Source organism: Melozone crissalis, unplaced genomic scaffold (assembly GCF_028551555.1).
Source record: "Melozone crissalis strain CALT ecotype California unplaced genomic scaffold, PUWL_Pcris_2 ptg000041l_1, whole genome shotgun sequence".
In the NCBI taxonomy this organism is placed as follows: Eukaryota; Metazoa; Chordata; class Aves; order Passeriformes; family Passerellidae; genus Melozone; species Melozone crissalis.
This window is the reverse complement of record NW_026535819.1, coordinates 6,320,188-6,422,112: the sequence shown is the minus strand read 5'-3', so window position 1 is coordinate 6,422,112 and position 101,925 is coordinate 6,320,188. Positions and strand designations below refer to the sequence as shown.

At 49.0% G+C, this 101,925-nt stretch overlaps 1 protein-coding gene across 1 annotated transcript; it reads right to left on the bottom strand.

Moving 5' to 3' along the window:
• Positions 1–1,150: 1,150 nt before the first annotated feature.
• Positions 1,151–48,375, bottom strand: MEGF9 (multiple EGF like domains 9). Its single transcript, XM_054284505.1, has 6 exons — positions 48,054–48,375; positions 24,712–24,904; positions 11,948–12,087; positions 7,560–7,703; positions 6,070–6,342; positions 1,151–2,890 (listed from the first exon to the last, which is right to left on the bottom strand). Exons 1-6 carry the CDS (start codon positions 48,373–48,375, stop codon positions 2,442–2,444), a joined length of 1,521 nt encoding a protein of 506 aa, XP_054140480.1. The 3' UTR covers positions 1,151–2,441.
• Between the last annotated feature and the right edge of the window lie 53,550 nt (positions 48,376–101,925).

Below are 101,925 nucleotides of genomic sequence, written 5' to 3'. Positions count from 1 at the left end.
TATCACTAGATCAGCACCTCTAAATAATTACAACTTCCAGGAAATTTTCTGTCTTGTCACCATCCTGCTCTTTAAAAGTCTGATGAGTAACTCAAGGATTAGCAATATCCAGATTTTCTCCTCCAGTCCTCCCCCGTTTTATAGCTAAAAGTAACACTGCTCTGAATGACAGGAGCCAGATTTATTACCTGAAATATGGGACCTCACCCTGGCCCACTGCAGGCAACAGGAGCTCTTCCATCAGCTTTTTTGCTTTATATGCAATTCTACATTCTGCCCTCATAATTTCCCTTGGTCATCCTTAACAATTTTCATTCTGACTTGCCATGCCTCAAGTTTAAATCAGGCAGCAAGTTTTTGAGGCAGAAATGGCATCTTTGAGCTTGTTTTTGAATCACCTACTTCCCCCCCTGCCAAGTTTCCAAAGATAAAAGAAACCTCCTCACAGCACTGAAAACAAATAAATAACCAACATGTTCTCTCTACCATTTCTCATCTGGAGAAATTTTCACTTTTTCCTGGCTCAGAGGATACATCCACCAGCTTCTGTCTCACCATTGCCCCACCACACACAGCAATGCAGCTGCAGCTCTGAGGCTGGGCAAGAGTGAGGATTTGGAAATATTTGTTTCTTGCCCTGTTTCCATGCAGAAGTTTGATTTCCAGGGATGGGAGAGATGGCACAGCCCCTGCCCCGAAGCACACACACTGCAGGTACTCCATGGTGTGACCTCCGTGCAGTGCTGCCTGTGAGTTCTCTCTGCTAACAGCCCACCAGCCTCCCACCAAAACCAGGGCAATCTGTAAAACCTGTTCCCTGCAGTGCTTTATTAACAGCTGATTCCCCACCACCACCTTGTGCTGCTTTAAATTCCAAAACCATCTGTGCCTTTTACCTTCTGAGCCTCGAAATTCACATCAGGTCCTGTGAGCTCCTCATCCCAAAGCTGCTCCCACCCAAATCCAGGAGACCTTTGGTCCTCAGGAGGCCAAGGGGCTGAGCTCAGCCCTCCAGCACGTCCCCTCTGCCGTGTCAGCTCAGCAGGGATGGCACTGGGATCCCTCCACAGGATGAGCACCCACCTGGGAGACCCTCAGCCAATGAGCCCAGGCTCTCAGGGTGGCTGTGACAGTGTATTTGTGACAGTGTATTTGTGACAGTGTATTTGCATTTTGTAGAGAGACTTAAAAGCAAGGAATACATTGGTGCATCCAGTTTTTGGACACCTACTCAGCCCTAGTCATGGCAACACTGGTATTCATTCTGTATTTGAAGGAATGGCAAAATTTGACAGATACAAGTAGGGAGCACTCACATTTTCTCTAAAAAAGAAGTTATTCAATGACAGTGGAAGAAAAGCTTTAAGCAGTTGGTGTTTGCCAGAGGCCCAGCTCCAACAATATTGCCATCTCATTTACAGTATTTTGAACAATCCTCATGATTTTTTTCTTTTTTAAACAATGTCACTAACGCTGTACAATTAAAACCTAGAGGATAAAACATGACCTGGGGAGTGGGGGAGGGTGGGGAGGGGCTCATGGTTTTGTTGTTGGGGATTTTTTTGGTTGGTCAGTTGGTTGCTTGTCTTTTTTACAAATAATTACAAATACAATTCCAAGAAGATATATTACATTTTATATACAGAACACACCATTTCTATCAGGGTAGGGTAGTAAGCCTGGCTTTTATTTTTACATGGCAACCCTGAGATGTCTTGTCGTCTTCCCTTGCACAGAAACTATACAAGTTCATTAACTCCTTCTAGAAAAAAATGGATTGCTATGTCTCAATAGCATCATCACCCTGTATAAATACTCAGAAAGGGAAAAGCTTAGTCTCTTCCCTAACTCAAATGTTCTTAAGATTTTTTTTCCCATTTCCCTGCTTAGTGGGAACAGATAATGGTGACTTTTTCAGTGTGCACCTCACTCCTCCTACTTGCCTTTTGGTAGTACAGTGAACAATTACTTCCCTTTTTTTTTTGTTCTCCTTTTCAAATAAGTTTCTGTCAGGAATGAAGATGATGCTTTTCCAAAGATCTGTTTCCTGAAATTCCACTGTTAATTCATGAGCTACTTCTCAAACTAAAGGATGAAGACAGAAGTGTTGGGTTGGCTGGAAACCAAGTAGCTTCTGACTCCTCATCGGGTTCTGCTCTCTCCACCCCACCACCTCTTCATAAAAAAAGCTTCAATTCAGTTTATAACAACAGTGAATTCTATGGATCTTTATGGAGAACACTGAGTGCATTTCACCACACTACCTGAAATTCAGGTGTACCACACTGTCTCCTGTTCACCTGCAAGCTCCAGCACGCCTTGCACCAGAGAGCATCTGAAGAGCGAATTCCTCTGCGCGGAGCCTTGGCACGGATCCTGACACCCCTTCCACAAGCCCTGGAACTTTTTGAGAAGCAAACTTTGGAATAGCTGGATGACTTTTAAGCTTTAAAATTATGCATGGGAGTCGTCAGCGTGAGCTGTCCATTGGGGGCCACCTCATTGCCATCATCTTCCAGCAGCCCCGACACGTCGGCGTTGGGAATGCTGTCGTGGTAGCTGCTGAAACTGATGTTGTCCTCTTTGAGTTCAATGGTCCAAAAGGGAGCGTTCAGTTTTCGGTTCTGATACTCACGGTACATGTAGACAGCACCCACAAAGCCCATCAGCAGGACCACAACAATGATGATCACTGTCAAAATAATGATGTTAAACTGAGTCCATGAAACATCAGCGAAAGCAGAGGTGCTGTTGTCAGAGGAGCTTATAGGAAATATTGTCTGTAGAGTTGTTGGTGACAAAGTACTGTTTAGCACTGCCGTGGAAAAGGATGTGGCCTTGGTGGTATTTGGAGCTGAAGTTGTAAACTCCCTTGGTTCTGGAGTGACTTCTACAAAACAAATTAAAAAATTATCAATAAAAAAATTTGCTGAGCTGAAAATCGAACACAAATGTAAGAGATTTGACATTTAATATCACAGTTATTATGGCAATTAAGGCTACACTGCTAAACTGGTATTTTTTCAAAGCAGTTTAGAAAATGTCTGTCCAGGGCTGTGTGTGGGGTTTTTTAATACAATGCTGTGTACTAAGTGCCCACAGGACTGCTCCGAAAAGCCTGGTGCTGAGGGACAGGTACAGCAGTCATGATCCAGTGTTCATACAGGAGCTCATGATGACAGCAAGTCCCAGCCCAGCTCCTGTTCAGAGCAGGAAAATGGAGCTTTACCAAGCTCAGCAAGTTCAGACTCTGAACCAACGTGTCCCTTGGTGTCTGTGTGGGCTGCACACTCAGACACAGCAACTCCAGGAGCTTCAACCCTTCACAGCCAGTGCACCAGATGTAGGACTTTGTTCTCAGTATTATTATTTCTACTTGTACAAACAAGAAGATCAAAACTGAAGAAATGAACCACAAGTACTCAGCCATCCCAGCATTTTGCAGTGGGTTCAGTGTTTGCACCATTTTAGGTAAAAGGGCAAAATAACCTCAGTTCTGCTTTTGAACGAAGTCAAACACACAAACCACATGGAGATCCCCAGTACATGGCCACAAGCAGGAGGTCACCAAATCCCAACAAAAAAAGATTGTGGATATCCTTCAGAAGCTTTTGAACACAGCAGAGGCCATTTGGGATCCTGGTTTGGTTTCAGCTGCTGGCATAGGTGCCCTCAGGAAGGATCAGAACATGGGAACTATCAGACTGTGCTCTGTCTTTTCCTAAATAGACAAGAACCTGCCTTGCTTCCAGCAGCCATGGATAAACTCCCTTCTCAGTTCAGGAGTCAGGATAACCTTGAGATCTCAGAAGTGGGATGTGAATTCATTACGCCTGCATCAAACCTGCTGAGCTACAGGCCTCAGAGAGCACCACAAATCTGTAGCATTAAGCTCACAAATGTAGCTAATAAAGCATTTCCTCACATGAATAACCTGATCTATTTTAGATTCTCAAGTTCAGGCAACAGGAACACTCCACAAGCTGAAGCCTCAATCAGCCAGAATGTTCTCTGCACCTATTGCTCCACAGGACTCTCTGCATCCTCTTTCCCACTCTCTTCCTGCCAAGAGAAAAGCAACTTCATTTTAAATCCATGTACAGCTGCAGCAATTACAGCTGATGGTGCCATGCTGTACAGATCCAGCTTCCAGCTCTCCTGAACATCTCCTAATTATGACTGAGGAGCAGAGTCACTTCCGAAGGACTAATTTTGCACAAAGTTCCATCTCCAATGGCAACAGGAGCTGGAAATATTCAGCACATGCCCTGCCACGGGCCCTCAGGGGAACTCCCACAAGTTAACTTTGGGCTGTCACATTCCCAGTTCAGGCAACTGAGAAAGAAATTCCTCTGGAGGGGCATCACACACCTGACTGAGGTTCTGCTCAGAGTCCCCTCCCTGCAGCAGCTCCTCTGTTCCCTCAGGCTGATAACAACACTCAGGGTGCTGAATGCCAGAAGGCATTTCTCTATGGCATGACAGGCAAAATTTTGCAATAGGAAGCAACATGACAGGAGCAAGAAGTTCCTGGAAAACCTCTGGCTTTGGGAAAAGGGCATGAGGAATTCAGTCATCATTTCCAAATTCCTTCACCAACACTCAATCCCTGGCAAAGCTGTAAGTAGGGAAAAAACAGAACCGAGACAATGGCTGATTCACCAGCAAGGAAACAGCACTTTTCTGGGCTTTATGTGTGAGTCAGCATCAGCTCAGGGCTGGCAGGGAGGCCTGGGGTGAAGACATTTCCTGGCACTCCCAGGATGGTCGTGGTGAAGTGCGGGGCTCTGGCCCCGGCGCCGCTTCCGGGCCGTGACACGGCGCTGCCTGTTCCGCTCCCGGGGCCCTGCCAGCCCTCCAGATGTCCCAGAGCAGCTCCTTGAGAGCAGCAGCTGCTCCCTCAATGGGCTGCTTTGGCAGCTTTGACAGGAGCCTCACATCCAGCTGCTTGATTGAAGCGCTGGCTCTGCGGAGCTGCTGCTGCCTCCTGCAGTGGAGCAGCTCTGGCAGGAGGCCACACACCTGGCCCCGGGGAGGCTGCGGTGCTTGGCTGGGTGGCACAGAGCCACAGTGCACCAGGGTGAGTCCCTGCTGTGCCACCCCATGGCAGCAGGAGCACCACCTGCTCTAGGGCTGGAAACACTCGCTTTGGTCCTTTGAATATCCTCTCTATGTGCCTTCACAGCATCACAGAATAATGAGGTTGGAAGAGACCTCCAGCATCAAGTCCAAGCTATGCCCTAACACCTCGACTAGACTATAGCACCAAGTGCCATGTCCAGTCTTTTTTTAAATCCAGATCATGGATGAGCTGATGTAAAATTGCCATTTCCAGCCCTGTTACAGCTAATGAGCATCCAACTTTGTTGTACTGATCATCTCCCTGAGCAGAGAAGGACTCTGTGATTACACACCCAAGTGAGCAGCACAGGAGTGAAAGCCACGTTAGCTCCTGGTGGAAGATCTGAACTGAATCTCTGTCCATGACAAGGACAAATTTGTGCCCAAATACCTCCCTGAACTCTGGGTTCTTTCATCTAATACATCACACTGGCAATGCTTCCATGCATAGTGTTAGACATCCACCATGAAAACCAACCTCCACATAACCACTGAAGGAGCAACTCCAGAACCATTTTCTCTCATTGTACATTAAATACGCTACAAATGGATTGGGTTTTTTCCAGTTTGTTAACTAGCAGTGACTGTCAGGGTCTGGAATCAGGGTGGTTACAGAGCTAACTCTAAACCACCCTTCAAGGCCAGAAGGCACCAACAACTGTGTGCTGGAGTTGCAGGTGGTGGAGTCACCGTCCCTGGATGTGTTTAAAAAAGCCTGGACCATGATTTAATTGATGAGGAGGTGTTAGGCCATAGGTTGGACTAGGTGATCCTTAAGGTCTTTTCCAACCCAGTTCATTCTTTGATTCTGTTACAAAGATCTGCTTTTCTTCTCTGCACCAGAGTCCAGATGAACCTAAACTAACACGAACAATTACCAGCATTCCCTCTCCAACCTTTGTCCAGCTGCACAGTGAGCCTTGCCACTGACTCGAGCAGCATTTTTACCTTTCCTGGTGCAGTTGGTGCCCGGGGAGTCCCTGGTGTAGCCCTCCTGGCAGAGCTCACAGTGGAAGCCCGTGGTGTGGTACAGGCAGCCGATGCACTCGCCGCTGTCGGGCCGGCACACGCTGGGGGACAGCGCGGGGTCCACGTTCCCATTGCACTCACACCTCGTGCAGATGCTGTCTGAGTTGTAGTAGCCCTTGTCACACTGGTTGCAGTTGAGGCCAGTGTACCCTTCTATGCACTGGTCACACCTCGGGATGCTCTCACCAGGCTCTGCAGAACACAGAAAGCAAAGCAGGGATGTGCCACAGCCCTTGCAGAGACACCCCTGCTGTGGAGGTTGTTCTGTGGGGTTTGTTCTGTAGAGTTTGTTCTGTGGGGTTTGTTCTGTGGGGTTTGTTCTGTGGGGTTTGTTCTGTGGGGGTTTGTTCTGTGGGGTTTGTTCTGTGGGGTTTGTTCTGTAGAGTTTGTTCTGTGGGGTTTGTTCTGTGGGATTTGTTCTGTGGGGGGTTGTTCTGTAGAGTTTGTTCTGTGGGGTTTGTTCTGTGGGGGTTTGTTCTGTGGGGTTTGTTCTGTGGGGTTTGTTCTGTGGGGGTTTGTTCTGTGGGGTTTGTTCTGTAGAGTTTGTTCTGTGGGGGTTTGTTCTGTGGGGGTTGTTCTGTGGGGTTTGTTCTGTGGGGCTGACCACAAGGCACCCTGACAAAAATCAGCAGCCACAAGTATTGACCAATCTCAAATACTGAGCTGAAAACAAAGCTTCTGAACTGCAGCATTTTCTCTGTTAGTAGGGGAAAAAACAGCTTTGGGGAGTTCTGATGTCTTGTACCAGCCTCACAGAGCAAACTCAGTACGTTGCTAAGGAAATAAATTATTATTCCTGAACATTTCCATCTCAAATAGGCAATTTCAGAGAACAGCTGGAACTGTATCAGGGATGCTTGCAATCCAAAGGAACTTTTGGGCCTATACAAAGCCAGAAGCAGCTTGCTTGCAAAACTGATTAGGGAAATATCAAAAAAAGCCTTAGATATGACTATGACAGCTCTGACTTGTCTCAGTTGCATTGGAGAATCTCTGCATGGAGTCCCATGGAGATGTTCAGAAGCAGACTCAGAAGTCTGGAGGGCTACATGGCACTGCTGAGCATCTCCTGCCGCCCTCCTGGCTGCCACAAGCTCAGCAGCTTCTCTGCAAAACTTTGCAGGTTCTTCAGAGCAGAGTGCAGCAACACACTGGGAGCTGGAACCAGGCTTTAAGATCCCTTTCAAGCCAAACCATTTTGTGACTCTGATCCCTCCCCTGCACAGCTGCTCTCACAAGAGGCAACACAAGCACCAGGGACCCATCACAGCAGGTGCTGCTTCCAGTGCCCACACCCAGGAGCTCCATAGGCTATAAAACACTTCACTGGGCTGACACCCTCTGAGGGGCAATGTAACTGAGGAGAACAGCCTTCATTATGAGGAATTAGAGCAAAACAAGAGCCTCACCTAAGTGGCAGGTGCCAGTGGATGCCACAGTGGAGCAGGGGCAGCGCTGGCAGCCGTGGGCAGGCTGGGTGCCCCGATAGAAACCCTCCTTGCAGAGCTCACAGTGCTCCCCCTCCGTGTTCTCCTGGCACTCCAGGCAGGTGCCTGAGGAACAGAGAGGAGAACAAGCGAACATTCAGCAGCAGGAACTGGAGCAGAACATTTGGAGCAAGAATCCACGTGGAACACACTCAATTATCAGAGCTCACAGGTGGTTTTGGATGCCCTCTGGCCTAAACATGAGCCTGGCCTCTTATGACCTTCTGATGCTCATCCCCTCATTCCACACACACACAGATAATGTGAAAAAGCAGGTGGCCCCAGCAGAGGCCCCACAGCTCAGCACTAAAAGGTCACTGCAGGTAAACACAACTTATCAGTGTTAAAATTCTCCTCAAGGAAAGCAATTTCAGTTCGCATTTGTACCAGTGAGATGGAAAAGTGATGCTGAAAGTCCCCCACTCTCATGAGGGGTCCCTGAGGTTTATGTCTGTGGATTTTTGTGTGCAGCCTCTTCCTGGGTACACCTGTACACCTGAGCTGGTGGTCAGGGGTGAGGACATGCCACTGTCCTGCTCTGGGGACAGGCAGCTCCATCCTACCAGTGTGGCTCCAGCCCCTCCACCCCAGGACAAGGCAGCAGCAGTCCCTGACCTTCCCAGAGAAGCAGAGAAGAAGAGGGGACTCACATGAGCCACCTGCCCTTCCTGGGGAAGCCCCTGAATCAGAAACTCGACGTGCCGTGTCTCCACAGGCACCGTCTCCTAATGGCCTCCAAATTGAATTTTGATACTACTGTGACCCAGAAGAAAAATCTCCTTAGTTACAAAAGCACAGCCTCTATATAAAGCCCATCCATCACCAGGAACATGCTGTAATTCAGCTGGCTCCTTGGTGAGGTGGCAGGGAGCTGAGGGAAGATTGGATTAAATCCCATGTACCAGATTCTGCAAAGGCAACAGCTCTTTCTATAAACTGGGGTGGCCCAGAGCAGTGGGAGAGCACAGCCAGATCCACTGAGCTGACCCAGCAGTCCTGGGGGATGGATGAAGTCTCATATCAACATCAACCACAAGGAAAAAATCCTGATTGAGGTTTGTGCTGACTCTTAGAAAGACCACAGCAGATTTTCTTATTAATATCAGAACAGTTTGGCTCCCTCACAATCCCGACACGGCTGCTGCTCCTCAATTCCCACAGTGATGACTCCACAGCCAAGCACCCCCAGGCAGCCTGGCATGTCCTTGCAGCCAGCCCTGCTGCCAAGGGCAGGAAGCAAACCCAGGAAATGGCTGATTCACCCACCCAGCAGGGCCCTGCCAGCACCCCTTGCTCAGCGCCACCTCCCACACACTGTTTGCTCTTCCCTCAGCAGCCTGTCAGGCACGAGCCAGTGGTTTTTGTGGGAGAGATGTCAGGTTTAGAAGGGAAAATTATCTGCTGTGCTTGGTTTCTCCAGCTGCAAACCTGGATCAGCCATTTCAATGGGATGGATGTGTTGGACAGGGAAGTTCATCTGCCTGGTCACAGCAAGGCTGCCTTGGACAGTGCTCTCCAGGGCCATAAATCTGGAATCACACCTGTGCTGCCTTGGCCATTTCAGGAGCAATGTCTTTCCCATCAGCAGAAATCACCCACATCCATCCCCAGCAGCCCTGCAATGGCTGTGTTTCCCTGAGTCAGCAGCTGCTCAGCCAGGCAGAGCATGCACAGGCATGCAATCAGGTATCACTGCGGAGAGCCTTAATAATTAATGGCACTTCTCATCCTGATAATGCCCTCAGGAAGGATCAGACCTCACAGGACCCCAGCTGGGGAGCACCAGCCCACCTCAGTGCACAGACACACACAGTACAAGGGTCGTGGCAGAGGAAGCTCTGTCAGCTGGGGAGCTCCTGCTGCCCAAGTTATTTATTTATGCCCAGTAATTTCAAATATTCCTCCTGGCCAGAGCAATGCCAAGCAGGAGCTGGCTGCAGAGCCAGCAGAGGGAGCCCAAAGTATAGCATGAATGGGAAAAAACTTTGAAAATTGGACAAAGGCTACACAGAATTGATGTAAAGCTGGGGAGGTCACACAGAGTGCAGTCTCTAGAGCAGGCTCCAATCTAATTTTTAATCAACTTCGTTCTCTGTTCTGGTTTTGTTTGGGTCCCTCAGCCATAGAAGCAAAAAGTTTCTGTCAAATCAACAATCAATCATTAACCAAAATAAGGGATTTTCATTGCAATGCTGTGGGCAGCAGTGGGCAATCCCAGCAGAAACAGCAGCCCCATCCCAGGAGCAAGGTCTGTGCTGGGTTTTCTTTGATAAATCAGGAGCAGGAGGAACATTGAGGGAACAAAAAGGAAGAGCAGATTATCCTCCTCCTTCACAAAACCCACACACCCAGCTCCAAATCAGTGAGACAGCTGATGTGTGCACAGCTCTAGTGACAGCCTTGTGTCCCTCAGCACTGGCAGGACATCAGCACACAGAGCTCAGTATAGAGTGAATGCAGTAATTCATCCTCAAGGGAACACAGGAATTCACCCCAGGGAACGCAGACCCAGTGCCCACAGAGCAGGGCAAACACAGCCCATGAGGGAACCTGGGCATTCCTGTGCTGCAAACACAGCCCATGAGGGAACCTGGGCATTCCTGTGCTGCAAACACAGCCCATGAGGGAACCTGGGCATTCCTCTGTGCAAACACACAGCCCATGAGGGAACCTGGGCATTCCTCTGCTGAAACACAGCCCATGAGGGAACCTGGGCATTCCTCTGTGCAAACACAGCCCATGAGGGAACCTGGGCATTCCTGTGCTGCAAACACAGCCCATGAGGGAACCTGGGCATTCCTGTGCTGCAAACACAGCCCATGAGGGAACCTGGGCATTCCTGTCCTGCAAACACAGCCCATGAGGGAACCTGGGCATTCCTCTGTGCAAACACAGCCCATGAGGGAACCTGGGCATTCCTCTGTGCAAACACAGCCCATGAGGGAACCTGGGCATTCCTCTGTGCAAACACAGCCCATGAGGGAACCCGGGCATTCCTGTGCTGCAAACACAGCCCATGAGGGAACCTGGGCATTCCTGTGCTGCAAACACAGCCCATGAGGGAACCTGGGCATTCCTCTGTGCAAACACAGCCCATGAGGGAACCTGGGCATTCCTCTGTGCAAACACAGCCCATGAGGGAACCTGGGCATTCCTCTGTGCAAACACAGCCCATGAGGGAACCCGGGCATTCCTGTGCTGCAAACACAGCCCATGAGGGAACCTGGGCATTCCTGTGCTGCAAACACAGCCCATGAGGGAACCTGGGCATTCCTCTGTGCAAACACAGCCCATGAGGGAACCTGGGCATTCCTGTGCTGCAAACACACAGCCCATGAGGGAACCTGGGCATTCCTCTGCTGAAACACAGCCCATGAGGGAACCTGGGCATTCCTGTGCTGCAAACACAGCCCATGAGGGAACCTGGGCATTCCTCTGTGCAAACACAGCCCATGAGGGAACCTGGGCATTCCTCTGCTGCAAAAACAGCCCATGAGAGAACACAGGGGCACAAATTGCCCAGAAGTACATGATTGCATGAGCTCTGTCTCTCCACCAACAAATTCTGCAATATTACTTGTAATTATTATCCCTTTCTAAGCTCCTGGATAAATATTACAGAACTGCCTTTCAGCCTGGAAGTTCTGAGGAGAGTTTGAGGAGAATTTGGAATTTGAAGTGAGTGCTGTGGCTGAAGTGGGGTTGTGCAGGCAGTCCCAGAACTGCTCCTCCAGGATCTCTCCTTCCAGGTGAGATTACAAAGCAATTGGGCTCCCCCTGCCCTCCCATAAGCTGTTCAAGCACAGGTGCCTCAACGTTTGCACTCCATCAATATCTGAGTGAGAGACAGTCAAAGAAATAATCAGAGAAAATGAGCAAGGCCAATTTACAAAAAGTGGGCAGTATTAATGAGATGCTGGCAGTTTTTAGCAGCTCTAATCCTGTTATCTGTGGCAGCAGGTCCCCTTACGTCAGTGCCAGCCCAGGGTATGTTTCCAGGTAAACAGCAGCTAAACAAAAGGTCTTTAAAAGCCCATGTTGTGTGTTTGTGTAAGTGCAGAGAACAATAGAGGCCCAGTTTTTGATACAGGCTGCTGAGTTAGGGCTCTGGGCTAAAGCACACAGCTTTCACTGCCTTCCTTCAGAGGAGACCAACCCCAACCCTGCATTTCCATTTCAGTTTAAGGTAAAGATTTTGGGTGTGCAAGGCACAGAGATGTAGATGAAGGGGACAAGAGCAGAATGTGCTGAATGAGAACAGAACAAGCAGAGACAGAGGGGGCAGGTGAAGGACAAGAGGACATCATCACCTGTGGAGCTGTCACAGCTGTGGGAGAGGTTGTTGCACTGGCAGGGCTCACACGAGCTCTCGTTGAACCGGTAGAAGCCCTCACTGCACCGGTCACACTTCAGGCCCGTGACACCAACCTTGCACTGGCACTTCCCAGAGCTGCAGAGGAAAAACAAACAGTGAGATCTGGCTGTGCTGGGAGGCATCCAAGGTACAAACCTGCAGGCAGGGTTTGGGACTCCCTGTCTTCCTTTCTGCTGGAAGCAGGACATGAAACACAGGGGCAACCATTTCCAAAAAGTGATGGGGACTTCCAGAAAGGACGAGTGTCTGCCAAGCCAGTTGCCCTGACAGCAATTTCCAGCTGGGCACCAGAAATCATTGCTCATTCCAGAAAGCCTTGGCCCAGAGCCATTCCCTTGCATCAGATGCTCCCACAGCCCCTCTGGAGTCCCTGCTCCACCTGCACCAGCCCTGGGTCCTGCAGGACACTGCCTCACCCATGGTCACTGTGCCTGACCCATCCCAGAGCACCCACCTGGCTCATCCTCTCCCCTGCACACCAGAGCTGAGCAGCACCTTCCAGATTTTCGTGTGAGCAGACAATTCCCTGCTCACCAGCTGCTCTGCTGGCTCCCCTGGGAGCTGGGGCAGCAGCTCATGTGTCCTGCTTGGCTCCAGCCAGGGCAGGTGTCAGCCACCTGCACTCCCTCCTCTCCTCCTCCATGATCCCATTTATCCTTCCCCATCTCCAAGGACCCCTCTCTCCAGCTGAATTCCACCCAGTAAAGCCAAGGAGAGACAAGAGAGGGTTCTCCCCTCCCCAGCACTCCAGCTGACCCAGACAGGAGCTGTTTGCTTGGGCACAGTGTGACTGCAGGGAGGGTGGAGCTCTGCACTGTGAACACACAGGGCATTGCTGGTGGCTGCCATGAGCAAACAAATACCAGGAGCTATAAAAAGCAAAGGTTACCCTCATTCCTTTGGCTTTCTGTGCTCCTCTCTCCACACAGAGAGCTTCCAATGCTTTGCTTTCATAACAGACTTCATACACTGGCAGCATTTAGCTCAACCCTCAGAGGAATCCCAGGAATGGATAAATGCTCCTTCCCATCCAGCCCTGGGCACAACCACTCTGGAGGTGCCTCATCCCACCTGGGCACACTGGGAACAGCCAAGCCAAGGGACAGAGAGCACCCAGAGCCCCTGCACATCCCAACAGCCCTGGGGGCACCTGCAGGAACCCCAGCCCTGCCTGCTGCAGGGAACCACCACAGCAACCCAAATAAACAGCATTGCTCCCCTCCAGGTGGGGATTTATCTGCAGAGGGGGTGATACAGACAGACAGACAGACAGACAGACAGACCCACAGACAGCCCTTCCATGCTGCATCACCTCTGAGCTCTCCCCTGTGTAACCTCCTGTCCAAACACCTTTGAAACACCTTTTAAAATCAGCATTTCTCACTGTGCCTGCACAAAGCTCATCCATTGTTCCCCCTCTCCTCCTGGAAAGACTGAGCAAGGCACAATTTGCTCCTAAAAGCCTCCAGAAAAATCTGCTGATTAAAACTAATAGATGTTTGATGCACTGCTGATGTGTTGCTTTTAAGTAAAATGCTGTAGATTGAGATGTTTTGGGCAAGACATTGCTTCTGTTAGAAATCAGCATAATTCAGTATTTCTGTTGTTTGTTTGTTTGCCAAAGGAAAAGGAACTACTCACCAAAATATGGACCTCAGCCCAAGGGGCTACACAATTAAATACCTGCAGAATCTGAAATCTCAAGGATATTTAATGGCCTGATCACAAGAAGAAGAAAGAAATATGATGTTTCCTTGCTCTCCAGGCCATTATCTGAAAGTGCAGCAGGCAGATGCAAAATTCAAAGGCATGCTGGTAAGCAGCTCAGTATGTTTGGCTGGTAAGCAGCTCAGAATGTTTGACTTTTAAAGAGCTTTTCACAAGACCCAACATTAATCCAAACGTTGTCACAGTGTTTAAAATCAGCGCAAACAAAAAGCAGCTTTTTAATATTTGCTCCTGCCTGCTACTGCTATTCCTGTAAGAGGGCAGGGGCAGGCAGGGAAAAGCAAGTGGGGAGGAAAATCTGATGTTTAGCCTGAAAACACATCTTTTGGGGATGCAGCATTTGAGCTGCATCATCCTCACCCTCCCTGGCTTCCGCCTGGAGTTCAGAGAGCTCTGTTTGACTCCCTCATGTCCTGACCCAGCCTTTCTCTCAATGACACCCTCCTCTTCCTCCCTGCTTCCACACAGACTCCCATTTCATTGCTTTCAAGGAGCTTTATTTCCCCAATGACCCTGCTGGACCTCAATTCAGCATTTTGGGGCACAGTCCCTTGATTTTACTCGTTAGCTTAGAAATAACAGGAAAGAAAGCTTAAAAAAGAAGAAGGGGGGAAAAAAAAGACTGTTTGGAAAGTTTGGTTTGAATGCCTCTTGAACAGACCTTTTCTCAACATGTTACACATGGCACAGAGCCAAGTCCTGCATGTGCAAGAATTAAATCACTCAGCAAATATAAAGCTTTGCCTGTGGTCATTGCTTCCACAGAATAAAGCCCCCTTACAACACTCCTTTTTATAGCTCCAGCCCAGCAAAGTCTGTCAGACACTTTTTAAAGCAAAGGTCAATGATATAAATGCATTGAAACCACCAAAAAAAAAAAAAAATCCTGTTAACAGACCAATTGTGCCCATAAAAATCCAGAAATCTGAAAGAAAAGACCCACAGTTTAATACTTGCACAGTGAGAACTGAACTGGATTTTGAGTATCAGCCAAGAATTTCTTTTTGGGGGGAAGTGGGGAGAACGAGGGGGATGGGAAGAGGGAAACGTTTTGATGCAGCAACATCAATTACTCAACTCCACTTCAGATGATGATTAACCCCTGTGAGGCCAGCCAACGTTCAGCTCTCACAAAGGATTGATACAAATATCTGTTGGGATAAAACCAGACTCCCAGTAATCAAAGTCTCCTGCCAGCATTGGTTTCTAGCAGGTTTTTATGAATACACTCACTCTGGGGAGCGTGTAGGTGGTGTGTGTCACCATCACATCATCCATCAACCTTACAGATGTTTCCTACTGATTAAAACCATCACCAGCACGTGAGGCACTGGCCAAAGGAGCAGGCAGTGACTGCTGGTCAGGGACAGCCACATGCAAGGCTTGGAGCCAGCGTGGAATGATGTGACCCCTGGGGACAAGGGCCACATGGCAGATTTGGGACCCCCAAGGCAGGAGCTGGTTCACCTGAGCACCCTCAGGGTCCCTGTTCTGCCTCAGGAGACAGCCTGGGGCTGGGCTGGGACACAGTCACCCCGGGGAGCAGCACTCCCACAGCCATGGGGCAGGGCAGTGTAAATAAAATACTGGGGCAGGGACAGCCTACACCCCAAATTATGTCTCATTTCCAGTCCCCACAGCTCCCTTCCACTCCTCTGAAGGGGAAAGAGCCACAGGATCCCATCACTTGCCAAGAGATTTGTGCCATTGGTGGCAACCAAATGTTCCCTGAGCTGGGATTTTACACAGGACTGCAGCTTCACAGGTACAGAAGTCAAGGGGACACAGCAGAGACACCCAGCCCTGCCCTGGGCACTGATAGAGGACTGCAGGCAGTTTTGATCCACCTGGAAGTGTCTGAGGAACAGGGAACACAGAGAACAGGGAACACAGAGCATCCTGCAGGTGATTTCCTGCCAGGTCTGGTGGCTGGGGAAGGACACAGTGAGGGGCTGGGCTTGGAGCTGGGGCACTGCCCTCACTTTGCACAGGCTGCACAGGAACTCAAGGCCTCATCACAAAGGGAAAAAAGCATTAAAAGTGTTTGTGATCTGAGACAGAGCACAATGAGCAGCCACATCTGCAAGGGGTCCCCCACTCCTCCTGCACAGAAACATCTTGATTTTAGCAGGGACATGACAGGCACAAGATGGATGGGAGGATGAAGGACCATGGCCTTGGGGGCTGTTGGGAGACAAGCTGTGCACAGTTAATGGTCTGACAGAAACCCCTCAGTGAGCTCCAATCATTCCTCTTCTTCCTTTTCTTTTTTTTCCCCCCCAAGGAGGAGGAATGGAGAAATTAATTTTGAATAAATTCCCAGACACCAGAAAAGGCCCAGTCAGAGCCCAGGGACTCCCTGGCCGTGTCAGACCCAGCCTAAACAGCACAGCACCAAGCTCTTGTGCCTTTATTTTCAAAACATGTGAGATTGGTCAGATTTTGGGGCAGAGGCAGAGAAGGAGGGAGCTCCCATGGGTCTCAAACCATGCAAAACCTACAACAAGAGTTTTTCCAAATGCATTTATTGTTTCCCCTTGGAGCCCAGAGCACACAGCACACCCTGCCCAGCTCAGCATCTCCCCAAGCAGCCCCAGGAGAGCTGGGCAGGGCCACACTGCCCTAAGAAAGGGAAATGAGGGCTAAACCAGCCCTTCCCTGGCCATCTCCAGCTTCACCTGTCCCCTGGGGAAGCCCCAGTGACAGCAATGTCCCTCAGCTGTCCCTGGTGGCACAGGGTGTCCCTGGAACACCACAGTTCACAGCAGGCACTGTGGGAATGAGGGAAATCGTGTTGAACCATGAGCATCTCTAAAACAAACCCCATGAAAAGGCTTTGTCACACTTTGATGGGATAAGACAAAAGGATTCTGTGCAAGATTAGGAGGATTCAGAAGACATGGCTCCAAAAATGGAGTGTTCCTCCAGCAAGCCAGGCTCCTTTAGTGCTGATTTTCTGGGGTGTCTCACAGCAGCCAGGGCAGGAATCTCTCTTACACCTTCCTGGGCAACGTGGAAAAGTTCACATTTGAAAGCCAAATGCTCCAAGACACTTTGGTGGGAAAGCAATGCTGTTAACCACTCAGAATAATCACAGAATGATTCAGATGGAAAAGGCCTCCATGATCACTGAGTCCAACCCCTGATCATCCCCAGAGCCCTGAGTGCCATGCCCTGTCTGCTGAGCACCTTCAGGATGGGGACTCCACACCTCCCTGGCAATGCTACACAACCCTTCCCATGAGAAATCCTTCCTGGTGCAGCTTGAGGCCCCATCCTCTCATCCTGAGGGTACCAAGCACCCTCCCAACCCACGTGCTGACTTTTCTGTCACTCAGTCATTGAATATCAGCACGTGGGGAAGGGGAGAGCAGGAAAAAGCCCCTACCCAAAGCTGCTGGTGGCTGAGGTGGCTCTGTGGGAGAGTCAGTGGGGCCAGGGCCAAGCCCTGCAGCAGCCACCAGCTCTGAGCCCCTTTGTGGAGGGCACAAGAAGCAGAGCTTTATGGGGGCCAACACTGGCCCATTGTGCGCCACATTCCTCACTCCGTGCTGGGGCATGGCAGCTGCTCTGTAGGGCAGGAGCAGGGACACTTCAACACTTCACAGCTCTGAAAGGCCACTCTGTAAATGTCAAAGGGCCACCTTGTCTGGCCACCGCCGCCTCCGCAGCCCCTGCTCCCCCAGCAGCCAGGGAAAGCCAGGAAAATCCAGCCAGGGCTGGGGAAAGCCAGGAATCCCCAGGCAGGGCTCTGGAAAGCCAGGAATCCCCAGGCAGGGCTGTGGAAAACCAGGAATCTTCAGGCAGGGCTGTGGAAAGTCGGGAATCTGCAGGCAGGGCTGTGCAAAGCTGGGAATGTCCAACCAGGGCTGTGCAAAGCCAGGAATCCCCAGATAGGGCTCTGGAAAGCCAGGAATCTCCAGGCAGGGCTGCAGAAAGCTGGGAATCTCCAGGCTGGGATCTGCAAAGCCAGGAATCTCTAGGCTGGGCTCTGGAAAGCTGGGAATGTCCAGCCAAGGCTGTGGAAAGCTGGGAATCTCCAGGCTGGGCTATGCAAAGCCAGGAGGCTCTGGAAAGCCAGGAATCCCCAGATAGGGCTGTGGAAAGCCAGGAATCTCCAACCAGAGCCGTGGAAAGCCAGGAATGTCCAGGCTGTGCCCTCCAGGTGAGGTGCCCTTGAAGGAGGGGAGGGGAGGCAATGGAAACTCCACACTGACCCTGCAGAGGGAGGCTGGATGGGATCCTGCACAGTTCCACGAGTTCCTCACTCACAGCAAAGTCTCAGCCTCAGCTGGTGGGTGCTGGATTCCCAGAGTAACCCTGGGGATGTGCAGGAAACCAGAGAAGGACACATCAGTGGGGTGCCAGGGAGATGGGGTGGTCTCCACTGAACATCCACTGTGCCCAAAGGGGTCCCTCCATCCCCAGACCTCAGACAGCAGAAGACCCAGGGTACAAGCAGTGCCTGAAGTACAGGCTGGGCACTGCCTCTGAACCAGAATTTAGCCCCAAACAACCTAAACAGAGCCCATATTTCTTTCTGAGGGCAGTCAGTGCTTGCCAGAGCAGCAAAGTTTGCAACAGACAACACAGGAATGGCAAAGCCTGCTGGAAAATCCCCAAAATAACAGGATTTCTGAGAAGCCATAATTACCATAGGGGAGATGATAACAATCCACCTCTCCCTGCTGCTATGTCCAGTCACTCATTCATTTCCCATTCCTGCCTGCAACTGAATAAAAATGGGTTCAGGTGCCTTTACCTTCCTGTGGGGGGAGAGAGGAGGAGGAGGAGAGCTAATCAGATATAAAGGAAGTGAGAGGCTGCAATAGGGGAGAGATTTAGATAATTAAACATGCAGAAAAATAGGCTTTAACAGGGTATTCTTCTGCTTTTCTGACGTTCACATGTAATAATTTCCGCTACAAAACAAGATCTGTTCTCTTGCCGAGTGATGCTGACAAGGCATTACTGGGAGATAATGAGCCACCAGTTGTGCTCATCCAATCTATAAAAGGGACAGCAGTCTTTTTAAAGAGAAAAAGGGGGTTTGTCTGGTTTTGGGGGGGTTTTAAAGCACAAGTCCTTGAGGGTTTCAGCTCCCAAGGTCACATCTCCAAAGGGGAGCAGTGCCTGGTGTGGTTTACTGGATTGCTGAAATGCAGCAGGATGGAAAGAGATCCCACTCAAAAGAGACATTTCAGAAGTGTGATGACACTCTGCAGACAGAAAATGAAGATTTTATCGATGCAAAACAACTCCATCACTTCCCCCAAATAACCCCCAGGGTCTGGCACGGCCAGCAGCCCTGCAGGCTGGTGAAGCTCCACAAAAAGCTTGAATTTCAATGGACCTGCATTTCCCGAGCAGTGAAAAACGCCACCAAATCCTGCCTCACATGAGGTCCAAGGTGTGTCCAGACTGTGCCACACCAGGCTGCCCCCACAATCTCTTTGAACCTTCCCACATCCCACCAGCTCCCCAATCCCAGTGTGTGGCTCTCCCTGCCCAGCTTCCCAAGGTCCCCCAGAACCCCCAGCCCTCATTCAAAGGCCTCAACAAAGCACTTTGTCCAGGCTCTTGCAAATCCCCACGAGCTGGGGTCACAGGATCAGCCTCTCCACACAGAATGCCACCACAAAGGCAGCACACAGGGATGGCCCCTGCCCTCCCTGCTCCAGGGCACAGCCATGCCCAGGGACACTCTGCCTTCACTCCTTTTAACGTGAACACAAAGCCTGAGGTCCCCTGGAGGGGCAAAGCATCTCTGTATTAACACTTGGGTATTTCTATGTGTGTTATCATTTTTTTCTCTTTTTTTTCCACTGGAAATGAGTGACAGGAGCTCTCTCTCACATGAGTTATGCCCAGCCTGCAGCACAAGCCATGCAGGAATTGGGATCACAGGGCTGTCTCTGCAGCTGCTGGGTCAGCAAAGCAGCAGAGCACTGCACCCTTGGGCATGGGGTTTCAGCCCACAGCAACCAAAGGAGGCCACACATCACCTTCAGGCTGTCTGCTGGAGTTCTGCTTCCCACTCCCTTCTACTTGTGGGGAAACTGAGGCACAGGCAGAGGGAGCAACTTAAACTGATCCACAGCCCCCAGTTTAACAGGCATCTCTTTGCTCTAGGGACAGTGGCAGCATATGTGCATGATTAGTTTAGAGATTTTTAAGGGAACTGGGAAAACCTAAGCCAGTTTAGATGGTTAACCTGGGGTTAGGTAAACCATGTGGCAGAGCTGTGTCAGGGGAGGTTTAGGATGGATACCAGGAAAAGGTTCCTCCCCCAGAGGGTGCTGAGCACTGGAAAAGGCTCCCCAGGGATTGGTCCCAGCCCCAAGTCTGCCAGAGCTCCAGGAATGTTTGGGCAACACCCTCAGGCACAGGGTGGGATTGTTGGGGTGTCTGTGCAGGATTATCCTCGTGGGTCCCTTCCAGCTCAGAACATTCAGTGATTCTGTGATCCCTAAAACCCACGGCAGCCACAGCTCTCCCCTTGTTCCCAGGCACTGCTGCATCACTTCTCTTCCCTACAACCAAGTTTAAAAAACAAAACCTGCCAGGGAAACAGGGAATTGAGGGCTGAACCCTCCTGCCAGGCAGCAGCATCTCTCAGCAGCATCTCTGCTTCACAGCTCCACTCCCTGCTCACACCCCAAACCCACAGGAGCACCCACGCAGGGCCAGCTGCTCGTGGGCTAAACATGCTGCCCCCACAGCTTCAGGGGAGGAAGAGCCACTCACACCCCAGTGCTGGGCTGGGAAATTGGGATAAACACCTCAAAGGAGGTAAATCCAGGCCAGCCCTCCTGCAGATGAGCTGGGTCACACTGGGCTGCCCCGGGCCATGTCTGCAGTGCCACATGGGGATGGGCAGCGCTGCCAGCAAGGTAAAAATAACCAAAAACTGCAGAGTCATCTGCCATCTCCTGCTCCTCAGGAGGGGGATGCTGCCTCATCCAGGCTGGTGCTGCCTGCAGTCCTGGTCCTTCACACCCCACAGCCAGGTTTGCATGGAGAATTATCTCAGAGTGTGTTTGAAGAGCTGAGCCTGCACAGCTCCTCACACCAGGGAATGAGGGCTGCAGAACCAAAGGCTCCTCACACAAACCTCCCTCCCTCTCCCTGCTCATCCCAGCTCTGTGTGCTGGCTCAGCTGGGGACACGGGTGGCACTTGGGGTGCCAAAGGGTGCAGAGGGTCAGAAACACCATGAGGAGCCCCAGTGCTACCCTGGCTACTGGGACTGGAGACCACCAACCCCAACCCACTCCTGCTGCCTCTGCCTGGCTCCCTGCCCAGCCTCAGGGAGCCAGAGATGAGAGCTCAGGCACAGGACTGCTGCTCACATGAGAGAAAAAAGGGAAAAGAATCGCACAGGGGAGATGTGGTCTGGCCAGCCATGGGGACCTTCCCCAGCAGCACTGATCACTCTCACAGGGGAGATGTGGGCTGGGAACGGTGACCAGGGCATGGGGACCTTCTCCAGCAGCACTGATCACTCTCACAGGGGAGATGTGGTCAGGCCATGGTGACCGGGGCATGGGGACCTTCCCCAGCAGCACTGATCACCTCCACTCCCCGCCAGGCTGGGAGGTTCTGCTCTCCTCAGAGGACACAGCACAGCCTTCAACTCAAGGGGTCCAAACGATGGTGAGAGATGCAGCTCCTGGCTGTGGCTACATCCCCATGGGCTAAGGGCACTGCCAGGCACCCTCCCCACTTGTCCCTGTCCCCAGAGCAGGCACACAGCCCTGCCAGCCCTCATGTGCACCCACATGAGTCACCGTGCTCATTCTCCACCACTCTGACCTTGACCATGGCCCTTGAAACTTCAGCTTCTTTCTTTCCCCACCCTTCCTCCATGGACTGTGAACACTTCCAGGCCACAGCTATCTTTAGCAAGCATCTGCACCACATCCAGCCCAAAGAAATGTGATTTTTTCTGAGGTTTCTAGGCGTTAACCACAGCAGGGACAATTCCCTCCCCTCCCCACGATGTGTCAGCCCTCTCTGAGCAGCCCAGGGCTCCATTCAGCCCCTCAGCTTGAGCCACACACAGCTTTTCATCTAGCAAAAAAACCACCCAAACCAGAGCACAGAAATGCTCTGCCATCCCACAGGGGGATCTGTGTGGATCTTCCTAGATAATCAAATTTAAAGCACCACCAAAACAGAGCTTTGATTAGCAGCCATGGAGCCCATTCATAGCGACAGCATGTCAGGTCAATGTTCACTCCCAAAATCAACTCTGCGCCTCAGGAAAGGGATTTTTTTTAATTTTTGTTTGATGGTCTGCATTTGAGGTCTGGTTAACAAACAGGGCACTTGGGTTGCCATCTGGCCAGCCCAAGAGCGTGCTGAGAAATAATACAAATAATCATTATATGGTGGTGCTGTATTTAAAAGGCACTTTTATAAAAGCCTGGGTGAGCTGACTGAAAGCTAAGAGGGATCTTTGTGTGCCCTGAGGGCTCGGCCTTTGGGCACTCTGCCCCTCCAATCAGGAACCCTTAGAAAGGGTCAGAGTCCAAAATCTCTGCTGCTGTTCCACCCAGAGCCCCAGTGGAACAGCCATGGCTCTCCTCTGAAGCCTCACTCAGGAATTCGCTTGTGCAAGTCGAGCTGGGCTGGTGCTTTATTAAATAAATAAATCGTACAACTCACAGGATTTTCCATGTCAACAAAACAGTAGCTGGTTGCTGGTATTGGGCAATGCCTGCGTGCCTCATCCCTGAGCAGAGACTGCCTGAGGGACACTGCTGCTCCTCCAGGGACTGCTCAGCAGCCACCCAGGGCTGCCAGCAGAGAGCCAAAAATCCCTTCCTGCACTCACACACCCATTGCCCTGCAATGCATGGGAGGCTCTCCCACCCATCAGGGCAGATCCCCCCATCCCTGGTGCTTGCCCCCAGCCCTGCCAGCTGCAGCAGGAGCTGTGCCCAGCCCTGGTGCCCCATCTGACACTACAGGAGGAGGGGGAGCACCTGCCCTGCTGCCCTTTGTGTCCCACTCCATTTTCCCACACACATCACTACAGCAGCCCTTCTGATGCCCCCAGCCCTGCGACACAGACAACTGACCTATTTTTCTCTTTTTAAACACCCAGAGGTCATCTCTGTCTGCAGCAAACCCCTGTGGGGCGGGAAGGGAAACAGAGTGATCTCTGTCAGCAACATCCCCCTCCCCAAATCTCCCTGCACGTCTTGCCCTGTGCTGTCTCTTCTGAATGGCTGAGAATGAGCATCTCCCCCATCCCTCCAGGCTGGGAAATGGTGCTGAGGAGAGGCTGGGGAGGTCCCTGCTGTTTCTGGCTCCACACAGATGGCTCCAGCTCCACCTCATTCTCCTTCACAACTCAGAGCATCTCACCTGAAGCTCCCAAGGGCGTTCCTTGGCTCGCCCCATGCAGTGAGACGTGGGGAGACACCAGACGTGTCCATGCTTCACCCACTGCCCAGCAACTCACAGCTGGGGCAAGAACACTCCCCCCCAGTTAACCCAGTTGCTCCATCAGCATTTCCCCTCCTCTTCCAGTTCCCAAAGGTAAGATCTGCCTCATCTGCCTTTCTGCCCAATTCACCTTTCCAATAGATCTGACCACAATCACACTTTCAATTCTGTGGCAAACCCTGATGCTTCCAGGCACATCTTCCCATACTAAAACAGCCACAAAAAAAAAAAAAATAAAGTGATAAAACTTCATCCTTCCCACCCTCAAGAATCACCTCTTTTAGTAAGAAGTTCACTTTCCTCAACTGGAGAGCTACTTTTAAGTTCTGAATTGTCAGAGCTTATGCAAGCAGAAAAATGCAACACTGAAACAAAAAGGAAGGACATCAACAGAGGGTTTGGTCGTTTGGGAGAAGATAATGTATAAAATAATTACAGGCAGCATGTCCCTGCAGAGCATTCTGACTCTGACTCAGCCCCTGTCCTGGCAGGGACCTGCAGGTGTTCAACACGCGCTGAGCCCAGACCCAGCCCTAGAAGACAAAAAGGCAGCCTGGGAAGGCTGGAAGTTGCTGCAGGGTGGTTGCTGAGGTCTCCTCCAAGGAGAGACTTTGCAATTGCTGTCCCCATGAGCACGAGGTGCAGAGCCAGTGGCTCAGGGCTGCTGCTGGGTGTGATCCTGCAGAACAGAGATCCCCCAGCTCAGGCACTGCCTCTGATGGCTGACAGATCCCTGCTTGGAAAACCATTGCGTGCCAGCTTCCACAAGGCAAGATATGAGGGTGGGTGAGGTGAAATGAAGAGGAACACATTCATTATACAAGAGCTCCAGCATCAGCTCTGCTGCCTGTAAACACCAGGCAAGGCAGGAGCTGACTCTGCTCTCGGGCCACCGCTTCCACCGCAGTGCTCAGCGAGGGCAGAGCACAACGCTGTGCCTGCCTCTGGCATAAAACCCATCCCTTTGGAAAAGAAACCCCTCCACAGCCCCCAGCCTCTGCTCCCCTCCCAGCTCAGGAGTCCAACAGGGACTAAGGGACGCACAAGGCATTGGGAGAGGTTCTGCTTCCACGCGACTCCGAAACACAAGTCAGCTCCCTTGGGGGCTGCCAGGGCTTTTGCCACAACCACAGATATTTTCATAATTCAGCTCTTGAATGAGGAAGAACAATCTTCATGAATTTTTATAAGACCAGCTTCCCTCCTGCTTATTTCTTTTCCTTTTAAACACCAGCACAGACAACAAGATCCACTCCTGCCCAAAACCCAAACCACACCAAATCCCAACACTTGGTGTGCAGAACCGTGGGTTACTCACTGGCCAGCTCTTGAATTTTTGTAATTCAGCTCTTGAATGAGGAAGAATAATCTTCATAAATTTTTTTTAAGACCAGCTTCCCTCCTGTTTATTTTTCTTCCTTTTAAACACCAGCACAGATGACAAGACCCGCTCCTGCCCAAAACCCAAACCACCCCAAATCCCGATGCCTTGTGTGCAGAACCGTGGGTTACTCACTGGTCACACTGCTCACTGGTGGCTCCAGCAGGGCTGCAGCTGCAGGGCTGGCACTGCTGGCCTCCCAGCTGGGGGAAGAAGCCGTGGGCACAGCTGTGGCAGCGTGGCCCTGAGTAGCCAGGCAGGCAGTGGCACTGCCCCGTGGTCAGGTTGCATCCGGCGCTGCCCACCGAGCTGCAGTTGCACAGATCTCCTGCAAGGAAAGAGAAACAGAGGCATGGAACCACAGAACTGCAGAATGGCTTGGGTTGGAAGGGGCCTTAAAGCCCATCTCATTCCAAACTCCTGCTGTGGGCTGGGACAGCTTCCAGGCTGCTCCAAGCCACGTCCAACCTGGCCTGGGACACCTCCAGGGATGCGGCAACCACAGCTGCTCTGGGCACCCTGTGCCAGGGCACTGATATTTTCTGAAAAATCCTTTCCTCAGCATTTTTCCTCCTGAGAAGCTGGGATGCCTCAGGAACAAAATGTAAACATTGATTATCTGCTGCTGTGGAATGCAACAGGTGCATCTGTGATTGGTCTCTTGTGGTTGTTTCTAATTAATGGCCAATCACAGCCCAGCTGTCCGGACTGTCTAGGTCAGCCACAAGCCTTTGTTATTCATTCCTTTTCCATTCTTAGCTAGCCTTCTGATGAAATCCTTTCTTCTATTCTTTCAGTATAGTTTTAATATAATATATATCATAAAATAATAAATAAAGCCTTCTGAAACATGGAGTCATCTCCATCTCTTCCCTCATCCTAAGATCCCTGCGAACACCACCACAGGGCATCACCACTCCCTCTGCATACTCCCATCACCACTTTAAGGATGATTTTTGCTTTAAAATGTTGAGATGATGGACAAAAACCACATTGGGAGCACCCTGGGGTTTGAAACACCACAGCTTGAAATCTCTGCAACAAAGAGCTACAAGATTATGGGTATAACTATCTAAAATGTATCTATATATAGCTGTAAACAATGTCTTTATGTACATACACACACCTAGCCACCCTCTGACTCCAGGAGCTGACAAGCAGTAAGTGTGTAATATCAGGATAAAATCAGCAACAGGTTGCAAGGTCTTTAATTCTGAGATCCTCCACTCCACACCACTGGAACAGCCCTGGTACCACAGAACAAACTCTGACAGGACAAACTGGCAGCAGCATCTCCCACTCCTGAAGAAGGGAAGAATCCCCAAAAATCTGCCCTCAGGGGAGCACCAAGAGCATGAAAACTGTACTCCAAAAGCTGTGGTAGAGTTGGAGGAAGGACAGGGACCTCCAACACCTAAAGCAGACCACCCTCAGTCCTGTGGTGAGAGGAGATGGCTCTGGGGACCCAAACATTGTCTTTGGGGACACCATTATTTCTAGGGGTGCTGGAAAGCATGCACTGAACAGCTGCTTTTTTAGGAGAGAAGCAAATCTTTTGATCAAGTGGTGAATTCCCAGTCCCCCCACACGTTATTTCTTGTAATACTTTAAAGCCCCAAATGCACTGAAGAGAACAAATTCTCCCTGGCAATTTGTTTCTGCCAAGAGCTTTATCTCTGTTCTTTCACAGCAAAATATTTAGTGCCTTAATAATTTAAAGTCTTCTTCTGCCAAGACTGAATTATAAACAAGGATTATTTGCAGAAATAGTGCATAAAGCATCAGGGGCTTTACACAACTGCTGGTGTTTGTTATTGCCTGAGAAGAGTCAGTATTCAGGGCACTTTAGGGAAATAGGAGAGGCCAGGTCCTCATCCCAAGAAAACTTGACTTAAAGCTCTTTTTCTTGTCATCCATGTTCTTCTAGCACACAAAGAACTGTGAGTTATTTACCTTTATTACTGCACCACAGGATCCCCACAGAAGCCATGTTGTCCCTATACACCTGTGAAATTGCACCTAAATTTTCTTCAATCCAAACTATCAGATAGGACAAACACCTCAAGATCCAATTATCCACTTCAGCAGCCACTTCACATAATGAACTAAATTCCCAGCTCAATTATCCAAGCAGAACCATATCGATTTGGGCACTTGGGTTTCTCTCTCCCACCAGAGCAGAAACCACAAAAACTTGTTGAGCAAAAGCACTCTGGAGTTTGTCAAACGTGCATCAAAACAAACTTCCCTTTCAGAACTCAACATGTGGCACCATTGGACCTGCCAGACTTGATCAAGGGAAGAAAATGAGCATTGTGTCCATTCTAATGGCATGGGAGGCACTGACAGGGTCCTGCACAGGGGGATGAGCAGCTCCATGTGGAGACCACCCCTGTGCTCCATCAAAGCCAGAGCCACCATCCTGACACTCCAGATGGATGGCTGGATGGACAGGGCAGTGCTTGAGGATGGTCCCCATCAGCACCATGGAGCTCTGCCCCATCACTTATGCCCCAGCAGGATGGCAGCACCTTGAACTTGAACCTGACTTTGTAGCACCCACTGCTTTCCATCCAATGCTCCTGCCCATCAAAATTGCCCCAGTTCAGGTCAGGCTCTGCCTGAGCTGCCAAATTCAACAGCAGAACAGACACCACTGCAATGGCAGTGCCCCAGGAGGGTGAGAAATGCTGCAATAATCCAAAATAACACTGGCAAAACACCTTTTGCTTGGTGGAGCCTGGTTCTGCTAGTGATGGGGACAGCAGCTGTGAAATCACCCCAAGTGTGTGCTGTGACACAGCTCAACAGATCCAGAAGTTGTCTCCCAAAAGGGTCAATTCCTTGAAGACCCCACCTCCCCCATGACCCCAGAGACCTTTGGGAAGGGATGGTGGTCCCAGGTAGGGGAACAGCATCCCCCACGGTCCCTGCCCACCCCAAATGCATCCAGCCCTGCTCACACATGGATGCAGCCCCAAAACACCCCAGAGCTCTGTGGTGGGTCAGGGGAGGAGGGAGATTCAGGCAGCAGCACTGGAATCTGAGCTCCATCCAGGACAAGGGCTGCACAAGGATGTAGCAGGCCATGGAAACCTGAGGGCTGATTTAAAGGACACTTTGTTGTCCCCACAGCAGCCGGGTGGCAGAAGGTGACAATGTCCTGAGCCAGAACAGGAACTGATAACAAACATCTGCCCTGGGCTCTGGGAACACAGCAAAGAGGATGAGCACTACAGAGGAAAATCAGGGAACACTGTCCTGGCTTCTGGCCAGAGCCTGGGTTTTAGGAGCCTTTATTCAGTTTTCTCAGGCTGTTTTGCTTTTGAAGATAACCTTCAAAAATCCCTCACTGAGAGCTTTTGTGAAGGCAAAGGAATGAAGAGGGTGGATGAGCCCCAGGATGTCCCACTGCAGACTGCACAGTCATGGTGGGAGGGTTGTGCTGAGGATGGGATAACACCACCAGCAAGGGAGCCAAGGGCAAAGACCTCTCAGGGGTGAGGCACTGGTCCAAGCTCTGACTCTTCTCAGTTTGCTGTCCTGACTCATCCTTGCTCTGCCTCAGTTTCCCCATCTCAGGGTGCTCCCCTGCCCCCCAGGGCCTCCCAGCCCTGCTCGTCTCTGCCTGTTCCCCATTGCTAAACCACCAAGGTTCCCTTCCTTCCCCACAAAGCACCACACTACAGCTCAGAGCACTTGGCTATCACAGATAAAACACAGCACCTCTGCTCATGAAGGGATTGACAGGCTTTAATTCATTAACAGCATAAGGATGTTTTGAGGTCCAAGAATTTAGGCAGCATAAAAAACCAAACATCTTTCCCTCCATTCAGGAACAGTATTTCACCTTCACTGGTTGTTGCTTGGAGGAAGGTGGAATGGAAGGAAAGGTTCCTTGTTTGGGAAGCAAGGGGCACACTGCTGTGTGCAGACAGATTTAATATTCAATTTCAGTTAGCCCCAACCTAAAATCAATTAATTTTTAGTATGCAAAAGCCATAAGTTAGCAACAAGCTGGAGAATAGATGTTTTATGTTGTATTGGGTCCACACCATGGCTGTAAATAGCACTGACACAGCCAAGAACCTCCAGGTCTGAGGGTGCCCTGTGACCCCTCAGTGTGGCCACCTCAAACTCCCCTATCCACCCCTAATAAAGATGTCAGCCTCCAAATCCCATCCCAATGCAAACCCCAACTCTGCAAACGCCAGCAACACACCAGCCTGTGCCAGATCCATCAACACCCCACATCCCTTCATCTCCCATCCCCTCCTAGTAATTAACCCGGGCTGGTTCTGATGGAAAAATCCTTCCTCAAATTACTTCCTTCACATCCTTTCAGCTTTGCAGTGTTTTAAGTTTTCACACATTTTATAAGCACCATTCCTCCTCCTTTCCAAGCCACTTAATGAATGAATAATTTAGAAAACAGGTGAAATATTTACAAAGGGTAAAGAAGCCAACACTGTGAAAGGCACGAAGGTCTCTGTGAAACCACATTAACTGGGGACATCCTGAACCAGTGCAGGTCCTGAATGAGCTCAGCTGCTCCCTGGGAGCCAGCCTGGAAAACCCAAGGTGCACATTTTTGATTATAAGAACATGCAGCTGTAAGAGCAAGCTGTGGAGGCCCACAGATGCTATTTATTGTCCTGCTGCAAAGGCATCCCCAAGGAGACAGACATTTTCTGTTCTCCAGAATAGATGAAAGGGAAAAAAAAACCAAAATAATTTCTAACCTGGAGGTGCTGTTGGGTTTTTGGGAGCCAGAGGTGCAGCCCCAGTTTGGCACCTGCAGCTCTGAAGCCAACACAGCCCAGTAAGAACCTCACCCCCCAAATATTCCCCAGACATCCCAAAGGATTTAAACCACTGCACACAACAGCATCCCATCCCTGGAAAGGCTTTGTTTTTATATTAATTTAGCAGTTTTCCCTCTTCCCCAGACTTCATTTCCAAATTCAAGTCCGACCTTCTCTCCCATTTCCCCTTCTCAATCCCTCTGCAGGCACCACTCCTGACAAGACAGGAACAAAGAGATCAGGCAGCAGGTTTAAAAATCTATCCAAAGTCATTTCCTTTCCCCTTGTAATTAAATTGTGGAACTCATTGTCAGGGGATGTTCTGGCTGCCAGAAATACCTGTGGCCTCAAAGCAGGACTGGAAAAGCTCACAGAGGACAGGTCCACTGGTGGCTGTTAAACACAGGGATCTGGAGGAAGCATCCTGATGGGAAAGGCTCTGAAACTCTGTCCAGAACAGTCAGGATCATGCCCTGTCCTCTTGGCATCATCTTCTGGCCTTTCCTGGGTGGGTGAAGCTCTGCTCTGAGCCAGCCTGGCAGTTCTATTCTCTCCTTGTTTGCACTGCCTCAGTTCTTCCCCCAAAAACACAAATCCCCCTTAAAGAGTTAGGCACTGCTCTTTGCACTGGGAATTTCTCCTCATTACAGCCAAAGGCACAGCTGTGTTGCACCACTGCTCTGTCTTTCCCTTCCCCCTGAGAAGGCATTTCATCCCCTCAGCACAAGGCACTGATGTGCCAAACCTCCCCACAATGGGATGAGAGTCAGGACAATGGGATGGTGACAGTAGGCAAGAGCCAGCTGTCAAAAGGGAAGGTCCCATCCTACCCAGCCCTTGTCAAACAATTCCCTGAGCTCCAGCCCATCCCTTCCATGTCTCTGATGCACCACAGTGTGGTCCAGTCTGCCTTGGACTGGAATTTGGGTTCAGCTCCATCACTCCTCACTTGGATGCAACTCTACTGATGCTCTGAGTGCAGGAGCTGTTATCCCAGTGTAAGGATGCTTTGGCCTCCAACCTTTCCCCACAGCTGCAGCAGATCTGAGAGGGCACAGCCTGGCTGAGCTCTCCCCCAGGGAGCTGGGGAACATCTGCCATGGGCTGAGAGCTCCTGCAAGAACAGCCCAGAGAGGAGCTGGCGCATTGGAGCTTCCCAAAGAGAGGAGTTCTGCCAAATCCCAGGACTCATTCCCATCCAGACAGCAGTCAGCGCAAAATGAGAGTCAACTCTTGCATCATGAAGGTGCACTCAAGTGCTCAGACCTGTAATTTACTCTCACTTCAGGCTACAATGCAAAGCCTAAGTGGCAGGAAGAGTATCTCTGCCTATCCCCCAAAAAATTTATATACACATAGGAGTGTCTTCTGTTATTCTGCATTCACTTTGTTAGTGAGTGCACCACATTCAGCCTCCATCAAGTTCCAGGCTCTGCAGAGTCAGGTGCTGATGGTGAAGAGAACTTTGTTCACATTAATGCTGTTAAGTGTGTTGGAATCACTTGTACTGCTCCATAAAAAGCTTTTACAGGTCAACAAGGGGGAAAAAACAACAATTTCTCAATTCATATACATCACTTGTAACGTCATTAGAAGATTAAACACATCTGTTGAGGAATATTGTATCAGATGAAATCTCTCACTTATCACTTGGAAAGCAGCACAAAGCCAAGGTCCCAACTTTGGGGTCACCAGCAGCTTCACAGGCACTTTTCATCAGCCTGGAGCAGACAGGTTTGGGGCTTCAGCCAAACCCCTGTGTCAGTCCAAAGGGATGGAGATCACTCCTCACCAGAGCTCACAGCCTCCCCAGCCATGAACAAACCAGAACCCTGAGACCCTCCCCAAAGGCAGAGGCTGCTCAGTCTCTGGGACTGCTCATTTCTAGCCCTCCCCTGCACCTGCATGTGGTATCTGAGCAGTTCCTGAAAGCTCCTCCACACAGAGCAATTTTGTTGCTTTTTCCTCCTTTTTGACGCTAAACAAGTCAGCAACCTGTGCAGAGAGCTTTGAACCTGCTCGTTCCCCAGTAAAGCTGCATCAAAAGTCAGACTCACAGGTGTAAAGCTGTCTTGGGAGACTAAAGGATAAAACCCTGTAAACATCAGGGAAAAAAAAAAAAAAGGAAAAATATGGATTTTGATTAACTCAGTGTTCCTCCTGCACCAGGAGATCCCCAGCTCACAGCTCTGCTGGAGCACAACACCTGAGGAGCTCCCATGGATGGGACAAGGAGATGTCAGGAGAACAGGAGGGGTCCTGGAGTCATTAAGATCCACGTAACAGGGCAGGAAAGCTGTGCAGGGGGGATTACACAGCTGCAGCTGAGGAATTATTCATTCCTATAGAACAATAAGTTTCCACAGGCAGACAAACCCTCCGGGGTCTCTTACGAAGCAGACCGTGCACAGAGAGGAATGTGGCCCTAAAATGTTTATGATACAAGAAACTACAGTAACTTCAAACAGACCAAATACATACTTGAGGATTAAAACCTCCACAGTTAAAAAAAAAATAAAAATGAATCCAAGCCTTTTAATTAATTTAAAAATAGTTTTGTTGGCGTTCTACTTTAGTTGATTAAATTTTCCCCGCTAATATTTCCACAAACGTCTGCAACCCTATAAATATTCCATGTTTCTGTTTGAAAATCTCTGTATTTTTTACCACCCAGTGTGTGACACAGCCAGCCCAACGCCGGGTTTAGAGATAAACAGGGTGAAAACTGACTTTGGCAAAGCACACAGAACCCTGGCAGCTCATCCCCTCCTGACAGATACTCTTGCGTGGCACCTCTCAGGAAACTGAATTGTTTTGTCAGCAAAATGCTTTCACTGGATGATCAAGACACCTCACACGGGATGGGGCTGGGAATTTATGAGCAGATTCCAATTTTAGTCTCTATCGACCATGGCCCAGCAGAGCAGGGGATTATGAGGAGCTGCATGAATAATATGAACTATAATCATCTGCTGAAGGCTCTGCGTGCTCCGATTCCTGCAAAAAGTAATTAAACTCCCAAACTTTGCTCGGTGCTTCGGGGAGCTGCAACTAATGAATGAACACGTTAATTTACGGGAGATTTAAGGCTCTTCAGAGAAAACCCTGAGCAGGAACCATCCTTCCAAGGAACCATCCTTCCACCATCCTAGTGTTTGGGCTCCAAAGTTGTGCTGTGTGAATAACCTGCAAGAAAACAGAGATGAGCTCAGGTAACACCCCTCGATCACATCCTACCCCAGAGACTCCTCTGGGCAGGACCAGGGAGAACAGGGGATGGATCTGCCCAGAGGCAGGAGCTGCAACTAATGAATGAACACATTAATTTATGGGAGATTTAAGGCTCTTCAGAGAAAACCCTGAGCAGGAACCGTCCTTCCAAGTGTTTGTGTTTGGGCTGTAAGGTTGTGCTGTGTGAATAACCAGCAAGAAAACAGAGATGAGCTCAGGTAACACCCCTCGATCACATCCTACCCCAGAGACTCCTCTGGGCAGGACCAGGGAGAACAGGGTCAAACCTTTTGTTTGAGTAACAGCTGGGTTTGCTGAGAAGCAAAACTTTCTTTTGCTGCTGCTGGCAGATCCAGGCAGGGGCAGGAGCAGCAGCACAGCCACCCCACACTCCAGGGATGCAGCAGAGCAGGGATTCTGTCCAGCCTGCAAGGGATGGATCTGCCCAGAGGCAGGAGCTGCAACTAATGAATGAACACGTTAATTTATGGGAGATTTAAGGCTCTTCAGAGAAAACCCTGAGCAGGAACCATCCTTCCAAACCCTGAGCAGGAACCGTCCTTCCAAGTGTTTGTGTTTGGGCTGTAAGGTTGTGCTGTGTGAATAACCAGCAAGAAAACAGAGATGAGCTCGGTAACACCCCTTGATCACATCCTACCATTCCCAACAAGGGAGAACAGGGTCAAACCTTTTAGCTGGGTTTGCTCTTCACTGCTGAGAAGCAAAACTTTCAGTTCTTGCTCTGCTGGCAGATCCAGGCAGGGGCAGGAGCAGCAGCACAGCCACCCCACACTCCAGGGATGCAGCAGAGCAGGGATTCTGTCCAGCCTGCAAGGGATGGATCTGCCCAGAGGCAGGAGCTGCCTCCTGCCTGCACATTTGCCTGACACCACTCAGCTACTTCAAACCAAAACCCATTGCTGCAAGGCATGCAGCCTCCCAGAGCCTTCTCCCCTCCAGACACAACAGAGCCTCCTCTCCCAAGCCACTGCAATCAACTCCTGATGCTCCCAGTGTATGGATGTGACTCCCAAGCTGCTCCTTCCAGAGCCAGCCTGGATCTGAGCACCCACAGAAAACCCAACCCAGGAGCTCTATGGGTGCTGCTGAGCAGGGTTTGCCATCCCCAGCCGTGGCTCACACTGCCTGGGAGAACAAAAGGGAATGGCCAAGTCCAGGCTGCTGGAAAGCCATTTTTTGCTGAGCACAGAAATCCCAGAGTAGGTGGTGACACATCTGCTGCAGGGCCATCAGCTGCTGAAGGGTGAGGACAGTGACAGCCTCCCTCCCCCAAGCAGGTACACCATGTACAAGCTGCAGGGCTGGGGTCTCTTGGGAGGTTCCCAGGGAGGTGCCAAACACACACATGGCTGATCTCACTGCAAAACACAGCGCTGTTTTTGTTGTGAAGCCATAACTCCATTCCTTTACACCAGGTGTAACCAGCTCCTCACTGGTGCATGGAGGGAGCTGCAGCTTTGCCTCTCTGACCTTGGGCAGAGCCACCAAAGCTCAGCCCAGCTTGGGATGAATGTGGCCACAAGTTATCCTTCCTTTCTCCCTCATTTACAGCACTCTTACATCGGGAGGGAAGACAGAACAAAAGCAAGGAGATGCCAACAGCAACAGCACAACCCATAATTGAGTATAAAAATGCTTGGAGTGCATCCTCCCCAAGGAGAGGAGTGTTCTGCATCTCCTGGAAGCAGGAGCTGCTCCTGGATGTTGTCACAGCCCTCACCTTGCTCTGGGAATGGTCTTTACCTTTACAGACAGCACAAGCATCAGGGCCAGGTTTCTCTCCCAGCATGCAGGAATTATTTTTAAATGCTCTAATCATTCCCCAGGCTGAGAGATGCACTCCAAGGGAGACCTGGACACCCACAGGAGGCAGAAGAAGGAGCAAGGAGGGGTCACACTGCTGTGAGAGGAAATGCTCTCCACACAGGGAAGGGGCTCATCGTTCATGGCTTGGCACACAGACAGCAAGAGGCATTTTCACAACTTTTTAAAACCTTTTTTCTTAATGAGAAAGAGAAAGAAGACTTGCTTTGGAGGGTTTCAGGCTGTTTTATGTCTAAACCTGTGGTGAAAATCTGGAATGAAAACTTTCATCAGTGACTCCAGCAGGTGCCCAGGGCAGCTCTTTCAAGATTCAGCTCCTCCAGCCAAGCAGCAAAGGGACAGACCCGTTAACAAAGGCACCTTTTTATCCACAGTGTTAATAAACACCAACTGAAAGTGTTAATAAAAAGAAACTTTCCAGAGCCTGAGCTATGACCCCAGTTTGTCTCAGCTCTTTGCATTTTCAAGCTTGGAGATGAAGCAAAACCCAACAAATCCCAGGATTCATTCCCAATACACATCCCTAATTCTTCTCTACTCTAAACAAACATATTGAAATGCAGACTTTTATTCATCACAAACAGCAAAGTATCTTTGTTCCTCTCTCCCTCCCTTTAAAGGCCATGCAGAGGAAGGGAGACAAGAGAAGAAAACCCTTTGACAGCCTGCAGCCAGCGAGTCCTGCTCCTCTCACTGCTCCCAAGCTTGGTTCCAAGTTTAATAAAGGTGTTTTGTCTCCTTGCTTAATAAGTGGAATTACCATAGCAGAAAGCCCAGCGGGGGAAAGGGATAGCACAGAGCATGAGTAATCACAACTGGTTTGGGGCAGGTTTTGCCATTTGGGTCCTGTTTCAAGGTTATGATGACATAGTGCTATGGGCTGGTTTGGAGTTACCACAACTCCTGCCAGACAAGGAGTTGTAAGTTACAACGTGAGCTGCTGGGACAGAGCAAGGAAAATGTCATCTGAGCTGGGAAGAGAAGTTTCCTGTTCCTTACATTTTATTCTCTTATTTTATAATGCAGCCTTGCACTTGCCCTGCTGTACTTTGCACAGTGATGCCTTTAACTCCAGCTCAGAGCAAGTGACTTAAATTCCCACCTTCAGAACTTGTTTCACACCTTTGTTCCCAGCCAGCACCTGCCAAACTGGGTCGTAGATAATGCAGCCAGACAAAATTTGCTGGCAAATCCATGGAGGAGAAGCCAAGCTTTCAAAGAGGGAACTGATATGGGTCGGGACACGTCATGGAAAAAGACACCTGGATGGAGAAAGTCATCACTTATCACTGGAAACAGGGGACTGCAGCAGATCCAGTATCATCTGCAGAGGGGAGCAGCCAGCATGGTGCAGCTCAGCTGTACTGCAGAACTTCTTCCAGCCATGGCATGAATTTAAAGAGCATAAATCCCTTCTGCACAGAGAGAGGGGCAGAGCCCACCTGCCAGCCCCTGCCTCCCCTTACCTCTGCTTGGAGCCCCAAGCCCTGCGGCACATGGATGACTCCACTCAGGGCTGAATATCAGCTTCTCTTTCCCCTCTCCTGAGTCACTGTGGATGGACACTGCAGCTCCATCTGTCCCAGCTCCTGCCTCAGCCACACACAGAGGTATTTATTACCTATATTTATTTCCAGCAATAGCTCTCCTACCAAAGGGAAATGTTTCCATTAAACAGCACAAGTTCAGCAACCACAAACAAACAGTAACTTAAAGCCTAAGCCAATTCTCTGAAACCTCCACAATAAATACCAGGTCATTCAGGGAAGTACAACAGACAACAGCCCTGTGCCACAGAACACCCAAATCCTCTGTAAATAGGCAAAAGCCTTAAAAGTGTGATGGGAAGGATCACAAAACCTTTAAAAGTGTGATGGGAAGGATGGAGGCAGCCCTGTGCAGCACTCCCCACCTCACCCACAGCTCAGGCACTGAGCTGAGCCCAAGCCTGAGTCAAGATGCTGAAAGCAAAGCAGTGATTTACAGAGCCAGAGCTGAGCCCTCCAGCATCACCAAGAGGGAATTATCCTCAGCAACAGCAGCACACTCAGTCTGGGGCTGGCAAAACCAAGCCTGATCCCAAAGCCTGATCTTTGAGTCAAAGAAATGCTCCAAACCACAGAGCTTCCTCTGCAGCCAATGGGTCAGCTAGGAGAGGTTTGTTGACATTTCTATCTTAACCATTTCCTCATTTTTGAGGGCTTCATAATGACTGTTTTGGCATTGCAGGAGGAGGAGCAGTGCCTCCTCTTCCACCAGACCTGCTGTCAGAAAGAAACAAAGTGAAAGGAGGATCTGAGCCCCACCTGCAAAGAGGCACCCAAAATCCTACAGAACCAGGGAGCTGCCAGTGCCTGACACAGCCCTGAGACTCTGCTCTGACAGGGCCAACACTGCACCCACTGAAAATATAAATGTATCACCTGGAATTACAGATATACAGGTGGGAGAGATGCCAAAGTTCATGTACAAAGCCCATGTACATCCTGAGAGTGGACACAGGGGATCCTCTCACAGGGACCACAAAACCATGGGTGGTGAAGCAGAGAGGAGAGCAGAAATTCTCCAGTCCCTGAACTTGAACTCACCATCCACACACCTTCTGGAAAGCTTTTAAGGGGTCTTTAAACCAAAAATTAGGGAGAGCCACTGCTCCAGACATCCCCTGCCACCAAACTGAGGTGCTGGGGAAATCTCTCTCCTGTCACTCCATCCATCCCATGAGCTCACTGCCTTCCACAGGGAAATCAGTACCACCCCTGTAACTGACTGTCCCTTCAGAGAATGGTCCATTTGTTGTTTATCTTTCATTTTAAATGGATCAGACACGTACAAAAGCCTCCCTTGAAAAGGAACAAGCAAGATGTGAAAAGGATGGGAAGATCCAACTGCCAGGTGTCAGCACTAATCCACGTCAAAGGGCACGCTGTCAACAACTCACTGGGAACTTCCAGGAGGAAGAAAACGCTCAGAATAAAACAGTTCAGACCAGATAAATGTTTGTCATTCATTATCTGGAGTCAAACTTGGATTTCTCAACAGCACAGCCAAGACAAAGCAAGCAAATTAAGGAGAGAACATCTTTTGCAGGGAGCTCCATGCCAGGCGTGCAGCCTGCCCTTGAAGGCAGCAAGGCTGGAGGCAGGGGAAGGCTCTGTTTGCCTTTCTCCAATAACGGGTATTTAGTTTTCTACGTCACTTTGCTTTATCATGGCCTGAAACCTGGCCCAGCATCCAGCTCCACCTCCCCATCTGCTCCCTGTGCCAGCTGGCCCTGTGGCCCAGGGGATGCTGAGCCAGCCATGGGGATGTCACACAGCCCAGCAGCTCCCCAGACCCAAACTGGGCACCCCCAGCCCTGTCTGGGAACTTTTCTCCTTGTGAACACCCATGTCACAGTGAGATTTGCCCTGCTGGAAAACCCCACAGGGCAGATCTCAATGTGACAGGGATGTTCACAGGGAGGGGAGTGCTGGAGCACCCATGGCCAAGTGAGGTGGGGAGCTGGAAAACATGGCAAATTCCCCCTAGATCCTTCCTCAAGTGTTGGGACTGGGAAAAACATGGCAAATTCCCCCTCAGATCCTTCCTTAAGTGCTGGGACTGGGAAAAAACATTGCAAATTCCTCCTAGATCCTTCCTCAAGTATTGAACTGGGAAAAAACATGGCAAATTCCCCTCTAGATCCTTCCTCAAGTGTTGGGACTGGGAAAAAACATGGCAAATTCCTCCTAGATCTTTCCTCAAGTATTGGGACTGGGAAAAAACATGGCAAATTCCTCCTAGATCTTTCCTCAAGTATTGGGACTGGGAAAAAACATGGCAAATTCCCCCTCAGATCCTTCCTCAAGTGTTGGGACTGGGAAAAAAACCCACTGGCCACGGCAGGGCAGGGCACAAAGCTGGGGAGGCTCCAGCAAAGCATCCCCTGTGCTGGCAGCAAGTGAGACACACCCAGCCAGCAGGTCAGTGTGCTCCATTTCAACTCCACCACCTTCCAGCTTGGAGAAACCACTGGAGCACACCCTCCTTATGCTTTCCCCGGGTTCCTGTTGCCCCCAGCCCAGCTGCCCAGAGGCCAGGCTGCAGTTTGGGGTGGGAAGGGGTGCATGGCAACCCCTCCTCCTGCCCCCCAGGCACTGCCAGCTGGGGCATTGTGCAAGCTCCTGTCCCTTCCCCAGCCAGGAATGCTCCAAACCTGTGGCACGGTGAATTTGTGGGTGCCTCTGCCCCATTATTCACCCATCTGGCATTGAGATGGGTTTGGGGAGGCAGCTGGGTTTGTAGGGAAAAAATCCCCAGATCCTGCCTGCTCCCTCAGAGCCCAACATGGTGCATTCATCCTGGTTTTTCCCCCAAATAACTCAAATGAGCATGTCTATTTTGGCGCATAGAAATAACACCCTTAAACCCAATCTATTATGTTTGCTTTGGGATAAAAGGCAAGACCTTCAGCTAGCAGAAAAAAAGATATATATATATATATATATATAATATATACATATACCTATACATGTTTTTAAATAGAGGGAATGAAAATGGAATCATTGAAGTTTTCAAAGCCCAAGGAGCTTTGAAAAAACTGGAGGGAAGGAACAGAACATCAAGTTTAAACTGTTTTCAATGGAAAAGCCCATTAAAGGAAAAGGGATCTTTTGCAGAAAGATATATGTTTTGCTGATTTTGACAAAAAGGAGTGTTCAGAAGAAGGGAATAAAAGCTTTCATTTGAAGGTTTTGAGCATTGCTTTTGCACCTTTACATGAAAGCATCCTCACAAACCTGTTATTGCTGGAACACAGCGTGCCCAGGGAGAAGGCAGATGTGACCACGTGCAGGGTGAGGGCAGGGCTTTGGAGACAACTCCTGCCTGTGCCATGAAAATGAGCAGTTATTACAAAAGAAAGGAGAAAAAAAATACATATTTTAAAAAATCATCAACTTCCTTCCCTTCCACCAGGCCCCTGGGAAGGGGAAATGCTGATCCTCCAGCTCACAGATGGAACAAGCTCCTGGCTTGCACCCCGTGAGCCACATCCAGTGCTGGGGGTGGATTTTGGAGGAGGCATGAAGGGCATGAGCCTCCCTCCTGCACTGCACATGCCAGGGGGCATTGGATGGGATGGAGCAGCAGCTGTGCCCACAGATCCCTCCCCAGCCATGACCACATCTCACACTGCAGGGGAGGAAGCTGTGGGCTGAGCACACACATCCCTGGCAATTAAAGTCATCTTCTTCATATCAACCAGTCCCAGCCATCCTGTGACAAGGCACAGAAAATATTAATTACATTCCTGGCATTTTAGACTGGTTTTGTTCTCATTCAGGTGTTGCTGGACCTGAGTCCCATTCAGTGACAGTCACAGCCTCACTCAGCAACTGCACAGAAGGATTGAGCATCACCTAAAATGCTGTTTTCCCACCTTGTATCCTCTCAAAATTTCCCACAACTGCACACAGAGGGATGAATTTAGAGTAATGTCACCAACAAAGTGCTCAAATTAATAGCAATAAAGTGTAAGTGCTCCATGTGGCAGGCAGAGCCCTGCTGGGGAAAACGACCTGTGAAAGCTGGAAAAGCAGCCCACGATGAGACCACTGGGAGGGAAAAAAAAAAAAAGGCAACAAAACAAACAGTCCATTTCAATCCCCTTTTCATAAAGAGCCAAAATGAACCCAGGAACACATCAGAGAAGAATCATTTAGCACAGATCAAACAGGAGAACCAGCATATTAAAAATACACGCAGCATTAATCAGCTACACAGAGTTATGTGCCATCATTTCCATAAATAATACAGGATCAAAGCAGCCCAAGCAGCACTATCAGTTAATATAGTCAGCCAGTCAGTCAAAATAGAGTAAAGCTGCCTGAAAACTGTGGCTGGATAATTTGCCAGGAATAAAGCAGATTCATCTGAGAAGTGGCATGACCAGTTAAACGGGTAAAGGTTACCAGCAGCCTCGTCATTGGAGGGAGGTGATGCCACAAAGGAGAAAAAAAAAGAATGAGAGGTTAATGCAGCTTCAACAAATTATTTTAAAAATACCCTCACAACTTGGGAAATATCAATATATCTTGTCTAGAGGTAACCCCAAGGTGTGGGGACTGACCCTGCTGGGAGCATCCCCAGTGGTTGAGCCATGGGGTGCAGCCACCAGAGCCCCTTCTCCAGGGTTGGGCAGTGCCAAGGGGCTCCCATTTACCCAGGAAAAATCATCCTGCCTGCTGAGGGTGAAGGCTCAGCACCAAGAGCCTTTAAACAGCCACCCATCCATGCATAGAAAATGCCTGTGTCATTAGGCCTTTTGCTGAAAGGCTGCAGAGCCATTTAGCTGCCCAGATTTTTAAAACAGGCATGTGGAGCAGAGCTATAAATAGCAGGGATGCTTGCCTCGTCATGTTTCTGGGGGCTTGTTTGTAAGAACAGGGGGCAACTGAATTAAAAATGGTTAAAAACGAAATGTCTTGGCTTCTCTGCTTTGAAGCCAAGTTGCCAGAAGAATAAAGCCTTCAAGGTTTTTTGCTTTTTTCTTTTTCCAGGCAAAAAGCAAACGCCCATCGCTCATGCTCAGACTCTGAATTGGTTACATTTACAAGGCAAATTTAATTCATACAGCAGGTGTTCAGAAATATAAAAAAAAAAAGAAAAATCCTCCTTTAAGCAGCACAAGACCAAGCTAAGGCTTTGCATTAGTTCATGCAGCTCCGGGGAAGCTCCTCATTCACTGAAGAAAGACCTGTGTGTGTGAATGAGGAGCAGAGACCTCCAAAATCTCTTCCAGAATTGGGGTGGAAAGCCCTGAAGGGCTGGGGCAGAGCTGCTGGGGGGCAGCAGCGTGGCCTCCCAACCCTGCTGCACCTTGGGTGACACAGGGGAGAGGAATTTTGGACGGGAAGATCCAGATGAGCAGCAGGCAGAGGAGGAATTCAGCCTCCAACAAAGGAGCTGCTCTGGGCAGCTCCATCAGTCCCCAGCAGTGCTGGGAGGGTCCATTCTTCACAGGCAGCCAGGAGAAATCCCAGGAAAGCAGGAGGATCGAGCAGCCCCCTCCCTGCTCCCTGCCTCTATGAAATGGGCAGAGAAAACAAGAGCAGACAGCCAGGACAGCAGGCAGCTGGGATGCAGGGGCTGCACTGTTCTCCCTGCATCCCTCCATGCAGGGATGGAGCTGTGGGCAGTGAGTGGCACAGGGGACAGGGGACAGCCTGCCCTGCTCCTACAGGAGTGGCAGCTGCAGGAGACAGCACCAGAACCATCAGAAAATTTCCTATTGAATAGGGGGGAAAATGTTCTGCCAGACAAATGAGGGTCAATTATTCCAAGTCTAGAATGTCTTGTTGGAAATGCTTCCAGACTGACAAGCTTTAACCCAATAAAAGACCCTTCCAGACAAGGCCTGCTGTGATTTTGGGAGCATTTCCCCCTGGCAGGGACCCAGCAGCCCCCAGCCCCTCACTGGGGATGGATTTAGCCCCAGGCACAACAATCTTACAGGGCAGCCCCAAGGCACAGGACACTCACTGAGCTCACTGGAACCTTGAGCAGAAGCAAAGCAAGAACAACCATTCCATTTCAGTCTGATACAACCCAAAAGTCAAAATAAATTTTTTAAAAAGCAAATAATTTCCTGTGAAGCAGAAATCTGGGGTTTAGCCAGTTTAATGAGACTGAATTGCAAGTGGTTCTGTTCTCCTGGGGTGCTGGAGACACACGGCTCCCCAAGGCAGGGCAGATGGCTGGATTGCAATCTAGCCCTTAGCTCATAAAATATATTAATATCCCCAACCAATTACAAAGTGCCAGACTCTGCCCCTCTGGGCCCACTCCCACCCAGCAATGCCTCACTGCACAAGGCAGCCCTGTTGAGCTCAGACATGCAGCACCTGCCAGGGCAGCACAGCCTGGAGCTTTCCAGGACTTTTAAAGCAAATCTGAGCCCTTGCTCCATCCTCATCCAAGAGCTCAGTGAAGTCAAGGTGCTGTACAAAAATCCAGCTCCTCAACAGCATTTCTTTGTTTGATTTTTTAGGTGCTTGTCAGAGGTAGAGCAGAAGGAGCCTTTCCCTCCAGGCAGGCGGCTGTAAAAGGATCCTGCAGCACCCGGCCCTGGCACAGCTTGATTCCCAAAGCTGGCAGATGCATCACACCACCACAAAGAGCTCTGCTGCTTCTTGGAAGCACCAGTGAGCAGCTCAGATTGGCAGCAGCTCCCTGACAGTCAGCTGCTGTTAGCTCCACAAATGTCACCAGCTCACAGAGCCTCAGCCCTGGGTGTTCACAGGGCTCTTGTCAAAACCCTCTGGAGTCTTTCCTCAGACTTCAGCAGAACTTCACTGAATCCAGGATCTCAGCTCCTCAGGAACAGCCTGTTCTGTGCTGCTGTGCCCACAGCCCTGGGGCATGGCATGTCCTGGGTGTCCCTGTCCTCACGCTGCTCACCATCAGTGCCACAGGCTCGATGCCCACCACCAGTGCCACCCAGGCAGGCACATCCCAGGATCCCAGCCACCTGCAGGACCACGCTGGAGTGGCACAAGGACCACGCTGGAGTGGCACAAGGACCACAGCCCCCTCAGGGATGCGGTCACACCTCAGTGTAGCCCATGACACCATCACTCCTTGACCACAGCAGTCCTGTCCCCTGTGGCACAGCCAGACAGGGTCAGGGTGCCTCGGGAGGAACAGGCAGCACCAGGAAGGTGCTCCAAGGGCAGAACCAGGAACTGTCCAGGAAGCCCATCCCAGCTGTCTGGACAGGCACAACCTTTGCACTCTGTGCAAACCCCAGTCTGTGTCACAAGAGGTTTTTTGGTGACAGTCCAGCACTGTCCCAGCCACCCTCAGAGGGCCTGGAGCAAAGGCACTGGGACATCTGACATGACACAGCCTGAGACAAAGCACTTGTTTCAGCGCTCCAGCACCTCTGCCTCCCCACAGGCTGGGGTTTGGGTATGGCCAACAGCAGCCAGGTAAATAACATCACCTCACACAGGTGGGGCCATTTTCCAAGTGGCACCTCAGTGATGATATGTCTGAATCTCAGCTACAATTTAAAATAGAAACAAAAAGCAAAATCCAGCAGAGAAAAGCAAACAAACAAGACCCTCAATGCTCTATAGATCCTCCCAGAAATATCCTGATTTTCACGAACATTGCTAAATCCCAGAATCTCAATCTTGAGTCAGGACAGTTGGATGCATCTGATTCAAGAATGATTCAGATGGGAGCGTGGAGGCAGGCAGGAAGGCAAGGGAGTGACATTTTCTGTTCTGGGCAACATTTCTTTATTTAAAGCTCAAAGATACAAATTATTATTTGATTGAAAAAAGGCACTCTCTGTCCTGGCTGCTCCCGTGCTGATCCTGAGGAACACGACCATCCTCCTTATCCTCAGCTTTCACATCCATGCCTTCATTTCCATTTCTTTAAATAGATTTAAATTCTGCTAGCACCTTGAACACAAGTTATCTCTGTAACCACATGGAACACAATCCTGAGCCCTCAAACAAGGAAGGCTTAAGCTGCCTTCCCAAGTAATGAGCAGGAGGAAAGCTCCAGCTCACCCTCCCTGGCTGCTCTGCTGGTCCCCCACAGGGTCAGAGGCAGAGCAGGGGCAGTCAGGCAGGTTGAAAGATTTCTTCCAAAGGATCTAACAGCTGGATGAGAGAAGAGGAAAAGTCACCCAGAGCTGCAAAAGGGATGATGGCACAAGATCCTGAAACTATCTTCAACAGCTTGGCTGTTTCTGTCCTAGCAGGATTTGAGAGCTCCCAAGCCCTCATGGCAGGGTCTGGCTGCTGATGGCTCCAAGGCTTGGACCAGTCTTTCCTCTACAACACTCTAAGTGCTGTGGGGACCCCCCAAACCTGCCCTCACCAACCCTCCTGCCAGAATGGGATGCACAGACCTTTCTCCACATGCACAAAAGCAAAACCCTCCACCTCTCCAGCTGGACAAAGCCAGCACTCACCAGTCCCCTCCTCAACCTGTCACCTCCCCTGTGCCCAGCCAATTACCCAGGTCATCCCAACGCCCCCAGGGATTTGCCAGGCTCCTCTCCACAAGCTAAACCCATCAGCTAATCCCCCACAAAGCTGCAGCCACCCCCATTGAGGGGCCCTGGCTGCACCTCCTCCATCAGCAGCAGCCCCACGCTGGTGGCTGGGGACCCATCAGCCATTGACTCAGCTTTCACACATTTCATGTGACACCTTCCTGTGGTTAATGCTCCAAGCCACCTGCATTTCCGGCCCTGTGGCTGCAGCAGAAATTGCTCATTGTCCCCTCCTGCGTGCTGCAGAGGTGAGGAGTCAGACTCAAAGTCACCCCTGGGAGCTGGTGACCCAGGAAGGCACGTGAGGCAGGACAAAAGAGCGGGGAGGAGGGAAGTGAGGACACCATACCCACCCTGAAGTGGTCCTTGTGCCACTCCAGTGAGGCCCTGCAGGACCACTTCAGGGTGGGTATGGTGTCTGACCCAGCACAGCAAGGCTGTGAAAGGACATTTGGGTTTTTCAGCCCACCCACCTGCTGTGGGGCTGGAATAGAGTCAGAACAAAATGTCCTTCAAAGAGACCCACGTTACTCAATGCTGCCCTAAGAACCACGAGGAATTGAAGATTTTTGTTCCCTAGGCAGGGAAAGTCCAACCAGGACCATGCTGGCCACAGCATCTCTGCTCCAACACAAGCATCCACATTCCCAAGGCAGATTCCCCAGGAAAGCTCCAGCTCCTGCTTAAAATGAGACTGCTGGGGATAAAAGGAAGAGGCAGAGTCTCTGTGGTGGGTGCTGAAGGCTTTGGTGATAAGGCGGGGGATATGTTAAGCTTGTCTCCACAAACATGAGGATTAGCAATTTACTTCCCTTAGAAACAAAATCCAGGATTTTAACATGATCACAGGCTTGGAAAGAAAAATAAACATCATGAAACTGGGAAAAGGAGGAGGACAAGAACAGAGCAAGCAGGCAGCTCGAGGAAAACTGAAGTGCTTCTTAAATCAAAATGAGAAATGCACCAAAGTCAGAAACGAAATCCTGGTAGCTCTGAACACCACTGGCCCTGAGGCTCTCACACCAAGCTCTTATCAGTGATAATGCTATGAACATTAAGGGAAGCCTTTCTAATAATGTGCATGAGAAAAGGCCCATTTGTTTAATGCAACAGAGCACATAATGCATTAATTACCTACTGAGTTGGAAAAGTGATGTCGAAAACATGCCTGAGTTAAAGCAAACGGAGGGTTTCAGCTAAGCCCATTATGTCCACTGGCTTTGCTGTGGCTTTGGCGCTTAACAGCCTTTGAGAGCAAACCCCTGCACAGGTCACAGCAGACGGGGCAGCACAGAAAAGCCCACACAACCCACAGGGAGCAGCTCCCACACAGAGCACAGCTGTGCCATGCACCCCTAGTGCCAGCCCAGGCTCCCCCATCGCACAGGGGATGCTGCCAAGCCCAGCATCTCCTCCTGATGCTGCCTCACCCACCCTCAGGTGCCCCAAAACCCACACCAGAATCCCCCCTCAGCCAGGGCTAATCTCATCCTGTCACCCTCAGGACTAACAGCCTGGGCTCCAGGAGAAGACAATGTGCCCATGTGCTCCTGCCCTGGCCATCACCACCACAGTGTGAAGGCACCAGAGAGCAATTTTGTGATTAAGTGGCTGTAGCCATGAATAATTAGCACGCTAAAACTTCAAAGGGTGGTGCCGGCCTCCAGAATACAGACTCAGCACAGCCAGGGGTGGTGGTGGGGAGTGCTCATCCTCCAGTGCTCCCTTTGCCCAAGTGAGAGCTGAGGCACAGGGGTGAGGGCAGGCTGTGGGAGCATAGGGATCAGACACAAAATTCCCCAGAATTCCATCCCTGACAGCTCAAATGGCAGAACACATAGAGGATGTTATGTAAGCATCCTCCATGGAATCTGGGAGCATCCCAAAGCCACCTCATGCACTTGTCACTCTGCCTGCAGGAGCAAGAGGCTCCTGATGAAGCCACTGGAGCTCAGGGTGGGAGACCCAGAGCCAGTGGATACTGATGGATATCAAGGGAAACAAACACAACACAGGGGTCAGAGAGGGAAATGTGCTGGGATGTGTTTGTGGATCCCCTGGTTGGCACCCAGAGCATCTCACTGTGCTGCACTGAGCTGCTCAGCCCAATCTGTCTGACCAGGCACAAGAGGAGAAATTGCTTTTGCTCTAAGAACACTCAACTCATCCTATCTTTATCAGCAATTCCCAATCTTAAGCCATTCTGTTTCTTCCAGAAAAAGCAAAGAGAGAAAACTCAACAGAAAAAAAGCAAATTAAAGTCTGGAAAACAAGCAACTCCAGATCTTCACTCGATTTTATTTCTAACCAAATGAAAAAAGTTGATTAATCCCCTTGTTCAGACTGCTAACACTACCAGAACAGACTGCATCCCTTTCACATCAGAGGAAGCTCAACATACTTCAGCTAAACATCTTCCAGGCAAAGAGAAAACATAAATATAAACCAGGAAAGAATCAGTGCTATAGTATTTGCATGTGCCTGAAGATAAAGCTTTGGAGCTGAAGAGTGAAGCCAAGTTCTCCAGTAAAATAAATGGACAAAGCTCCATCCTTGGACTCCAGCACAGTTTTGCCTATTTAATCTATAGGTAAAGTGAAGTCTCAGCTTAGAAGAGCATCAATGTTTCACCTCCCAGTGAGTGACCAGTGCTGTCAGTGAGTGCTACAGCCAGAAGGAGCTTCACCTGAGAGCACAGCCCTCCCATCCACCCCTCACCTCTCTTGCCTTACACCCCACATTGATAATTCCACTTATTCCTGTTGCCATAGCACCTTCCTCAGCTCTGTATAAGCCCCAACCACCAAGGGGGCAGGATGAGGCCTCGCACAGGCTGCACTGAGACACATCATTCCCAGCAGAGATAAATTTGGGGCTTGTTTCTGTCCACGCACATCCATCAGATGCCATGTGAGCACCCCAGCACCCACTTAGCTGAAAATATACAGAAGAGAGAACACAGGCTCTGGTGGCCCCAAGTCATCATTAACCCTGCTCTCTCATCGAGGTAGGACACCAGGGACGCTTGATGGTTGTGGAGCAACTCGACCTACAAAGTCCCATCGGGGGATGCCCAGTCCAGCATCCTCCCTGCTGGAAACTGGATGGATGCAAGGTGATGGGAAGGACCGGTCTGGATCCCCTCCACCGGGAGCACAGTGCCTGCCAGGGACCATTGCCTGAAGGATGCTCCGGGTAGCCTGGAGCAGCACCTGCCCCGCTGCTCCCCAAAAGCCCCGGGAACAGCCCCGGTAAGGCACGGGCCGGGCACAGCTGCCCCTCCAGCATCCCGGGGCCGGCACAGCCCCGCACGGAGCCCCGCACGGAGGCCGGGCCGTGCCGGGCGATGCTCGGGGGGTCCCGCAGCGCGGAGCTCGCCCCGCCCGCCCTGCACGGGGGTCTCGCGGCCGGAGGGGCCCCGGCAGCCGCCGCCCCCTCCCCGGCCGCGCCTTTGTCCGCCCGGCGGAGGATGGGGCGCAGCCCGGTCCCGCTCCCCGCCGCTGGCCCCGCTGACCCCGCCCGGCTCCGGAGCCGCTCACCTGCGGGGCCGCTGTCCGCAGCCGCCTCCTCCTCCTCCTCCTCCTCCTCCTGCTGCTGCTGCTCCTCTTCCTCCTCCTCCGCCGCCGCCGCCGCCGCCTCCTCCTCCTCGGGCGGCGGCGGCGCCGGGCTGCCCCGTGCGGGCGCGGCGGTGCCGCGGGGCCGTGCGGGCGGCACCGTGCCCAGGCTGCTCTCGGCGGGGCCGCCGCTGCCGCTGCCGGGCTCGGCGGGCGGAGCGGCGCTGGCGGGCAGCGCGGCGGTGGCGGCGGCCAGGAGGGCGGCGAGGCACAGCAGGGCGAGCGCGGTGCTCGGCCGGCGCCTCATGGTGCGGCGCGGGGCTCCGCCATGCACTCGCTCATTGACGCGGGCGCTCGCACACGCACCGAGCGCGGCCGGGAGCGGCGCCGGGCGGCGGCGGCTCCTCCCGCCGCCTCAGCCAGCCATGCCGCGCCCGCGCCCTGCGCCCCTCCGGCGGCTCCCGCCGCGCCGCGCCCCGGCTGACAGCGCCGCGCCCGCCCCGCCCCGCGCAGCCGCGACCAATCAGCGCCGCGCCCGCCCTACCTGACGGCGCGGCGCAGCCAATCAGCGGCGGGCGGGGGCGGGCCGAGGGGCGGTGCGCGGCGGGGAGGGGGCGGCATTGTGCGGGCGTGAGGGGCACCGGGCCGGAGCTGCCGTGCCCCCGGCAGCGGCGGCGGGGGACGCACGGCCGCCTTTCTTAGGGGGGTATGTGCGCTCCATTTGTAAGAACACAGGCGTTTAAAGCTTTTAACTTTTTGTTATGTTTAAATTTTTTATTAAAAAATCAAAATTTTCCCCCATCCTCCCCGGCCTGTTTTGGGAGACAACGAGCGAGGCGCCCGTGAATGGCAGCGGGACACAAAGCGGCTCTGAGGGAGGAGCGCTGCTCCCTGCGTGTGGGGTCGGGCAGGCCGGGGGTGTCACGGCCCCCTCAGAGCCACCTGCATCCGTGTCCCCCTGCCCGCCTGGCCCCGCTCCAGGCCCCGGCCGTGCCGCTCCCTTTGTGCCGCTGCTCTGCCGGGCACGGAGCTGCGGATCAGCCGCAAGGACAATGACACCCGGGCCCCCCAGGCTGCCGGGACCGCCACTCACGGTGACCTTGGCACCCCCCGGTCCCGGAGGAGCGATCGGGGGAGGAAGCACAGTGACACAGATATTAATTATTCACGGAGCGCAAGTGGGTGACCGCCGGTTCACGCGTGGTGGAGCGAGGCAGGAATGCGCTGGGGGAGAACAGAACGCGGCTCTGATCAACACAAAGGCACGTGGAAGCAAGGCTGGGATGTGCTGGAGGAGCTGGGCAGAGCCGCAGGACAGCAGCGGCAGCATCCCTGCACACCCCTACACATCCCCTACACACCCCTGCACATCCCTGCACATCCCTACACATCCCTCCTTACACAGCCCTACACATCCCCTACATGTCCCTACTCATCCCTATATGTCCCTACACATCCCTACACAACCCTACACATCCGTACACACCCTTACACACCCCTACACGTTCCTTACACATCCCTGCAAAGCACCAGGAGCTGGGTAGCTCTCAGCTGCCCAGCCCTGCCCGCAGGTGTGTGGCACTGCCAGGTGAGTGTTTGCATCATCTGCTGTTCCTGCAGGAGCCAATGGATGCTGACAAAGTGTCCTTTGGGATGGGACAGCCCCACCTTCACCCACCACATGGTCCAGGCTGCCAGTCCTTCTATAGCACAATATTTAGGAGTTGCCTTCAAGGGAAACACTGCCCAGCATTGCTGCTGTGGGATAATTTTTCTGCAATCGCTCACTGCTCTTCCTCCATACCCCAGAAATAAACAGGACTTTATTCCTGCATAATAATACAATTATTATTCCCCTGCAGTTTTGCTGCACCGTTTCCCCCACAGAGACAAACCCCTCTGAGATCTGCTTTCCATAATCACCCCCAGCCTGTCGCTCCCCGTGGGAGCAGAGGGTCCCTGTGATCAGGGGAACACAGCTGGCAGGGGGGCAGGAGGGTTTGCTGAGCCAGTGTCTCCTCCAGCAGTTCACACAAGGTTGTTGTCTACGGGAACAGGATGAAGAAACCAAGCAGAGGGAAGATTAAGGGAAGAGTTGCCTGGAACAAAGAAATTCTTAGGTTGAAATAGAAGTTGCACAGCCTCAGGAGCTAAAGGATGGATGCTGTGCCCACGTCTCAGCCCAGGGCCAGCACAGCACAGCACTGCCAGATCTGCTCCCCTGGTTCCCAAAATATTAGATTCTCACCTCTGCTTGGGAGGAGCAGGTTAAGCATATCAGTCCTTCATCTCTTTATCCTCTGCTGTCACCCCAACAAAGGAGGGGGACAGGAAGGTCCTGGCAGTGTCAGACGTTCTTGGGCATCTTTAACCCAGCAGGACCCATGGAAAAGGACTGGCCACCCCTTGGAGGTGGGATCACATGCAGAACCAGAGACCCCACCTGCCCAGCTGGCTGATTTCAGTGCTGAATTATTATGAGAATCAGTACAAAGAACCACAGCAATAAAATTTACTGTCTCTGCCACATTGTGGGTACACACAGCCCAGAGCCTTCTTGGTAATGCCACATCCTTGTGGCAGCAGGGGTGGAAAACCTGAGGGATGAATTCCCACCTAGGTGAGAACCACTGCCAGCCCTCCAGGGTGCCTGGAGAAGGCTGAGTTGAAGGCTGGGGAAAGAAAAATGCCAGAAAACACTGGGCAAAGGGGATTGAAAATGTTGGATGAAGGGGATGAAGGATCCTGGATGAAGGGGATGGAAAATGTTGGAGGAAGGGCATGGAGAATGCTAGAGGATGAAGGGGATGGAGGATGCTGGATGAAGGGCATGGAGGATGCTGGATGATGAAGGGGATGAAGGATCCTGGATGATGAAGGGCATGGAGGATCCTGGATGAAAGGGATGCAGGATGCTGGATGATGAAGGGGACGGGGGATGCTGGATGCAGGGGATGGAGGATGCTGGATGATGAAGGGGACGGGGATGCTGGATGCAGGGGATGGAGTATGCTGGATGATGAAGGGGATGGAGGATGCTCGATGAAGGGGATGCGGGATGCTGGAGGATGAAGGATCCTGGATGATGAAGGGGATGGAGGATGCCGGGTGAAGGGGATGGAGGATGCTGGGTGAAGAGGATGGAGGATGCTGGATGATGAAGGGGACGGAGGATGCCGGGTGAAAGGGCTGCAGGGTGCTGGTGGAGGGACTGCAGCATGGCTGGTCCCAGGCTCGTCCCAGGGACATTCCGCAGGACCTGCCGCTCCCCCTGTTGATGTCACACAGAGTTGCAAGCGCTCCACAGCCCAGAGCACGGGACCCAAACCATCCCTGACTGAACCCAACAACCCAAGTGCCCCAAAAACCGGTGTCTGCTTTCAAGGGCGTTCAGCTGGAGCTTCCAAAGGCACAGAGCAGACCTGTGCTGGCACCACGCCACCAAAATGTTCACACTTCCCTTCATTTTGTGTTTTCATTTTGCAGTGAGAAGGGGAGGAATGCATGTGTGAGCAGGAGGGATCCCCAGGGAACAAGCCACAGAGCCCAGGTCACATGCAGGCAGCCCAGCCTCCATGCCTGCTTTTTCTATAAGTTTTAAGGGAATAGATATCCTCCCAAGAATTGTTCCTATTCCATCAAATCAGCAACATTTTCTTCCCCAGTGGAAAGTTGCTATCAGATATTTAGCAACCAGCTCTTTCTCTGACCTATTTGCAAGCCCCAAGCCACTCTCCACCACCCACTACTTGAAAGCTTTGATAATTCAATGAGATGTTAATTCTGACATCCAGCATAACTCTCAATACAAAACCTTCTCTCTCTCTCTCTCTCTCTCTCTTTTTTTTTAATTATCATTAATTGCAATCCAGGAGTAATGAATTCTCTGCACAGACTTTGCCTTCCAAGCACCCAGCAGCATTTTGCTGCACAACTCCCATTAAGTCAATGTGTATTAAGTAGGTTTTGACAGTTCTGTGTGCTCTGGGGTGGGCAAAGCCCAGAAAAGACAAAGCAGCACAGCTCTGCCGTGGGGACTGAGGCACAAGGCTGAGTCCAGCCTGGTCAACACATGGAGGTGTCAGCACACATGTGCTTAAAACACACTGCAAAAGGGCACTGTCACTTTTAACAACGTCAGCATCATCTTTGAGGGCAAAATTCTGCTCTAAATGCAGAGGGTTGTTAGTGAGCTCCCATGTGCCTTATCAAGGCACACAGCCTGTGAGACTGAGCCACACACAGTGCTGGGAACTTTTCCACCTTCATTAAAGAGCCCCAGGGCTTGGCCCTGAGCAGGGTGCCCTCCACTCCCTGTCAGGCACTGCCCTGATCCAAGGAGATCAATATATCCTTTAGGCTGCACTTCTTCCATGAATATTTGCATTATTCCATATGCATATTTTTAATTTATTTAAATCATCAAATAAAGAGTGATTGGAGATTGAAATCCCCAGGAGCATCTCTAAAACCTGGTCATGAGGCACAGGAACTGACTTAAAGCACCAGCAGAAGCCTTGGCTTTATTTTCCCTGCTGGAGCCAAGTAAACAGCATGTGTGTTGGAAAACAAATAATTTTTACAAATCTTTCTGTTTTCATGACCAGGCCAACATTAGCAACAAGAAGGTGATAGATTGCAGAACTCCCTGTCTTCATCTCTTCCTTAATCTATTTTAAAAATAAAACACCTTCTCTGTGGTTGCTTTGGAGCAGCAGCCTAGCCTGAGCTGAGCGCACGCATTGCCTACATTTATCCTCTGATTTGAATATAAATGAAAGCAAGTGAGTTAAAAAAGGAGCCTGGGGAGCTGTCTCTGCAGGCCCACAGCTGCTGGTGGCAGGGCTGGGTGGGCAGAGGCCTGGAGCCTCCCTCAGTGTGCAGGAGGAGCACCCACAGCATCACCCAAAGGTGACAAATTCCTCCTTCACCGGGTCCAGCTTGCTCACACACTGTGCTCACAGGGAGTTTGCCCTTGTACCTGTCTCTGAAATGATGATGTTGCTTTAAAGGTGAGCCCAGGAGAGCCCTGTCACTGCAGTGAGCTGAGCCCTGAGCATCCCTCCCTGCAAATCCACCCAGGACCAGCCTTAGATCTGGATGTGGATGACAAAGGACACACCTTTTCCTGGCCATGAAGCCCCTGCAGCCTCTGCAGCCTCACACACCCTTTCATTGCACAAAGCACTGCAGGGATGAACCAGGGAACAGTTGTTGTCCTTGCTGCAACTTCCCAGACAGCAGCAGAGTCCCAGCCCTGGTGAACAGGGCTGCAAACGCTGTGTGCTGCAGCCACCACCACTCCCACACTGGCACAGGTCTGCTCCACCCCACATCAATGCAATCAGCTGCCAGACCCCCCTCTCTTGCCAGGGGGACATCAGCAAGGACACAGCAGGGGTGTGTGGACCACTAACAGATCCCAATTCTACACAGATTTAAAGAGCAGCTTAACTTCAGGCACGTCAAGGTTGCAAAAATTTAAAGCTAAGCTCCTTTTTGCATCAAAAGGTCCTACAAATGCAAAACACTGAATAAATTGCCTAATGTATTTATTTATTGCTGTTCTCTGAGAGGTTGGATCAGAAAGGCTGAGCAGGGAGGGTCAGGCTCTGCTGACTCAGAGTGCTTGGAAAGTACAATTTCTCTTCCACAGGAAATTGTGGTGCTTTCAGATGTGTTTTCATCTCCAAATCCTCTTGTTCCTCCCAAATTTGCTGGAGAAGGCTTTCAGAATCGTTGATGGGGGATGATTCCTTTTTTTGTGGCATGGAAAGGTGTTGTGGGTGCCCAGCACTGCCAGGGTACAGCCAGGAACCAGCAGCTCACACATGTGGAAGATTAAAATGGCATCAATTTGAGTGGTAATGTCAAAACTAAACTGAGCAATTTGTTGAAATTAAATGCTTTGGAAGAAGAAATGATCCTCTGAAGGTCAAAATGAATGGTTCAGATTTTTCTTCCCATCAATAGTTTCCTACGTGTTCCCACAAAATGGGTTGATTTCAGCAAAGCTGCGCTTGCCAATAAAGATCATTTCCACTGAAACCCTTTCTATCCTTCCTGCTGCCAAAAGAGCTCTGCCTGCAGCTGAGCACCCCACAGATCTACAAGTGGGGAATATTTCCTCTCCAGAGCAGCCCCCAGCATCATTCTGGATCCCTCTCCCCAGCCCCTGGCTCTGGGGACACTGGGATTTGGAGGGACATCCCTCCTTGGCAGGTTCTTTCTGCTCCTCTTTTTATTCCTCATTATTTCCACAAATGTGTGTCACAAAACAGGCACAGCCCTGCCACTCTCTAGGAGGAGCATCCCTTCAAAGAAGATTTAGAAAAGCAGAGTGGGAAGGGTTTCTGTAGTGCTCATCCGCAGAAGAGAGCAGCAAATCCTCTCCTCTGATGGCAGATCCTGAAGGCAATCCTTGAGCGTGAAACACTGAGCTACCAGTGATTATACAATTCCTTTGAAAAGGGGCTTTTCTTCCAGATCCTTTTCACAAATCTCCTGCTATTACCCACCCTAAAGCTCTGGTAACACTTTCAATCTCTCGCTTCCTGCCACAGCCAGACACTTCACCTTTCACTCACTTTCACTCGGGGTTTTTTCATTGAAAGCATCTGATTACCTGGGACACAGGAGGGAGGGGATTAGGGATTGAGAGGCCTGTCCAAATTAGACAGGCTGTTAGCTATTCCCACACTGCCTGAGGCAGGGCTCTGCCCACACCGAGCCAGGTGCTGTCTCAGAGAGTCTCTCCCTCCTAAAACACTCAAGGTGTTTGATTCTTTCCACGTTTTTATTTCAATGATTCCTCAGGAGGCTCCAGCAAGGCTGGGGCTCATCCTGACTCTGGCAGTGACCAGGGCTGGAGCATCACACGAGCAGCAGGGCTGGAGTTGGGAAATAAAGCCCAGCCAAGGACAGTGCTGGGGACAACACGCCTGTCAGCATTTGACCTTTTCAGTGCCAGACCCTGTAACCCCTGAATAATTTAGGAAAGTGTCAGTGTGAAGGCAGGACACAAAGTCCTTGGTATTCCCAGGGATGTAGGTGGCACATTGACAGGACATTTGGGCTCTAACACTGGACAATCCATCAGCCAACAAAGCAAAACCTTTTATTTCTGCTTCTCCACCGAGTGCTCAGGCCTGAGCTTCCCTGCTGCAATGAGAACCCAGAACCTGGCACCACCACATCCCAAAATCCAACTGCTCCCAGCTGCTGGGAGCAGGGTGGGGGTGAGGAGCCTGAGAGGAGGCAGGGGCTGGGCTGAGCCAGTGGGAACAGGGCCAGGAACAGCAGCAAGGGCAGCAGTGCACAGGAAGGGGCCTTCCCATTGTCCCGAACAAAGCACCAGATGTGCACCCAGGGTAGGGAAAATCCCACCCTCCCACAGGCAGATCTGCTGTTTGCACTCAGAAGGGCCCCAAGGCTGTCATTAGGAGTGTGTTCTACACCAGCACAGCAAAATCCCTCCTGGAACTCGTGTCATTAATTAAGGACAGCAACTCCTCCTCCTCCTCCTTCCAGGGGCCTCCTCTGACTGACCATACCTGGCCAGCTGCTCCACACCTGCAGGTATCTGGGTCAAGGGGGCTGCTCTTCCTTGTCTCTGATTTATTTTTTTGCTTAAAAGCCAGTAAGTAAAATCAACCCCATGTTAGATTTTTTTTCCTTTCTTTTTTTCACTTCACCCTTGCTCCTGAGTTAACATTCTTTAGTCCTGCTCTTAAACCAGGTGGATAAGCCCAAAGATGTGTGCTAGTGCATCTTTTGGGATGCCCCTGCAATGCTGAGTGTATCCACACAATCATTTCAACCCAATATTCTCCACATTAAGCTCCAGCCATTCTGTGCTAACTTGTGCCTTAGCTAACACAGGTATTTGAGAAAAGCTCCCAGACTTCATTTTCCTACACCGAGACTGAAAAAAACCACCCTTTTCCTTTGAATTTGTTCCAAAATGTTGGACCTGTTGGGGTTTTTTTAAGCAATGAAGGTGATTAATTTCCAGTTTGAGTTCATCTGGCTCTTGCTTCCAGCCATCCATGGTTTTTCCCCTGCTAAATTCCAGATCCTGCAATGCCCACTCTTTTCTCCTCTGAAGGTATTTATACACTGTCATCAAGTCACCTCTCAACCTCTTTTTTTAATAATGCAAACCGATGGAGGTCTTTTAGTTCTCTCCCCTGTAAAGCTGTTTCTCCAGCCTTTCAATCATTTTTGTAGCTCTTTTCAACACTCCCCAACAGCCTCTCTTAAATGCAGACACCTGAAGTGGATGCAAAATTCCTGAGTCAGTCTCTCCAGCCCCACACAAAGGTAAAATCCTCTCCCAGCACCTACTCACTGTTTCCCCTCTCACATATTCAAGAATCTGAATTAGTCTTTTGCCTGAAACACCACACATTGCCAGGAAGCTTCCACTGAGCTGGTGCTCCACTACAGCCCTGGTTTGACTCCTTAAACAGAACCAAACCAGCCAAAGCCGCCCCTTTGCTGAGACTGGAGCTCCTTCTTCTTCCCTGAACTGCTCCAATTTCTCTTGCCACAACAGCATCTTTTGGACTTTTACTGTAAATGCCTGCTTTGCTAAACACTGGGCACTGAACCTGGGAAAAGGGAGATTTTCCTTGCACCAGCTGTTATAATTTCCCTGTTTTCTCTTTTTTGCCTGTTCCCTGTCATCACCACTCCTGGGTTTTGGTGCTTCAGGCTGGCAGACATCCATCCACAACTGGGCCCAGGTCTGAGGACCCTTGCAGAGCAGAGGATGGGCCCAGCTGGCCACAGCTGGCTCATGCCCAGGTGCCACATGAGCTGACACTGTGACCATGAGGCAGCTCTGGGCAGCAGGGCTGGCAGCCAGGGTGGCCCCAACCTCGTCCCATTTCCCTGGCCAGGCTTCAAAACACATCAGCACTGATAAAAGGGACAGATTTTCAGCACAGGCACTCAGTGTGGCCAAACTCTTCTGAGCAATGTCACTGCCAGCATCACACCCAGAGCTCCTGAGAGCTCAGACATCTGAAATCACTCCCTTCCCTGGGTCAGAATTGCAGCATTGCAGCAACTTTTCCATCTGGGAACAGCTGCCTGTCTGTCAGCACCCTCTGGGGTGCAGCATGGTCACTTACAAGCAGTGGTATGGGGCAGTTTTACAGGAATTTAAAGAACATGCTGGGAGAAAAAAAAAAGGTTCTGTTAGCAATTCCCTCCTCTTTAACCAGCAGGTGATTTCTCTGTGGGAAATGTGAGAAATCTGTGGAAGATTTCTCTAAATTATTCAGAGGTTACAGGGTGTGGCACTGAAAAGGTGCTGAACACTTTTGTGGGAGGAAGATCACCAGCCAGGACGGGGTTTTTCCACTGGGAAGTAGCTGAATTTTTGGGAAGCAATGCCTGGGGCCATCCCTGGTGAGGCTGAGCTCAGGGATGGGCAGGGGCAGGCAGAGATGCAGCTGCTGACCACTGCATGTCAGTGTTGCTCCATCCAGCTGTGCAACATCTGCAGCCTGACAGGGTAACCCTCCCCACCAGTCTCATGGAGCTCCCTCTGAATTCAGTGGTACTGAATTCAATAATAATGCATTCAACAATAATGAATTCAAAAATAAATTCAATAATAATGAATTCAATAATGATCCTCTTGACTCCTCCCCCATTCCCTCCCAGTCCTGCTGGAGAAGAAATCTGCAATATGGAGCCTGGATTTTCCATTGCCTTGGTAACATGTTGTATCCATCACCTCAAAGAAATATCTGCTAAAGGTGTGAGGGAAAAGGTGAAAAGTGCTGTGGCCACTGGAGGAAACACTTTGTTCTGGGAACTCACAGACTTCCCACCTGCAGAATCAGGTCTGGGATTAACCACATTGCTGCCAAGGTGGACCTGTGGTTTCAAGAAAAAGGAAACAAAAGATAATAATTTTACTCTGATTTAATGGAATAACAGTTCTGATAGCTCCCCATGCCAGGTTAGAAGGGGGCTGGATTTATAAAGTGGAAATTCAGCTGTCCAGAGGTGAACAAAGCTCTTGTTGACTTTGGGGGGAGAGGGCGGTGTTGAATTCAAAGGCTGCAGACGTGTTGGCTTCATGCCTGATCCCACAATCAGCCAGAAAAGCTTGTCCAGGTGTTCCACCAGGAGTGAAGTGAGGCAGTTCCCTCTCCATTCAAAAGATCTGGGCTCTGGAAGAGAGGCCATCCTCCAGATCAGCAATGTTTGTCTGTGCTTCATTTCCTCCAGAAATGGAGAGGTGGGAGACTTTGCAGCATTACAATGAGGTTTTATTTGTCAAAGCTCTCAGAGCTAACATTTCCCTAACACTTGCCCCAAAGGGACGCCACTGGGAATTGAGGGGAATTGTGACCGTGTTCACAGGGGTTTTCAGATGAGGGAAGAGATGGAGATCTTACTCCATGTTTCAGAAGGCTTGATTTATTATTTTATGATATATATTATATTAAAACTATACTAAAGGAATAGAAGAAAAAGTTTCATCAGAAGGCTAGCTAAGAATAGAAAAAGAAGGAATGATAACAAAGGTTTGTGTCTTGGACAGAGAGTCTGAGCCAGCTGGGCTGTGATTGGCCATTAACTACCAACATCTACATGAGACCAATCACAGATTCACCTGTTGCATTCCACAGCAGCAGATAATCATTGCTTACATTTTGCTCCTGAGGCCTCTCAGCTTCTCAGGAGGAAAAAATCTTAAGGAAAGAATTTTTCATAAAAAGATGTCTGTGACAGGGAATGACCAGGAGCTACCAGCTAAATAGCATTGGGAGGTTTCATATGCAAGTTAAGTGTATATGAAAATATTTATTATTTAGATTAGAGCTTGTTGCACAGCATCATTTGTTGCAGAGGAAGTCCAGCAGCTGGCATGGACATGGCCTGAGAGTGTCCTGATACCCACCACACTCTGAGTCCCACACACACTGCTGGAATAGGGTTAATCAGCTCGTTTTTTATTCAAAACCACTTGCTAGAGCAGTATCCACAAAACACTGCTGTGCTCCAGGGAGATGACAGGCCAAACCCTGGCTCACTCCAGCCTGAACCCTACAGGGAGCCATCAAACTGGAGCTGTGAAAGCAGCAGAAATTCGTGACCCTGTTCTGGTCAGCCCAAGAGGCTCCATGACCCGTGAGGGAGGCTCTGGGGCAGATTACTCACACCACAAGAATGAGCAGCAGGAGAGGATGAGCTTGTAGGGCTGCACTGCTGAGCCAGAGGCTGAGGCAGAGCTGTGGAGAACCATGGAGATGCTGAGAGAGCCCCTCAGCACAAGCAGATCCTGTGTACCCAGGGTCTGCATCACCCCAGAGCCTCAGCAGCAGCTGAATGATGGGCAAGGTGGCAGGAAATCAAATCCTGGATTTTCAAATCCTGGAAATCAAATCCTGGGATTGTCATCCTGCAAGGCTCCCCCACCCAGAGCTTCCATGGGCTTGACCTGCTCGAATCCTGCAAGCAGCTCTGCAGTTGGCAATGGCCTTGAGAGCAAACAGGAGGTTCCATCCTGGCAGCACCAGAATGTTTTGGAAGCTCAGAACCACATTTTGGCTGCAGCTTGGCTCCCTGAGCTGGGTCTGGCCTTCCTCTCCCCAGCTTTGTACTCCAGGGATGCTTCTGTGCAGCCAAGAAATTTGCTCAGTGGCTGCAGCATAAACTTGGGAACTCTTCCCTCAGCCAGGAGTTATATAAAGTGCATTCCCCAGGATGCATGATTTCTCTCTGCAGGGAATATCCATGGTGATTGTGCCCACAGGCTGTTGCCTGTTCTGCCTGCAAGCAGCAGAAATTCAGCTCTTGGTGCAGGTGCTTGGAAAAGCCACTTCCAGAGCCACCACTTGTTGGCAATGAAGGTGTGGCAAAATGAAAACAGCAAAAGGTCGTGGGCATTTCACAGAAAAATCATGTCAGGGACAGAAAGAGAAACACATTGCTCCCACTGAGTCACAACATCCTCTTCCCAAATTTGTGGAACGAGTTACCTTGAGTTTCTCCAGTTTGAAACAATTAATAAGATCTAATTTTGGAATATAAATCACCATGAAAATAAAAACGTTTTAAATTATTAAAACCTATTTGAACAAGCAAAAAATATTCCTTCCAGCCTCTTGTAGAGGATTTTGAAAGTTTTCTGTGTTTCTCCTGGCTGAACACAAGTCCTCACCAGATCTCAGATACCCAATTGCTCTGTCCACAGCAGGCAGGGAGAAGGTGGATGAGCAGAGCCAACAGTGTTGTGCTGAAAATCTCTGGCTCTGCTACCAAGATTTCACCTCCAGAAAACAGATATCATGAAATTCACCCTGGATATGGGAATCAGCACAGGCCACCTTTACAATTGTTTTATTCTTCAGAGCTCATGAGGCACCAATGGATGGGTGGCAGCACTGCCACTGTCCCCTCCCCAAGAACAGCAGCATCCTTCTCAACACTCAGGGCCAAGAGAAATCCCCTCTTTCTGCAGGAACAGTCTCCTCTGAGCCCCTTGCAGTGCATTCATTCACCCAGAGCCAGTCTAGCCACACATTTTCTGGGATTCACATTCCCTGAACCTCAGAGAAAGAAAAAACAATACTTATCTCATTTACTGCTCCTTGTATTGTTCACAAGTGCAATGCATTGTGGAAGATTGTTTACCTGAAGGGAATTGGTAACTGGATTCTGGTGTGAGTGTTTTGATTAATTGACCAACTGAATCCAGGTGTCAGCTGACAGTCACAAGATTTTCTGCAGCTGAGTTGAGGCTTGTGCAGGTTCAGTTTAAATGTAATGTAATATAGAATAATATAGTATAACAAAGTAATTAATAAACCTTCTGATATCCATGGGGTCCTCCTCATCTTTCCCCCTTTGCTGGGGTTGCCCTGCTCTTACATAATGGGAGATGTTTTTCTCCTTGTGATCCCCTGAGCCCTGGAAGCTTTCAGCCAGGCTGAGCCATTTGGATGAGCACAGTGATAAGTTTTGGCATTGAAGAGGAGAGGGTTTTGTGGGAATTGAGATTTCTAGGGAATCAAACCCCCTGGACAGTGCCCTGGGGCTGCAGTCCTTGTCCAGGATGGGGTAGCACAGCATCTCCTGGCTGTGCACAGTGAGCACCAAACATCCCAGCACACAGGCATCTCATTCCTGCAGGCTCCTGTCTCAGAGCCCTTCTCTCTCAGACAGCTGTTTACATTTTTGTTTGTGTGAATAATCTCAAATATGAAGGCTTTGCTTTGCTTTTCACCCCATTAAATAATATTAATTACTGTAGGGAGCCAAGCAGCTTGGAGAAAGGGGGGGAAAAAATAAAACCACTCTGGAAAAGCTGCAGGCCTTGCAAGTATTTAAAGGGCCATCTGCAACTCCTCCAAAACTGTACAGACAAATGAGAGCAGCAGTAGCACATATTTATTCTGTAGACATCATGGCAACATTCCTGCTGCTGCCTCAGCCATGAACTAGCACCAAAAATGTAAAGCTTGCTGCTCCTCAAGCTGGGAATGCTGCAGAGATATTGGCAGGGCTCAACCTGGGGAAGGAGTCACCTGGATTTTGTGTGCAGTGCCAGCTCTGCCCCTCAGAGCTGCTGCACATCTCCTCCTAGCAGCTTTTCCAACAATATTATGGGCTGGCTGGCCATTGGGAAGATGCTTGACTCAAGCAAACAAACAGTAACCTCAGGTGGGCAGGGATGCAAACACAAACCCAGATTTCCCACTGCCCCATAGACACAAATTCCCTCTCATCAGAATTTAGATACCATCCCCACTTTGCATCTGGACACAAATATTTGTTAGGCATAATAAGGAAAGACTGAAATCCACTTTAACATGTGTACCAAGACAAGCTGCTTAAGAACAATAACAAATAACAATAAGTTTATTAATAATTCATCCCTTTCAAGCAAACATCTCCAGGCAGGCATTCCTGCCTATTGTCTCTCTGATATTAAGCAGAGCTACTGAGGGCTGGCCCTGATTTTTCAGCTGGATTGCAGCCAGCAAAGCTTCCAGGTGGATGATGCTGATTTACAGCCCATCTCCCTTTGCTGCTCCATTTCCACTGCTTTGTTTAGGGGGCTTTGTGTGAATTACCTTCCAGGGCAGTCACGGCTTTTGAAATATGGGAAGGAAACAGCAGCAATTGGAGGGAAACCTAAAGTGAAATTCAGCCACAAATCTTTTCTGTTAATTCCTCTTCCATCCCTTTCTTTCACCAGCCTTGGGAAGTGGTGCCTATGCCAGGCACGCTTTCCACCAGAGATATTACACTGCTATAAATGTCAGACATTTGAAGAACAATCCTAGCTATTAGCATGTAAAAGAGTATTATTTTCTGCAAGTTATTAGGTTCAAAGGCATCTTTGTGCTTGGCAGATTGATGGCTGCAGCTCCAGATCCCAGTACCGGTTATGGGAGCACTCTGGAGAGATCAGGGTTCTCATCTAGCCCAAAACACAGTCCTCGACAAAAGGAGAAAACTGGGCAGGAAAATGGTACAAATGTCTTCAATACACTTTTGGTACTGTTTTATGATGTTACTAACTTGTTCTTAGAAAGTTACCTCAACTTGTAGAAGTTTTCATCTACTCCTAGACTAAAGTGGTGCTAAAACAAGAGCCCCAGGTGTGCTCTGGCTGGCAGGTGGAGGAGCCTTTCCAGCTGCTTCTCCAGCAGTGAATTGCAGCTGGCTTCCCTGCCAGCCCTCAGAGCAGCTCAAAGTGGGGTAACTCAGAGCTGGGTGGCACTGATGTGCCCAGAGTGTGTTAAACTGGGGTTGAAATGTCACTTAACACACCCTGGAGTGCCACAAATAATACAAATAATGCTTAACTCCTCTGGCCCAGCTGCTGCCCAGGGAGCTCAAAGCACTTCTTAGGGAATTGTAAGCCAGAGAGGAGACTCCAGTTCCCTGGCCCCCACCAGGTCTCAGCTTCACTGGCATCTCCTTTTTTTGGCCACCTGGCTGTTCCTTGTCCCTTCCTGCAGCCCCGTTCCTCCCCACTTGCCATCTGCATCTTCTCACTCAGCCCACTCAGCAGAGGGAGGGGGATCTGTGGGTGTTGTGCCCACATTTTACATTTGAAATTTGACTTTAGATGCATGAATTGAAGGTAAGATCCTTGCTGTGCAGAGTGTTGGGAAGTATCCCTCATGCAGTGGTGGCACTTGGATGTCTCAGGTGGGAGTGGGTGATCCAGGAGAAATCAGAATCACAGAATGGTTTGGTTTGGAAAGGACATTAAAGATCACCTCATTCCATGTCCTGCCATGGCAGGGACACCTCTCACTATCCCAGGGTACTCCAAGCCCTGTCCAGCCTGGCCTTGGACACTTCAGGGATCCAGGGGCAGCCACAGCTGCTCTGGGCATCCTCAAAGGGAGCAATCTCTTCCTAATATCTCATTAAACCTACTCTCTTTCAGTTTGAAGTCATTCCACCTTGTCTGGTCACTCCATGCCCTCTCTCCATCTTTCTTGTAGGCTCTCTTCAGATCCTGGAAGGCCACAATAAGGTGACCTCAATCCTTCTCTTTTCCAGGCTGAACAAACCCAATTCTCTCAGCCTTCCCTGACAGGAGAGGTGCTCCATCCCTGTAAGCCCCTTGGTGGCTGCCAGCTCTGACCATGCTCCTTTTGGAGCTAAATAATTATGGGGAAGGTTACAAGGCTGGGTGTATAGATATAGACATAGATATAGATATATCTTTAATATGTATATATATGATATATTATCTATATAATATATATATTATATATATATTGATATAGATATATAGGTAATTTTATATATGATACATATTGATATATAAAATATATATTTTTATATATACATATAGATATTGATATATTATCTATATTCTATATAGATATATATAGATATATCAATATATTATATATATTGATATATATTTTTTATATATATATATACATATACATATATATATATACACACACATAAATAGATATATTGATATATATGCAATGGCTGTATGTAGTGACTTATAAAAACATCACATTGGCACAGATGCCATCACAGCAAACATGGGCAGAGCTCAGTTTCAACGTGGGTGGCTGAGCTTGTGCCTGTGAGCATCTGGAGCAGAAAAGAGCAACAAGCCCAGCACCTCCCCAGCAATGGGCTCTGATTTGGAGGGGCAGGACTTGGGGGAAGCCAGCCCAGAGCAGGTGGTTCCAAACTGTGTTAACAACCCCCTTAACAAGCACTGCAGATTAGACCAAACAACAGCTCATCAGCACGCAGCCCAAAGGCCACGGAGAGAAAAGAGGAACAAGGAGAAGGAGGGGAGATGAAAAGAAAGCAGAGATGGGAAGTGGTTTTAATAATATTGTTTCCTAATTACAGCGCGGCACAGGGAGCAGATGCTGTCTGCTTTGACGTTCACAGCTCAGCAAAGGATGTGCCAAAAGCACAGCAGGGAACTGCTCACACAGGGACACAGGGGCAGCACCTGTGGCAGCAGCAGTGGTGGGGACTGAGTGTCCCACATCTGCCCTGGGGCTCCTGACACCCCAGGTGAGCTATTGCTGCTGCTGCCCAGCACCCTGCGTGTCATGGACATGTTTTCTGAAAAATACTTTTGCTGGGATTTTTCTCCTGAGAAGCTGGGAGGCCTCAGAAACAAAATGTAAACAATGATTATCTGCTGCTGTGGAATGCAACAGGTGCATCTTTGACTGGTCCATGTGAGTTGTTTCTACTTGATGACCAATCACAGGTCCAGCTGTCTCAGACTCTCTGATCAGTCACAAGATTTTATTATCATTGCTTTTTTTTTTTTCCTTTCAAGCCTTCTGATTAAATCCTTTTTTCTATTCTTTTAGTACAGTTTTAGTATATAATTTTATTTTAATATAATATATATCATAAAATAATAAATTAGCCTTCTGAAACATGGAGTCAAGATTCTCATCTCTTCCCTCGTCCTGGGACCCCTGAAAACACCACCACACCTGCTGGTGTTTCTTTTGAGGCTACAAAATGCAGTTTCAGGGCCTCTCCTGACCCTGGTGCACCATTTTGAAGGGAAAGGGTGGCATCATCCTTAAAGGAACTGATCTCTAGGGTGGGGAACTGTGACCGTGTTCACAGGGGTCTTAGGATGAGGGAAGAGACGAGGATCTGACTCCATGTTTCAGAAGGCTTGATTTATTATTTTATGATATATATTATATTAAAACTATACTAAAAGAATAGAAGAAAGGATTTCATCAGAAGGTTAGCTAAGAATAGAATAGGAAGGAATCATAATGAAGGCTCTGTCTTGGACTCTCTGTCTGAGCCAGCTGACTGTGATTGGTCAGCAGATAACCATCGTTTACATTTTGTTCCTGAGGTCTCTCAGCTTCTCAGGAGGAAAAATCCTAAGGAAAAGATGTCTGTGACAGGAAACAGCACCTGCCCCACCTGGAGTGGAGAGCCACGTTTCTGCAGGAGCTCTGTGCACTGGGAATGGGAACATCCCCCAGCCGCTGCAGAGCCATCCTCCCTGCACATTCTGAACCTGCTGCTCTTCTTGCTGCTTGCTGACACATTTATGATGCAGGCTCAGTATCACTATCCCACTATGAGAAGCCAGAATTAATTACTGCACAGCCCAGCACCACAGCTGGGACTGAGGGGCACATCCCTGGCACTCACCAGTGCCCCACAGCAAACTGGGCACACATGAGGCCAGTATGGACCTTCCCAAGGATGCCAGGATGCCCTGGGCCCATTCCTCTGAACAGTGTGTGTACGGGAAGAAGATTTTTAACTCCTGAAAATCCTCCCTCCAGCCTAGCCTGGCATCTGCAAGCCCCCCACGCCTGTCAGAGCTGCACACACAAGTGCACAGGATGAGGCACACTGATGCATGTTTTGGTCCCAGGCCAAAATAAACGCTGGCTATAATCACCCTCCCGGGAGAGGCAGACAGAGGAGCCCTTTGTTAGGCACAGCTCGGCGTGTCACGCTTCACTGGGGCCAACAGCACTTCCAGCACGAGCTCAGGGCACCATCTGCTTGATGTGGGCAAGGTGGGCTGAGGCCAGAAACCAGGCAAAAAGGGAAATCTCAGGACAAGGAAATTTGGATGATGCCCCTTGAGTCAGCCTGGCCCATAAAGAGTCTAAAAATCTGGCAAGAAGAAGCCTGGCAGGTATGTTGGGCCTGTTGTGGGCTCTGCTGGAGGTAAGGGGTTGTAATGGGGCAGTGTCTTCTGTCCCACTCACCTTTTGAGCAGGTGTGATGAAAAGATCCAGCTTCAGGATCTCCTGTCTCTCTCTAGTTTCCTTCAAAACTAGAGGCAGAGGAGCACCAGCATTGGATGAAACCCTATGGCTCTCTGCTAAGTCCAACATGAGCTTTAGTCATCTGTGGAAACTTCTTTATTGATGTGTAAATGTGATGAAATTACTCAGGGGAGGGTCTGTCCTGAGCTGAAGGGGTCAGGACAAACCAGATCCCCTGCACTGACCACATCCCAGTGCAGACTGGGATCCTCCCAGTGAGAAGTGGCAGCTGTAACCCAAAGCACCTGAGCCTGAGGGCAGCAAGGAGGTGCTGATGTCCAGATCAGTGTGAGGCACTCCTGCAAGGATGGTTCTCATGGATCCCTTCCTGATCACACCTGATCCTGGGATGCTCTGATGAGCTGCCAGCTCCTGCCACAGCTGCAGCCCATCAGCAAATCAGTGGCTGCAGGTGGCAGCAGAGCCCTGAGCCCACCCTGGCACAGGTGCTGGTGATCAGGGCCAGCCCAGTGGGCGCCATCGTCTGCTGGGAGCAGTTTCAGGAGCCACCTCTGCCCCAGCAAGGGCTGCTCTTCTCTCTGAGGTGTGGATGCAGGACCCCTGGCTGTCCCAGGTAAGGCCCTTGAGGTGGGGTGGGCTCTGTGTGTTGAGGGGATTGTTGTGTTTTGGGGTGGGCTCTGTGTGCTGCAGGGAATTGTTGAGTTTTGGGGTGCAGGGCCTGTCCCTGGCTGTCCCAGTAAGGCTGTGCCCTCAGGGTGGCATGAGCTCTGTGTTGAGGGAGTTGTTTGTTTTGGGTTGTAGGCCCCTGGCTGTCCCAATAAGGCTGTGCCCTTGGGGTGGGATGGGCTCTGTGTGTTGAGGGGACTGTTGTGTTTTGGGGTGCTGGCTGTCCCAATAAGGCTGTGCCCTGAGGGTGAGCAGCTCTGTGTGCTCATGGGGTTGGTTGTGTTTTGGGGTGTAGGCCCCTGGCTGTCCCAGTAAGTGCCCTTGGGGTGAGGTGGGCTCTGTGTTGAGGGGATGGTTGTGTTTTGGGGTGCAGGACCCCTGGCTGTCCTAGTAAGGCTGTGCCCTTGGGGTGGAATGGGCTCTGTGTGCTTCAGGGAATTGTTGTGTTTTGGGGTGAGAAAGCCTGCTCTCCCCAGTCGCAGGGACAGGTTGTGTGTTGGGGTGAGAAAGCCTGCTCTCCCCAGTCTCAGGGACAGGTAACTCATCTCCTCTGGTGGTACCCCTGAGTGTGGGGTGCTCAGGAGGTGAGCACTGGCAGGTCACACAGGTGCAGAGGGATTTGTCCCAGCAGCAGCAGGTGGGATGAGGCAGAGATGGCCCTGAGGCTCCTCTGCTTTGCTGCCTTAAAGCCAAAAGAGTGCTTGGGGTGTTTAATCTCTGTGAAAAGGCAGGAACCGCCTTTCTGGAGCAGGTTCCCAACAGCTGCAGCTCATGGGCTCCTGCAGAGTGGTCTCTGGGTTTTGCCTCTCCAGAGGCTGCTGGAGCAGGGAGCTGCTCCTGGGGCCAGCACAGAGCCATGTGCACACCCCGTGTCCCTGCCTGTGTGGTGGGCTCAGATCTCCTGGGAGAGCCTTATTGACCTCTAAATAAACACAAGGAAGGGGCACAAAGCACAGAGGATTGAGGGTGATGGGCCTGCAGCTCCAGCTCTGCAGAGTTCATGTTGTTTCTCCCTGTATGGGTGAGGTTTCTGCTGTTATCAAAGTGGAAATCCAGGTATGCCTTAGTCCCGTGGGGGGAAAAGCAGTGAGCAGTTTATTTTTCCTCTGACAGATCACTTATGATCTACAGCCATCTGGCAAAGCAATTCTTAACTTTTTCCCTCTTTATTTATGAGAGCCAAGGGAGCCAGAGTTATTTGCAGCTGGGATGCCAATTGCTGCTGGCAGCTGCTGCTCATTTGGGGTCCTGCTCCCCTCTGCAGCCCTGGGAGGGGAGAGAGGCAGCAGGCAGGGGGTTCAATGGTGTTTAAACTCCTAAATCATGGTGTTCAACACCAGAGCTGTGTCTCAAAAAGAATGTAATGATTATGTTGGGCTAGGGGAGGAGAAAAATGAGGGGGGAATGTGGTGTCCTGTGTTGGATGTGGCTGCACATGGCTCTGTTGGATGGAAGTGGTGCATAATGGGCACAGAATATAATTGTCTGCAGCTTAAGGATGTGGATGGTGCACATGAGGATGGGGCTGGTGCCCCAAAGCTGCCCTGTCCCAGCAGCTGGTGTGAGCAGCAGAGCAGCTTTTGGCAGCCCTGGGTGTGCTGGGCTCCCTGCTGGCTCTGGGGAATGATGAGTTTTGGTTTCTTTCTGCTCATAAAATGCTCTGCTAGCCTGGAAAGGAAGCATTAGGGATGTGCAAATCATTAATTACTAATTAGCTGGTAGATTGTTCACAGGATACAGCCAGCACAGAGTGCTGGAATCTGTGCACTCTGAAGGGGCAGGAGGTGCAGCAAGGGGAAATACCTGGGAGAAAAAAAGAAGATTTTGGGACTGTAAAGGGGGAACAGATGGTGCTGGGGGGGATGACAACAAGGTGCCCTTCAGAACAAGGACAGCAGTCAGAAATGGGATCAAAGCCCCTGTCAGGGCATTCTGCCACCTCTAGGGAAGGTCAGGGAACATTTACAGAGACCCCAGGGCTGCGGCAGAGCCTGTGGGGTGATTAGAGGGGAATTGTCCCAAGCTGAGCTGGGGTTTGGGTTTCCCAGGTGTTCTGAGTGCTCGCAGTGAGCTGTGTCCCAGCTATTGCCAGAGTGGGATTTCCTGGTGGTTTTGCTGTGAAACTGGGCTGGAGCTGCTGTGACTGCACTGGTGCCAGTGTGCCCTCACCCAGAAGGAAGGGGTTAATGGAGGGCTCAGGCTCACAGGCCCTGCTGGGGACAGGGGCAGCCCATGGATGGAGCATTCAGCATTCTCCTGCCCAGCTGAGGGATTTGCTGCAGATTTGTGGGGTATTTGTTTGTCCATCCCCGTTTCCTTCTCTGAGCCTGTGTCAGTGGTTTCTGGTGCCACTGAGGGTGGCTGTGGCTTCTCTGTCACCTTCACTGCTCTGCTCTCACTGACATGCAAAGCTTCCCTAGTTTGCTTTATTGATAAAAATCCTTGCTGCCAAAAAAAACTGTCAGACAATAAGCTAAATAATCACTAAAATGGTGGTGAAAATATAAGATTTAGGCATTCCCAAGCTTCTTTCTCCCCTTGGCTGTGCTGGCTGAGGGGCTGCCTGGTGAGAGGCTTTACCCACAGTGATTCTGAACCCCCTGGCACCTGCCTGGTTGTTGGTAAGGTACAATGAAGAGTCCCAGACAGCAGTGGCATGGCTCCAGTGTGACATTAATCACCCTTCAGGTGGGGTTTTGGCTCTGGTTAAACTGTGTCAGTCCTGAAAATATGTACAAGTGAAACATGAAACATAGCCAGCTACTGCTTTAAGTCACTTGGCTGCCCTCTGAGGGGCTGAAACAGCAGTGAAAGGTTCTGCAGTGGTGCAGAAAGGGTTAAATATGCCCTTGGGTTGAGGCTCACCTGACCTGAGCCAGCAGAGCCCTCAGTCTGTAGCAGTGATGCAGCTCCTTTGGTGTGATCGTGGGACAGTGACCAGGGGAGGCTGTCCCTGCCCAGCTGATGAGCTGCACTAATGAGAACTTGGCCTCCCTCTGCTCCAGGCTGGGTGGCCCTGCCCCAGCAGGGAGCAATGCCAGGGGCTCTGAGCATCCTCTGGCTCTGTGTGGGTGAGGGGGATCTGGGGGTTTGGGAGTGCCTTAGGGGCCCTGATGGGTGAGGGTGACACGTGGGGGGAGCTGGTGAGAAGCTCATGCTGCCCCTCCTGGGGCTGGCAGGGCCCCAGCAGCCCTACCTGGGCTTGTTTGGGCTGTTTTCCTTGTGGAATACCAGTTTTCTGTTTTTCCAGTAAGACTCTGACTCTGCAGTGGGTGCAAACCTAGGGAAGGTCCTTGCAGAGCAGGGAGCCAGGAGAAATAAATCCCTCCAGCACTGCCTTCCTGTGCTGCAGCACCAACCCAGCCTGGAGGTGGTGGCAGTGCCCAAAAGCTGCCCCATCCCTGGCAGGGGATGCAATGAACCAATTAATGCTGCTGGGCTGTGTCACTTGTGCCCAGCTCAGTGCCAGGGTGTGAAGAGCCCTGCCCTGTCTCCTGCTGGGGTGAGAGAGCACCGAGCCTGGGTGCTGCCCAGGGCACCCTGGAGCCCCCTGAATGAGCTCAGTGAGGCTTGGAGGGCACAGCTCCAGCCTGAATGTGTGCTGGGGCTTGTGTTTGCTGATTGGTGTTTGGGTGATGCTCACAAAAGAACCACTTGTGTGTGGTGGGATCTCTGTGTCTGTGAGGTTGTGGCATCTCACAAGCATCCCTTGAAGCTCTCACCTCCCCTCCTGCATGGTCACAGGGACAGTGCTCAGATCTGGGGAGCAGGGAATGCCCCAAGGGAATCAGAGCCCCCTGGAGCCCCCTGAGTGAGTTCAGTGAGGCTTGGAGGGCACAGCTCCAGCCTGAATGTGTGCTGGGGCTTGTGTTTGTTGATTGGTGTTTGAGCGATGCTCACAAAAGAACCACTTGTGTGCTGGTGGGTGGGATCTCTGTGTCCCAGCTGGTTCTGGCACCTCACAAGCATCACCTCCTCTCCTGCATGGTCACAGGGACAGTGCTCAGATCTGGGGAGCAGGGAATGCCCCAAGGGGATCAGACCAAGTTTCCCAGCTGTGGCAGAAGGAGGTGATTTTTAGGGAGGTAATTTTAAGGAAATCTCATTGAACTCACCTTCACCCCTAGCAAGTGGCCCCTGGGTTTCTCTAACTTGCAAAATGTGTGCAGCACCCACCCCGAGGCACAGGCAGTGTCAGTGCAATACCAGGCAGGTTTCCCCCTTGCACTGGAGATGGCAGCAGAGCACTCCTGGCTGCCACCTCCTGAAATTCCAAACTGTGCCGGGTCTCCCCCTGTGCATCTCCTCCTTTAAATCTGCTTTTTCTCCCTTTGTGCCTTGGGCTGTTTGCAAGCAGGAGCAATAATGGCTTTTTAAAGTGCTTGGTGTGCTTGTGATGGGCTGGTCAAAATATGGACTGGCTCTTATGTCTTCACCATTCAGCAAATTGCTTTTCCATTGATTTTCTTGGGATTGTTGTTTTTCTGAAATCCAGATTCTGAGAGCAGATCTCAAAAGAGCTATTAAATCATCTGGCCTTGCCTGAACAGAACATGCAGCTCCATCCTCTGCTCTCTGTCCTGAGCTGGGGTTCAATCAAAGCAGATTTCTCTGCCTGGGGGCTGGGTTGTTGTGGGGAATGGTGACCCCAAACCCCTGCAGGGTTTGCTTGTCTGAGTGTCTTACACTAAACTGTGGCTGTAAATCATAGAACCCTAGAGTGGTTTGAGATGGAAGGGACCTTAAAATCTTGTTATAATCCCCTGAAAAGGCAGGGACAGCTGCCGTAGACCAGGTTCTTCTGTGCCACCTTCTTCTATGCCGCCTGTTGTGCCACCTGCTAACACCTCCAGGAATGAAGTAAAATGAAATTTGGGATGTCCTTTGGTTTTAATCCAGTGTTTCTTGCTTGGAGCTCACAGCACATGCCTGAGTGAAAAATCTTGTGGATCTCAGTGATTCCAATGAAGGGCATGAAGGGAGGGATGAGGTGTGGGATGTGCAGGATCTTTCTGAAGGCTGTCCTGCAATACCAAACACATCCTTGTGTCCTTGGGGCACCAGAGCAATTGTAGGTTTATGGAGAGAGTTGGAGGTGAGGCTGAGCTCAGGAGACCCAGCACTCCAAGGTCCTCTGTGGAGGTGTATTTAACTCACTTCAGGCAGTCTCTGAATTTAGAAACCTTCCTAAATGACAGGGGCAGTCTAACCAGTGTTACTGATCTCCCACCCTGGAGTGCTTTCACCACTGAATGAAGGGAACAATATTTCTATTTAAAAACAAATTTTAATTTAAACCACGAGCTAGTTCAATAAAAGATGAAGTGTCTTTGTAATGGAAATGATAGAAGTGAAAACAAGTAATCTCTATTTATGGTACAGCTTTTGTTGTTGCTTTGAAAGGATCCAGTGTTCCACAGGACTTTATTTGTGGAGGGACAAGAATAACTTTCTGGTTCAGTTCTTGGCTAAAGCTGAGTTTGTTTTGATTTGTTTAAAGAAAACAAACAAACACAAACTTTCAAATGGTTTTTGGCTGGGGTTTTTACTGGAAATCCAATCCTCTTACACATAGAAATTTTTTCTTTAATGCTTCTATGAAAACCAGCATTGAGTGGAAGGATGTAGTTGTCAGCTGCAGAGATGGGCAGCTTGGCAGAGCTGCTGCTTTGGAAAGGTCTGGAAAGGTCCATGGGGATGCTGTGGTGATGTTTGCAGGTGTGATGTGGAGATCTGAGTTTGCAGCTTCACTGAGGGGGTAAATACTGAAAATAACTGCAGTGCCTGACTGGAGCTGCACCACAAGAGGGCAAGCGGAGGCCACAAATCCTCTGCTCTCCTCTGGGAGGAGACGTGAGAAGGGTGAGATGTGGGAAAAGGTCCCCAGCACCCAGGGGCAGGAGCAGCGAGCTCTGCTCTGCTGTGCTGGTTACAGGTGGATTTTCAACAGGGAGAAACTCGGTGGTGTGTGTGAAATGCTGTGTTAAATTTAAATGTCGTGCTTTGAGGGAAGGGTCTGGAGCACAAGTGTCACTATAGGACATGAAATAACACGACACAGACATGCTGTTCTTAAGGTAAAAAAAAAAGAGTTTTTAATTTCTGACTCCACCATTTATAGATTTCTAAAAGTGACAGTGCCACCTCTCCAGTGACACTGGACAGTCCATCAAATTGCTTTTCTTCCATAAAAGAATGCAAAACAAGAAGATATTTACATAAAGTGTGTAAAAAAGTTCATTACAAGAATGTAAACATCAAAAGACTTAAAAAGTCTTAAAAAATCAAAGCAACACACAAGCCTTGAGAGAAGAGGCTGAGACAACTGGGTTTTTAGCTGGGAGAAAAGGAGGCTGAGAGTGACTTTGCAGGTCCAACCTCCTTTCAGGGCTGAGGAGAGCAAGGTGGGGGCCAGTCCCTTCTCCCAAGTCACAAGCAATTAGACACAATTAAATGTTCTGAAATTGTGCTGGGGGGGTTTAGATTGGGATATTAGGGGAAATTGTTTCACTGATAGGGTGGTCAGGCACTGAACAGGCTGAAGGGGTGGAATTGCCCTCTTTGGGAGTATTCCAAAAGCCTGGCTCTTAGGGCCATGATTTTCTGGTGGTTGTGGTGCTGCTGGGCTAACAGTTGGAACTGATGAACTAAAGGTCTTTGCCAACCTAAATGGAAATGTATGGAATACCTGCTGGGTGCTTCTCTGCTTTGTGGCTCAAGGCAGAAGTTGCTGCTCTCAGCACAGGTCAGAGCTATGGAACCCTGATAATTGATAATTGTCTGCAGCCCAGCTTGCCCAGACCCCATCCCAGTAATGGAAAACACAGGAGTTTGCTCAGAGCCCTCCTTGGGAAGGGTGGCAAAACCCTGAAGTGAGGCCTGGAGACATGGCTGGAGCATCCCAAGCTGCTTGATGCCATTCCTTGCTGTCCTGGTGGCATCTGCTGCTCCTTGGCACCCTGCTCCTGTACTTGGAGGGCACGGGATGCAATGGATGCAGCTGAAACTGAGCAGGGAAAGGAATCATTCCCAGCTCGTCAGTGGCAACCTGAGTGGAAATGATCCTGTGGAACCAGACAATGGTTTTAAACTCTTCTGCCATCACTCTGGAAATGGGTAGAATAGGCTGAAAAATGCCTTAAAATTTGAAATAGTTGGATTTTGGGGGCAGGTTAGAGGGAAGCGTGGAGGGATGAGCAATCCCTGCACAGGAGCCACAATCCTGCTGGGAAGGGGATTCCCTGCTGGGAGGGGATGGCTGCTCTGTGCTCATGGCCTGACTCAGAGCAAGGGCTTCTCTAAGCAGTATCCCTCTGAGCAGAGACACTCTCCATTTAATAGTACCTAATGGCAGGAAAAACAACCCATGATGAGTTAAGGGACTGAGTCAGGCCAGCAAAGGCCAGTCCTGAAATAGACCTCGAGCGGGGCTGGTTGAAAATGCTTCCCTCAGAACAGTTTCCTGATGGAGAATTTGGCATTTCTGCTCAAAGAAATCTTTCAAGAAAAGCATCTGCTTTCTGTGGAAAAATTCATGTTGTTGGGTTGGAAAAATGGAGCATGTGAGAGCTGAAACCCTTCAGTGCAGGGATGTGCTGTGCCAGTTTTCAGGCAGGCTCCACTCAGTGCTGGGTTTCATTCCTCATCCCTGTGGTGCCCACTCATCCTCACAGGAGGGAACCCCCCAGATTGTCACCTCTGCCCCTTCCCATCTGCCTGCTTTTCTCAGCTGTGGTTAAAGCCTCCCCCTCGTTGTGGAAGCTCAGATTTGGAGCAGTGTGTGGCTGCTCCCCTGGGACACCAAACTTTCCCTGCTGCCTCCACTCCTCCTCCCTTCCTCCATGGACCTCTGGGAAACTCATCTCCATGCCATGCTGATGTTTCAGACACCCTGGGAGGTGGCTGGGACTGGACAGCCAGGAAAGACAACTCATTCTACTGGGCTTTTGTGACTTAATTGAGTTATTTTGCAGCCAGGGGTTTATTTTCCAGGTGTTTCTGCATCTCATTGTTGTCTTCTTGCTCATTTCTGCGCCAGTCCTAAATTCTGATGGAAATGAACATAGGAGAGGGGCAAGTTGTCTGGCCAGGTCCACACAACAGGGTCAGGGTGAGTCCCAGGAGCTGTTTGTTGAGTCAGGGTGAGTCACCCTGTAAAGCTCCGTTGGACTTTATTGTGCCTTCCTCCAGCAGAGAGAACTTGCCCTTCAAAAAATAATAGTGTCTGAAACATGAATCTGACACAGAAGTGCTTCTGCCCATTTTTTAAACGTTGCCTTCCACACTTTAAGGTTGGAAAAACAGATATTTATATTCACACTCAGGTGCCCAGACTTGAAAATGGGGAGGGAAGATGTCTTAAGTACTGTGTTTTCCCATGTAAGCAGAGGGAGAGCCTCGGGTTGGTGTCCCTCACCTGGAGTGAGAGAATTGCTGTAAATCCCTGCAACTCCATGGGTGCAAAAACTTCTCAGAAATGGATTTTTGTGCATGGATGTGGTTCTTGAGGGCCAGGACATTGTCATGAGATGGGCTCACTGTTGGTGTGAGTGAGGGGCTGAGCTGAAATCCTGCTTGGACCCTGGCATGAATGGGTGTTTTCCTCAAGTGAACTTTATGAAAGGACTTCTCAGTCCATTTAAGAAAACAAAAAAGTGTTAGGAGCAGAGGCTTGGCCAAAGCTTGGGGTCCCGGTGTGGAGACTGGAGGGAACAGAAAAGCCTCAGTGGAGAACATTTTCTAAAAAAACAACCCAGGGACAGGCCAGGCTTGTGTTTCTGTGCTAGCATGGGCTCTATTTACCAACCTTCCTCTGCCCCAGGAGAAGCAGGGAGGCATTTAAAGAGAAAATGGGAAAGAGCCCTCTGTGCTGAGAGCTGTGTTTGCTGCAGGGCTGGGCTGTGCAGGGCTGGGGGAGCACAGGCTGAGGCTGCAGATGGGTTTAACACCAAGGCAGGGGCAGAGGGATGGAGAGCCCTGTGTGATCTCCCCTCTTGTTGGGACTTTAGTTGGTCAGAGTGACCCCCAGATGTGTAAAAAAATCTCTTTTCCCAGCCTGATGGTTGAAAAAGGAGTCAGAACTCTTCAGTTCTCGCTCTCAAGGTTGTTTATCGTTTCTTACCTATAAAATTCTTTCTCCTGACCCGCTGAAGTCCCCTCAGCAGGACAGACAGAGGCACTCTGGTGTTATCTTTTTATATTAAAAACTACGTGTACATTATTTACCATAACTTCCCAATACCTATCACCTATATTAGACAGTGAGCTTCTACTCTAAACCAATCTAAAACTGCCAACATCACAGCAGAAGATGGAGGCCAAGAAGGACAAAGGCTGGACATGCCCAGATTCCTCCATCTTGCCCCTAAACCCTCATGCTAAAAACCCCAAAATCTACTTTTTCACCTCGTGATAAATTCACTATTATTGTACTTAATTTGTTGTGGCTTGCAGATCTTCATCCAAGGTTGGTAACTTGCTCCAGGGGTCATAATTAAAACCACAGGTCTTTTGGGCTCTGTGCCAGGGGCTCTGAGCACCCTGACAGGGGTTCTGGCAATCCAGGACAGCCAGAGGGGTGTCCTGGCTCCTGACACCCTCTGGGGTCCCCACAGGCTGCTCTGTCCCTCTGAGGAGACAAGGTCTCCCTGCAGGTTTCCCTCTCGTGCCCCCAGTATGACCCCAGGTCTGGTTTATGACAAAGCCACTCAATCAATTGCATTTATGTGCCAAATGTCCCTGCAGCTCTTGGGAATGGGGGTGCTCTGGGTAAAAAAGCAGCCTGTTTTCATCCCAGGCATCCTCCAGCACTGGGGAAATATTGATTCTTCCTGCATTGCCAGCATTTCTGAGAAATGAAGCAGATGCAGGTACAGGCTTAACAAACTGTCATGGCCCAGTGGGGTTTATCCACATCTGCTTCCTGCAGGCTCAGAGCACCAATTCCCTCATCCCACAGCCCAGGGAGGCAGCCCTGAGGTCAGGCTCTGTCCTGCTGGGGGCCGTGCTCCCCCCTGGCAGCCTGCAGCACACAAAGGGCTGAGGAGAAAGGGATTCAGCCCACTGTATTGGCATCTGTGTGTGGTAGCTGTGTTAAAAGTGCTCACTGTCAGCCCAGCCATCACTTATAATTGGCTTCTATTTTTCCATGAGCTGCTCCTGGCAACAGCAGCTCTTCCCAGGCTCTTGGTGGGGTGCTGGGTCTGGGAAGGCTGCTCTGGGCAGGAGAGGTGTGTGAGAATGGCCAGGATGGGCTCAGGAAGGGAAATGTGGCCCCTTCCTGCCCGAGCATCCCACCAGAGCAGCTCCCTCTGCAGATTTGCTGCCAAGCCCTGGCAATGCCATCTCTGAGGGTTGTGGGTGCTCTGCAGTGAGTGCATCACCTTTGGGCTGGGCAAATCCCTTGGTTTTGGTGCAGTACCCCAGTTATTGTGCCATGGCCTGGCTGTTGGGAGGGACGGAGGCTGGGTTTGGTTGTGGCCACACTCAGCAGAGGAGGAGCAGAGTGTTCAATGTGAGGTGTCACCCTGCAAGGGATCCTTTGGTTTTGGTCTCATGCACCCCAGCCACACAAAAAGCAGCAGAAGGAGAGGAGATTATGTGAGTTTAGAGCACATTTGTCATTGTGGCTCTGTACAATGCACACAGGCCCTGGAAGAACCTCCTGCAGCTGCAACCCCAAATGCTGAAAGCACATGTTCTGTTTTCGTGGGATATCCTGAGAGGGAAGGGACCCACAGGGATCACCCAGCCCAGCTCCTGTCCATGCACAGACCCCCCAACAACCCCATCCTGTCCATCCCTGGCAGTGCTGTCCAGTTCTCATGGAGCTCTGGCAGCTGTGCCCATTCCCTGAGCAGTGCCAGCACCTCTGGGGGAAGAACGTTTCCCTAAATCCAACCTAACCCTGCTCTGACACAGCTCCAGCTGTTCCCTTGGGTCCTGTCCCTGTCACAGAGATCAGTGTCTGCCCCTGGTGACAACATGCACCACTCTTTGGGGATATAATAACATACAAATTTCTCAGGTGCTGCAAATCACCCCCCTTTCCCTTTCCCTTTTTTTTTTCCCTTTCCCTTTTTTTTTCCCTTTCCCTTTTTTTTTCCCTTTCCCTTTTTTTTTCCCTTTCCCTTTTTTTTTCCCTTTCCTTTTTTTTTTCCTTTCCCTTTTTTTTTTTCCTTTCCCTTTTTTTTTTCCTTTCCCTTTTTTTTTTCCCTTTCCCTTTTTTTTTTCCCTTTCCCTTTTTTTTTTTCCTTTCCCTTTTTTTTTTCTTTCCCTTTTTTTTTCCTCTTCTCCCTCTTTTTCCTCTTCTCTCTCTTTTTTTAATCTTACCCCAATACTGGAGCACCTAAACCTGCAAACACTTGAAAGTCAGACCAAGATTTCCTTGAAATAATCCCCCTACGTTTTGAGGTGTCACAACAGCCTCATCAATATATCCTGGATATTACCAGTTCCATCTGATCCAATTTTTATGTTTGCAAATAGAATAATCTCATGACCTAATTTCTGAAGGAGGCCTGTTATTTATTAACCATGATGTAAATTCTACCAGCATTAGAATAAAGAACATTGGGCTTTTGAATTTCTGCTATTTTTAAAGATCCAAATCTCTGGGGCAATTAATCATTTTCCTGACATATTGAATTCAGCCATGTGTTATAGCAACAAAACTTGCAGTTTATGATGCAACATTAACTTGTCAGCAAGAGGGACAATTCATGACTGTCTATGGGTAGCAAGTGGCAGGCAAATTTGGACAACTATCCTGTAGTTTTTGCAAGCATCAGCAAATTTTGTTGGCAAAGCCAATGTAGGCAGTGCATAATATGCACTTTTGCTTGTATATATTAAAAAAAAAAAAACCCAAAGAATATAATCCCCTGCCAGGAGTTTCCACTTATTTTCCATAACGAGAGCTGGAGGGTCTGTAAAAGCTGGTCTCATAAAAAGAAATTGCAAAGGATGAATTTTTCCTTTAGGAGGGAGACGGAAGGAATTGGAGTTTGGATTGTTTGGATGCACGAGTCTCCCTGACAGGCAGAGTTTATCAGCTCTGCTGCTGCACAGGGTGCCAGGTGGGGACAGGGACAGAGCCCACAGTGACAGGGCACACTGAGCTTGGGAGCATTGGCACAGCAGCAGCCTGGCTGTTTGGGGCATTTTCTTTGAGGTATCAGAGGGGAAAGAGCTGGAAAAGCTCCAAGGGACGAGAGGGGTGCACTTTGCTGCTGTTTGTGGTGGGGCTCTGAAGGGTCCTTGAGAGTGCAGGGAAGTGGCTTTGCCTGGAGTGCCAAAGAGGAAATCAAAAGATAAAAGAAAAGGGGGAATTATTGGGGGGGAAACAAAGAGATTTAAAACAAAATCATCCCAGTGCTGCTCCAAGCAAAACCTCAGCCAAGGCCAGAGCAGAGGCAGCCATGGAGGATGAGCCAACACGTGGGACCTGAGAAGGGGCTTTGGCAGGGTGGGGATGGGGATTTTGGCAGGGTGGGGATTGAGAGGCCATGTTCTGGAAATGGCAAACCCCCAGAGTCACTGCACTGGGGTCGGGTCCTGTAGCAGGGAGAGAGCTGAGTGAGCTGGAGCCATGTCTGGGTTGCTGCAGGAGGGTGGGGGACTCCAGGATGGGCAAATCCCTTGGTTTTGGTGCAATAACCTGTCATTGTGCAATGGCCTGGCTGTTTTGGGGGACAGAGGCTGGGTTTGGTTGTGGCCATGCTCAGTGCTCAATAAGAGGAAAGAGATCAACCTGCAATGAGATCCTTTGGTTATGGTCCTGTGCATCCCAGCTACAGCAATCACAGACCTGTGGGGAGGCTTTAGGCTGTGGGGAGACAGGTGAAGAGTTTAAACTGGAGTAAGGCTGGGGAGAAGACTGTGTCCCAGAGAATATAAATGAGACATCAGCAGCAGGTGAAGAAAGCTGAAATTGCTCGATGTGTTGCACAGTGTGATAAAATGGTAAAGATTAAGTGCTGATGGAGGTGATTATGGGCTCATGATTATGCTCTCATGTAGGTTTGGCCTCCCTAGAGGATGATCTGGGAGCAGTGTGGCTGCAGTGCTGCCCTCCCCCAGGCACAGGGACCAGGCTTGGATCCCTCAGTGTCCATCAGCAGGGCACTGGCACTCCATGGAACAGCAGGGTGACACCAGCCAGGTGTGGCTGTCAGGGCTTTCCAAAACACAGCTGGGAGGGAGCACAAATGCAGGGGTGGAGGCTGTGTGAGGCACATGCACAGCCCCATGGCACAAGTCCCCAAGTGTGACGGTGTTCACAGGGGTCTTAGGATGAGGGAAGAGACGTAGATCTGACTCCATGTTTTAGAAGGCTTGATTTATTATTATATATATATTACATTAAAACTATACTAAAAGAATAGAAGAAAAGGTTCTCCTCAGAAGGCTAGCTAAGCTAAGAATAGAAAGGAAATAACGATAACAAAGGTTTGTGTCTCAGACTCTGTCCGAGCCAGCTGACTGTGATTGGCCATTAATTACAAACACCCAACATGGGCCAATCACAGATGCACCTGTTGCATTCCACAGCAGCAGATAATTATTGTTTACATTTTGTTCCTGAGGCCTCTCAGCTTCTCAGGAGGAAAAAATCCTAAAGAAAGGAATTTCATGAAATGATGTCTGCAATGCCCAAGTGTCACTATAGGACACGAAACAACACGAGCGCACACACCACTCTTCTTGAGGTGAAGCAAAAGGGAAGTTTATTTTCTGACTTCAACAATTATAGATTTCTAAAAGTGACAGTGGATTGGAGGGTGTCAGTGCCACCTCTTCAATGACACTGGAAAAATTCTGCATGAGGGGCTGTGGTTTGAGCTGGCTCTGTTGGTTGCAGGGATGGCGTGTCCTGGCTGCTCCTCCCTGACCACAGACCCTTTTCCCAGCTGAGGGATGCTGGGAGCTGAGAGACTTCACCAGCTTAGGTTTAAGCTGGATAAAAGAGGCTTCTATAGCAGCAAGTAGTGATGGAAAAGCATAAGTTCCATTCCATTTGGGGATGGGAACATCTGGCCCCCAGTATCTTCACAAGCCTCCCAGAACACAGTGAGTTTTTGTCTTGTTTCCCTCAGATCAGTTGATTGCTGTAATGTGGGAAAGACTGACTGATGAGGGACATTAGCACAAATTATCCTGATGAAAGGAAACAGAGGGAGTGTAAAAAGAGATCAACTCAGCTGAGCTGGGAGTGCTCAGTGCCCTGAGAATCAAAAGGGTAGAAACTAGATCAAATAAATAGGCATACCTTTAAAAAAAGCAACCAAAAACAGTAGAAAGAAGAATCATTGTGAATGAGACTGATCAGGCAGCCTTCCTCTGCCCAGCTGTGTGGTAAAGGAGGACAGAACATTCCATGTCTTCAGAACCTCCATGCAAACCTGTGTGATTGCAGCTTGATATTGCAGTTACTGCTCTGCAGGCATTGATGGTGTGGGCTCACACTTGGATAGGATAAAATTCACCCTCAAGTGCCCAAAACGGTGCCAAAAAGGGTTCTGAGCTCCCGTTTGTTCCTGGCTCCCTTCAGAGGCTCTGGGGATGAGGGATGTCACTGAGAACTGAAAGAGCAAACTCTGCTTTAAGAAGTGCAGGGGGGAAGAAATCAGGAGAATTCAGGAGCTGCAGAGCAGAATTTCTCCTCTCTGGCTCCTGGAGTCAGGGAATGGCTGATGGCTGCCTGAGGGGTCACAGGGCTCTGTCAGAAATGGAACCTGTGAAATCCAGCAGGTTAGTGGCAGTGATATGGCAGGAGGGTGTGTGCATGGGGAGGAGCAGCAGATGATGATGTAGGTAAGATTTTTGACATTTTTAGTGCTTGATGTCCTTGCAATCTATCTAGGATGATATAGATTTTGGTAATGTGCACAACAGCAGTTCGTTTTTCCAAATTACTCGTTACTCTCAGAATATTTCCCAACTGGAGGTAAGAAGTTTCCAGGCTCTAAGGAGGTCAGGAGCAGTGCAGTAGTGCTTTGTCTGGATTTTAGGACCCCTTTATATGTACAGTGAATAACTGTATGGTCAAATCCTCACTGGTGGGACCAAAATGCCTGATTCTGCTCCTGCTTTGTGGCAACTTTTTGGATTTCTCCATGCAGCAGTTGATGCAGAGCCCTCCCTGCTTTGGTGTCAGAGTTTCTCCTGTCCCTGTGGTGGCAGGTGGCTACAGCACACAGCTGGCTGCTGGCATGGATCACCAGGGCTTTGGGTTGTTCTGCTCTTCTCCTGGAGTGTCTCAGTCTCAGGGAGCTGGCATTTACTCACCAACAGCCAGTTGTTTCACAGTGACTTTCTCGTGGCAAGCCAAGTGCCAAACCCACAGCAGGCACAGAGAAAGTGTTTTGAAGTGACAATTACTGCAAGCCACTCCTTTGCCCATGAGTGCTCTCCTGGTGGATGTCTTCCCTTGAACCTGCCTTTTTAGTTTTTGTCTCTGATGGATGGTGTCAGAGCATTCCTTGGCTGTATCATGTGAATCCCACAAAATCCCTTGATCCCCCCCTGTCTACTTCCAGACTTGTTTATGGAACAGAGTCTGTGTAGGTATTAGTGTCTGAATTAGAAATGGAGGAGCAAAAATGCAGCCCAGTGTCAGGCTGGCTTTTCAGCAGCACTTGGCACAGGTCAAAGAAATCATGTCCTCATGGTTGCTCTGAGGATGTTCCAGCCTGGATCACTCTGGAGGCAGAATGGGCCTGAGCTGGGTAGCCTTAAATATGAAAATTCAAACCTCAGCTGTGGTGTTTTGGCCAGTGATGCACATTGTCTTGGCTGTGGGAGATGACAGCACAGCCATCCCTTCAGTCTCTTGGCTTCTGCTGCCTGACAAGACATCAGTGAAAGCTTCCTCTTTCCCGCACCCTTTCTTCTCAGTGTGTGTGGAAATGCAGTGTTCACTGCTACACTGATGCTTACAGGGCTGTTTTCCTTTCATTTAATCCAGATTTTGAGCCTCCCTGTGTCAAGGAGCAGCATGTGCCCATGCACAGCCTGTGCCTGTGGAATAGCTCACTAAACCTTTAAAACCCAGTAAAAGTGATGTGTGATGGAGTGCACTCTAAATTCATGTCTGGATGTCCTGACTGCACCTGTTTATCCTTACCAACCTCAATTTGTAGTCCCTTATCCATTAAGGCAAAGGGATGGTGACCAGTAAGGAAACTTATTCAAATGCTGGAGGTGGGAAGAAAAATTTTGTAAGCTTAGTAGGGGGAATCAAAGGCAATAAGGAACAAGAAAGAAGGAATAAGGCAATAGCTTTTTCTTTCTAAAACGAGTGGAGCAGTAACAGATGTTTCCCAAGACGTGCTTGGGAACCAGAGAGTTTCTGCCTCATCTGCCATGGCTGCTGGCACAGGACTGCTGATGCATCCTGCTGATGGATCCCGTGCTTTTCCAGCCAGACTGTGCACAGCTCCACATTTCACAGCTGCCACTGCAATTACTGGGAGACAAACAGGGAAAGACTCTTGTGATCTGGTGATAGCACATCCTGAGGTTGTGCTACTGCTTGAGGGAGCTGTGATGGTCTCTGCAATGTCAGAGCTGCTGATTGATTTGGTTGAACCTCCTGATTCAGCAGAAAGGTCTGAAATGCTCTCCTGAGAACAGAGGTGCCAAGTTCATTCATTTTTGCTCAGAACTCCCCACTGTTGTGGTTCTGCTTTAATTATCCTGAATCTTGATGTTGCATGTGAGTTTTTTGAGTTTGCAGTGCTCAAGAGAAGAGCCCAGCACTTCCCTGTAGGTTCTCACTTCACTCAGCTACCATCAGTCTGTAGCAGTTCACTCTCAGGTGTTAAAGTGGCTCCAAGGCAGGGTTAAGCTCTTTGTGGATGCCACAAGAGCCCATGGGCACCTTCCTGCTGAGCAAACACCAGATCAGAGATGATCTCTGCAGGCCTTTCCTTCTATTTAACAGAATGTTGTGACTCTCTGGACAGAGGAGTTCCTGCCCACCCTTCTCCTGTGTGTGTGATGCTTTCATGCAGTTCATCTCAGCCTTGGTGCATTTTGGGTTTCTGGGTCAGAAGCAGAAAAGGCCCCAGCTCCACCACCACAGCCCTGTCACATTCACATTCTCTGAAAAATCCCTTCACCCAGGGTTTCTCTCCTGGGAAGCTGAGAGGCCTCAGAGAAAAGGAAAACAATTCTTATCTCATTTGCTTCTCCTGTGTTGTGCTCATGTGGAATGTGTTTGGAGATTGTTTACCCACAGGTGATTGTTCCATTGCATTCTGCTGGGAGTTGTTTTCACTCTTTGGCCAATCGGGACCAAGCTGTGTCAGGACTCTGGAAAGAGTCAGGAGTTTTCATTATTATCTTTTTAGCATTCTGTGAGTATCCTTTCTGTATTCTTTAGTATAGTATTCTTAATATAATACAATATTATAAAATAATAAATTAGAGAGAGAACATGGAGTTAGATTAATCATTCCTGCCTTCATCTGGGGGCCTGGCAAATACAATAAAGACCCCACATTTTTTCATTTCTTCTGCACAAATCTTCTTTTCTTCCCAAACTAAAAGAGCTGCCTGGGCAGTGCTGCTGTGGGGGCTCTCAGGATCTGGGTGATATTTTGAGCAGGGACAGTGAGGGCTGGGAGAGGAGCTGGGTTTGCTGGGAGATGCATCCACCCTGTGGAACCTGGGAAGGACCTTGCCATGTTACACAGCAGCTTTGTGGCTGAGCAAAAATAAATGAGGGACTTATCCCACTGCCAAGGACCGTCAGTGGGAGGTCAGTGTTTGATATTTCCACACCCAAAAGAGCAGCCCCAAGCTAGAATTACAGTACAAAATACCCATTCAGACCTCTCCAGCCTCCTGTTTTCATTGACTTCCAACCCTGCTTGTACACACAGAGCCCCTTCCTTTCCAAAAGAAAACAGCACTGCTGATAAGGGACACTTATCTCAGCAAGTCATTACAAAACAAGTGAGCTTTTGTGTTTGCATCTGATTCCTGTCTCAATGTTAACAAACTCCTGCTACAGAAGCTTTATTTCCACTCCAAAGATGGCCCTTAGGGTACTATGTGAGGTGCATTCTATGTCTCATAAATACTTCCCACAGATGTTTGTTCCTTAAAAATAGGGAAAAAAGAAAACAAACAGCCTCAAACTTCTTAAGTTTCAACCTTTCCTTTGTTCTGTAAAGGATTTTTTAGACAACAGTCCTTGGCTTTGCTGCTGATGGATATTTACCCTTCCCATACTCTCTGCTGAGTTATTGCTGGCCTTTGTTCCTTTCAAAGAACCAGCCAGTGCTGGAGTTTTCTCTCCCCTCACAGTGGGTTCCCATTAAAACTGAACTCTTACCCACAGCTGCAGTAGTTCCAATTTAATGTGTCATTTCCAATGGAAATGTTGGGTCACAGCACAGGCAGGTGTGGTGGTCCTGTGATACAGGGGCTCCTCCTGATGGAATCTCTGCCCCAGAGAGGGTTTTAATTCCATGGGGTGCTCAGCTCCTTCCAAGGTAATCCCTAAGACAGAGAATTTTATGAGAGAAAAGTTTTTCAGGGCAATTTCCAAATTATTTCATGGTAATCCTGAGGTTTTCCTATCTCAGAGGGTCAGACTGCCAAGAAAACACCTTCCCACCCCACCTGGGGAAGGAGTGTCCCTGAGAGGGATGGAGGTGCCTTTGCCTGGCTTTCTGTGAGGTGCCAGCTGTGCCCAGAGCTGCAGCATGTGCCACCCCTGGGCACAGAGCAGGCTCTGCTCAGCTGGAGGCAGCCTGATTGAAGCCCTGGGATGTGAGAGGGTGGGAGAAATCTATCCCAGCCTGGAGCTGAAACAGCCCCCCCATACCTCCCTCCTGCAGCCAAAATCTGATGCAATTCTGATTTGGGTTATTTGTGCCAAACAAACTGGAGTGGGCTGTAACTGTCCCCGACAAATAATTAAAAGAGAGCTGCCTGGAAAACATTCTCCTTCCAATAGGAATATTTTTTTTAATGGAAAACTCCAATCCAGAGTATTTCAAGTCTTCTGTGACACTTTGTGCTCTCAGTGCTGTCCAGCAGAGCTCCGTGTCTGCTCCCAGAGCTCTTCCCTGTGTTTGTGCCATGGGAGCCCCCAGCAGTGGGGTGTGGGGGGATGTTTTGTGCTGGGAATGCTGCCTCAGGAGGAGCAGAGGGATTGTGAATAACTGATCCAACTTCCTGTGAGATATTTCGTGTTTGTTCAGAATTTTCTGGTGTTCCTTTGGAAGGGAAGGTCACACAACCCTTAATCAGAAATCTAATTTCCAAGTGAAGAAGTTCAAATGGATTTTCTTTCTTATTTTATTTTCCTTTGCTTGCTGCATTTTAACTTTAAAAGCCCTTCTTAAAACAAACTACTTGTTTTAATAAGGACAACAACTCCTAATGGGATATCCAAAGCATCTCCCTCTTTTAGTCCTGTTTGAAGGTCAGGTCTGTGATCCTTTTTCTGGTACATGGCCAGTAATGAGCCTTGCTCAAGGATTCAAACATCTGGGCACTTTGTGTCAAAGGAGAATTTCTAAAGCCATCAGTCAAAGCCTGGCCAGAGGAAATGACACCATTAAGTCACTTGGAGGAGGTTTGGTGCCCAGTTTGGTCCCTTCCTTGAATTCTGCTGCCCCTAATGCTGTCCAGAGGGAGGTCTGGAATTGCTGAGTGTCCTTGGTGTGTGCACTCTTGGCTGCCAGCCCCACAGAGCACCTCACACTGAGGGAATGGGAACCTCTGAAACATTTCCCAGTCCCTCTCCTACCCCTGTGCCTGGTCTGAGATCTGTTTACAGACATGAATAATTTTAAACATTTAAGTAGTCTTCAGAGGGATTACTTGCATGTCATGGCATGTAGGCTGTAGCTTTTCAAGAAGAGTTACGTGTCTTTTGGCCTTGAGTGGGAAAATGGAAATTGAAAATGTGGTGGGGGAGAGAAGTAGGGCTGTCCCAATTCTGCCCCTGCCCATCTTTACCCAGCCTCTTGTCCTTTGCTGCTACCCAAATTTTAATAATGCACCTGGAAGAAGCAGGCTTTTAAAAACAGGAATGCCATGAGCTGTTGGATTCCTGTAGCCCTCTGGCATTGTTTCACCCCAAACTCTGCACCCCAGTTGTTGCCAATCCTGTTTCAGCTGAGGTCCTGCACTCTCTAAAGTGGGAGCAGGATTTGTTTGAGGGGCCACAGTTCCTTGAGGGAATGGTTGGATCTTGATGGATGAAGCAGAATAGTCTGGGGGGCTTGGAGGTGTGTTTGTGGTTTGGGTTTTTCTTTAAAAAAGCCACAATCAACAACAAAGCAAAACAAAAAAAAAAAGCCACAAAGAAAAAAATTAAGGTCTTTGCTACTTTTGAAACAACTCCTTTACTAATTTTGACTAGTTTGGCAAAAGCAGCTTTTACACCCTTGTACAAACTGTACTGCATGAGCTGGAATGACTCTTTACTGACTCTTTAACAGCAAAAATGGGCCAAATTCTGCCAAAGGCACAGAGCCAGGGCACAGGAGTCCAGAGCCCTGATCTCCCCAGCTTTATGTCCTCCCCTCTTGCGTCTACTTTTTTCATCTCCAATGAATAGAAGGCTTCATCTCTTTAAACTCCAGCAGGACAAGGCACATGTGGCCTGACTGTACCACAAACTCCTCAGTAACACTCTCACTGTTTGGGGGAAGTAAATATGCGAATTTCAAAAGTGTTTCTGTGTGGAGAATCTGTTTGGATTTGTGCAGGAAGTGGGGAGCAGGCATATAGGTAGCAATATTAATGAAGTTTTTTATAAAGGCTTCATTCAAGGCTTTCAAAGCAAATATAACTCTTATGGGACCCATAGTTTATCTGCCAAGTCCCAGAATCTGGTTGGAATTTAAAATATATATTTAAAGGTTTCTGAGAAGTAGAGGATTAGAAAGAACAGGCCAGGAAGGGCACTTGGGAAATTACTGCTTGAAGAGGAGATTGGTCCTTGGGGTCTGAGCCCTGCACTGGGGTGCAGAGACACCAGAGGACAAATCCAACTTTTGGCTGTACAGGAGCAGATCAAGGGGGTGACAGGGACAAATCCAAACTCCAAAATCCAAACTCTTGTGCCACGGAAAAGTGTGAAACACATCCAAAAGTCTCCCACCTGCTGATGGGCTCAGTCTTCTTGCAAGACCTTGAAGTCAAACCCTTTCCCTTTTTGATCCTGTGCTGGCTCATTTGCTGCCTTAAAAATGCTGTTTAATAATTTGTGTGTAAATCCTTCAGTTCCTTGAGTGTCCCAAGGTTGTTTGTTGGAAGAGCTTGGACCAGGCAGAGCACACTGGGGAGGCAGGGGTGTCAAGGCAGGCAGAGACAGCAGCTTGGCATTTGTTACAGGCCTTTTTCATCCCTAAAACCCCTGATGTGCCTAAATCCTTACTCTGGGGAGAGGAGAATCAATCTGAGAATCTTTTTGCTTATTTTTGGGAGAAAATGGGTGCCCAGATGGGAGCACAGAGCTGCCCAGTCTCCTTGCCCAGGATTTAGTGACATGTTTTGTGATCCAGGATGGTCACAGCTCAAGGGGTTTGTTCCTTCCCAGTCCTGGTTTTTCCTGGGGACATTAATCTGCTCCTAACCTGCTGCAGCAGAGCTGAGTTCCCTTTCCTCAGGTGCCAAACAGGTGTAACACTCCTGTGTCCTCTGCATCCTGTGCCTTGCTTGGACTCTCTATGAACCCTTTCAAGGCTTTGTCTGTGTGCTCACATTATATAACAAGAGATTTAATTTTTCATTCTTTAGGGACAGATCTTGTTAGCTTGGACAAGAAGGCAAGGGCAGGCCTGTGGAAAAAAAAAGGCAAAAAACCAAAACAAAACCAAAACTTCTAGACTTGTCTGCTTACAATCAGAGCACGCACGTGTCCCTGTGCCAGCAGGAGGGTCCCTGCCCAGAAAGCTCTCACAGATGATGTGCAAATCCCCTGTTTATGGTGATTCTGCTCCTACCTGGCCCTGCTCCCTCTCTATTCCCCTGAGCTTTGCACTCCCCATGCAGGCAAAGCCCTGCTGTCAAAGACAGAAGCAGGAGCACAAAGCTGTGCATTGGCCTTGACCCTGTTCAAAAAATCAGCAATGATGGTGTGGAGTGAGGGCTGTGCCTGTCCCTGCTCAGAGACCCTGAGCATGAAGGAGCTCAGGGTGGAAATCTGATCATGAATCCAGATTCATGGCCCTGTCCCCAGGGAGAGGGTGAAAACCAGGACAGAGATTCCCTACATGTTTGGGTTTTCCCCAGTGACTTTAGCCTAGGTTTTTGGGGGTTTTTGTTTTGGTTTGTTTGGGGTTTTTTTGGTGGTTTTGGGTATGGTTTGTTTTTTGGTTTTTTGATTTGGGGTTTTTTGGGGGTGTTTTGTTTTGTTTGTGATAGTGCCATTTTTACTTAACACCCCTGGACAGATCTTTCCAGTTGCTTTCCAAGCTATCAATGACTTGCACAGTTTAACAGGGGCTGCCCCCTGCTCCCTGTGACTGCATTTTGCCGGGGGTACATCTGATTTTCACACCTGTATTGGTGCTATCAGGCTCTGGTCAGTCTGTGCACTGGATCTGACACTCCAGTTGCATCAATAGCAGTTTAATGTGATGGAAAGGATCCTGTGAATGTTACCTGCATTGAGCTCACAGCCTTTCTTTCACATATTCTCTCCATTCTACCTATTCTGCCACCTTTTCCCCTTTGCTGGGTCCTGGCCAGGTGTCACAGTTTAATGCAGTGCCTTTGTTGACATGTTACTGATAATCCTCTTTTCTTCTACCAGCTCAAGCCTCACTGGTAGCAGAACAAATCTGTATTTCTGCTACTGAGGGATTTGCAGGAAAATTCTGGCTCTGACAACAAAACTCTTGGGGAGGGCTGAGTGAGACCTCTGTGCCATGTTTCCAAAAAATCACAAAACTCAGTTTCAGTGGCAGCAGGAATAATTTCCTGGAGAGCAGGATCAGGTTTACACAAAGAGTTTGGCTTTAAATAAAATAACAAAATGAGGTTCCTGTTCTGCTGGGTTTGGTGAGGAGATCTTAGCACAATCTGAAGTCTATCTCAAGTTCCCATCCTTCCTTTTCACTGACGAGCATCCTTACACTTTAGGTCACTGCAAGAGCAAATACTGGTGTTTACAGAATAAAAATAACCCAAAGGTTTTTTGCTTCAGCATCAAATGAACAGAAGAGACTTCCAAAGGAGCAGAACTTGGAAATGAATAATAAAATTAGTGTGAGGAGGCTGCTCTCAGGAGCAAGCTGACAGGGAGAAGTCAGGATTGTTGTCTTTAAGGGCTAAAATAAACCTTGAAAACACCCACCCTGTTGAAGAAGAGGGTTTTTTTTTGGTGGCTCTGGTGGCTGAAATGCCCAGGAAAGGGTGGATATTTTGGCATGTGGGACAAACAGTGGCTAACAGGAGCAGCAAGCTTGTGACTCTCCCCATGTATAAACTGGAGGTGATTCATCCTGGGGTTTATTTTAATAGCAAGGCCACCAAGCCAGCTGAAATCCATCTGAGGTGAGTGCCATGGAATAGAAGGATCAGCTCAGGACAGCAGAGCTGCAGGAGGGTGCCAAGGGCTGTGGTGGCACCAGGAGCAGGCACGAAGGAAAGAGCAGGGGAGGGAACACAAACAACACCAAACCCTGCAGCCCTCTGCACTTCCATCACTTCTCTGTGTGTGTGTGTGTGTGTTCTCTTAAGTTTCCACAGGCTTAAAAACTGGGGAAAAAAACTCTGGAGGCCCTTTCCTCCTCCACATCCCCAAACCCAACTGCTTTTAGTGTTTGGCTGGGCAGAAAAGAGGCTGTTTCAGTGGGAAATGATTGTTTTAATGCAATCTGGAGAAGGTGATGGCTTTTAGCCAAATTAATAACATAATGTAGCTGAAATGATGCTTCTCCTGTCCTGCCTGCAGTGAATTTGGGGACACTACTCTGGGTGTAAGTTACTCCCTGCTCTGCTCCATCCTTCCTGCTCCCCTCACTCCCTCTCGTGGCTCAGGGTGTCAGGCTGGAGCAGTTTTTGTTTCTTCGTTACCTTCAATTCTAGCAAAGACAAGTGGATTTATAATTGAAGGGTTAAGTTGAGGTTTTGGAGATGCTGAAAACCAGCAGCTCCCTCCTGGAAAACTGAGTGTGTCCAAGAGTCTCAGGCAGGGAAAATAATTCCTGATTTCTTCAAAAGAATAGTTTAAAAATGGTTTTTATTTTAGTGGACACATCTGTGCTGCCACACAGCAGAATGAATAGTTTAAATGAAGAATAATTTAAAATTTTTTTTTATTTTAGTGGACACATTGCTGTTGCTAGCAATGGCCAGGCCATGTGGCATAGGGAGGAAAGAGTGATACCAGGGGCTCTGGATGGCAAATGAGCTCTGACTGCTGTGCTGATCCAAACTCCAACCAATTTTTAAGGGATCCCTTTTTCCTACTTTTTTATGAAACCAAAACACGCAAGAATTTTAGATAAAATTAATAGTAAAGAGTAGAGCTGCTCTGCCCAACTGCTCTGCCTGGGCTCTGGCTGATTTTTGCATAGAGCTAAATAAGATTTAAACTGCACTTCACTGGCATTTTTGTTTGCTTTTTTATAAAATATACATAAATGAAGGTGTTTATGGCTGAAGGAAATGCAGTGAGAAGAGCACAATTTTGCTTGGCTTTCTGTCTGGTCTCCACAACAGAGCAACACTGTGAAGAACACAAACAAATCTTTATTTCTGGACTAACTGCTCAAAGCCAGGAGCTTACAGGGAGCAGAGAATAATTTCATGCAAAATGCAGTTCTTTTCACACTCCTCATTGCCCCATACACTTCCATTCCTTCTTTCGTTTTCCTTCTTCCTATCCAGGCTATTGAAACCTGCAGGCTCATCCAAATTCCAGGGAAATACACAAAGCTTTCCTTTGACTTAATGAGTTTCAGGTACTTAAGGCCTAAACTAACACAGTTTTGCTCCCAGCCCATCTGTGGAAACAAACTGACAAAAATTCAAATGCTGATTTGGAAGCACGTTTGACCATTTATAGAATAGTGTGAAATCCTCAGGATTTTGGTTTCATCCTTACTGCTACAAAAAGGTCTTCAGTAAAAGAAGAAGATGGTGAGGAACTTGATTTGTTTTGGAAATCAGTTTTTGCCTGGGTTTTCACAGGCTGGAATTGCAGATGGGGCTGTTCCTATTGCAGGTGGAGCTTTTAGGTGGGTGCCACCACCATCCCCAAGCTCCTGCTGCTGGTTACACTGGAATGGGGATAAAAAAAGTGATTTTCCTCCCTGCCAGAACATTCCCTGCTGTATTTGACCTCTTTTTCTTCAGACTTCTTCAGCTGGGCACAGCTTTTGCAAATGCTCCCACAGCCTGACCCATTCCATGGGGGAGACGGGGAATGTCCCTGCTTAACCCAGGGAAAGTGGTGGGATTAATAACCAGTTTGCTTTAAAATGCATCTGGTTTGAGTCATTTGTACATTCAGGCTTTCATCACGAGTTTAACAGCAGAGGTGGAGACCCACATAAAATTTCAGATACAGATCAAGGGTGAGGACAGATGGGAATTTTCCAAACAACCCCTGTTAATTTTCTTCTTGGATTCGTGGCACAGAAGCAACCCTAAAGGAGGAGGAAAATCCTAATATTGGGTGTTATTTTGGGACACATTTAGGCACCACAGGAGATAACAGAAATACCCCACTGTGATTCTGTTCCCTCCAGCTTCCTCCCAATCCATCCAGGAGCACTGGGAGCACCAAATGGGAGTTGGGGTTTGAAAATGAGATCTATGAAAATGAGATCTATGGCTTTCTGTTTTCCCTCTTCCTAAAGTCTGATTCTCTGCCAAATAATATTGATCTCACTGAGTGCAGAGACTCGAGGCTGGAAATTGCTTTGCTTTAGAACCATTTTTCTAAATGATGCTTGAAGAGATTTTTTGGTGTTTTTTTTATTTTTTTTCTGCTCTATTAGTTTAATAGATTAATTTGCCACTGAGGAGGTGGAGCCCATAACACACCCTGCTCCTGAGGAAGGAGGGCTGGGTAACACTGAGCCACTGTTCCAAGTACAGGCTTATTTACTTTAATTAGAAAGTGCACTTGTTAAGTACTCAATTAATTACGTAGAGCAGCACCTATTGAGAGCAGATGAAAGAGCCACTGTGTGAGGAGGGAGGGGGAGGATGAAAAGGGAAAGATAAAACCAGTGCTGGAAAGTAAATGCTGCTAGAGAAGCCAGAGGGAGATCACAGGTACAGCTCTGTTGGGCCCTAAATTATGGTCACTGTTCATAAATTGGCCTCAGGTGTGGTGGCTGGGGCGGATTTTGTGGGATTATTTGGAGTCAGTCTGCAGCTTTAAAGCAGATCATTGACTAGGAGTTTATGATGTACTCCAAGGTCCTGCTCAACTTATCACATTCTAGAGGCTGCAGGTCAGTCAGGAATATCTCAACCCACAGCAAAATAAGTGCAGCAGTTGGTTTTAGAGAGGAAATAGTTCATTCTGCTTTTAAAAATATTTGAATGTTTGCCGCTGTTTCATTTCCCTTTCTCTCTTTTTGTATTTTCCTGTGCATTAATATATCCAGAATTTCAAAGCAAACAAAGTTAAAGTCAGGGTTTTGAAAGAAAATTTTCATGTAATGATTCCAGAAACACCACTATTAATACCAGATGTTTAATAGAGTCATCAATACATTTCCCAAAACCAAGGACACTTAAATGATACGTCATGCATCATTCTTTCCTCTGGCTTCTGGAGGATAATTCTGGAATCATCTCAGGTCTGCAGGACACTTACATACAAAGGGAGGTTTTGGGGGTTTTAAGAAGAAGTCAAATTTCTTGCACAAGATCCCAAGAGCTGGGGTTTTAAGCAATATTCCAGCATCATGAGACCTTTGGTAAAATCAGGCAGGGTTGCCAATTCTAAGCTGAAACCCATCTCCCCATCTAGAGATTCACTTGAACTTCAGCCCAAAATCAGGGAGGAATTTGGTGACGTTGGGCTGAGTTTTGGGACTGACCCCTTGCCCAAGCTTTGCTCTAAAGGTTTGTCCTTGCTTTGAACAACTGGCTAATCAAAAATCCATTTAGTGGGTGGCTACAAGCAAGAGGTTGTGTGTTGCCAGATGCACACTCTGGTGCTGTAGATGGACAAGGGGTTTGTTATGGTTCTCTGGGCATATGAGGCTTTTTTAAAGCTTCTCCTGCAATCCATATGCAGGAATGTTTCAGAGGCTTCTGATGAAATTTTATGCTCTAGTGATGACTACACAGCAATTTCCAGGGAATTGTAATAACATAATAAACCAGTCTTTTCAGAGTTTGAAGGCATTTTTCCTCAACATTTCTGAGGTTCACTGTAATTCCCTGTTTTTTCCATGTAGGAGTGCAAATGTGGTTCCACCATGGATACAGGCAGTGTTCGTGGTGGGCACAGGAACACTGCAAGCTGTTGTCAGCCTTTTCCCAAAACCTTGGAATATTCCTAGCAAATCCATGTGTGTAATGGTACAAGATTAGGTAATGGCAATCTTTGGAGCCTGACTCTGCTCAGGATTCATTTCACTCTGCTGGGAGCAGGAGCCTGGTGAGAAGCAGAAGCTTTTTGGCAATAGAGGCAGAGAAATGATTGCTGTGAAAATATGATCATATGAGGGGGAGGAATGGGGCTTGTGTGTGTGTAAAATATGAGGTTAATAGAAATCTTAGGGGATGCTCTTTCTGTGCCTGAGTGTGAGAGAGGCTGGCTGCACTGCTCCTGCTGCTGTTTCTTTTCCTTTTTGGCTCTGTGAACTTTAAAACAGAATCTGAGCACTGAGGAGTCCCTGCTGCCTCTGCTGTGCTCAGTCCAGCTGGTTTTGTGCTCTTTGCTTTCCTAACCCACGTGCTGTTGGTGCCTCAGCCCCTAAAACACTGCACCCCCTTTTAGTGACTCTGTCCATCTGTCTGTCCTGAAGCCTTTCCTTCCTCTTTGCCCCCACCCCCAATATGTAATTTAACCTTAGGTAATAATTGTGACATGATATACAACTAACTCTTGTACAACTCTGTAAATCATCCTGAGAGGTTTTGTATGGCAGAGGCAACTTCTGAGCCATAATGAGTGAGGTTTCTGAGGGAGCACTGGCATTTGAATACAAACCTTTCATTAATTTTAATGAGGACCAGAGATCCATGTGTACATCTCTGAAATGGCTTGAGAGTACTCAGCTCTTCATGGGTGAACAATCCTGTCACCCCTTTGATGCCCCTGAGCTGATGTTGCTCTTCTGGGGAGCAAGAGCAAATATCAGAAAATGGTTTGCTCCTTTGTGGATTTATTGAGTGGCTTTGATGTCCTCACCAAACAGGAGAGATGCAAATAAATGTGAATTTTGGGTGCTTCAGGTATCAGCTTTGCCTTGGGAATTGACCTCACCTGAGGCCAAAGCACCAGGGACATGATCCTGCTCTGGATGATGCAGGTTCAGAGTCCTGTGTGTGGGCAGTAAATAATAACCCCACAGAGGTGCTGCTTGTCCACCTGCACTGTGAAATTCACCCTGGAGATGTGTCATTTCAGAGCTGGGCAAGGAGTCCTAGATGAATCATGTACATGCTAAAAGTTGTTCGCTTTAGGTCAACCAAAGGTATTTGTGAGTCGTGCCCAGCTCTGAGTGCATTTCAGCTGGAGAAGGAAAAGCTGAAGCAAACCCAGGACATTTTCCACAGCCTTTGAATACTGAAGCATTACCTTTTCCCATTTCATATTTTTTCTGAAAATATGAAATTTTCTTTTTTTTCTTTGAAAACTGATCAGAAAGTTTTGGTTCAACATTAAATACTTGAGCCTTTATGGTATCCAGAGTACCACTGTCTGTTCTCAGCACTGGTGCTGGCTACAAGAACAGCTTGGCTCTGCCACAAACCACTGGGAATCTTTACCATTGGCATCTCCACATTTCTGAAGGGATGGTGGTGTTGACTGAGGGGATCTTGAAGTAGAATCCCAAAATTTCTCATTGCACCTTCTGCACTGAAGCAATGAATCCTGGTCAGGTTCTGCCAAATCCTAAAGCATCCAAAGCCATGTAAACATGCAGTAACTTTGGAAATGAGAGATAAATAACTGAAAATTATAAATGTATAATAATACATTTTAATATCTGTATTCAACAGAGTTAACCTTTGTAGGTGACTCTTGGAAAAAACACTAATTTTTTTAGCAATGGCTTAAAATAAGCCTGTGTGGTTAATATTGAATAAATTATAAAAACAACCTAAAATTCCATGACATCTGTACTGAGGGATTCAAACATCAGGAGAATAGTTTTGTGGGGTTTAGAGTGTTTCTATATTTTAATTTTATTAATTTATATAAATAAATAATATATTTACATATTATAAAATATATAATTATATTACATATTATATTTATATTATATAATATTTAATATTTTATAGTATATATTTATATTATTTTTATATATTATAATAAATTATATATTTTTGTGTTCTTTTAAATCCCAAAGCCAGACCCTTTGACTTGTATACTTGTTCACAATTAAATTTAGCTTGGACTTCAAATGTCGAATCTGCACGCTGTGGGGGGGTTCCAGAGACAAAATATCCATTCATCTCCTTAAAGATGAAGAAACTGCCGTGCCTTCCCAAAAAAGATAATAATCAAATTGAGAGGCTGGGAGCCATTTCACATCCAGCTTTGCTCATTTCTCATGTACCAGCCTAACCAAAATGAGGTTGTGTAGATTCAGCTATAGATTGTAGGGAGAGAAGCCTCACAAAGGTTATCTTGTTCTTCCTGCTTATTTTGGAATGCCAGAGGCAGCATCTGAAGATGTGCAGCTCTGAAGGCATTTTGATCAAAAGCTGGAAAGTGAGGCCCATTACAGTATTGATTGAGGCTCGGCAGTGAAGTGGCTGCTGTTGGATTCAGTGACCCTGCCCCTGTCTGAGATCCAGGGCAGGGCACATGGGGAGGGACAGGAACAGCAGGGCACAGGCACACAGCCCCCAGCAGTGGGAGAGGAAAAATCCATCTGTACTTGTGCCAAAATGCCAGAGAGCTTGAAGGATGCTGCTGAGAGAGAGGTAGAAAGGCACAGCCTCCGTGTGCTCCTGCCTCTGGCTGAGGGTGGACACGGCTCATCCCCACCCCAGCGTGTGCAGCAGCCAGGGAGCAGCTGGAACACAGAATTGTGGAGTGGTTTGGGCTGGGAAAGCCTTAAAACTCATCTGTCACTGTAGGACACGAAAGAACACAAGCTCACACCGCTGTTCTCAAGGTGAAGGAGAAAGGGAAGTTTATTTTCTGACTCCAACATTTATAGATTTCCAAGAGTGGCAGCGGATTGGAGGGTGACAGTGCCACCTCTCCAATGACACTGGACAAACCAACAGTCCATCAACGTTCTCCTCCTCCATAAAGGAATGCAAGACAATGAGTTACTTACAGAAAGCGTGTGAGAAAGCTCACTACAAGAATGTCAACATCAGAAGGCTTAGAAAATCTTAAAAAACCAGGGTGACACTCACCCACATCCATGGATGAGGATCCTCATCCTGTTGCTGGGCAGGAACACCTTCCACTGGACCAGGGTGCTCCAAGCCCCATCCAGACTGGCCTCGCTCATGAAATCTAACCCCCTGGAAATTCAGTTTTCTCTCTGAAGGGGTTCTTTTCCTTCTTTAAGGTCGTTTTTAACCCAAACCACTCCAGGGTTCTGTTTGTCTCCCTCGGTTGTGCTGAATTACTCACAGAGCACAAGGGGGCACCCATGGCTAAAGCTTTCATTATCCAGGAGGACCTGGGAGCCTTTGTGTCCCTCTGGTGTCCCCTTGTCCGCAGCAGGGCCCGGGCTGTCCCTGTCGTGGAGATGGGAGAAAAGGCAGAAAATCAGATATTGGCAAAGTGAGAGTCCCACCTCCAGTTTGCTTTCATAAGGAATAGAGGAGGATCTTAAAACATTTCCCTGTGTCTGAAGACTTCAGTCTGCTAAAGTAATGAAATATTAAGTTCATAAAATAATCCTTTGGGCCATTATGCCTTTTTTTTTCTTTTTTTTTCCTTTTTTTTTCTTTTTTTTTTTTTTTTTTTGTTTTTTAATCTGGACAATGTTTTAATCCTTTCTAGTTCATGGCAAGTTTAGGACCAACTGCTAACAAGAGACAGTCCTTTATAAAGACAGGTTCACGTTTTTGCAGCTTAAGGATGGGATTAGATTTCTGGGATAAGAGTGAAGCTTTCTAGTGATTTTCTTAAGAAGCTTGCAGGGGAACCTAGAGCTCCACAGATATTTTACAGCTCACACCTTTGCTAGCAGTGGAAGCTGGATGCCTGGAAGTTCCTCTGCCTCTCTTCTTTCTGCTCTTGTTCTCACCTGGCACACAAGAAGCAAAAGCAGAGGTTAATAATTGCCTTTTTTCTTCTTTTTTTTTTTTTTTTAAGCAAACCAGTCCAATTTCTGCTGAGTGAGCAGAAACTCCCTAATTTGGAGCAGGGAGGGAGGAATGTGCAAAAGGCCAGGAGCCATGGATGAGCTTTGTGCTTCCCTCCACAATCAGTGAACCTGTGGGGAGGCCATGAGCTCCATCACAAGCTCTGCAGAAGGTCCAGTGGGTGTCTGTGGCTTTGTGGCATCCCTGCTTTCCCCACACCAGAACTTCTGTGATGCTGGAATGAGTTCTGTTTTTATATTTTAGTGATTTTATTTTCTTCTTTGTTGGTGTTCTTCAAATATTCTGCTTGCTGTGAATGAGGTTTTCCCCAGGAGAGGGGGACAAAGATAGAAGCTGATAGTCCTGTCAGGCCCTTTCCAAAAATAAAAAAGTAGATTTGTGGGAACTTTTTCTCTTCAGCACATGGCTGCTGTGTGCAAAGCCTGCCATGCTGATGTGAAAACAGAATAATCCCTGTGATGTGATGGCCTGAAGAGGCTGTAATGAGAGTTTCTCTTAGTGCTCAGTGCTCTAAAAATCTGCTGTGCAAAAAATCCTCAGCTTGTCCAAGACTTTGGCTGCTCCTAAAGGTTGGTCCATCCATAAGGAAGGGAAGGGAGGTGGGATGTGAAAGGTGAGACTCATGTGAGGAGCTGGGGTTGGTGTCCCCTCCTTTCCCTCATTTCCTTCCTTGCCTTCCTTTCCCTCCTTTCCCCCCTTTCCCTCAGAATTTTAATTGTGGAGTTTTGAGTGCTAGGAACATTTTATTTGCACTTGTCCAGGTTGAGCACAAAGAGGTCCCATTTGGATACTTGGAGCTGTTTCCATAAATTGTGGGATAATGGAAGGATACTGGATGAGCTGAGGCTTCTTTTGGTGCAATATAATGGGAATATACTTTGCTGTATGCACACATGTCCTAAGGAAATTAATCATTTCTGTTGGTGTCTGTGATATAAAAGTATGTTAAAAATAAATAAATAAATCTGTTGCAATTCAAAGGATGTGGGGAAAAGATGTAAGTAATGTGGAAAAGGTTAACACAGTGATGCAGAAATGAGGAAAAGGCATCTGTTAAAGCAACCACAGGTACTGCAAGTCTAGGAGGAAGGTGCAAGGTCTGATTTGAGCCTCCCAAACCCATTGTGAGTGTCTCTTGCCATGGGATCTCTGAGCTCAGGTAAATTCCTGCCAGTGCCTGCTCTGAGATGCTCTAACAAGGAGAATCTTGCAGATCCTGCAGCCGAGGGAACTGATCCACACCTGGGCATTGTCAGGCTGAAATTCAGACACTGAGAGCCCCTGAGGGTCTGAGGTGACCCCTGGGGCAGTCCCAGCATGGCAGAGTGGGAAATGCAGCTCCTTTAACCAGGGCTGTGTTTGGGTTTGGCTGTGTTTGTCAGACACCCAGAGCACATCCAGCACAGGAGGTTCAGCAGGAGCACCACAGGCTAGAGCAGGAGGCAAAAACTGTGGAGAATTGAGCTGGATTTGCTGTTCTGTGTGAAAATCTCTTTAATCCCAGAGCCTGGGTTTGTCCCCTGGCTAGAAGGAGGGAGCTAAAAAAACAGATCAAGGCTAAACCAAAATGTTAAGCCAGATCCAAAGGAGGGCTGAGACTTTTTCACCACAATGTTGTGTTATGTTGGAGGCAAGAACTGTTCTCTCCTTTGTATTTGTTCAGTTGTGAGAATCATGAAAGGCCAGAAAGTTGTGTGTACTGGACAGTGGCTAGTTACACCTACTCTGATCTCACTGGGATTCTCCCCATTCTAGGGAATCCTCAGGAGTGGAAAAAAGCAAGTTTTGTTCAGTGATTCAAAGAGAACAGAATCAAAGCTAAATCCTAGAGCTTTACATTATATTGCTTTCTATTAAGTCAGTTTTAAACTCAGTATTTCTGCTGCTGTTTTCCTACCCCTGATCATCTTCACCTCTCTTCAGGAATTAAAGAAATCAGAATGTTTCTTTTGCTACTATTTAAATAACAGTAATTTTAAGCATTTTTGGTGATATTTAACCTAATGTAGAAATTCTGCAGGAGCAGGGATGTTCCAAACCCAGCCAAGGCATTTTCAAGGCAGTTTCTCTTGTGGTGCCCCCTCCTCCCTGACAGCAGTCAAACCAGGAGAGCATCCAATTGTTCTGGGGGAGATTTGTCAGGAGGGAAGAGAGCATCACCTTGGCAACAATCTTGGAAATGACAGTGACCTGAGCTTGTGCTGAAGCACTGTGCTTTTGTGCCTGTAAGAGAAAAAGGAGGAATCTCAAATTGTAAGACTGATTGCCAAACACTGAGCATCATTTTATCAATGTTGTACAGTCAGAAGGAAAAAAAGTAAGGGATAAATAGAGAAGATTGGCAACATTTTAGTGCATCTAATTATTAATTTTTGGAAAATTTTAGGAAACCCTTTGCTATCAATAGGATAATTTCTGGATGCAGATGAGCAGTGCTTTTGGAAACAGGGGGTTTTTCTCTGGGATCACAAGTAGAGTTACAAAAGTGGAAGCATCTTGACCCAGTCATTTTTGAAGTCTTTGACATTTGTGTGCCTGCCTCTGTCTGTGTTTACAAACTGAGATTAAGAGTTTAATTTCCACTCTGTTACTGACAGCTGGGGTTTAAGTGCCTTAAAGCTAACCAAGGACCCTAAATCCCTTTGGCAAATGCAGGTCTGAGTTCAACAAGACTTTAGAGTGGGCTGCTGCTCCCCTTTCCCCTCCTGGCTTCCATCCCAGTGCAAAATGGGGGTCTGGTGATCCAATGCCTTGCACCTAATTTTTCTTTCTCATTTTCCTCAATATTTAAAATCAAGTTGGGCAGGGTTTAATGTGTTCCACCCCCTTGGTTTATTTAAAGCCCATCTTGCTCACTTTTCAGTCAAGTTTAGCAGGAATTCTCCCCTTGGAAATGGGATTGTGGCGTGCCAGCCTTGGGGGTTTCAGCCGAGCTTTGCTGGTTTGACTTTTCCCTGATTCAGTGACCCAGTTCCTCTGTGCTCCCTCTCTGATGTGAGGAGAGTCAAGGCCACTTGAAAGAGAAAGCTTTGAACCCTGCCTGATTTCCAGAGGGTCCCTCCCAAAGTGTTTGCATTGGCTTCTCCTTGTTTCTCACCTTCCTGTGCTCCTTGTGAGCCCACTCCGAGAGCAGCCTGTGCAAACACAAAAATAATCATATTAATCAATTAAATTTTTTTAAAAGCATCTTTTTTATCGTTGAGCTGGAAGGATTAATGGCAAATTCCTGTAGAGTCAGCACTGTAGCAGCTCTGGTTACTGAGCAACAAGCCTTGAGCAGGTCCGGCTCCTTTTCCTTGTCTGCCCTGGACATGGCAAAAGGCTCATGCAAATTCACCCTTCATTTCATGTCACAGGGCAGCCTGTGGTGCTCTAGAAACACAAAAACCTCTAGGAGCCTAAATTTTACAAATTATTCCCAAGATCCCAATGTAACCTGAAGCAGTAAATCA

What these genes read in the sequence shown, in the direction of transcription:
- MEGF9 (XM_054284505.1), bottom strand. Translation starts at nt 48,375, where the DNA reads ATGAGGCGCCGGCCGAGCACCGCGCTCGCCCTGCTGTGCCTCGCCGCC. An exon ending in TGCGGACAGCGGCCCCGCAG is followed by an intron (nt 24,905 to 48,053) that starts GTGAGCGGCTCC and finishes CTTTCCTTGCAG; the next exon opens with GAGATCTGTGCAACTGCAGC. An exon ending in CACTGGCACCTGCCACTTAG is followed by an intron (nt 6,343 to 7,559) that starts GTGAGGCTCTTG and finishes TGTGTTCTGCAG; the next exon opens with AGCCTGGTGAGAGCATCCCG.